This window comes from Raphanus sativus, chromosome 4 (genome assembly GCF_000801105.2).
Source record: "Raphanus sativus cultivar WK10039 chromosome 4, ASM80110v3, whole genome shotgun sequence".
In the NCBI taxonomy this organism is placed as follows: Eukaryota; Viridiplantae; Streptophyta; class Magnoliopsida; order Brassicales; family Brassicaceae; genus Raphanus; species Raphanus sativus.
In genome coordinates, this window is record NC_079514.1 from 32683083 (window position 1) to 32822305 (window position 139223).

General features: G+C 33.4%; 23 protein-coding genes, 2 long non-coding RNA genes and 4 other non-coding genes across 31 annotated transcripts; 10 read left to right on the forward strand and 19 right to left on the reverse strand.

Moving 5' to 3' along the window:
• Positions 1-2054: 2054 nt before the first annotated feature.
• On the reverse strand, positions 2055-3266 carry LOC108852707 (protein RADIALIS-like 2). The gene is made up of 2 exons (XM_018626203.2): positions 2912-3266; positions 2055-2298 (listed from the first exon to the last, which is right to left on the reverse strand). The coding sequence occupies exons 1-2, from the start codon at positions 3187-3189 to the stop codon at positions 2274-2276; spliced, it is 303 nt and encodes a 100-aa protein (XP_018481705.1). The 5' UTR covers positions 3190-3266; the 3' UTR covers positions 2055-2273.
• Positions 3267-16999: 13733 nt separating this feature from the next.
• On the reverse strand, positions 17000-18023 carry LOC108848990 (glycine-rich RNA-binding protein GRP2A). The gene is made up of 2 exons (XM_018622472.2): positions 17853-18023; positions 17000-17575 (listed from the first exon to the last, which is right to left on the reverse strand). Exons 1-2 carry the CDS (start codon positions 17964-17966, stop codon positions 17177-17179), a joined length of 513 nt encoding a protein of 170 aa, XP_018477974.2. The 5' UTR covers positions 17967-18023; the 3' UTR covers positions 17000-17176.
• Positions 18024-18456: 433 nt separating this feature from the next.
• On the reverse strand, positions 18457-18537 carry TRNAL-AAG (transfer RNA leucine (anticodon AAG)). The gene has a single exon. It is a non-coding gene; the product is annotated as a tRNA-Leu (tRNA).
• A 545-nt stretch (positions 18538-19082) lies between these two features.
• LOC108850756 (putative F-box/kelch-repeat protein At2g29810) lies at positions 19083-20594 on the forward strand. Its single transcript, XM_057007347.1, has 2 exons — positions 19083-20271; positions 20357-20594. Exon 1 carries the CDS (start codon positions 19112-19114, stop codon positions 20261-20263), a length of 1152 nt encoding a protein of 383 aa, XP_056863327.1. The 5' UTR covers positions 19083-19111; the 3' UTR covers positions 20264-20271; positions 20357-20594.
• Positions 20595-20928: 334 nt separating this feature from the next.
• TRNAQ-CUG (transfer RNA glutamine (anticodon CUG)) lies at positions 20929-21000 on the reverse strand. Its single transcript has one exon. It is a non-coding gene; the product is annotated as a tRNA-Gln (tRNA).
• Positions 21001-32379: 11379 nt separating this feature from the next.
• On the reverse strand, positions 32380-32451 carry TRNAQ-CUG (transfer RNA glutamine (anticodon CUG)). Its single transcript has one exon. It is a non-coding gene; the product is annotated as a tRNA-Gln (tRNA).
• A 548-nt stretch (positions 32452-32999) lies between these two features.
• Positions 33000-36258, reverse strand: LOC108851525 (phenylalanine--tRNA ligase alpha subunit, cytoplasmic-like). The gene is made up of 18 exons (XM_018624964.2): positions 36107-36258; positions 35877-36002; positions 35721-35810; positions 35583-35639; positions 35440-35498; positions 35268-35363; positions 35093-35177; positions 34889-34926; positions 34766-34804; positions 34514-34590; positions 34322-34406; positions 34154-34250; positions 33949-34045; positions 33793-33864; positions 33636-33702; positions 33425-33547; positions 33279-33333; positions 33000-33205 (listed from the first exon to the last, which is right to left on the reverse strand). Exons 1-18 carry the CDS (start codon positions 36254-36256, stop codon positions 33146-33148), a joined length of 1473 nt encoding a protein of 490 aa, XP_018480466.1. The 5' UTR covers positions 36257-36258; the 3' UTR covers positions 33000-33145.
• A 278-nt stretch (positions 36259-36536) lies between these two features.
• Positions 36537-40027, forward strand: LOC108850759 (uncharacterized). Its single transcript, XM_057010110.1, has 10 exons — positions 36537-36629; positions 36812-37049; positions 37142-37243; positions 37345-37514; positions 37883-38016; positions 38117-38294; positions 38394-38961; positions 39119-39231; positions 39315-39561; positions 39647-40027. Exons 1-10 carry the CDS (start codon positions 36571-36573, stop codon positions 39863-39865), a joined length of 2028 nt encoding a protein of 675 aa, XP_056866090.1. The 5' UTR covers positions 36537-36570; the 3' UTR covers positions 39866-40027.
• Positions 40028-41281: 1254 nt separating this feature from the next.
• LOC108850753 (putative defensin-like protein 79) lies at positions 41282-41640 on the forward strand. Its single transcript, XM_018624230.1, has 2 exons — positions 41282-41357; positions 41447-41640. The coding sequence occupies exons 1-2, from the start codon at positions 41282-41284 to the stop codon at positions 41638-41640; spliced, it is 270 nt and encodes an 89-aa protein (XP_018479732.1).
• Positions 41641-52905: 11265 nt separating this feature from the next.
• LOC130511303 (uncharacterized) lies at positions 52906-53901 on the reverse strand. Its single transcript, XM_057008223.1, has one exon. The coding sequence runs from the start codon at positions 53899-53901 to the stop codon at positions 52906-52908; it is 996 nt and encodes a 331-aa protein (XP_056864203.1).
• A 1856-nt stretch (positions 53902-55757) lies between these two features.
• On the reverse strand, positions 55758-57309 carry LOC108852646 (BAHD acyltransferase At3g29680-like). Its single transcript, XM_018626143.2, has one exon. It carries the CDS (start codon positions 57292-57294, stop codon positions 55948-55950), a length of 1347 nt encoding a protein of 448 aa, XP_018481645.1. The 5' UTR covers positions 57295-57309; the 3' UTR covers positions 55758-55947.
• A 1592-nt stretch (positions 57310-58901) lies between these two features.
• LOC108853477 (egg cell-secreted protein 1.2-like) lies at positions 58902-59309 on the reverse strand. Its single transcript, XM_018626890.2, has one exon. The coding sequence runs from the start codon at positions 59293-59295 to the stop codon at positions 58912-58914; it is 384 nt and encodes a 127-aa protein (XP_018482392.2). The 5' UTR covers positions 59296-59309; the 3' UTR covers positions 58902-58911.
• A 327-nt stretch (positions 59310-59636) lies between these two features.
• On the forward strand, positions 59637-59708 carry TRNAH-GUG (transfer RNA histidin (anticodon GUG)). The gene has a single exon. It is a non-coding gene; the product is annotated as a tRNA-His (tRNA).
• A 2699-nt stretch (positions 59709-62407) lies between these two features.
• On the forward strand, positions 62408-63043 carry LOC108852410 (uncharacterized). Its single transcript, XM_018625913.2, has one exon. It carries the CDS (start codon positions 62537-62539, stop codon positions 62843-62845), a length of 309 nt encoding a protein of 102 aa, XP_018481415.2. The 5' UTR covers positions 62408-62536; the 3' UTR covers positions 62846-63043.
• An 8352-nt stretch (positions 63044-71395) lies between these two features.
• LOC108852032 (dihydroceramide fatty acyl 2-hydroxylase FAH1) lies at positions 71396-73841 on the forward strand. Its single transcript, XM_018625519.2, has 7 exons — positions 71396-71538; positions 72385-72455; positions 72604-72696; positions 72820-73016; positions 73093-73198; positions 73277-73423; positions 73522-73841. The coding sequence occupies exons 2-7, from the start codon at positions 72405-72407 to the stop codon at positions 73648-73650; spliced, it is 723 nt and encodes a 240-aa protein (XP_018481021.2). The 5' UTR covers positions 71396-71538; positions 72385-72404; the 3' UTR covers positions 73651-73841.
• Positions 73842-76331: 2490 nt separating this feature from the next.
• LOC108848423 (crossover junction endonuclease EME1A) lies at positions 76332-79883 on the forward strand. 2 transcript variants are annotated; one of them, XM_018621786.2, is made up of 11 exons: positions 76332-76735; positions 76925-77044; positions 77172-77236; positions 77323-77490; positions 77584-77719; positions 77807-77919; positions 78452-78606; positions 78680-78743; positions 78840-78958; positions 79306-79395; positions 79473-79883. In XM_018621786.2, exons 1-11 carry the CDS (start codon positions 76504-76506, stop codon positions 79771-79773), a joined length of 1563 nt encoding a protein of 520 aa, XP_018477288.2. In that variant the 5' UTR covers positions 76332-76503; the 3' UTR covers positions 79774-79883. The 2 variants fall into 2 exon arrangements, with proteins under 2 accessions (XP_018477288.2, XP_018477287.2); XM_018621785.2 differs by having other exon boundaries at positions 76334-76735; positions 78449-78606.
• Positions 79694-81586, reverse strand: LOC108848422 (uncharacterized). The gene is made up of 2 exons (XM_018621784.2): positions 81258-81586; positions 79694-81183 (listed from the first exon to the last, which is right to left on the reverse strand). The coding sequence occupies exons 1-2, from the start codon at positions 81567-81569 to the stop codon at positions 79906-79908; spliced, it is 1590 nt and encodes a 529-aa protein (XP_018477286.2). The 5' UTR covers positions 81570-81586; the 3' UTR covers positions 79694-79905.
• Positions 81587-81853: 267 nt separating this feature from the next.
• LOC108849148 (probable ATP synthase 24 kDa subunit, mitochondrial) lies at positions 81854-83766 on the reverse strand. The gene is made up of 7 exons (XM_018622661.2): positions 83604-83766; positions 83244-83337; positions 82865-83009; positions 82658-82768; positions 82429-82575; positions 82208-82330; positions 81854-82118 (listed from the first exon to the last, which is right to left on the reverse strand). Exons 1-7 carry the CDS (start codon positions 83640-83642, stop codon positions 82055-82057), a joined length of 723 nt encoding a protein of 240 aa, XP_018478163.2. The 5' UTR covers positions 83643-83766; the 3' UTR covers positions 81854-82054.
• A 1911-nt stretch (positions 83767-85677) lies between these two features.
• Positions 85678-87446, reverse strand: LOC108852132 (ras-related protein RABG2). The gene is made up of 7 exons (XM_018625630.2): positions 87134-87446; positions 86966-86992; positions 86737-86836; positions 86484-86630; positions 86298-86378; positions 86074-86222; positions 85678-85972 (listed from the first exon to the last, which is right to left on the reverse strand). The coding sequence occupies exons 1-7, from the start codon at positions 87187-87189 to the stop codon at positions 85900-85902; spliced, it is 633 nt and encodes a 210-aa protein (XP_018481132.2). The 5' UTR covers positions 87190-87446; the 3' UTR covers positions 85678-85899.
• A 6626-nt stretch (positions 87447-94072) lies between these two features.
• Positions 94073-95655, reverse strand: LOC130511304 (uncharacterized). The gene is made up of 3 exons (XM_057008224.1): positions 95179-95655; positions 94963-95085; positions 94073-94743 (listed from the first exon to the last, which is right to left on the reverse strand). The coding sequence occupies exons 1-3, from the start codon at positions 95653-95655 to the stop codon at positions 94363-94365; spliced, it is 981 nt and encodes a 326-aa protein (XP_056864204.1). The 3' UTR covers positions 94073-94362.
• A 3674-nt stretch (positions 95656-99329) lies between these two features.
• On the reverse strand, positions 99330-101974 carry LOC108853271 (probable WRKY transcription factor 59). Its single transcript, XM_018626704.2, has 3 exons — positions 101739-101974; positions 101500-101655; positions 99330-99667 (listed from the first exon to the last, which is right to left on the reverse strand). The coding sequence occupies exons 1-3, from the start codon at positions 101954-101956 to the stop codon at positions 99451-99453; spliced, it is 591 nt and encodes a 196-aa protein (XP_018482206.2). The 5' UTR covers positions 101957-101974; the 3' UTR covers positions 99330-99450.
• Positions 101975-105424: 3450 nt separating this feature from the next.
• On the forward strand, positions 105425-106306 carry LOC130510777 (uncharacterized). The gene is made up of 3 exons (XR_008944528.1): positions 105425-105840; positions 105930-106036; positions 106125-106306. It is a non-coding gene; the product is annotated as an uncharacterized LOC130510777 (long non-coding RNA).
• A 477-nt stretch (positions 106307-106783) lies between these two features.
• LOC130510445 (uncharacterized) lies at positions 106784-107931 on the reverse strand. Of its 2 annotated transcripts, XR_008944086.1 has the most exons (3): positions 107671-107908; positions 107332-107580; positions 106784-107250 (listed from the first exon to the last, which is right to left on the reverse strand). It is a non-coding gene; the product is annotated as an uncharacterized LOC130510445 (long non-coding RNA). The 2 variants fall into 2 exon arrangements; XR_008944085.1 differs by having other exon boundaries at positions 106784-107580; positions 107671-107931.
• An 11417-nt stretch (positions 107932-119348) lies between these two features.
• Positions 119349-120560, reverse strand: LOC108853602 (F-box protein At2g21930). Its single transcript, XM_018627012.1, has one exon. It carries the CDS (start codon positions 120558-120560, stop codon positions 119349-119351), a length of 1212 nt encoding a protein of 403 aa, XP_018482514.1.
• A 1494-nt stretch (positions 120561-122054) lies between these two features.
• LOC108852741 (putative F-box protein At5g44220) lies at positions 122055-122743 on the reverse strand. Its single transcript, XM_018626231.2, has one exon. It carries the CDS (start codon positions 122675-122677, stop codon positions 122087-122089), a length of 591 nt encoding a protein of 196 aa, XP_018481733.2. The 5' UTR covers positions 122678-122743; the 3' UTR covers positions 122055-122086.
• Positions 122744-127420: 4677 nt separating this feature from the next.
• On the forward strand, positions 127421-130072 carry LOC108837670 (shikimate kinase 1, chloroplastic). The gene is made up of 11 exons (XM_057007728.1): positions 127421-127575; positions 128073-128319; positions 128402-128442; positions 128533-128587; positions 128679-128751; positions 128873-128960; positions 129050-129132; positions 129215-129344; positions 129437-129515; positions 129595-129659; positions 129739-130072. The coding sequence occupies exons 2-11, from the start codon at positions 128100-128102 to the stop codon at positions 129805-129807; spliced, it is 903 nt and encodes a 300-aa protein (XP_056863708.1). The 5' UTR covers positions 127421-127575; positions 128073-128099; the 3' UTR covers positions 129808-130072.
• A 23-nt stretch (positions 130073-130095) lies between these two features.
• On the reverse strand, positions 130096-131557 carry LOC108855224 (F-box/kelch-repeat protein SKIP6). Its single transcript, XM_018628988.2, has one exon. It carries the CDS (start codon positions 131484-131486, stop codon positions 130368-130370), a length of 1119 nt encoding a protein of 372 aa, XP_018484490.1. The 5' UTR covers positions 131487-131557; the 3' UTR covers positions 130096-130367.
• A 520-nt stretch (positions 131558-132077) lies between these two features.
• Positions 132078-134200, forward strand: LOC108855225 (uncharacterized). The gene is made up of 10 exons (XM_018628989.2): positions 132078-132511; positions 132591-132686; positions 132771-132845; positions 132915-132983; positions 133090-133166; positions 133241-133329; positions 133407-133536; positions 133596-133686; positions 133773-133838; positions 133926-134200. The coding sequence occupies exons 1-10, from the start codon at positions 132308-132310 to the stop codon at positions 134043-134045; spliced, it is 1017 nt and encodes a 338-aa protein (XP_018484491.1). The 5' UTR covers positions 132078-132307; the 3' UTR covers positions 134046-134200.
• Positions 134201-137440: 3240 nt separating this feature from the next.
• LOC108853503 (protein MIZU-KUSSEI 1) lies at positions 137441-138497 on the reverse strand. Its single transcript, XM_018626919.2, has one exon. The coding sequence runs from the start codon at positions 138375-138377 to the stop codon at positions 137613-137615; it is 765 nt and encodes a 254-aa protein (XP_018482421.1). The 5' UTR covers positions 138378-138497; the 3' UTR covers positions 137441-137612.
• Between the last annotated feature and the right edge of the window lie 726 nt (positions 138498-139223).

Here is a 139223-nt window from a genome sequence, read left to right on the forward strand (position 1 = left end):
TTGTTAGGAATTTATCGATCGTTTGATTGCTTAACTAAATAACGACACAATATTTTTAACCCAGTTCTCTTGCGGTACCTCTGGGGTGGGAACCGTCTCCCACAACTTCCACTATCAATCAAAGGGTTTACACAAACGCTCTAAGCGCTCAATAAGAAAGACACAACAAAGAATATGAGAGATCAAAGAAACTCTATCCCGGAGCGACATGACTCGAACAATGTCTCCTAAGTTTCTTTTACCCGATCTCTCTCCCAACTCCCGCTTTGTTCTTGTGTCCTCGGATCCTCTCGTCTCTCGGATGATTAAAAAGCCTTGACCACCTCTCCTATTTATAACTCTTAGATTTTCCTATTATTTTTGTGTTAACAATTTCATTAACCGACATATGAAGAAAACAGGAAACCATCTAACGTTTTCCTTTTTGGTGCAGGAATTGCTTATTGGGCTGGAGGTGAGTTGGGCCCATAAACTCACACAAACATTCACAGCTCTACGCCACCATATCGGGACGAAGGGCCACCGGATCTCAAAATTACACCATCACGCTTCACCCATCTCTTCATAACAGAGAGGAGAAAACAACATACACGGCAGCTAAAACGCAGAAAAATTGACACAAGATGAAGCTCTAATGCACATACAACACATCAAACAACACCAAGAAACCAAGAGAACGAAACTGGATCTACGATATCAAGAGGATAGCTGCTCTGCTGATCAAACAGATTCGGACCGTCCATCATCTAGCAGAGAAGATCATGGTTAAAGCAAGAACATTTGACCTCAAAAGCTCCAAAATCCTACTTCATAACAGCCTTCATCAAAGAGGAATAGCAGAGAGATAGAAAAGCAACACCGTGCCGGTGAGATATACTGCCGCAAAAGCTGTAATACACCGAATATAAAATTTAATATTTTATTTCGAAATCTAAATATCCGAATCCAACCCGAAATAACATAATCCGAATTAAAAGTACCTGAATCCGATCTGAAATACATAATACCCGAACGGATTCTATATCTCTGTACTAAAATATTCGAAAATCAGATCTGAATCCACCCCCCGAACTGGTATCCGAATGCCCAGTAGGCCAGTACTAATGGCAACCGAAAGTACTCACTTTATCCAAATAATGTGAGAAAAATAGGTCGAACTAGCTTGGATGTTTAGTAGAATATATCACTTAAATTTTCTACTAGAGTTTATATTTTCTAAAGATTTGTAAACCCTTCCCACAATTTTAATTTAATGCACCAAATGTTAAGCAAAAAATAATTGATTCGATGACGACGCATATATATGGGCCAACGGCGAGGATACTTTTGTGATTAGCTTCGAAATCTGTGATTTGGGATTATATATATATATATATATATATTAACTGTGTTCTACAAAAAGCATAGAGTAATAGCGTCGAGTTACGACGATACGCACAAATCCGGTATATTGTATTCGTACGTGGGCAAACATTTGTATACGCATGGTACGGTCAGTGGTGGATCTAGAAGTTATCTTGATCTGGGGCATACATATAATTTATTTATATATCAATAGGGGCATTTGTTTAAAAATTGAAAAAATACACTGAAATTTTGAAAACCATGGTGGGCAACTGCCACCTCCCTCCGCCACTGGGTACGGTATGTCTGCGTGACTGCGTCATGTATAAGTAAGTATGCACGTGAGATACTTTTACAAGCATCCTATCAGATTCCCATTTCCGTGCTCAATTGTTTTTTTTTTTTTTTTTTTTGTAATCGACGTGAATTCTTCTTCATTTCGCATAATTGGATTCTTTATCATCGTTGATTATCAATATTTAAATCGGCAACGGCAATGGATCTTTCCGTTACGAAGAAAGAACCACTAACACATACTGGTTTCGAGGGTTCTTCTTCTTGATAAGCTTTCCATTTTTGGTTTCTCCGTATAAATAGTATCTTTACAAAGAAAGTACCATTTGACTCAGATTGGTTTGTTGATTCTTTCTCGTCGTGGGTTCTTCTTAGTCCCTTGAATTATCCCTTACTGTATGACCAACATATTTTAATTGATTCAGACAACTGGATTTTTTTTCATTACATATTTGGTTAATTAACTCTAGGGCTTTTTTGTTTTGTTTTACAACGCGACATACTAATAGTAGATTGTAAGCTTGTGGGAAATAGCAATACAGACATTGCTTAAAGTTGACTAACACATCTTTCTGCGTGTTTCTCTTTTATTCTTGACCATCATACCATAGTTATAGGTTCTGTTACTTCTTCTTTCACTGCAGCTTCATGCTTCTCATCCTGCCAAACAAACAAAATTGTTTAGCTTCTGAATTCGTTGATTTTGTTAGTTTTCATGTCAAAGAATCATCCTCTTATTTTTTTCTTTTTTGGGAGGGTGGGGGGGGGGACAAAGTCACAGAATCATCCTTAAAGAGAAATATTGTAATTTATAGTAGAAAGCCCCGGTTCTAATATCTTAAGAAGCTCTGTTTCTGAATACAAAACATTTAGTATTAGACATTATTTTTGGATGTTTCTTGGGAAATATGGGGGAGTCAGTTCATATTAGATACTAAAGCCACAAGGAATGATTCTAGGCATATTTAGTGTGTGGGAGCTTTTAGTTTGGTTGTAACAACGCCTGAGAAGAAAACACCTGGCAAATTTAGAGACTCATATTGCTTAGTATCAGAAGTCAGAGAATCTTTGTAAAGTAAAAAGCTTTATGCTGAAACAGACATGCCCTTTTCCTTTGTGTTTGATTTGGTCTAATAAATTGTCATGGCATAGGAATATAACTTGCCTATTTATCTTTAAATGGAAGATAAGTGGCCTATTATGGATATAAACAAAGTTGATTACCTGTAATTATGACAAATTGTGTCTAATTAGATTGAAATAGAAATTGTACCTTTTTTCCTCATCACGCAGCCTACCCTTAGTGCTGCCTCCATTAGTCTTGTAGTTAGGGAATGCCACGTGCCCATTCTCAATGCTTTCTATGTCACGTACGAGAAGCTCGTATTGTCTCTTAGCTTCTTCAGGTGTTGTCCCACCAACAGCTCTAGCGACATTGTACCAACGGTCAGGAGAGTCCTGGTCATAGGTTGCTAGAGCACTCTCAAAGGCTTCGCTCTGCTTAACAGTCCATGAACCAGATCCATAAGCGGACATTGAGTTTGATGCCATTGTGAAAAAGCGGTATATAAAGTTGATATTTTCTTTTGTAGTAGTAATAATATTATGAGGAAATGATGTGTTGAACAGATGTCTAAGAGTTCTTGCTCTTTATAAAGAGGTGTTTGGAGGAGGGATCGAAGTGGGGTATAGTGCCAGTTGGATAAGAGAACTTTAGGCCTTTGTCTCCATAGGAAACGCATATCTAATCTTGAAAAGAATATTGAGCAAAAATTGTGGAGATCACAGATCAGCATCAAAGATCCAAACTAATCACCCCAAAGAATATGTTTAAAACTATTTTTTCCATCCACATTTGGCATATGATGCTCGGTGGAGATATCTTTTCTATAAATGTTGTAATTAATATTTTATCTTTCTTTCCCAATCAGTGTTATATTGTTATATATAAAAAGTGTAATAATGTTATTCTCTAGATTAAGATTGAAGTCAAAAGAAACAGTTTAGGTGATGAATAGCTTGGAAAGGTCTCTTACCGGAACAGTTTGGTCTCTAGTCACAGGGCAATACTGTGTCCGTTAGACAAGGAAATTTATAAGTTTAGGATTAAAGTTAGGGAGAAACCTCTTTTGACAGATGATTTTCATTGACTATCAAGATTTCTTCTTGTCCGAATCTTTATCATTTGTAGCAATACAGGAGAAAAAAAAAAATGAGAAAGTAGGGGCAGAGCTTTACCTCGGGATTCTGAGTTTTGAAACACCATATCAATTCATTAGCTGTATATATCTTCCGTGCTATCAATAGTCATACTTGTGTGTTCTCTTGTTGATGTTTTGTTTAAATAAAAGGTCAGCATTGTTTACCTACCTTTTTTCCCTTGGCCAGTTGAGTCCATCTCTTTGAAGTTAGGTAACTATCTTTTTCTTGATCAAATATTTTATAACTAACGTGGATTTTTGGTCGTTAAATAATCACTTTTTGGTGGTTATTTTGGTTTTTTGTTCTTTGGTGTCTGCATTATTGATGATGGGTAAGGGGAGTAACCCAAGATTTACACTGTTAATCTTGCTCTGATTTAATAGTTTTCTTTAAGCTGTAAATCTTTTTGTTGTTGGTGGTGGTGGGATTACATCCACAGATCCACTATTATACAATGGCTTGATACTTTGTTGTACGATCATCCTTTTCTAACACTGAGTAAATCACTAATTACATCATCATATAATCTTTAATCTATTAGATATAATTATCAGTTACCTGCAAAAAAAAATTTTTGATGAACTTTACAAATATTAATTCCCATGATGAACTTTTTCATTGAATACTTGGATCGACGAACAAATTTTATGTACATCTTCGATGGATATTCGTTTCTCCGCAACAGACGTCTAGCAGTGCTGCCACGCACTTTTGTTTAAAATGATCAGTTGACTACTTTGTTTGGCAAGCATCCAGGCCTTGGATGGTCAAGAGATTAATGTCCTTAAACTAACTTAGGATGCTAACGTAGACCTAACTCTTTCATTGCACAGTAGGAGTACACATACTTTGCTAAAAAAATAACACATTTATAAATGGTCAACTTGTTGTTTGATTTTAAATCAGGAAGTGAGAATTTTGATTTCATAGTTATGTCGTTCTTTATAGATCTGAGGATTTTCGTTTTTTGGCAACACATGTGGTTGATGTATGATCCACTTGTTGTTTGATTTCAACTCAAAAAATAGTTGATCCATTGGTTCATAGTGTCAAGAGTTTTCTCTCGGAAACAGCCAACAGGTGGTATGGGACATGGACAAACATACTCATATCTTAACACTACTAAATCAAGTTAGTTATCAGAAGACCCCAAGTTTGTTTACACATTTTTTTACTAGAGCTACTAAGAACCGTACTTCTTGGATCTTTCTTGCTTACAGTGTATTCCCGCTGATTCGTTTTGTTTAGTCCAAGATCACACTTAAGTGGTATTAACTTTGAACTGTAAGAGAACATGTCTATTATACTTTTTTTTTTTGAAACAAAAGAAACCATGTCTATTATACTTTACTTTGCTCTCTTTTGAATATATTCCAATAGAAGCCCTTCTAAGATATTTTATTGTTTTTTTTCTTTTGAATGAATGTTAAATTTATTCATCTCAAAAGCTTTTTTTACAAAAATTGCATCTATTGTTTGAAACCAAAAACTAATTAGGAAACAGCAGTCCCCAAACTTTTAAAGAGAGAGAGTTATCTACTAGCAAACCACACTTGCATTGTCCTTCCTAGCTTCTTGCTTCCTCCTTTTAGTATAGATATACGATTTCTCATCTGTTTATCCAAATACTGGAGCAACTGCACCGAAGAAAGCTCCCTATCACCTACTCGACGAGCTTTCCTCTGCCTCCAAACAGAGTACACTGCCAACTGGAAAGCATAGCTAGAAACATTGTTGTTTCATTACGAGTACATTGTTATTTTATTGTTGTGATCCAAATTATCCCACGTTTATATATTATGATATGGATGTTTAGTTACTAAGATGACATAGTTTGGTTTCAGAGTAGAGGCGAAACTTCTTCTTGAGACGGAAAACATTAAACTCGAGAAAGAATCTTACTAATAGCGAGGCCTTTTGTCACATAATATATTCCAGAGACAATAGTTTGCAAATTGCCAATAAATTTTGCAAGTAGGCATAGCACTACTGATATTCTCATCGTCACTATTCTTCAAAACTGACCCTGGTTGGTTGTTTTGAGCAAGATGCTAGCATATTCTGCTTCTTACTTTCTCACTCTGAATAGTTAATATCAATAAAGATTTGATCAGGGTTTTATTCCAATATCTTGATTTTAACAACTTTTTATGTAGATATTCAAGCCCCAATGATCATTGCTAAGAATTTACCAGGGGTAGCTTACAAGGAATCTGTATCAAATGGAAGGAAGAAGAAGCATTCTTTTTGGTTACAAAGCTCATGTTGAAATTTGGAGTACTTATCCACAATCTAGCCAGAAGACAAGAAGTATTCTTATTCTTCTCCAAGTGGTTGGGCCTTTTGCAACTTGGAGTTGGAGAACCCGAACATGAAGTAATCACTTGGTTCCTCTATAATGGAAGTTTTTGTAGCTCAGGTTTAAGATGTGTGTTCAAGTATCATTTCACAAACTTGAGGAATTTATTTTTCAGCCTAGTGGTGAGATATTATTATCACCAAAGGAATGATCCCTTTGCAAATTGGGATTCGGACAAACTTTGCTCAAAAGAAGTTTTATCACCAAGAATCTATATAGAGCAGTCCCATTGAGCCCTAAACAGGCCACAGTTGCCTATAACAGTGGAGATATTTGCTTTACATGTTTTTGTCGTTTCTAGGGAATCTTTGAATAAAAGAACTTAGAATCTCCATGCTCAGTGGCTTTCAATTGGTTAACGAGAGAATATATAAACCCGGAAAAATGTGCTAATCTTTGCTTTTGAACAATTGATACTAATCTTTTTCCATATGAGACAGAGTAATTGAAAGGATGCATTATTAGAGCATCTCCAATGTAAAACTCTATATTTTACTCCAAAATAAAGTAAAAGTGAATATGGAGTAAAAATGCTTCAACCCTATTTTATTTTTCACTCCATAATGGAGTAATGAACAAAAAAAAATAGATTACTCCATTTATGAAGTAAATTTCATTATAGAGTGGGAAATAGAGTTGGTTTGGAGTATTTCTTACTTGATATTTACCTTTACACTATTTTTGAGAAAAAAAAAGAGTTGGGTTGGAAATACCCTTAGCAATAGAGAATTGTGTTCTTATGTGCTGGTTTTGATGATTTTTTTATCAGTAAACTGATATTGTTGCATAAAAATTAGAAGCAATCCAGTGTGCATAATCTGTTAATCCTTTGATTATGTTGCTGAGCTATAATAATACCTTTGTTCTCTGTTTTTTTTGTATTTGCACAAAACACTTGGTTTCTACTAAGCCAAAGACCACAAAGAAAAAAGATATTTCTTATTAGTTTGGTTCACATAGTTCATCTTTGATGTCTATGTATTATTTAGGATTTTAAACCAGTACCGGCCGAAATGGATCAATTTCCGTTATAAACCGTTTATTCAATGGGTAACGGAAATTTCGGAGAATTATGGGGATCAGTTCGGTTATGGTTATCCAATTAAATCGAACTAGATTTTAACATGTTCGACCAAGCGGGTGTCATATTTTATTTTTTATATCTTTGTTTGTACTAAAATTTTGAAAAATAACAATGTATTTAATTACATCAAATAATTTTTTGCGTTCTATAGTAAACTATATGACCGATATTTATTAGACATCATATAAACAAATCCAAAATTTGTATAATTTAGAAAATAAAATTTCTGAACTAAAAGTAAAAAAAAGATAAATATGAGTTAGTATAGTATTAAAAATTAATACATTAGTCATAAAATTTGTAAAAGAAATATTGTAGTCAATTTATTCCATAGAATATTAGATTTGTATAGTTGTATATATAGTTTTCAAAATAGAGAAGGCGTACAAAATGACTGCATTGACCGACTGTATATGTCAACTTAATTGATTTAGAGTATAATGTTTAATTTTAATTGCTTCTTGGTTAACTTTCAAAATACAATTGTTATATTAAAGATTATGAAGATATTAAATAAATGGATTTAAACATGGTTATCAAGATTTTCAAAAAAGTATATATTTTCTTTGAAATTTTTAATTAGCCAATATAGTTAGGAATGTGATCTAAATTTGTAATAGGTATTTATTTGTGTAAGTGAAAATATAATTTTTTAAAAAAATTTACCCGATTAAATATTGTTTAATATGACATTTCTAAATACAAGAATTTATAGTTTATATTGAGAATTTTATTTTGTCATGTTAAACCACCAATAGCATCATCTATACTTTTTTTAGAAAATGACCTATATATACTTACAAATGTATTTTTTTTATGGATCGAAATTTTATGATAATGTATAATAAAATAGTTGTATATATCATTTAAAATTTATGGTGCTGTATATTTTATACTTTTAACATTTATCATACTGAACTTACATTAGGGTATTATTTATATGAAAATATATGTAACATAATATATTTATATAATACATCAATGATTCTTTTTATGTGACTTTTATTTTTAGTTATTACTAATAAATAATAAAAATATAATTACATAAATTTTAAAACAATATTGTTCATTAACATGAGCATGGATGTGAATTATGTGGAGAAAGGGATGAAACAAGAGAGCACTTATTCTTTGCATGTCCCTACTCGTACACAGTATGGGAAGCTTTGGCAAAAGGACTCTTGGGTCGAGACATCAATCCGGATTGGGAGTGGACAGTTCAGCATCTGAGTGGTATGAACCATGGTATGGACTCTATACTATCCAAATTACTTTTTCAGACCACCATCTATCATATATGGAGAGAGAGGAATGGAAGGAGACATCAAAACCCAAGAACAACTATAGAGCAAATGAAGAGAAAAGTTGAAAAGGCTGTGAGGACAAGAATTGTGTCTCTGAAGTATACCCATGATCATAAGTATGCAGGGCTGCTACAAAGGTGGTTTCATCACACAAGCTAGAGTATAGAAGAATTTTAAGTTTATTTTCCTTTTTGAGGTGTAGGATGTAAATAACAATCATTCTTTTTGATCATTCAATAAATTTGAAATTTCATCAAAAAATATTGTTCATTAACTATTTAATGTTAGGTTTATTAATTATTTCCAAACACACACAGAAATAATAAAATAGGAAAAAAACAATGAATATTATATGTTAGGTTTATTAATTATTGTTTCCATATTTTTAGAATTTGGTTTTGGAAATACATTAATTAAACATAAAAGACAAATAATCATAAAAGGTAAATTAGTTAATAACTTCAGTGGCATAATATTGTAAATAATTGTGAAAACTAAATGGTACTTTATATTTGTATTCCCCCTTTTAATAGATTAGATGCACATTCTACACCATTAAATCAGAAATGCTAAGGGAAAATTGTCAAAATGGAAAAAAAATTCAACATGGTTGTCCCTATAATATAAAATCATTATTTAGTTGTCTCTTTAGTATAATTTTTTTTCATAATCCCAAAACTAACTCTTGATTAATCTAGTTAAACAAATTAAACTAATAGAATTTTAAAAATAATAATTAAAAACGTTTTAAAAGGGGAAATAGAAATAAAACTTTTATAAAGTTTCGAATAAAAATAAAATTTGTAAAATTTATAAATATAAAAATAATTTACAAATTTGTTTTGATAAAAAACGTTAAATAAACTTTACAAAAAGACATTTTACAAATTTTTATTTTTATAAAAAGTTTAAGACGTTTTTAATAAAACTTTAGTAAAACAAACTTTGTAAATTTTATAAAAATAAAAATAAAACTTTACAAAAACTTTTTAATAAAAACTTTAAACAAATTTTATAAAAACAGTTTACAAAGTTTTATTTTTATCATGCTTTTTAATAAAATAAAAATTTTAAAATGTTTTAACAAAAATTTAATACAAAAAACTTTGTAAACTTTATATAAATGAATATAAAAAATTAAAAAATAATTTTAGTAAAAACGTTTACAAAGTTTTATAAAAAATTAAAAAAAAAAAATTTTAGTAAACTTTATAAAAAACGTTTACAAAGTTTTATTTTTATAAAAAGTTTAAAACGTGTGTAAACTTTTTAGTTTTATTAAACTTTAAAAGAAAAATAGAACAAGAGTTTGTGAAAATCACAAGACAAACTATGGAAATATCATAGATTGATGAAGTAGAAAATGGAAAATCATTTTTTATATTTTGACAAAAAATCGCTTAAAACATGTTTTAGGAAGTTAGAATATTTTTAGGCTATTTTTAGAATATTTACTTAACCGACATTTCCTTAATTTTTGCAATAAACAAATTTTCTTATCCGTAGAAAACACTTTCTACTTTTTTAGAACAATGACAAAAATTGTGAATGCAATTTCTACCTCAGGTAGACGTATGAGTAGATTCCAGATTTTGCATTCCCGAAACTTTAGAATACTTCATAAAAGTAGAGCATATATTCCACATGAAAATGACTATCTTTATGAATAGTAGAATTCACATTCCTCTTATTTAGAATTTTAATAAAAAGTAGATTGTTCGTTCTAAAAAATAGATGAACATGTTTAATCTCGAATTCGTTTTCTACTAAATCATTTTCCATTGAAGATGTAATCTACTTTTAGTAGAATGTAATTTAAATTTTTTATTGATTAAAGTTTTCAACAAAAAAAAATATTCGTTTGTGTATATGAGGTGTTTTATTAATTGTTTATATTTTATAATTATTTTGATTCACAAAACTATTTATTGGATTAATTTTTAGAAATAGAAAGGATAAAAGGGAGACAAAATGGACAATATGGACAAAATAGTTTTATATCAAAGGGACAACCAAGCTGTTTTTTGTTCCGTTTTGGCAATTTTCACAAATACTAATATGATTATGTTTTTGCTCTTCTTTTCTAATTGCATTTTTGGAACGTCTGATTAATTATGCTATTAGAACGATGAATATATTACATAGATGATTTTACAGCGACAATTATGTCACCTGTATGAGAATTTGCCCCTGACTGCACCGCTCGGAACCGTTATATGCTCCGTGTGTAGAAGCATTAGTTAACCTTTAGTCAAACCAATAGAACAAGGAGGCTTCCACTTCTAATTGTTTTTTACTTGTAATTAGGGGTGTCTAATCCGGCAAAACCGAATTTATCGTACTAACTAAAACCAAACCGAAATAGAAAAATAGTTTAGATTTGGTAATACTGAACATAATAGATTTTATTTATAAGAAATCGTTGTATATAGATATAGTTTGGTATATAAATCAATCAAACAAAATAAACTGAATAAACCGATCAATTAAAATATAATACTATAATTATATGTATATTATATAATATGTATATGTATAATATACAATATAATTAATAGTATATACATAATTTATTTTGTTGATAGATCTTCATATTTAAAATGTCATTTTAGTAATTTAATATTTTATTTTAAGTTAAAAGTTTTTTTTTCTTATCAAACTAAGCAAAACATAATTTTATTGTTGTCAAATATGTGTGCTAATATTTACTTATTTAATAGTATTATGGATTACTAATTTTTTTATTTTATTCTATAAAAACTATAACTAATATTAACTTAATATGTTTATAAATTATTTAAATAGTAAAAGAAAAAAGAAAAAATAATCTATTTGAAAACCAATATTTTCGTGTTATATTAAAGCCGACATAAAATTCACAAAATTTTATTCAAAAACTAAATATATTTATGATTTTTAGTATAAACTGACTAAACAAAAAATCGATGGTACATAAACCATACCAAGCCTAAGTGGATATGGTTTTAATATGGTAGTTTTTTTTATAAACCGAAAAATAAAAAAAAAAACCAAAAAAAAAAGAAAACTGAACCGACCAAACCGATATCCAGATTGGACACCCTCAATGTAATATATAATATTATGATTTAACTATAATTTATAGAAAAATTAAAAATATTTATAAATGTCTCAGTTGTTTATATTGCAGTTAGATGTTAAACTAATGAAAATGATGACTAAATATACAGTGAAACCTCTATAAATTAATAATGTTGGGATTACACCAAAACTATAAATTTTTATTAATTTATAGAAATCATTAGAGATTTAAAACTATAAATTATATTATTTTATAATGTTGGGACTACACTCAATTTAAAACTATAAATTAATAATGCTGGGAGTACACTATAAATTAATAATGTTGGGACTACACTCAATTTAAAATTAAAATTTTATTGTTTTATAGAGATTTTAGTATATATTAATTTATAGAGTATAATTTAAAGAGGTTATACTGTATTTGGTGATTTTTACTACATGGACCATTGAGCATCCCCACATCAAGACGAGAAGTAAGGGTTGATAATCCTTGAGCATTTTTTATATATGGTTCGTAACGTTCAGACGCATCAATCAAGAGAATTCAACATTCTCAGATAAAAGATTGATGTGGTTCTTACAGTTTTTGTAGGAGCTATTATAAGAGAAGCATCAGTGGGAAAATAAACAAAAAACGGAAGACTTATGTGCATTGTCAATGAGGAATAATGTATAAGAGCTTTGGTATTTCCATTTATTACTTTAAACCATGTAGAAATATTTTGGAATTTTCATTTCTTAATTTAGGAGGCAGGTGTAAGTAATTTGTGAAATAAAAACAAAGTTATTACCATAACCGATTATTCAGTGGGATATGGCAGGTCAAACACGTCTTAGAATCATCACCAGAAAAGCTAATTGAATCATTGTATATGTCCCTCGTGAGGCAGGAGAAGAAAATGATGGTTACTTGATCTTCTTTGTTCATGATGAAAACACAGGGGTAGTCATTATTTATCAAATTTTTTTTATTTTGTCTTTCTGGTACAATAATATGTTTGATTGAAAATTGGTAGGAAATCATGTTTGAATGTGATAGACGCAAAAACAATGTCGGCTGAGCCAGTGGCGGTGGTGGATCTGCCGCATAGTCCCATACACCAAAACTATAAATTTTTATTAATTTATAGAGATTATTAATTTATCGAGATCCTAATTGAATCAAAAACTCAATTTAGGACTATAAAATTATATTAATTGATAGAGATATTAATCTATCGATTATTAATTTAAAGAGTTTATACTGTATATATTTTTTACAAGCGATGCAGCTCTAACCACCAGGGGGTCTGGTCTTTGCAGGAACAACTCCAGGAACAAACTCTTACATAAAACAAGTTGTGAGCATATAGTATATATATATCATATACTAGGAGATGTGGGAAACTGAATGATTCGGACACTAGTATTACACATACTATGGCATCATATGGCACATACTCGAAAGAAAATTACATTTTCATCATTCCAATAGCATGGTTTTATTTTGCATTTTTAAAAAGGAGAGAATTGGGAATCATCTACTAATCTCTCCTTTTATGAAGGAAAAATCCTGATAGAATTCCCAGCCAAAAACTCTATGTGATATCATCATAACTACGCCAAAGAAGATTGAGATCATCAAGGAACAACTCGAACAAGCCCATGTGGATGATAATATTACGAGTGCAGAGCTTCTGAACCTAAAGTGGAACCTCTGTACTGCTTTCCGAGAAGAGGAACTATATTGGAGACAAAAGAGCCGTGCGCTATGGTTAAAAGATGGAGATAGGAACACCAAGTTCTTTCATGCCATAACAAAAAAAAGACGCGCTCGTAATCGTATTACTAAGTTAAAGATCCCCACTGGAGGATGGGCGGAAACCGAAGAGAGTATAGAGAAGACAGCAACAGAATACTTTCAAACCTTGTTTACATCCTCGCAGTCATCAGATTTTGAAGAAGCCCTCCGGTACATTACCGTGAAAGTAACACCAGCCATGAATGAGGCTTTAACGTGTTCCCCTTCCGATGCTGAGATTAAGAAAGCCATCGAGAATATAAACCCGGATAAGGCACCAGGTCCGGACGGTATGACAGGACTCTTTTATCAAAGATTTTGGGAGGTCACGGCTAAAGCAATAATATCTATGGTAAAAGAGTTCTTCGCCACGAGATCCTTTGATCCTCATCTTAATCAAACCAATATTTGTTTGATCCCCAAGACAGAGAGACCGATGGATATGGCTGAGTTTCGTCCGATCAGCCTTTGTAATGTGAGTTATAAGATCATCTCGAAGATTCTATGTTTCCGCCTTAAGAAGATCCTCCCGAAACTGATTTCGGAGACACAATCTGCTTTTGTAGCAAAACGCCTTATATCAAATAACATACTCCTGGCACAAGAGGCCTTCCATGCCTTACGTACCAACCCTATGTGTAAGGCGAAATTTGTGGCGATAAAAACAGATATGAGCAAAGCCTATGACCGCGTGGAATGGAACTTCCTAGAAGCACTGTTACTAAAGATGGGATTCGCGGAGACATGGGTTTCCTGGATACATTGGTGTGTCTCGTCGGTATCGTATCAAATCCTGCTGAATGGTGAACCAAAAGGGAATATACAACCCTCCCGGGGCTTACGCCAAGGCGACCCCCTATCCCCTTTTCTGTTCATCTTGTTAACAGAAGCTCTGATATCTCAGCTGAAGGGAGCAGAGGATGAGGGACGGATAACAGGTTTAAAGGTTGCTAGAGCAAGCCCGGCAGTGTCACATCTTCTATTTGCAGACGATAGCCTATTCTTTTGTAAAGCAGATATCCAGCAATGTGCTGAGCTGATGCGTATTATAAAACTATACGGGAGGGCTTCCGGACAACAGCTGAATCCTGGCAAATCTTCTATATTGTGTGGAAGTAAAGTGAGTCACGAGATTAAGGGAACACTTAAACAAGCTCTGGGGATTCAAAAGGAAGGAGGTATGGGCATGTATCTAGGACTTCCAGAAAAGATATGTGGCTCTAAACGACAGGTCTTTGCTTATATCAGGGATCGTCTTAATGACCGTATCAATTCCTGGTCGGCAAGACTCTTATCCAAAGGAGGCAAGGAAGTACTGCTCAAATCAGTAGCACAAGCCCTCCCCACATATGTTATGTCATGTTTCCTTCTTCCCAAAGAGATCATAAACAAGCTGCAAGGAGCAATAGCTAAATTTTGGTGGAGTACGAAAGCTAATAACCGTGGCTTACACTGGATAGCATGGGAAAAAATCTGCAAGCCCTTGGATAAAGGAGGATTGGGATTCCGAGATCTTTATGATTTTAACATAGCCTTACTTGCCAAGCAACTATGGAGGTTACTAAGTCACCCCAATTCACTCCTTGCCCGAGTCTTAAAGGGAAGATACTACAGACACACAAGCCCTATGGAGGTACGATCATCAAACTCCCCATCTTATGGGTGGCGCAGCATTCTCGCAGCTCAAAATCTCCTACGGGAAGGCTTAAGGAAGACGATAGGAACGGGCAGCAGCACACGAGTCTGGCTAGACCCATGGATCCCTGTAATCCCGGCAAGAGCGCCTCTAGACGTCGGCATCTATCGCGATCAGGATCTCCTTGTGAGTGAGCTCATCGATGAGAACTCTAAACAATGGAGGCTTGACACACTCGAGGCTCTGTTTGACTCAGGAGACATTCCCTTGATACAGAGCATTCGGCCAAGCTATCGTGATAAAGAAGACGGGTTCTGTTGGATTTATACAAAATCTGGACTGTATTCAGTAAAGTCCGGTTATGAGCTGGCCTCACAATTGAAAGAAGAGAGGAAAGAGCAGTATGTCCTGGAGCCAAGTACCAACAGATTAAAAGAGTTGATATGGAAACTGAAGACTACTCGCAAGATCAAACACTTCCTATGGCAAGCTCTTTCAGAATGCATAGCGACTTGTAGCAGGCTGGTCGATAGACATTGCGGAAGCGATCGGACCTGCCCCCGTTGTGGGCATGAAGAGGAGACGATCAACCATTGTCTGTTCCTCTGCCCACCGGCGCTTCAGACATGGGCACTGTCCGATATTCCGACTTCTCCGGGGACTTTCCCGAGTACCTCTCTAGCGGCAAATTTTGATTATTTACTTCTTCGGGCAAAGAATGCAGGAACATCTACTTCTATCCTAGCCCCTTTCCCATGGCTTATGTGGTTTATTTGGAAAGCACGAAACGAAAAGGTTTTCAATGGAGAAACTATCCTACCCCCGGATACGGTTAGCCACGCGATCAGAGAAGAAGAAGAATGGCGTCTCGCACAAGCAATAACGTCGCACAATACCATACCGGAGCTTCCAAGACAAGAAAACGCAGAGGTCTTGAACATGTCACCACTCCCTCGATGCCAAGTGGACGCATCTTGGGTGACAGGTTCGAGCTTCTTTGGAGGAGGCTTCGTCTTTGATTTCGAACCTGGGTCTCACACCTATGGTTCTGTCGGGATGCATCAGGTATCATCCCCTTTACATGCTGAGTTTAATACTCTGCTGTGTGCAATGAAAAGCTCCTTGCAGCTTGGTATCACTTCTATGTCCTTTGAATCGGACTGCCTTCAGCTCGTCAATTTGATTAATGAAGATGAAGAATGGCCTAGCTTGGCCTCTGAATGGAACGAGTTCTCATATTTGGTTTCTGATTTTAATGTTTTTTCTATTTCTTTTATAGCACGTACTCGTAATGTACGAGCCGACCTCCTTGCTAAAGGCGCTCGTCTTCGTAACTCTCTATTTTCCCATGTAAACTCTTTGATTCCGACGTGGTTAGCTCAACAGGCTAACCTTCTCGTCCTGAATTAATAAAGCATGGTGTTTGGTGTCAAAAAAAAAAAACTACGCCAAACCAAACAATCAATTCATCAACCAAATAAAAACCAAACAATAAATTCATCAACCAAATACTTAGCTTGTGCCCAGTCGTATTAGGTTAACGCAGATTAGCATTTTTTTTTATAAACAGTGATTAATATTGGTTGATCACTTTTAAATTTTCTTTTAGTCAAGAATTCAAGATTAGTGTAGATCTCTCTATCTATGTGTGTCATAGATCAGAAGAGAAGCTTAACTTGTAAATTATACGAGTTTGAAACATTATTTTGTTCAGAAAACATTTGTTATTTAAATTGGCCACTTGGGTTCCTTCTTACGATCGAGTGGTTGATTCCTTTAGATATTTCTACCAGGAACTTCTCATTCCTGGGACAAAAATTGGAGCGTATCAGTTGGTTCAACCTAGAACCAACGAGCCTCTAATTGCGTTGCAACAAGACAAGAGTAAGAAATACTGATTGAGGAGAGGATATTCAGTTACTGTAAGCAAAACTTGAGAGAAAGATAATTGATTTAACATTGCGTTTCCAGATATCAGATACCTAATCACGAACTGTTACAATCCAAAACAGCACAAACCAGAACCAGACAGCAGAACCAGACAGCAGAACACATAAGAGAACAATAAAACCCGAACCAGAAACGTAACGGTCTCACACACCTAATCTAATTACCAACCACCACCACCGCCGCCTCCTCCGTAACCTCCACCTTCACCACCTCCGTAACCCCCACCCTCACGTCTTCCACCTCCACCGTATCCTCCGCCACCACCTCCTCTTGAGGAGTAGCCACCTCCACCACCACTGTATCCACCCTCGCGTCTTCCACCTCCGTAACCACCGCCACCTCCGTATCCACCACCACCACCACCGCGGTATCCACCGCCACCACCACGTCCACCACCTCCGCCGCCGCTTCCTCGGGACTGAGCCTCGTTCACAGTGATGCTGCGACCGTCAAGCTCCTGTCCGTTCATCCCTTCGATGGCGTCCTTCATGGCCTGCTCATCCTTGAAAGTGACGAACCCAAATCCCCTTGATCTTCCCGTCTCACGATCGTTAATGATCTGTTCACAATTAAAAAAAAAAACAAAATCAGCAATCAAACACAACTTAATAAAGAACAAACGCATTAATGAAAATTTTATAAAACCGATCGATCTCCAAGCTTATAGTAGCAGGAAGATGAACGTACCGATTAAAGAGGAAAAGCAACAGTAACAGTAGTAGTAACAAAGAACATAGTAACAGTAATTTTCGAATCAAGTAACAGAGAAACACAGATCGGAACAGATCCGTCGAGGATCAGATCACCGGGGAGTCTGATCTCTGCGTGTAACGGACCTTGGAATCAACAAGCTCGCCGAACTGAGAGAAGGCGGTCTCGAGAGATCTCTCATCGGTGGCCCATGCTAGACCTCCGACGAAGCACCGGTACTCAACATCAGCGGACGCCATTGTTTTAAAAGAGATCTAGGTTTTGTAGTGAAGAGAGAATGTGTGATGAACTGAAGGAGACGAAGAATGTATTTATAGTGTGGGCTGTGATGATATTATTAACCCGAGGTTAAAGATATTTTATAGGTTGGGTCGGGTTTAGAGAGACATTGGTTAACTATGGTTAAGGAGTGTGGTTTAAAATGGGAGTTGTTGGGGACACATCACGTGACACTTTTTTGTTTTGATGCGCAGATGGACAGAGAGAGAAAGATATTTTTCTTTCACTTGTCTCGAGAAAATATCCACTGGGGAGAAAAATATCTGTTATTCGGAATGACATCTTTGCCCCCTTAACGTTCAAATTATTACTACTGTAGTATTCGATTGTTTCCGGCTAAACAACTGGGCTGGACTTTATTGTTTCTTTCTTAAATAAGAAAATATAATTGGGCCGAACCATATCTCAGGCCCTAGAACTGATATTAGGCCGAGAAAATGCAAAAATAAATGTTGACAGTGGGATTTGAACCCACGCCCTTTCGGACCAGAACCTTAATCTGGCGCCTTAGACCAACTCGGCCATATCAACTTTGTTGAAACCATTTCTAAATTGTTTTTATATTATTAGATCTATGATAGTGAGAGTGATTCTATTATTGACGATGAATTCTGATGTAGACTTCCATGAACTTGCAGGTAAATGATCTGAGATCCAAGTTGGAAGCAGAGTTGCTAAGAAGCCATAACTAATAAAATCTTTCAGAAGTAACCATGTGTTTGGGGTTTTTATTTGTGTATCTGCAATAACATTCTCTTTCCCTATATGATCAAAATGAAAATCTTGGTTTAGTGATAAATCAACCCAAACCAGTGGGTTTTGATTTTATCCATACATGCCGGACACACGAAATGTGCACAAACTTGCTTTCCTAATGAAATTTTAGCTGATGAATCAAATCTGGCATATATAGTACTCTGAGAAGAAGAAGAAAAAAAAAATGATTTCAATACAAATTATATGATCAAAATGAACCCATGGTTTAGCGATGAAACGAACCAAACCGGTGGTTTGATGGTTTCCTTATAAAAGACAAGTTCAAAAACCGATTTTACGCTCTCTTTCTTAAATGATCATTCCGCTTCTGACGGACTTCACAAAGACGATGTCTCAAGTCCCCGACGCCTCCAACGGCAACGATCGTAACAAGAAACCGCAAGAAGAAGAAGAATTAAAGATAAGCTTCGCCGACATCCCATCCGACATCACCGAGCACTGCCTCGCACTCACCAGAAGATGCCACTACCCGAACCTCTCCCTCGCCTCCAAAGACCTCCACCGCATCCTCCGCACACCAGAGCTCTACGAGACGCGCACCACCCTCGGCGTCACCGAACCCATCCTCTACGCCTCCATCGGGTTCCCTCCTTTCGAGAGCCCGAGCTGGTACACTCTCCATGCCGATGACCACGTTTCTTCACGCCACCTACGCAAGATCGCGTCGCTCCCTTCCCGGCTCCTTAGCGCCGTCGCCGCCGTCGGAACGGAGATGTACGTGATCGGAGGAAGCGTCGGCGGGAAAGCCACGTCGGACGTGGATCTCATCGACTTCAGGTTCCACACGAGCCGCTCGCTCCCGAGCATGAAGAGGACCCGCAGCCGCGCGGTGGCCGGAGCTATAGACGGGAAGGTTTACGTCATCGGAGGTTGCAGGAAGAAGTCTGACGATTGGGTCGAAGCTTTCGACGTCAAGACTCAGACGTGGCGTGAGATGCCAGGTGTCTTGCCACGTGCTCACTGGGAAGGACAGTTCGTGACGAGCGCTGTTATGGACGACAAGATCTTCGTTTTGGACCCGAGTACTTGTTTGGTTTTCGATCCCAAAGTTGGGGTTTTGGTTGAGTGGGAAGATGGAGGTGAGCTTATGAGTCTGTGGCAAGCGTCGTCGTGCGTGGTTGATGATATGTTGTATAGCGTTGATCCTGGGCGGTCTCTTAAGTATCCGATAGTTGTGTATGATCCGAAGGGGGAGGTGAAGAGGTGGAGACCGGTTTACGGTGTGCATTGGGGGAGAGATTGGCCGTCTTTTAGCTCTTATTACGACTCTAAAATGGCGAATCTTGGTGGGAAGTTGATGATTCTGGTCTGTAATAAACCCTGGTCTTGCTTTCAGTACGGGAGAAAAGAGGTTTGGTGCGTGGAGATCGGTTTGGAAAGACACGGAGATGAGATGTTTGGGCGTGTGGAATCGACTAAGCTGGTGCTTGTGTCCGAGATGTGGCCTTCCATTGAGCTTTCTCGAACTGTTACTCTTTGATGATGCAGGTACGTGTCTCTGTGATGGGTAATGATGTAGATGCGCACTGTCTTCTAAGTCTCAAGGCTTAGTTTTGTTTTCATGAACTTGCAGGTGAAGGATCTCCTTTTTTTTTATTGCATCTACAGTTTAAGCAGCTTGTTGATGTGATGAGAGCAAAATATATATGAAGCAAAGTGTCTGTCATCTGAAACCCCAAGTGTGCCATTCTTTTTAGCTGCCTTTGTAAATGGATAATTCTTGTTGAAATGCTTATTTGGTCATCTGTGTGTTTTACATATACAATAACTCCTCTGCGAGTAATTACAATCAGACAATTTACAAAGGCTATACTATTCTTATGGAAGATTTCTTCAGCTGCATATATATAGTAGGCCATTCGTTTATTGCGTCACTGTAGTATTTGTTGAAATGCATCGGGTTTTAAGCTTATATTCCCTCTCCAAGCAACCAGTAAACGCTATTAAATATAACAACAAAAAGCAGTCTGCTTCTACTATACGAGCAAAATGATATCTTGTTTTGGTGAATAGAGAAAAAAGAAAACAAAACCAGTTTCGAAAACCAGTGGTTATGAGCTTATGCTATCCATCTTTATGTTGGGCACTTGGACCCAATAAGATAACTTAGGATTTGAAACAAGACCCAACAGAAAAGAAAAAAAAAGGTCCCACCGAGAATTGAACTCGGGTTACTAGATTCAGAGTCTAATGTCCTAACCGCTAGACCATGGGACCATCTGTGTTTTATGGTTTTATAAACCAAAATTAGTCTACAACACCTCCCTGCTGCTCTGTTTCTCTCCACAATCACTCCTTCCTCTAAGCTTCTCTTGAGCTTAGATTCTCTTGTGCCATTTTTATGGTTAGTTTTTCCCGGGACATGGGTCTTCCTACTGAGGCAATTGGAAACATGTTAGTCAACTTTCCTTCTTTACTAACCAATAGCCTCTACAGGAAAATCCAACCCGTGGTTAGTATAAAACTTGATCAGATTCTTTAGGTACCCACTGGAACGTCGGATAATCCCAAGGTTGGAGACTGACGCATGCTTTTTAAAAGACCTGAAGTAGCAACATCTGATGATGAAGCCATTTGAAATAAGATTTTAAGAAGACTTATCAGGTTTCAGTGTAATAGATGAAAGTGAGACTTTCGAATCAATTTATAGAAAACGGCACGGGAGAGAGTGAAATATATTGTTTCCCTTGAATCCCCTACGTTGTATTCACATCAATATATAAAGTACATATGGTTTCTACAAATCAGGGATCTTCCCGCATATCTCTCTAACTATGTAACAACTGAGAAATATATTCCAAGAATATTTTCGGTATCTAACAGAGTAACAGAGAGGTTAGGGTTTTCGATTCTTTTTAAGAAAAATAAATATTCAAAATGCTAGATATCTATTCTACTAATTTAGTAGTATGACCAATTGATAATAGTTGAGTTCAATTTAAAAAAATACATAGAACCTATAAATATAACTGCAACAACCTATATATAACTGTTTATATGCCGATATATAACTGCAACAACAACAAAGAAGTTCCGTAATGATCAATTCCTATTTTTTTAGGAATATCATATTTTTTTATATCAAACTCCTTATCATGAAATTTAAACTCCTATTTTAAAGGCCTATTTATATCGAACTCTTTAACATACTAATCTCAATTTCAATTTTTGTATATTTCTGCAGCTATATTTATAGGTTAAGAGATGTGAGAGATAAATTAAATATATCCCAGAGAAAAATAAGATATTCAGAGATATAATTGGTTACAGTCTCGATTTTATAAAAATTATATATCTTAAAAAATATAAAACAAAAATATATCCGTCCTTTTAAGGACGGATCATATATTGGGTTCAACTATTTGAAAAAATCAATTTGCGGATGCGGGTTATGAGTATTTTATTTGGAGTGGGTGCAGATTGGTAGATTTTGGATTGCGGGTACCCGCCGACCTGAAAATTATTTAAAAATAAAAAGAAAAAGAAAAGTAAACACTTTTTTAAAAATATGGTAATTTAAAAACCACTAAAAATTTAAAATATATTTTTTATTCTAAATATAATTTTTATATTTCTATAATAATCAAATTAAATAATTATTTTTTAAAAAAATTATAACCCGCGGATAACCGTAAAATTAAATGGGGCGGGTGCCAGGTCATTTTTTGACCAAAACAAAATTGAAACCCCCGGATTGGCGGATTCGACCGGCAATATACCAGATAAATTTTTAAATTGCTATTATTTAATAAAATATATTTGGATTAAAATTTATACACAAATATAATTACAAAGAAAAATACAAATATAATCACAAAAAACACAAATATGAGAATTATATTAAAACAAAAATATACCCGCCCTTAAAAGGTATATTAATTCTTTTTAAGAAAAATAAAATTTTGTTCAATTAAAGATAATGAGGCAACTTAAGAGCATGTTAAACAGGTGGTCCGATATCTACATTGAATCAGGTATACTTATTAAATCCCTAGAACCATTAAACAGACCCAACTAAACCTGATTAACAAGAATTATAATTCAAAACCTAAAACTGAATCCAAAATATTAAAACCCTAGAACCGTGTTCATGCTTATTGCATGTAATACAATGATCCGATTTCCTCTAAGCCTGATTGATTGTTTTGTGTGTTTTTCCATGTTGATTATGTGATTGAAAACATGGAAAACCTAAACTAGTTAGAAATCGGAAATCTCAGAATCGGTCCAAAGTTGTTTGCTTGTTTATTTTAAACTGATCTCATGAAACTGTCTAAGTAAAATCGAACTAGAATCATGAACGAAAGAAACTTGAGATCATTGTTTAAAATCGGAAATAATGTATTAAAACTGATTAGTCTTTTCTTTTGCTTTTCGAAAATTTATTTTCTTTCAGGAAATTTAATTATCAAACAATCAGAAAAGACTAATCAGTTTTAATACATTATTTCCGATTTTAAACAATGATCTCAAGTTTCTTTCGTTCATGATTCTAGTTCGATTTTACTTAGACAGTTTCATGAGATCAGTTTAAAATAAACAAGCAAACAACTTTGGACCGATTCTGAGATTTCCGATTTCTAACTAGTTTAGGTTTTCCATGTTTTCAATCACATAATCAACCTGGAAAAACACACAAAACAATCAATCAGGCTTAGAGGAAATCGGATCATTGTATTACATGCAATGAGCATGAACACGGTTCTAGGGTTTTAATATTTTGGATTCAGTGTTAGGTTTTGAATTATAATTCTTGTTAATCAGGTTTAGTTGGGTCTGTTTAATGGTTCTAGGGATTTAATAAGTATACCTGATTCAATGTAGATATCGGACCACCTTTTAGAGAGAGAAAATCGGGTAGATTGTAGTTTCCTGTCCGGTTGACTTGCAACGACGATTGCGAACTCGTCCGAACTCGGATTGCGTCAAGGTCTTCGGCGTTGGATTCTTCTCTCCAAGATCTTCAAATCGGTAGGTAGCTCGTCTTCTGGTTTCTCATGGTTAGAGAGTTCGAGCTGTTTGAAGTCGGCGGGTAAACTAGGGTTTTCTAGGGTTTTAAGTGAGCTCGGGTTTTAGGTTAGCTCGTGCTGATAACATGTTGTAAATGGAAGTGATTTTCGTGTTATTAATCTTAAGGACTAAAGGTCCTTTATATACAAGTTACAAATGAGATAAATATAAATCCCATAACATAAGGGAATATAAATCCTAATCTATCTATGATATGATAATCACTAATTACATATGGATAAACATGAATCTTCTTGATGTTTATCTTCTTGGACTTGTCTCTATCTTCTTCTTGGGCGCCAGCATCTGGTCTTCTTGGGCTGGGCTTGAGTAGGGCCTGGTCATGTCTGGTAAGACATAGACTGGTCTGGTCCGGTCCGGTTCGGGTCGTCCGGTTCGTCCAGAAATGGTTTGGTCCGGTCTGTCCGGTAAGGACAGAAATGAGTCGATCACATAATATATTCACAACATGTTGTAAATGGAAGTGATTTCGTGTTATTAATCTTAAGGACTAAAGGTCCTTTATATACAAGTTACAAATGAGATAAATATAAATCCCATAACATAAGGGAATATAAATCCTAATCTATCTATGATATGATAATCACTAATTACATATGGATAAACATGAATCTTCTTGATGTTTATCTTCTTGGACTTGTCTCTATCTTCTTCTTGGGCGCCAGCTTCTGGTCTTCTTGGGCTGGGCTTGAGTCGGGCCTGGTCATGTCTGGTAAGACATAGACTGGTCTGGTCCGGTCCGGTTCGGTTCGTCCGGTTCGTCCAGAAATGGTTTGGTCCGGTCTGTCCGGTAAGGACAGAAATGAGTCGATCACATAATATATTCACAACACTCCCCCTTGATTGACACATAAGTTTCAGGGTCAGTAACATGCTCTTAAGTTGCCTCGTTAAAACCTTTCAAGGAAAACCCAGTGGGATAAAACCATAGATAAGGAAAAAGAGTACAACGCATGAACTTATGAATAGATGTCATAGACATGCGGAACTTGTGGATACATTTTACCAAACTTAGAGTTTTGGTGTTGCCTCATTAAAACCTTACCGGTAAAACCCAATTGGGACAAAAACCAGGTGAAGGAAAAAGAGTACAACCTGTACCACTCCCCCTGAATTGTACCTCCGTGCAATGTCTTTCAATTGATGTATAATTCATCTGAACTTGTTTCAGTGATCATGAGGTATATTTACTTATTAGTACTTCGTCCATTTCTTTAAAAATGATCAGATATGTTCTATGGTTCTTGACCAGAACATATGGACTTTCTATGGGAGTATTCATCCATCTTGAAATGGATCTTGACTTTAAATATTTTCTGTTCATCCTTGGTCATTTGAATTTATAAAATTCGTCCATGAGTATCATTAGTGTACCCACGATTTGTTTGGATCATACTATTGTCCATTCCGTATTTAGAGGTTGACCAAAGTTCTCTATGAAATTTCTATATGCCAATAATCTTTCATGGCCGGCTGGAAGCCTTCCTTTGGGTCAACATGCCGTTCCATTTTATTTGGTACTTCAAGGTCGGATCATGACCTATGGAACGGTTCGGAATTGCCTAGGACCAAGGTGGTTTAAGGTCAGACTTGGATATGGATCCTTATGGTCGTGAATCTGATGGATTCATCACTCTATTACTTTGACCATATCATATCCAGTTCTTGGTATGTAAGATAATGGATCTCAATATATGTATGCGGCTGTGATCTTTATTCTAGATCATTATATTCATTACATCCTGTCCAAGAATCAGTTGGACTTAATCATCCTTTCTTAGGTTATAAACACAAGGATTTTATTTCATAATTTATGGACTAATCTGAAATGTTCTTATAGAACTTTCTTACTAAGCATTTCTTAGTTTTATTATATGTGTATACACGCAGGCAGCTGCATCTGTGATAGTCCATGAACAACGCAGGAACGATGTTGTTCTATGAGATTCACATTTCTCATTTTTTAGATCTCTTGATCTCTTAAATCTCAGGTCATATGTACCTTTATATATCCAGGGATTTATATATTGCTTACTGTGATTTTCTTATGTGTTTCCAGACATTATATTATGCAGTAGCTATCACCACATAGGAATTTATTTCCTTCTAATCTGTTCCTTAGTCTCTATGGATAACCTTGTGTAGTAAAGCCATTCCTTGAATGCTGTATGCTTGGATATGGACGACCTCAATATGGTCATGTCCTTTCTCACGGTTTCCATTCCTCACAAGACTCTTATTTCCCTTGGTTAGATGGTCTCCGCATCTCTTATTCTTTACTTAGAACCCCACGTTCATTTCTATATTTATTTTTACGAGTACTCTTATGTGTGGGTTCGAGATCCTCTTTTATTTCTTATTCTCAAGTGCTTTCTCATATGCATTTCTATCACTTATGTATGTGTATGTGTCGACACCTATATACTGTTCCATCGCGTTCTATCGCGTTCCAGACATGTTTAAATCGATTTAGAGATTTTATTATCCAGGACCTTTGCTATTGTATCTCGGCTAATCCAATCTACATGGCTTGGTACCTTAGATGTTCAGCTGGCCAGCATTTTTCTCTATGTCTGGTCTGGTTTCTTTTAATGAACTCGGATATGTCATTTCTATGCACCTTTACTCTCATTTCCGAGCTTCCTTATTTTATGGAACATACAGGTCTATTTTTATAGACTCACTTATAGCAACTTGAATATTTATTTCGTGGTGCTAAGCTGGTTATGACATAGTCATCGGGTCTATTCTGTCTGGCTATCATCTTGTATGATTTTTTTCTTTGTATGGACGTCCAAGATTATATTCTATGGTCCGAGGATCTTGCCAAGACAATGGTGGTTCATACCAATCCATTTCTCTTATTCTTTCCAGCTTATTGCTTTTCTCATTTTAATGAATATTGGATAGACAGATTTATCTTGTATAAATCAATGTACTTTGGCCACAATCTAATCACTCATGTTTGGCTCATGGTTTATTTAAAATCTTCTGAGAAAACATTTTATTTATCCAACATATATTCCCGATCTTATCTCATCTTCTATGAGGTTCCATCCTAGACGGCACAAATGTTTGTGGTGATCTATTTATTTTTATCTTAGGATGGTGTCTGGATCATGACCCGTAATCATTTTGAGATGGGAATATCTATGCTTTACTTTAATGGCCTGATGCTTAATACTTCAACTTGTATGAATAATTTCTTTGTATGTCCCATGTCTTGGACTATATAATTTCGAATTCTTACTCTGTCCCTTGGACTATAATTTCGAATTTCTATTATGTTCCCAAGTCTCGGATCTATGGACTATAAATTTCGAATTTATCTTCTGTTCCCAAGTCTCGGATCTATGGCCAATGGCTCATTTAGATTCATAAAAGAATTCTGTCCCAGTAGATTTATAGTATAGACATGTGTGGATTTGTCCTCACTTCCATTTCATGGACATACTATAATCTGTTAAAAAAAATCTTGGGAATTAATCCATGTCCTTAACCAGATATCTTTGTGACCTCTGTATGGAGAGTCAGTGAACTTATAAGTTCATACTTGGTCGAGTGTTGTATCCGACCAGAAATATTACTGCAGACTGATCCTCGACCACGACCATGGTAGGAACCACGACCACTGTTATTGTGGTTTCCATTTCCATGGTTGTCGAGTTTTTATTGTGGTTTAAAAGGACAATGTGTCTGAGCTCTTATATCAAAAAGATTATGGTGTGTTCATGTATAATAGGGTTATCCTCTCTTCCCCTCATAAACATACTGGAATCTGTGGATGCTCAAGACTTTTCATAAATTTTATAGTCTAAACCGTATAGGTTATAATTCGAAAATTTATTCAGCCAGATTATCACGTTTTCTTTGGCTATCATGTTCATGTATGGTTTTACCATAAAATCCTTTGTGTAAGGACACAAAATTTTATGTCATTTTCGTGATACATTTTTGGACAATGAAGCCTCATGAGTTTCCCTTGTGTTCATACGACACACGTGAGATTTATGGGAGACTCTTTTGTGCCTTTAAATCTTTGCATCAGATTTTAAAATTTAAATCCGGATGGCTAATCCGGTCGTACCATCCGCTAGTCTATATTTGAGAAGTGATTTGCTACATGTCTTCTCTATAATCGTTTTCACAAAAAAAATTGTGACGTGGCTATTAAAATTGATGACATGTCATATAGTTAAATATGACATGGACAGTTACATTTAATGCTGATATATATTTTTGAAATTTTTTGTAAAATATGGCAATAACTCATATATTACATTTAATATTGATTTATATTTTTGTAAACTTTGTAGAATATAGTAATAACTCATAAATCATCACTAAAATAAATATATTCAAATATGACATTTAGAATTTCGAAATATTATATAAGTTTACTTTTATAATTATAAAATTTTTATTATCTAAAAGTTTCTAAATTTTCTAAATTAAAAAAAAATCGTAATATCATTAGTTTCTTTTAGATATCTGCAAATTATGTAAATATTATTTAGTTTTAATTTTTGATAACTATACAATTTTATATGATTTTTAGTAATTTAGTACAAGTTGATTTAATACATTTAACCAAATGAAATAAATAATTTTTTTTATCTAAGATTTTAACTTTATAAATATACATATATATTCTTAAATATAATTTAAAATAAAAAACATTTTCTCTTAATTTTATGCTTAACTAATGGTATTTATATTAATTATTGGTAAAAGTAATAAAATATATAATATTAATAAATTACATTTTAAAATATAAAATTTAACTTTCAAAAAATTCATCACTACACATGGTGCATGAAAACACCTAATTAATAATTGTGACATGGCTACTAAAATTGATGACATGTTTTAAAGATTAATATGACATGAAAAATTATATTTAATGTTAATTTATATTTTTGGTAAAAATTTTAAAATATGGTAATAACTCATATATTACATTTATTGTCGATTTATATTTTTGGACTTTTTAAAAACATGATGATAACTCATAAATCATCATTAAAATAAATATATTCAATTATGGCATTTCAAATTTCGGATTATCATTTAAATTAAAAATATTTCAAAAATATATACATATTTTTAGAAAATTATAAAAAAAATAAATCATAAAATCAAATTAAATCGTAAAATCATTAGTTTCTTATATATATCTACAGATTTTATAAATATTTTTTAATTTTAATTTTTGACAATAAAGCAATTTTACATATTGATTTAATATATTTAATTAAAATAAATAGATAGGAAAATCTACCTAAGATTATAATTTTAAATATATACATGCACATTCTTAAATATAATTCAAAATAAAAAAAAATTATTTTTATCTTAATTTTAATGTTCAGTTAAATCAAATTTGTATTAAAAATATTTATAAGAAAAAGAAAATTTATAATATTAATAAAATAATTTAGACATTTTTCTATAAGATAATAATATTTCTAGAATATAAAAGATTGATTATACATAAACATATATAAATTATCTATCAAATTTTAAAATATAGACTTATATATTTTATCAAAAACATATATAAATTATACATAATATATTTATGAACCTAAGGTAAACTAAAAATAATGTAATTAGCAAAATTGTTTTATTTTAGTCTAATTATAACCAAAACATTATGATTGAAAATGATATAGCCCAATATACCAAATGCAAGTAATGATATCAATCAAAATATGAACAACTAAATCAACCAATTATTATGACGTATTTATTTTGCATATATTCATATACGTGAATAAATTATCAATATTTTACAAGTTATGTTTATTAATGAATATCTGATTTACTTTTTTTATTTTTCTAAAATAAGATATATCAAATTATACAAAATTTTATGAAATATATTTACAAATATAAGAGGATAAACTGAATTATCTACTAATACGATAATTTTAACCTAATAAAAAAAATCATCATTAATTTAACCGTCTATATACAACTCAAAATAAATAAAAAATAAAAAGTTGAAATAATACAAAATATCATACTTAAAACATAAAGATATTTAATACAATTTTTTATACATACAAATAAAATATTACTTAAAACATATAAACAAACAAAGTAAAGTACTTATTTGTAAATATTTATTTCCGTGCATGAGCACGGGAGAATCACCTAGTTAAGTATAATTTCGTGGCTAACCTTACTGGTTACCAAATGCCATTGTTCCTTATTATATTGATCATTTGGCATAGTCTAGATCAACATGGAGAATTTATTCTCGATCATTTATACCTTTGGCAATTTTATTTTACATATAATCAGAAAGAACATTTCTGTTCTTAGCCCATTCGAAACCATTCAAAATAAATCAATGGGGCTTTCATTTTGAGTGAATAAAATCGTCCCCCTTTAGAGTAATGCCATAGGAGTTGTCTCTTTTAGACACACTGGTTTTCGAAATTTTACTTGTCATTTTTCAATCAAAGATTGTAATCAAATCAATTAAGATAAAAACTTTTATTAATGCTTTTATATATGCCAAGATGAAATGAAATGAAAACCAAATCATAAATAAAAATTCAGAATGTCAAAATAAAAAATAAAACAAAACCGGTCATTCCTTTTTAGCACTTTGGACATGGCTTACATTGATTCTTATTCAATGAATAGATCAAGCTCATTATCTACATGAGTCCACTCGGTTTGTTCTTCTTCACCAGCTTCAGGAATACTCAGATCAAACTCTTGTCTCAGTTTATGTATGTATAAGATATCATCAAATTGCTTGATGTTCTCTGCCTTTGTTTTCTTCTTCTTCTCAATTGCCAACAGTTTGTCGAGTAGATCAAAGTAAGTAGTACACTTACTGGCGTGATATAATGATATCGCATCACTCGGATGGATAGTCTCACGAGTCTTGGTGAGCTTATCCCTGTTGGTTGTCGACTCTCCACATAGGTTGAGAGTGTAGGCGATTCTCATAAGGTCAGAGTCGTACTCGTCCACTGATTCATAATCCTGGAACTTTATTTCTCGCCATTCCTTTTCTGCTTTATGCAAAAATAGTTCTGAGTATTTGTTGTTCAATGTATACCAGAGATAATGTGGATCATTGATGTAGCTGTACATCATTTTTAGATCATCACAGAGTTTATTCTTCATGATCCTGAGGGCATAAGACCTCTCACTCGCAGTGGTATCATTGTTGAACTTGGTGCACTTCTAAAGTCCTCTTAACTTTAATCTTCCTAAAGTGTTCATGATCCACTCAATGTAATTGTCTCCGGAGAGATTTAGGACACTGTAATCTGAGTTTATCGACATCTGAATTCATCACAAAACAATGATCAGTTAGTTTCTCATGTCATCTGGCTATATAAGGAAACAATGTCATGCGCCCATTTAGGCTGCAAAGACCATTCGGTCATCAAATAAAAACAAGACCATTCGGTCATATTTTGATCAAGGCACTCGGCCATATTTAGAAATGAAATAACAATTATACAAATAAATCATTTCAATACAATAACTAAATCGACCAGGATGCGAACAAGAAACACACAGGAATCTAAAATAAATAACCTAAGGGTTTTAGGGTTTTATAAGTCGCATAGGTCGATGGTTAAACCAGGGTCGGATAGGTTCGATTGGGATCAGTCCTAAACCGGTTTACCATAAAGTTAAGATGGTTTATAATTCTTTATAAATTTCCTTTTTGGTTTCTGATTTCAAATTATAAAATTTCCTTTTCAAGGTTGGATTAAAAATCGAGAACCAAAACCAATTTGGATTAGGAAAATATTTTAGGTTTTCCAAAATTCTTTTGCTTTTCGAAAATTTATTTTCTTTCAGAAATAATGTAATTAGATATTTAATTAGATATTTTAATTCGAAAATCGAGAACCAAAACCAATTTATTTTGCTTTTCGAAAATTTAATTCTTTTTAAGAAAAAGGTATATTCGAAATGCTAGATATTTTAATCTTTAAACTTTTAGTAATCTGTGTTTGTTTTTGGAATTAGTTAAAGTATAGCAGCCATATTTATGTCATACACGACGAGTTTCCAAATTGTGTTCGAACTGAAAAAAAAAATAGGAGTTTCAAGGCAAGATATTTATGTTGATAGTTAGAGCACCTCCAATGGGGGTTCTACCCATTGGAGATCTAAAAACTTATGTGTATATGTATATATTGTATGCATGTATATAGTTATGGGTTTCACTTTTTTGGAAAGAATCCCCTCCAAAAGTTCTAAAAACAAAAATTTGAAGGTTAGGCATTATTGCTCGTTAGTCGTTCCTTCTTAACCTTTGTTTATTGTGTGTAAGGTTAGGCATTATTACTCGCCTTGAATTCGGTATTTGACTCGTAAGTCGTAACCAGTAAACACTAGTATTAGATATAAGAACAAAAAGCAGTCTGCTTCTACTATACGAGCAAAATGAAATCTTGTCTTGGAGAATAAAGAAAACGAAACCCGTTTAGACAACCAGTGGTTATGACCTTATCCATCTTTAAAATGGACCCAATAAGATATTAGGCTTAGAAACAAGGCCCCGCCAGAAAGCAAAACAATAGGTCCCACCGAGAATTGAACTCGGGTTACTAGATTCAGAGTCTAATGTCCTAACCGCTAGACCATGGGACCCTTTGTGATGCATACTACTTAAAACATAAGTTACTTCTATATTTCCCTGCTGCTCTGTTTTGTCTCTACCATCACTCCTTCCTCCAAGCTTCTCGTGTCTTCTTTTTATGGTTATTTTTTCCCGGGACATGGGTATTCCTACTGAGGCAATTGGAAGCATGTTAGTCAACTTCCCTTCTCTACTAACCAATAGCCTCTACAAGAATATCCGACCAGTGGTTAGTATAAAACTTGAACAGATTATTTAGCTACCCACAAGGTTGCGACTGAGGCATTGTTGTTTAAAAGACCTGAAGTAGCAACAGACCATTATGGTTGAGAACAGAGTTAACTGCAAGCTCATGTACATGTTGGCTTGTACTGATGAAGAATTTGAGAGGAGAGTGAGAGACAAAGTGGAGAGAAGATAAACTCAAAAATGGTCTTCGACTCTGAGGATTCTCAGCTGTTGGGTGAGACCATCTTCGATGAGGAGGTTGCTTTCTCTGCCTCTCCTCTGAGCATAATAGATAGTTCGTCACATGAAACCATGTACTTTAAGCACATAATTATAAACTAAGGAATGTATGAATTAGTCTTAAAATATTAAAACGAAAATCTTCATTCTTTAATTGTCTTATAATAATATACGAGATAAAAAAAAAGTAAAATTGCAGGATCATAGATTGTGTACAGAACTTTGAATGTATCCAAATCAAGCTGCCTCGATTCCTATCCGACATATGCGACTCTGTTTAATTGTAGCAAGATTCACCTGCGTATACCAATAACAATGAGAATTACTATTACTTTTATTCAGATATGTTGTAGTAAGTAAGATCTTGTACCTTGTGTCCAAACAGCTCGCGGATGTTTTCAGTTTCGTATAAGATCATTGTTGGTCTGTTTATGAAGCCAAACAAGAAAGAATCAGTAAACTTTCTGTTAGATAAAAAAAAACATGGCACTGAAAGTCTTTCTCTCTCTAATGTACCTTTCAAGAGAGAGACCCCATGCAATGACTCGAACATCCTCTGGAAGACCCATTGGTTGTAGCATTTCGGGTCTGAACATGCCAGAGTTTCCAATCTCTAGCCACCCTATTTTGTCATGGTAGCTGATAAAAAGCAGCAGACACAATATCTTCAATGTCTGCTTTTTTTTTATTGGGGCCTTTTTAGAGACGATGGTTTGTTTGAATGTACCTGAAAATCTCCATGCTTGGTTCAGTGTATGGGTTGTATGCAGGCTTGAAACGTAGCTTGGACATCCCTGTAAAAGCACAATCACATAAGCGTTTGTTTTCTCGGAAGCATCAAAAATAAAGTGCAAATGGTAGAAGTAATTCAAAAAAAAAATTACCTAACCGAGAGAAGAATTCTTGTAATACACCAATGAGATCACCCAATGTAAGACCACGATCACAAATCAAACCTGAGGCGAAAGTGAGGAAACTTTTAAATAGGAAATTAAGGTGCGCATTTTAATGGTTCTGACAACGAAAGTCTCAATTCATACCTTCAATCTGATGGAACTCTGCCAGATGGGTTCGGTCAACAGCCTCGTTTCTGAAGACACGGTCTATAGAAAAGTACTTCTTCGGGGTGAAAGGTCCCTATAAAAATAAAGCGATCAAATGAGTACAATGTTCCACAAGCTTGTAAATGCCTATATGCTTCAAGTTCATTGAAAATTTGAAATGAGGTAAAAATCTTAGCCAGACCTTTGCGAGTGCATAAAGCATCCTAGACGACACCGCTGTTGTGTGGGTACGGAGAAGGTTTTTGTTTGCCTCCTCTCTTTTCCACTCATAATTATACCTGTACAGAGTGGAAATGGGAGATTAAAAATTTAGTTGACTACTTAACAAGCATCAAAAACAAGTTGTTACCCTCGCGATCCATATCCACCAGACTCATGAACTTGTTTCACCCTTGCCACATAATCTTCTGGTAACTCCCTTGTCGTCAAAGGAGCTACAATCAAATATCCACATGTTAGCATTAAGAGTTAGAATACCGTTGGAGCTGTTACAAACAAGCCGACAGACAAACTAAGTGACTTAAGGATTCAAGCATTGAACCTTTCAGAAAGAAGGTGTCATGAGAGTCACGAGCAGGGTGCTGCTGAGGCTGGAACAGTGCATCGAAATTCCAGAAGCTACAAGGGATAGGAAAAAAAAGGGCTGAACAGAAATAGAGAATTCCCTCTTTCTCACAAAAAGCTAAAGATATCCAAAAATCACTTCTGAAGAACTAGATCGATTGTGAAGAAGGCAGATAGTTGCCTGAGGTGCTTTGATAGAGAGAGAGTATCAAAAGAGAGATTTAGATACCTGCTCTCAACAAAGTTATTTGTTGGCATCTCTTCAAACCTGTGGCCACATAATGCTGAAAATCATTATTCTGGTTAGCAGAGAAAATTTGCAGAAATACTAGTAACGTGGTAAAAGTCTCACCCCATCTGACAAAATATGTCTTTAAACTGCTTCCGCACCTGAAACACACAAAAATAAGAAAATTAATAGGCAGCCAAGCTATGGAAAGCAATGGTTACTCCAAACTCATCAAGTAAAATTTATTTCTTTGTGAGTTAAATCTAAAACACACACTGAGCTTGAAGTAAAGACATCCAACAGCTCATTTTTTTACGTTTGAGTTACCTTTAGAAGGGGGTGGAGATGCCCAGCATCAACAGGCTGTCCCTTAGCATTGAAGTTATACTCCTTGAACTCTAACTCTTCCCAGCTGCGTTGTGAGTACCGATTGACTTTCTTATTTGCACTATGCCAACAATATCATTAACAAGTCGAAAACACAAGGAGTGGTACCACATACTTTTGCAGATTTTCTCGAGTCAAATCGGTGGCGAAACTCCTCCTCTTGGGAGCATAGTTGGGACCTTTCTTTACTTCAGAATACCCCGTCCATTTCCTAAGAAGGAGGGGAACGTTAAATAATGTTTCCCTAAAGAAAACAACTAAAAAAAATGAAAAGCCTTGTTAGTTACTCTGTCAATATGATGAGTCGCCTGGTTTTGAGAGATTTGAGACTTTCTTCGTCAAGTTCCTGAAGGTGAGAAAGACCAACTTAGCTTCCATAAATTATAAAAAAATCTGGTTTAGAGTTCTAAATAATAGTTCTGAAACAAACCAGTCCTTGCTGTATTTGTAAAAGCATCTCCTTCACTTTATCTTCAACATGTTCAACCTGCAGAAAGATTGATGGTTGAGTCAACATAATCACTGCCTAAACATATAAAGAAAATAACAAGTCAAATCACTGCAATACCGTTCTAGAGACTTGCTGTCCCATTGCAACCCACTTTTTCTTTGGAGCTTGTTTACTTCCCACATTGAATACCCAAGGATCTAGCATTCTCTACAAACACAACAAACAACAAAGTTTACACACTGAAGCTAAAAGAAAATTAGAATCGCAATCAACCTTTAGATCATCCATGGATATGGTGCCTTCCTCGGGAACAGCCGAGAAAAAGTGAAACTCCGGCGAGCCTTCCGCCGCATATTTCTTCCCTTCATCAGTCAAATCGTAGAACTCCCGTTTAATCAACTGCATGCACATGATCACCAATTGCAAAACAATGATGGTTAAATCACAAAAATTCTCACCAATCTAAAACCCTGTAGCGATCGAAAATGTTCGGTGGTACGTACCTTAGCTTCGATGTAGCGAAAAGCCTGTAAGCTCTTGATGACGTTTTTGACTTCTTCGTGGTCGAGCTCGTGTTCGACGGCGAACTGACCCGAGTGTGGGATTTCATCGTTGTTTTGCAGAAACCCTAGAATCGCCTCCTCCTCCGCCATTTCTCTTCTTGCGCACTCAAGATAGTTCTCGATCAGTTTCAAACGAAACTATTTATTTCTGGGCTATTGGATCATTATCCGCCCATTAGAATATTTGGAGGCCCATCTTCTATTTTTCTGCACCTTCACTCGAAACGACGTCGGTTCTTCAACGATTCTTATTTTACGCCTATTTGCATGGGAATGCCACGTGGCACATGCAGATGTTGCCAGTGATCAAAGTTTTTTTTTGTTCTTTCTCTTTACATCATCATCAATGTCACCAAAACCGAATGCGAAAAGAAAAACAGATCACTAGCTATTGGAAGAACACGATGAGGAAGATGAAGCACTTGTCCTCCATTGCTAACGACGTCGTTCTTACATGCTCACAGTATATATATATATATATATATTTCTTCTCTTCTTCAATATATGTATTGATCTCTGTTTGGATTTATAGAAAGAGAAGGATTTATTTCGTTGCCTTGGTGGTTAAGCGAAAAGAATAGAGACGGTTTCACATGGGTTTAATTTGAGATAGTGATTGTGGTTTTGTGATGATTGATGTTACAGGGAACTAGGGTTAACCATTGATGAAATGGTGGAAGAGTTTGAGCATCAATGGAAGCCTGGAACAGAAGGTACTTACTCCAAGAAGTTTGTAGAATTTTGCAACTCAAAGGTGGCGAGTCGTGTTTGTGATCAAAACATACCTGAGAAAATAAAAGATGGTTCTTTTACACGTCTCACCTTCGATATGATGCTGGCCTGGCAACAACCTGATGCTAATGACAATGAGTCGTCTCATCAGGTACCTAATCTTCAGACATTGAGACTTTGAATCACTTGGTATTGGATTTGGAGTTTGTTAATGAATGTTTACTTTATTACCATGTGTTCAAGGAAGCTGTAGGTAAGGAAAGTGAAGACAAGAGGGTTCAAGCAACCTTATCACCGGAGCAAGACGACATCTCTCTTTTCTATTCAGACATCATGCCGCTTCTTGTAAGCAAATTCTTGTCTGTTTAAAAATTTGATAGTGATCAACTTTTATATAAGTAATAAGCGTATATGTACGTCAACCTTTTTTCATGTGCGTTGATTAGGCTGATCATGAACCAAGTGTGGGTGAAGATGCATTTGTGTATTTGGCCTCAATCGTTCCTCTCCATGTGGATGTCATAAATGGAAGATACACATTTGAGACTCTAACCGCTCCTACCGGCCACCAACTTCATTTCCCAGCTTACGATATGTTTGTCAAAGAAATACTCAAGTAACTATTCTTATATACTCCCTCTATTTTTTAAAGATTCATGTTCTAGGAAAAAAAATTGTTTTAAAAAGATACATTTTTTTACTTTTTCAATGTATTATTTAATGAAAATATGTTAACTTCAAGAAAATTAATTGTGTTTATTGGATTTTTATTGGTTAAAGATTATGAAAAATTGTTATTCACAAAAATCAATGCATTTTTAATGTGATTTCTTAATATATGTAAAAAATCTAAAATATGTATCTTTAAAAAACAGAGGGAGTATAGAACATATACTGTAGTTCGTTTCTAGGCTCAATATAGATTTTCTTTCTAATTTCTTTGAAATTGATTTATTTTCTTCATACAATTTTTTATATATCAAGGTGTATGAAGCATTTGCAAAAGCAAGCAACGCCTAAAGGGGTCGACTTGGCGGATGATGAAATTATACTGCATGTTGAAGGAACAATGGCTTCACAGAGAGTGGTTCGCCACATTAAAGAAACGAGCTGGCCTGGTTTGTTTTGTTTTCTACTATTAGTTCCTTATGTTATGGATGTCAACTTTGGAGTCATATGGCTGCTAAGTTTCTTATCAAAATATCGTGACTTTTGTAGGTAGGCTCACTTTGACAAACTATGGACTATACTTTGAAGCCGCGGGAATTATAAACTATGAAGATGCAATTAAGATAGATCTTACTAAAGACGGTGCCAGTTCCGCAAAGCCTACTTCCACTGGTCCATGGGGTGCCCCTCTTTTCGACAAGGCCATTGTCTACGAGTCTCCCGATTTGTAAGTATTTATGCATAAGGATGGTTTGACATAGTGTTAAGTTACATATATGTATATCAGTATATGTATTGATACATTTTTAATGTGATGGATTTTTAGTGAGGATGGAATTGTCTTAGAGTTTCCTGAGATGACAAGCTCAACAAGAAGAGATCATTGGCTTATGCTTGTAAAGGAGATAACATTAATGCACCAGTTCTTGAAGAAATACAATGTTCAAGCTGCCTCACAGGCTTGGGAAGTCCATTCGAGAACAATATTGGGAATCATACGGTTGCATGCAGCCCGTGAAATGCTGAGAATTTCTCCCCCGGATCCAAAAAAGTTTTTAATATTCAGTTTATTTGAGGAAGTTCCCAAGGGAGACTTTGTACTAGAAGAGCTCGCTGAGATTAGTCAAAAGGTGGGTGCTACCAAAAACCCGTGTAGTGCTAGCTCCATATTGAGGAATATGAACAGGGATCAGCTTGGTAACATATTAAAAGAAGAGGGAGAAGCTAAGTGCAAGGAGATAGTTAAAGAAACTGATCATAAAGAAGAAATGCTTGCTTCTCTTGAAAGTGCAGTAAATCAAACGAGAGAAGAGGGAAGGGAGATTGAGAAGGCTAAAGCTACAACAACGGAACTCGAAGAAGAAGGGATTACTGAAAGTGTGGCAGTTCTCATGGTAAGAAAGATTTTTGTGATCGCTTAGCATAGTGTTCAAAAGCAATTAAAATGATTTGACAAATCAAATATTATATCCTATGGTGGCGAAAAAAATAAAAATATGAATAATTGGTTTATGGTGTATTGAACCAACAATAATGATGTATATATTGCAGGAGTTGATGAGGCCATTACAAGACGCATTGCCATGGTTCCAGGAAGTGCTTTACTGGGAAAGGCCTTCTCGTACGCTTTTTGTTCTAGCCACAACTATTTTAATCGTCTACAAGTGGGTTTAAATTAACATACCATCTACAATAGTAACTGTTTGTAATATATGGTATTAATCCTGAAACGAAATTGATGTTACAGTGAGTGGGTTGGCAAGGGGATAGCAGCTTGCTTAATATGGTTGGTGGTTAGAATGGCTCAGAATAGACAAAAGATGGTACAGACAAAAAAGGAGGATGCGGTAACAGTGAGCACCGAATCTGACCAAACAGTGACTGAAAGCATTGTGTCGGCTCAATATGGCTTGATAAGACTTCACCAGTTGATGCAGAATGTCAACATCACAATCATGAAGCTGCGATCCATATATACATCCAAGGCTACCAAGGTAACTACTACATAATATTTGTAATTCGATATACAGTTTTTGTTATTTAGAAATTGTGTTCTCTCTTACTCTTCTTGGATCATAGCATGCAAACATGGTGATGGCGTCGATGTTAGCTTTGGCAAGCTTCTTTGCGGTGGTGCCATTCAAGCTGGTCATCATATTTGGTATCATATACTGCTTTGTAATGACATCAGGTATTGGTAAACGCATGAGCAACGATCAGAGTAACCGTAGAATGAAAGAGTGGTGGGATTCCATACCCATTGTTCCCGTTCGCGTACTTGACTCTTCTTCCAAGTAATCCACATAATGTGAGATTACTAAGGCGAATGTTTTTCGTTCTTTTCTATAATAAACTAAATAGAGAAATAATGTTTAGCACAAAGTTATGTTCTGTAAAATATTCACAACCATGTGTCACCATGACGATTATAATAAATAAATTATAGTGTATTTGTTTTTCTTTTCATGTAAACTTTTGATTAAGTTGAAACTAAGAAAAGTTTCATATTTTGATTTGTCTGCTTTGCAATTTTATTTTGATAATACTATGTTGTTAATTAGTTCAAACTTTAAAAAGATTCTGCAACATGTGTCTTGAAGTACCCATAGATAGAGTATGTGATGTTAAGACTCTGTCGTGTATTACTGATTTTGATAGGGGTGGATATAATTATTCGTTTTGTACTCGTTATTCAGTATATATTTGACTCATAAAACCAGGTAACAGTTGGTGTTAGTGCTGATGTACCTTTTGTGAATATTGATTTCATCCTGCAACAACAAGAGAATGTTGCCTCAACTACGTCAACACTCCAACAAAAGGACGTCTTAGCTCAAGCAACTATTCCCACTGCTACTTTACCTTGTGAAGCTTTAAAGACTCAAAACCCTCGCCAAAGATTTGGGTGATCTTCATATTAATTCTGAAACAGAAGTGATCAATACCTCAAAAGCAGTTTCACCCCCCCATACTAATCCTGAAACTGATCCACAACTTTCTTTTGTCACTTCTGATGGTTCTATGGCTCGGCAAGACACACATGTCGCTGGGTGTACACAAGTATCTCTTCTTGCTCACAGATTCAATCATCTATAAGTAGGATATATCAACCTTTAATAAAATAAGAAATCAATTATACTAAAAATATTATATAAGTAAAATAAAATTAAAAAAAATATTATATAAGTAAAATAGATAAATAATTAGCAAGTAATTTACAAATAACTTGTAACTATTTTATAAAATAAGAAGTAATAAAACAGACAAATAGTTTATAATCCGTTTTAATAAATACTAAAATTTATAAATGTTCTCCTTTTAACAAACTAATTACAAATTCAAAATTTCACTACCCACATAAAATAAGTCAAATACCATATATCTCGAAAATAACAAGTATCTATCTTGTGTCCACCTTTGGATTGATCGGTCTGTAAAGAGATTGTTTCGTGATTTCTATAAATCAGTTGCCTACTTCAATCTGTTGTTGAATAAAGGGATGATTGGTTTCCATATAATAAAAATTAAATAAGACCAAAATCGAATTATATGGAAACAAATTTGTGTCTTAACTTTTGTTTCATTAATTGTTGTAATATTTGTTTGACCAAACTTTATATATATTGACTAACTAAGGAATGCAAGACTTTTAAAAAATCATCTACAACCAAACTCAAAATATATATTATAAAAAGAAATTACATATATACGGAAATGAAAAGCAAGAAATCTTCACATGCTGGAGCCTCTTTCCTTCTGATATCAACCATTTTCTTGTTTTTCTTGTCACGTAAGTCATTTGTTTTATAAGCTTTAAATAAACTGAATTATTGTGATGATCTTTGAATGCATAGGTACATTTTTAAAAATCAATTACAGGACAAGCAAGTTCGTACCAAATGCTCATATGTTCGGGTTTGAGCACATCATGTTCTGAATGCAAAGCAGAGTGCGAGTCAACTTATGGAGCATTATGTATAAAAGAAAATTCCAAATCCGATCGTCTATTTTGTTGTTGCAAAAAAAGTCCGCCTCCATCGTATTATGGTCCCATAGAAGCTCCTTCTTTGTAATCATAATATAAGACTGAATGTGTTCAATCTTGGCTATATTGTATTATGTTTAATAAAATTGTCAAATTTATACATTTGACAAGAACGGAATTGCTTTAAAACAAGCATAGAATAAAAAATAATAAATTCATTTGATCATATTTCTTTGATCTAATAATGTCACATTCTTAAATCTTATCTTCAAATATCTTTTATATAAGGTTTTATGTTTCATAATCTAACATGATCACTATTCAGTTTTGATTTATTACATGTACTGTGTACACAAAGTTTCCAATTAAATACGACCACATATGAGTCTCGATCCCACTGACAACCTGTTTACTTAACTCGACCCCTAGATACTTTTCCGATACATCATTCTCAATAGAAGATACCCTAAGCCAACTCCAACGCTAGTTTTAGCAAAAAAAGAAAAACTCCAACGCTAGTCTCTTAGCAAGTGCATTAAAAATAGAAATTAGAGAATATTGAAAAAAATAAAAGGAAAGAGGAGGCGGTATAGGTGTAGAGTTGCGTAGAGATTAGGGCTGGGCAAATAAACCGAACCCGAAAATCCGAACCGAATCCGATCCGATAAAAATGAGTCCGAACCGATCCGAATCCGACATAAATACCGAATGGATCTTGTTTTTTGGTATTTCGGGTTATGGGTATTACCCGAACCGAACCCGAATCTAAATGGATATCCGATAGAACCCGAAACATCCAAAACCCCCAAAAATATATATACCAAACATAATCTCAATTCATAATATGTATTCAAAATACATTCAAATATATTGAACATCTAAAATATTTATCTATTATATAAAGGTTGATGGTTCTAATACATGAAGACTGATGATTAAAAGTGGCTGTTGAATTTTGAATATTTAGATTTAAATTTAGATTTTGTTTTCAGTAAAAAATGTTTCTCATTTCAAGAGGTCGTAGTTTTCGTTTTATGATTTCCCTTTCGTCTGATTTTGAATGATCATGGTTGATGTTCTTTTCTTATTTTAAATCGATTTTATTTATGTTTTGGTTACAAAAAGGTACAAATTAGGTATTCAAAACCAAAACAAACCAATTTTACTTATGTTTTGGTTACAAAGTAGGTATAAATCAGATATTTTTAAACCGAAGAACCGATTGAGACCGAAATCCGAAAGTACATTGGGTTGTACCGGTTCTTTGAAGATTTACTAACCCCGACCCGAACCCGATAGAATCCGAACCGGTCCCGAACCGAACTTTTAAATAATCCGAATGTGGCTGATTTTAATAAACCCGAAAAACCAAGACCCGATTGGATAAAACCGAAATCCGATTGGGGCCCCGAATGCCCACGCCTAGTAGAGATACTTTCATCTTCACATTAAACTTCATTCCACTGCATGCCCTTTTTTATTGGTTAATTATTTTTTTTAATTTTTTTTTTTACTTTGGTATATACAAAACAGTTTTTTTTTTTTTTGCGTTGTGGTTGCTTTAACTAGTATGTTTGAAAACCTTCAGATCATCGGTGTTGATCAGTGTTTTACCACAATTTTTATCAGCTATTAGTTGGAGATTTTTTTTTCAGAAATGCAAAAAAAAATGTAAAAGTTCTGCAAATGAGAAAGATATTGAACTGGATCTCTCTCAACATCTAAAAATTAATTATTAGTATTATTGGTGAATAACTTTGAGGAAAACCTCACATATTCAAATGATTTTAGGAGAAAAACTTTATGTTACCTTTTTAGGAGACCTTTGAAATCACGACACTTGTAAAGTTGTACATGATAACATCGGACAATTACTATTTCAGAACCCACACAGAAGGGTACACATCATCTCTCAAAAGTTGTACATCTATTTCAAACATTTATTAATAATTTGTACTTTTATAGTAATAATATATAATTTGTAATTTTTTATAGTAATAATATTTTATGAAGATTTAGTATTATTTAAGAAAAAATTATTAATAAGTATATTAAGTAATTGTTACCTAATAGTTATTTTTCAAATGTGAATTCAGAACTAAAATGTTTTAGTACAATTATGATTGAGTGTAGTCAAATTTTTATGATCAACATTACCATAAAATAAACTTCATGGAGTTATCTTCACCAATCACTAAAAGAGTTGAATTAGTTTATAAGGCTTTTTACATGACTTATATTATAAATTTATACTCTCTGTTTCTGAAAGATACATTTTTGTTTTCATATATTATTTTTGTTACATATTTCTAATAATACTAAACCAATATATAGATGTTCAGTAAATCTAATTATTTTTTAAGTTTGAAATTTACCACTGTTAACTAACTAAAATACCTAAAATATATAAAATTTATCATTTTAAAACAGATTTACCACTTAAAATATTTTTAGATATAAAGGAAAATACGATTTAGAAAACAAAAAATACAAAAGCATGTTGTTCAAATTTTGTTTAGGACATATAAAAATGTTAGACTGGCACTAAACTCAATCTTAATCCACTCACTTTTAACTATATTTGGTAACGGATCTATGTAAAAGTCCAGATAAATCTTTAAAGGAAAGGTGCATCCTACCAATGATCTTTTCTAAATATTCAAATGGACTCTAAGCGATAGTTCGCATCCGCATTATAGCATGATCGCATGATATAATATAGTGTAGTGCATCAGAATCCATATTGCTTAACAACTCAAAATTCGTCCACAACTACACTATCACATAATTAATCAGTAATCCAACTATTCTCGACATTCTTAACTTAGGTAAAATACATTCGCCCCAAAAATAACTTGAAATTTTATTTCAAACAATTTTATCCGAATATCTAAATGATAATAGGTGTAAACTTACATAAGAATATAGGTGTAGACATCAAATTTGTTAAAAAAATACTAAATTTCAAATTATTAAGGGGGCATGTGCACCCTTTATCCTCCACCTAGGTTCGCCAATGCTTAGACAATCAAGCAGCCAGAAACCTCTTAATTTTGGTTTCTAAGCTAAATAATATATTTGACTACTAGTAAGTCAACATAATTAAATTTTAGACTTTTAGCAGAAATAGACATCCACATAAGAAACGTTGGGGTTTTAGTTATCCAAATTTACATGAAGGAACTTCTAAAATCTTGACAAAAAGTTTGAACAATGAATCACAGTACTCTCAATAAAAAAAAAGTCAATAAGAAGATCAAAAAAATAAATAGTTTGTAATTTTGGGGAGATACATTTTTTACCATGACTATTCAAGATAAAATTGTTTGGAAAGAACTTGGTCTCTTGGCTTTTGTAATTTAATTGATTGTTAAATATTTGTTTGACCCATCAAGACTATATAAAGGAGCATAGAAGAACTTCAAAAATATCTTTAAACAACCAAAAGCATAAAAGAATAGAAATCTAACGAAACTGATGAATATCAAGAAATTTTCAAGTGTTTATGGGACATCGTTCCTTATGATATCAACTATTCTCTTCCTTTTCATCTCACGTAAGTCATTTCATATACGTTAAAATACAAAACTGAGTTTTGGTAATTATAATATATGATATATGGTTACACTTTTGATTAGTGACAGGACAAGTAAGTTCGTCAAGCGATGACGAGACGGAGCTATGTAACTTTGTGAATGCATGTTCTAGTTGCAAGGCATTTTGCAAAGCCAAAAATAGTTATGTAAGAGAATGTGTAGATGGAGGTCCCGGTCTTCAGATTTGTTGTTGTACCAAAAAGCCTTCCCGCGTCGTCATGTTTTAATTTATCGGAACCTTCTTCATAATCATACATTATATATGATTGAATATATTATTCTTATGTAATACCATATCAGATTTGGTCAACAATGCCTTTATACATTTGACGAGAAAAATCAATGAAATAAATGTGATTTCATCAAATTTCATAGGTCTAATAATCCCAAATGCATAAAAATTAATTGCCATAGAAAATAAGCCAAACTTAGTGTTTTTATTTTAACTTCAAACATTGCTATAACGTTATAATTTATTTATAAATGTACATTATGAGTTATGTTGACAATCATTTAATGCGTCCAATTTTGGTATGATAAAACAATTTAGCTAAATAAACTAGAATATTTACACTCTCTACACAAACATTATAGTGTATTTAGCTATATACACATTTCAATTCATCCCCCACATATTTCTAATTTACAATTATTCTACTGCCCCTATTACCTATATTATGTACATAGCTAGATAAGAAAAAGTATATTGGTCGAGAGTGAAAAAATTCTATTATTCCTCTTCTTTGTTTATCATCTCTCTCTATTCTCGTCTCATAAACTTGTTTTTATTTTTATTTTTTATTTATTTTTATTTTTTGTAAACTAACTTGTTTTTATTTTTAGAATCTTCATTTTCTACAAATTTGAAATCTCCACTATCTCCACCATCCATTCATCATCATCTCACATTCCTCAGTGCCACCTCCAATCTCCGTTTCCCTTCCCATCTGATCCAACCCATTTTTTCTTTTACAAAATCTTCTTCGAGTTCAAACCCAAATCTCTATCGTCGGCACCGGAGGACATGCCTCTTCTCCCGCCTGACTTAAACTCGTGATCCGAAAACAAGATCCAATCTCTAAAACCACCAACTCTATCCACTCGTTGTTACATGATATAATCTTCTATATCCTTCCAACTGCGTAGTACCAACTGCAACAAATGTGCCACTGCTTATACATTTGTATATATATTTAAAACAATAAAAATTTTAACCAGATACTATTTTACTTATATTTTTATTATTATATTTTACATTCTTTGTTAGACTGCTAACATATTCAGTATCATAAAGATGCGTTATTAGATTGACAACAACTTAAATAGCGTTTTACCATAAAAAAAAACAATTTAAATAGCGTATAAGAAATTGTTCCTACATTTAACGTTTTCAAATTTTTTTGTTGGATTAATTGTTAGCATGTTAACATATCTAATAACATATAACAATTTTATTCATACCTTTACATGTATCTTTATGATACGTGGTTCATTGATTAAACAACACGACAGATTATTCGGCCATCTCATTTTACTAATCTCATTATATTATCTTCTTTTATGGATTAGAACCGATTATACTCAATGATTTTTCTTTTGTACTCCACTTTAGTGCTTGTATTGCATGCCTATTTTATGAATATTAATGTTTATGTTGTATGATAACAATTTAACTTGGTTACTCACTAGCACAATAAAACATAAATATACTTCAAGTGACACCTCTCTATAAAATATCATAAACAGCATTTGATCAAAGAGCAGATATAATCTGAAATAAATACCGACTAACAAATAAAGTATACGTGTAAATTGAAGTATAACCTTGCTATCTTGTATATTAACTCTTTATAAAATAACTTTACCATCATTTTTTCAAATAGCCTGGAAAAATGAAAGTTAATACCAGCTAACATATAAAGTGGTCGGATAAGTGGGAGCATAGTATGCTAACTTTCATATTAAATTGTTTTTGTCGAAAGAAACAAAAACAGATGAGCGTCTTTCGAAAACGAGCACTGTGGAAATTTATGTTCCTAGATAGTATGTTAGTTGATAAGATTTTAAACGTGTAATAATGGAGATGTCTCTATGATTCATAAAAAAAAAGAGATACTTTATGCATCTACGAATTAGTCAATTAGAATCCAAATGTGGATTCCAAATAGTAAACAACAAGAAATAAATTCTGAAATTACTTTCATGTAATAAGAAAACAGTTTTCTTCATAAGAAACTCCAGCACGGATCTTTGCTCGGTTTGCGCGCAAAAGAGTTTTGAGACGGAGTCGTATTGATCATCTTAAGGAATTACTCGAGGAATCTTCGTACAAAAGAGAAACGAAAAGGTTGAACCCCGCGAGATTGAACTCGTGATCTTATACAAAACTGTGGTAATGAATATGTGTGTGATCAAGTGTATACAGACCAGAGATTATGTAAACCATTATGGTGGAACATATCTTATTCAGTTTTTTTTTTTAGATTCATCAAAAAAAAACAGAGGAAAAAGATTGAGAAGAACAGTTACAACAACAAAAAAGATGGGGAAGAAGATAACGACAATGAGAGAGAAAATGACAGCTAATACCTATGAACTCGATCTATGAGCGATTTACCAAAGGGCTCCAAAAGTAATTTTACATACTATATATCTACTGTAGCTTTTGCACATTTACTGTTTAGGGTAGTTTACTAATTTCCAACTTTTTAATGGATTTCTAGCTAATTTACTCAATAAACTACTATGTATAGTTTCTTTATAAGATCATTGTTCAAACAAGTTGAAAAACAGAATTAAAACACTCGTATACTCTATTTCTTTGAATATATATAGAGAGAAGGAAAAGTTTGCTCATTTTGATTGGAGATATTATCGTTTTGATTGATGATAATCAGCGGTGTCCCTGAGCAAGTGAAACCTACGCCTAGGGCCCCTATTTTCAAAGGTTTCATTTTTTTTAACAAAATTATATAATTAAAGTTTATGAGTATTTATCTGTACACTGAAGTGAAAAAAAAAACACTAGTAAAAATTCACAATTATCACTGAATCCACATCAGTGTTTTGAAAACCAGATCGGACCGGCCGGTCGAACCGGTCCGACCGTGACTCGCTGAAGAAGCCGAGCCGGTTCGGTTTAAAACCCGGATTTGAGAAAAACCGGTAGAACCGGCTGAAAACCGGTAAAACCGGTGACCCGGATTAATTTTAAAACCTGTTTCTTAAAAATTAACATAGAATTAAGTGTTTTCTATTATTACTAGCTAAAATTTAATATTGATAATTAATGTTTAACTATTATTATTTAATTGATTTTTTATTTTCTTAAGAAACAATGTAAAAAATAGATTTTTGACTCTCATATACTATATATACTATATTTATTTTGCCATATTCATAAAATTTGAGATGTTAGTCACGGTTCGAACCGGTTTATATATGTAGATATATAATTATATATTTATTTTTTCATAAATAGAAAACCCGGTTCGACCGATTGAACCGATCCAACCAGTCAACCAGTAACTACACCGAGTGGGTGTCCGGTCCGGTTTTTAAAACATTGATCACGTTTAACTTTTTGTATGAACTTTTATTTTATTTTTTTCCTTACTATTTCCTACTTTTTAAATATGTTTATTTCTTCTGATTTATTGTAAATTAATAAAATAGAGAATATAAATAATAAAAAGGGAAAGAGAGGTGACGTGAGGGAGAGAGGAGAACAAAAGCCTTTTGATTCTTTGTTGTGATTATTGTTCTAAACAGCAAACGAGAAGTGCTATTTATAGCAAATACATGAGGAAAAAACAAAACACTGAAACTGACAGATGGGAGGATGATGATGCAATATCAAAGGGAGAATCTGATTAGTGTCTAGTACGTGGCATTTATTGACACTGCCATATTGACAAGTGTTCTGATGACTAATCAATATTTATAACACTCCCCCTTGATTATTCATCTTGTATCAGTATTACGTAATGCCTCATTAAAAACCTAATCATGGAAAAACCCAATGGGATAAAAACCATGACAAGGGAAAAAGAGTACACTGACGTAATCTCCCCCTGAAAGTAATGGACATAGCTTTTTCTTCATAAGTCACGCAAACGCCCATCCAGATACCGTCGACGTGTTTCCGGAATGTTGTAGTCGGAAGAGACTTGGTGAACAAGTCAGCCGGATTGTCGCATGACCGTACATATTCGATGTCCACTTCTTTATTTTTCTCGAGCTCCCGAATGTACGAGAAAAATCTTGGAGGGATGTTCTTCGTTCTATCGCTCTTAATATAGCCTTTTTTGAGTTGAGCGACGCAAGCCGAGTTATCTTCAAAAACTTTCGTCGGCTCTTTCTTGTTAATTATTCCGCTTGAATCTTGTATGTGGTGACTCATTGATCTCAACCACACACATTCTCGACATGCTTCGTGAAGCGCAATAGTCTCTGCATGGTTTGAAGAAGTTGCAACCAGAGTTTGTTTCTGGGACCGCCATGAGATCGTGGTTCCACCAATTGTAAAAACGTAGCCGGTTTGCGATCGAGCTTTATGAGGATCTGATAAATATCCTGCATCTGCAAAACCAACCATACCAAACTCGGGTTTTCTAAAATACATTAACCCTAAATCAACTGTACCTTGTAAATAACGGAATAAATGCTTTATTCTGTTCCAATGCATGTGAGTAGGAGCAGAGCTATATCTTGCTAAGAGATTAGTTGCAAAAGCAATATCAGGCCTGGTACAGTTTGCCAGGTATAATAGCCCACTGATAGCACTCATATAAGGTACTTCAGGACCTAATATCTTCTCGCTATCTTCGCAGGGTCTAAAAGGATCACTCTCAACATTGAGAGATCTACCAACCATTGGAGTACTCAAAGGAGTCGCTTGATCCATACGAAAGCGTTTCAATAACCTTTTCGTATAGTTTGATTGATGCACAAATATTCCTTCTCGGAGGTGCTCTATCTGGAGCCCAAGACAAAACTTTGTCTTGCCGAGATCTTTCATTTCGAACTCCTCTTTCATATGAGTTCGAGCATCATCAACCTCCTTTTGAGTTCCAATCATGTTCAGGTCATCTACATATACAACGATGATCACAAAGCCAGATGACGATTTCTTAACAAAAACGCAGGGACATATCGCATTGTTCACATATCCTTTACTCAAGAGATAGTCACTTAAGCGATTGTACCACATGCGTCCGGATTGCTTTAATCCGTATAGTGATCGCTGTAACTTGACCGAACATACCTCCCTGGATTTCTCTTTCAATGCCCCTGGCATTTTCAATCCTTCAGGGAGTCTCATATATATATCATTATCCAACGATCCATATAAATAAGCTGTCACAACGTCCATGAGATGCATTTCAAGATTTTTTGACGCCGTAAGGCTCATCAAAAATCTAAACGTAATTGCATCCATTACCGGAGAATACGTTTCCTCAAAATCAACTCCCGGTCTCTGAGAAAAACCTTGGGCTACTAATCGGGCTTTATATCGTGTTACTTCATTCTTTTCATTTCTTTCTCTCACGAATACCCACTTATACCCAACATGATTTATATTCTCAGGCGTTGTGACGATAGGTCCAAAGACATTCCTTTTATTCAGGGAGAGTAATTCAATTTGAATGGCCTTCTTCCACTCCTCCCAATCATGTCTTTTCTGACATTCTAAAATGGACCTTGGATCGGGGTCATCACTTTCGTGATCTATTTCTTTGGACACAGAAAAGGAGAACATTCCATCAACATCTTTTATTTTATTTCTGATCAATAACTTTTGATCAAGGGCGTAGTTGATGGAAATCTCATACTTTTCTGTTCTCTCCTCGTCATCTGGATCCTTATCTTTATTTGGTTTTTCTTGCACCTTTTCATCTATGCCTTCTTTCAGACATTTTTCAATATCAGGTTCTTCTGGAACCTTTTCACTTTGTTCAACCAATTTTTTTTTCTTTCGGGGATTTTTATCTTTTGAACCCGCTGGTCTCCCCCTCTTTAACTGAACTCCAGGTTCATTTATTTTATTTTCATCAGTTTGTTCCCCAGAAACAACAACTCTTGATGGAACATTTTCAGCGGGTATATATGATTTCGTCACCCTTCTCGTATCTGTGAACGCATCTGGTAACTGGTTTGCCAATTTATGCAAATGCACAGTTTTCTGAACTTCCAGCACTCTTTGATTCGTAGGGGGATCAAGGTGTAACAACGACTGTGTACACCAAGTAATCTCTTTAGGAATTTCTCTAATTCCTCCTCCTAATGCTGGAAATTCATCCTCATTAAAATGGCAATCGGCGAATCTTGCCGTAAACATATCACCAGTTACTGGTTCCAGATATCTTATTATACTTGGTGACGTATAACCCACATATATTCCCAATCTCCTTTGTGGGCCCATTTTTGTTCTTTGTGGCGGAGCTATCGGAACATAGACCGCACACCCAAAGACACGGAGATAGGATACATCTGGCTCTTGCCCAGATGCCAATTGTGATGGGGAGTACTTATGATATGCACTCAGTCTCAACCGAATCAGTGCAGCCACATGCAATATAGCATGACCCCATACAGAAATTGGGAGCTTTGTTCTCAAGACTAACGGTCTTGCAATCAATTGTAACCGTTTTATCAACGACTCGGCCATGCCATTTTATGTATGCACATGGGGAACTGGATGCTCTACATAAATCCCCATTGACATACAATAATCATCAAAGGCTTGTGATGTAAACTCACCAGCATTATCAAGCCTTACTTTCTTAATGGCATACTCTGAGAACTGCGTTCTCAGCTTTATTATTTGGGCAATGAACTTTGCGAAAGCCGTATTTCGTGTTGTCAAAAGACACACACTTGACCATCTAGTAGATGCGTCAATCAATACCATGAAATACTTAAATGGCCCGCAAGGTGGGTGAATCGGCCCACATATATCACCATGTATTCTTTCTAAAAACATTGGTGATTCATTGCCTACTTTTGCTGGTGATGGCCGAGTTATAAACTTTCCTTGAGAACATGCTTTACATGTAAACTCGCCCGTTTGCAAAACTTTTCCGTGTTTCAACGGATGGCCATTCGAGTTTTGCACTATCTTTCTCATCATGACTGAACCAGGATGTCCTAGCCTCTCATGCCAGATTTTAAATGTATCAGTAAACTTCATGTTTACCACGGCATAGGACTCAGTCATGTTTATTTTTGTACAATATAGTCCAGAGGATAACATTCTTAACTCTTCCAATATATGTTTCCTCTCGGACTTAATGCAAAGAAACTCAATGCCATCTTTTCTCATAGTCTCAATATGATATCCATTCTTTCGGATATCCTTAAAACTTAATAAGTTTCTATGAGACTCGGGGGAATACAATGCATCACTTATCTCAAATATTGTTCCCCCTGGCATTGAAAATTTCGCTCTAACAGAGCCCATAATAATCTTTGCATTACCAGATATTGTACTTACGCTTCCAGCGTAATCTTTCATTTTGAGACTGGAGAAATATTTTCTATCTTTAATTATTGTGTGCGTTGACGCACTATCCGCCAAGCACATATCTCCATCCAAAGTCTCAAAGTCTGGCATTCTTTCTGAATTTAAAATATTTATAAAACATATATTATTGAACATAAAATATGAAACATGAAACATGAAATATAACATCTATTTTACAAACAAAAGATAACGATACTATAATACAGTAAACTTATATCACATCGATCTTATATCACACATCGATGTTTTCTGGCTCAACCAGAAAATCTGATACGTCGAGATGAGTATCATCATTTAAATCATGAAAGGATGTCCCGGGTTCATCAGAGATGAAATTCGTTTCACCTCCACTTTTCTCTTTTCCCTTTTGGGATTCTTTATAAAGATCGGCTAAGTGTCTTGGCGTACGACAGGTACGTACCCAATGACCTTTCATGCCACATCTGTAGCAAACCTTTTCTGTTTGCTTTTTATCATCCCGGCCCCTTTCATTCTCTTGGGAGTCCTTTTTAGTTCTTTCATCATACGGACGGAATCTTCTTCCTCGTCCTCTCCCACGACCATGATTTCGACCTCGACCACGTCCACGTCCTCGTCCTCTCCAATTATCATAACTGGATGATGCAACATTCACTTCGGGAAATGGAGCAGATCCAGTGGGACGAGCCTGATGGTTTAATAACACGAGTTGATTATTTTGTTCCGCTACAAGGAGGATTTGCATCAACTCCGAATAACGCTTAAATCCATTCACCCGGTACTGTTGCTGCAGGACTACATTTTCAGGATGGAACGTGGAGAGAGTTTTCTCGATCATATCATAATCGCTTATTTTCTCTCCACATAACATCATCCTTGAAGTAATTCCGAACATAGCGGAATTAAACTCACTTACACTTTTATAGTCCTGGAACCGGAGATGGATCCACTCGTGTTTGGCTTTTGGTAAGATCACATACTTCTGGTGATCAAACCTCTCTTTAAGAGATTGCCAGAGGTCCCCAGGATCCTCTTTCGTAATATATTCATCTTTTAAACCATCATGTATGTGGTGTCGTAAAAATATCATGGCTTTAGCCTTTTTCTCATCCGACACCGTTTTAGTATTATCGATGGTTTCCAAAAGCCCGCTACCTCTTAGGTGCATTCTTGCACCTACTGCCCAGGTCATATAGTTATTTCCCGTAATATCCAGGGCATTAATTTCGAGCTTTGTCAAATTCGACATGATTACTGTATTCATAAAATAATATAAATGTAGACGAGAATAAATGCATAATTTAAATACAGAAATTAAAAGCATAAAATAGATGCAAAAATTAAATTGCGTAAACTTAAATTGCAGAAATTTAAATAACATAAATAAAATTGGGGGTCCAGCCCACCATATGATCCAGGAGTCTTAGACTTCCATATTTGATCATTTTCAAAGGTTCGAGGCGACATAGTCGGTCATATTAACCTTTTCGTTTAATCAAGGTCCGAGGAGGCTTAGCCTTCCATTTTTGACCTTTTATTCACAGAGGTAAAACCTACCACGTGTTTCTTTGATCGTGAAGGCCTAGCCTATCTTAACGATCATCTGGGGAAGGCAACGCCTATCATCCCGGAAAATAAATGGAGAAGGCCTAGCCTCTCACTCCGGAATAATAAATAAAATTTTAAATAAATTAAATATATTTAAAGACATAAATTTAAACATCACCTCGCTTGCTTGGTATAAGAACGGTCGGTATAAGAGAGCTCGTCATGCTGATAACGTATTGTAAATTAATAAAATAGAGAATATAAATAATAAAAAGGGAAAGAGAGGTGACGTGAGGGAGAGAGGAGAACAAAAGCCTTTTGATTCTTTGTTGTGATTATTGTTCTAAACAGCAAACGAGAAGTGCTATTTATAGCAAATACATGAGGAAAAAACAAAACACTGAAACTGACAGCTGGGAGGATGATGATGCAATATCAAAGGGAAAATCTGATTAGTGTCTAGTACGTGGCATTTATTGACACTGCCATATTGACAAGTGTTCTGATGACTAATCAATATTTATAACATGATTATCATTTTCACTTGTATTTTATATCTTTACAATATAAATGTGGATCTCATTTTAGTTTTGTTTCAGATCTCTTGTATTCGAAGACCCCTCCGCCGCCCCTAATGATAACATGTGACTATCTTTCCAGATATCCATAAAATACCTCTCGAGACTATTACTAGTTACCATTTCTTAGAGAAAATAAATACTCTAAAATATCACTGTAAAAATTCCAAAAATATCATAAAATTAAAAGTTTTCTTTTTAATTCGGGTTTAGTAGTATTATGGTTTACAGTTTGATATTTAGAGAATGAGGTTAGAGTAATGGTTTAGGCTTTGGAATAATTTAGTAATTCTAACTTTTAATTTACGTTATTTAGAAAAGACAAAAATAATGTGCTACTTTTGCCATTATATCTTTGTGATGTCTAAGGGATTTTCCCATTCTTGTAACCTCCAACTAAATTTATAATCTGTCATGTTAGTTTCAGTGATTACTGGGAATAAAAATACTCCCTCCCGTTTTGATTTAATTGTCGTCGTACGGAAAAAAATCGTTTTAAAATAGGTGTTGTTTTAGAGTTTTAATATAAAATTTATTAAAAAGATTTTTCATTTTATTTTTAATTGGTTGAAATATGGTTAGGTGTATAGATAATTGTGTTTTTATTTTAAAATATATAAATCATATATTTTATTAATCCGTGTGCATAAACTTAGAACGACAATTAAAATAAAACGGATAGAGTACTTTGATCAAATGTGTTGTCAACGGCGTTTTAATGAAGTGTTCTTATTGAGTGCTGACTTCGTCATCATAATATAAATACTTCTTTCGTATTATTTTAAATAGTTTTTTTTTTTTGTTTCAGTTTAAGTAATATTTTCAAGTTTCTATGTAAAAATTAAATATAATTTGATGTTTTTGATTTTTTGTGTTATGTGGTATGAATTTTTATCAGTTGAATTAGTTATAATTATTGATGTTTTTAGACAAACGAGAAAAATTGAATAAAAATTTATAATTTCTTAATAGATGAGTTGCTGTGATACAAAGTGAGTCTTGTTTTGGATAAAAAAATTCTTCTGAGTCTATCTAACAAGAACAACATGATATAATAGTTCAATTGGATTAAAAAAAAATATTCAGTAAGCTATGTATGTGTTGATATTGTTGTGTAAAAAATATCCATTCAGGAAGCTATTGTTGTGTTGATCAAAATCCATTTTTATTCAGTCGTCCAGTCCATTTGTGAATAAAGAAATAAAAACATCCATCTCACATTTCTTCAAAGAGACACCTATCTCGACGCCACCAGTTCCATCCCTCCTTGCCGACATAGAGATCTGACTGTTCCCGTAAATGGACATCATCTCTGTATTAACGGGTCTTCCCCACCCGAAATCTGACCCGTATATCCCAAACTGGTTAGACCCGGTAACGGATAACACCTGTGTACCCATCTTGAAGTTCTTTTTTCCTTCCTCGTACTGCTCCCATATTGACTCAACCCCTCGTGAACCGCAACCTTTGACCGAATCACTAAGAATCTTGACGCCATTAACGAATCCATCTTCTCCCAAAAACAACTTCGCCTTGTATTCATCTAAAACGATGGATACGACACAGTTCCCGAAGTAGGTCTCAGGAACCTGCGGGTCTAACCGGTTTCTGAAATCAGCAACGTACCTAAATCGAACCGGTCGGTCTGGTTCGCCTCCACGCGTCTTCACCATGCAGGTCCATACATATGCGAACGTGACTACGAACGTTGACAAGTGAAGATCAGAGTACGTCGTTGACTCGTTCTTGGCTTTCTCCTTGAGTTTATCGACGTTCTCTTGACTCATCTCTAGCGTGATCCGGACAACGTCGTCGATGATCTCCTTGAAGGGAGATATCTTTAGGGTTCTTGCGCTACCTTTGTCGAGATACGACATAAGGTCGAGGATCTTTGGTTCAAGTCCAGCTGGAACGTTGATGATGGAACGATCTAAAAGCGTAGGTAAATGAAAATCTTGCGGTATGGTTCCGTATTTACAGATATGAGCCCATGATTTGTGAAACTTTGCCCCCGTTTGTCCGTCCATGACGGCATGGTCGACGGTGGTTCCGATGGAAAAGCCTTGGTTCGGGAACAGAGTGATCTGGAGAGAAAGGAGAGATGCTGAGTCAGAGGAAACTGGTAACTCGGGCACCAAAGCGCGTAACTCAGCCTCGGGACGAAGCCCTTTGCAGGAGATACGAGAGAAATCAGCGCTAGTCTCGGCCAGTGTGAGAGACACAGTGTCTTGCGGTAAGACAACGATGTGAGGCTTAGGATCTTGAGGGTTCCACTTGAGGTGGCCGGAGAGTGGAAGGAAGTGCGTGAGGGTGAGGGAAAGGGATCGCTCGAGCTTGGGGAGGATAACGGAGTAGAAGGTGCCGTGAGATGACTCGGTGAGTCTGTAGAAAGTGACTCGCTCGGTGGGTTTGCGCTTTAGCCACATAAGGTCAAAGAAAGTGAGTGGGAGGATTAGAGGTTCGACCGAGTTGGTTGCAGGGCTGATTTGAGAGATCTTGATCACGTTTAACGCCATCGTTGACAAAGATGGTTTCACTTGGAGTCTTGGACTATATAATAGATTAATAGACACACTTTTGACGGCAACGTAGTTAGCCTCTGTTGTTCTGTAAACCATTTTGTTTGATAATGCCAAATTAATCAACCTTTAGTAGTTACTAATTAATTAATTAACTATAATAGAGAATGTAAAACGTGGTTGTTATAAATAGATTACGAATATGCTTTTGGTAGGTAAAGATGCTTTTGGTCGGTACAGCCACTCAACATTATTACTTAGATATGTAATGTAACCAATAAGAACATCTCATAAACTGCAAAAGGGTAATATCCAAGTAACATACATAAAAAAAAAAGAGTAACATGCATCATTCATCATTGTATGTGCCCAATACAGATAGTACACCGAGAGGATTATCATTTAACAATCATCACTATGGTTTATCTCTAAGAAGTCGATTCTTCAGAAATCAAACCTATTATTCAAGCATCAAATGCAATGCTCTAAGGAAATTTGAAGCAGCATCCTCAACAAGTCTTGTTCTGCGCTATATTCTGAATTTCTGATGATCAGAAAGTTTGTTGTTATGTACTAGCTAGTACTGAAGCTATAAGCTAATTACTTTCAGCACAGTTTCAGCAAATACTTGAAGCACTGTAATGACATTGCATGTCCAATATCCCACTGAGTCTTTTTACCCTCTCTAACCATTCACTAATCAGATGCTAGTGGACTGTTTATTCTCGCACTTATTTTCCATCTTTTGCCTAATACTCAGTTTCAGTTCCCATGTAACATCCCAGTAACGATGATTACATTTTGAATAAATACTAATGATAAATTTAGTTGTAAAAGATTGATTAATACTAATTTACACCAAGTGTTCTTTACTAGTATTCACATGCACTCAAACGGATCAGATACATTATGCTCGTTTGCACTGATGAAATTCCTTTTCGAATCGAATCCTTCGAAACCAACTGTTGTTTCCTTAAGCGTTTAAAGTTTCTTCTTAAACAGGAATCTCCTTGAAATTATGAGTAACATAACATCAACACTACGATGGACCGCTTAGCTTTATCTGATGTCAGGAGCTGGTTCATGATCCACCGCCGTGTCATAAGCTAAGTTTAGTGAAGAGAACATGTCGACCATGGAGTGTTGGTCATGTCTAGGATTGTGATTTTTGTGTTGCTTCTTTGATTTTTCAACTAATGGTGTAATATGAATAAAACAATCATTCTATATGGTTTTCTTGAGGATGGTTACAGAAGCATGAATGCTTCCTGTTCAATCAGTTACTTGTCTTTCTTTCTATGGTCTGCTACTTGGAACTTTTATTTTCTTGGGATAATTGTTTCAAATCCATGATATTACCTAGGATGCATAAACATGAATCAATTCCTTGCTTGACAAGTTTCTTGGGATTTTGATATGTTCTTACTCTGCTCAGTTTTTTTTGTTCTGATAACTTATACAGTATCTGAATTTTCCAATTCTGTGGAATAGACATGATTTTAGTTAAAAGACATATCCAAAAGGAGAATCCATTTTTCCATAAATTTTAAAAGGAGACTCCACTAATCACTTACATGATACTAAAAATTAACCATTATTAGATGTTTGCATACATCAAAATTTTAAAGGGGAAGGAGCAGGAGAAGAACCACCGGGATTTGGAGACTCACAGAAGCCACGAAGGACGTTGGTTTCCTCAGACGTAAAGCCAAGAGATGTTAACATCGACGGCCAACAATCTCTCGTGATGACGTCGACGGCGTGACAGCAACCGTCGCCCAATTTGGTCTCCCCGTTGAGGAAGAAGAGAACGATTTCGTTGGTGCATGATTTGAGCTCGTAGAGAGCATCCCAACACTCCATTAGTCCTCCTCCGTTAAGCCTCGCCGCTATGTTGGTGGGATCAGCCGTCGCCTCCGGGATTATCCTGCCGGAGATGTTGAGGGCGAGGAGGAGAGTGGTGGTGGCGAAGAGGAAAAAACATGTGTTAGAAGCCATCGTGTTTTTTTTTGGGGATTTGTGTTTGTGAATTGTGGTGGTGATGATTGGGTTATGAGAGTTCTGTTTTTATAGTGTGGTTTGGATAGATTTGAAGGTTAGTGGTGACTTAAGAGTACTTAAATGGTGCCTTTAGTATGAGGAATGTGAAAGGGTTAACGTTATACGATTTCACTTGATGTTAGTTATGAGCGTACTTAAAAGCAGAGTTACTGAAACGTATGTTACATTGGTTTGGTGACTGAGCAAATGGAGACGAAGGGTTAGCTTAGAGTTATTTCAAAAATGATTGATAGGTCTTATAAAGATATTCATTGAAATGATTAAAATATGTCAACAAAGTGGCTGTAGTTTAGTGGTAAGAATTCCACGTTGTGGCCGTGGAGACCTGGGCTCGAATCCCAGCAGCCACATTCTTTTTTTTTCCATTTTCTGGTTGGGTTTAGAACTCGTGAGGTTTCTGTTCCCTGGACCTTTAGCCGGCCTTTATTATAGCCCAGATATCCATTATCATATGTACACTCACATTTATGAATTTCGTTTTGGAATATGATGATAATAAAAGTAACGGATGGCGAAGTAAATTTTATTAACCAGAAATTTATTGGCTATCCCCTAGTCTATATTTGAGAAGTGATTTTGCCACATGTCTTCTTTACAATCATTTTCACAAAAAGATTGTGACGTGGCTATTAAGATTGATGACATGTCATTTGGTTAAATATGACATGGACAATTACATTTAATGATGATATATATTTTTGGAAATATTTTTAGAATATGGCAATAACTCATATATTACATTTAATATTGATTTATATTTTTGGTAAACTTTGTAGAATATGGTAATAACTCATAAATCTCACTATAATAAATATATTCAAACATGACATTTTGAATTTCGAAATATTATATAATTTTACTTTTATAATTATAAAATTTTTATTATCTAAAATTTTCTAAATTTTCTGAATTTTTTTTTTTTTAAAATTGTTATATCATTATTTTCTTTTAGATATCTACAAATTATATAAATATTATTTAGTTTTTATTTTTGATAACTATACAATTTTATATGATTTTTAGTAATTTTGTACAAGTTGATTTAATACATTTAATCAAATGAAATAAATATTTTTTATCTAAGATTTTAACTTTATATATATAAATATATATTCTTAAATATAATTTCAAATAAAAACTATTTTCTCTTAATTTTATGCTTAATTAATGATATTAATATTAATTATTGGTCAAAATAATAAAATATATAATATTAATAAATTACATTTTAAAATATAAAATTTAACTTTTAAGAAATTCATCACTACACATAGTGCAGAAAAACACCTAGATTAATAATTGTGACATGGCTACTAAAATTGATGACATTTCTTATACATTAATATGACATGGACAATTATATTTAATGTTAATTTATATTTTTGGTAAACTTTTTAAAATATGGTAATAACTCATATATTACATTTATTGTCAATTTATATTTTTGGACTTTTTTAAAATATAGTAATAACTCATAAATCATCATTAAAATAAAAATATTCAATTATGGCATTTCAAATTTCGAAATATCATTTAAATTAAAAATATTTGAAAAATATATACATATTATTAAAAAATTAGAAAAATTAATTCATAAAACTAAATTAAATCATAAAATCATTAGTTTCTTATATATATCTACAGATTTTATAAATATTGTTTAATTTTAATTTTTGACAGTTATGCAATTTTTACATATTTATTTAATATATTTAACTAAAATAAATAGATATAAAAATATACCTAAGATTATAATTTTAAATATATACATGCACATTTTTAAATATAATTCAAAATAAACAAAATTGTTTTTATCTTAATTTTAATGTTCAGTTAAATCAAATTTATATTAAAATATTGATAAGAAAAAAGAAAATTTATAATATTAATAAAAATTAAATATAGTTTATATTTATTAAAAATATTTTAAATTTTGTTTACTGCACATGGTGCAGGAAAACACCTAGTAATATAGATCTAAAAGACCAAAACACATAATTCCAAACTTAAACCTATCGACAAAATCAGAACCCAGTCAATTTTACTTTAGAGAAATGAATAAAATAGAGGTAATATCTGATCCAAACAAAACTCAAATCAATATTTTAAAAATCAAAATTAACTAAATGTATTAAGATATTTCTCTAATTTTGGGTAATTTTTATATCTTCTAATATATTGGAAAGTAAATATTTTAATATTTATGATATAAAAATATTTATGGATAGTTTCAAATAATCGATGGTGTTTTGTAAAATAAAATTAGGTATTTTACGCTTCTAAATTTTTTTTTGATATTTTAACCTTTTATCAATATGATATTTGATACTGAATAAATCTAAACATAATCAAACTTAGAAAAATGCTAAATCAAAATTGATCTAAAATTAAAATATCTGAAAAATACATAAAATGAATTATAAGATGTTGAAACTTGATCAAAAACGGAAATATTATTTTAAGATGAAGTTTAAAATATATTTTTTCAATTTTATTTTGTTTTATATTTTGTGATAAAATAAAAAATGGGTTTATTATATAAATAAGTAATATATATATATATATATATATATATATATATATTATATTTTAAATAAAATTGATCAAAAGTAAAAATCAACTCCATTTGTTCATTATTTGTTTTGTGAAAAATGAGATAATTCGATTGTAAGAAATTACTCTATTTTGCAAATTCCACAAAGTTATGTTTCAACATATGAGATTGCAACACGTGGAGGTTAAACTAGGGACCCACTTAGGTGAATTCCCTATGTGGAATCGGAATGGCTACGTGGAATCCACCAAAATGGTGTAATAGAGGTCAAACGTATCTATTGCTCTAAGCTAAAAGTAAACCTCATTGAGAAGTAACATAGCAAGCTGGCACAGCCGTTGGATCAACGAGACAAAACGTGGTGTGGAGAATAAACTTCCGATCATATTCTTATAGATATGATACACACGGTTGCACGAGATCACCACACTCTTATACTAAAAAAATAAATAATTCAGAAGACACGTTCCTCTTCTTACCAAACCGACTTTGTAGTTTCTTCTTTTTTTCCATTGCACAAAACGAAAAAACGACAAGATATTTTTATAAAAATAATAAATAAATATTTGTCGCCTCGCTATGTATTTCTTGTTTATTTTGTCTCAGGTTAATTAATTTCCGAAAATGAGCGATCCAATGGGGGAAACGGGATTTTCTGGAGAATCGGCGGAGATGGTCTTCTCCGAGACGGAGATGGCGGCGGCAGAACTGCTTATGCAGCTGAGCGAGGAAGAAACGATGAGCTGTAGCAGCAGCACCGCCGGAGAAAGTGGAGGAGGTGGCAAGAGAAGACACGAAGATGTTTGCTCGAGAACCGGAAACGACAGCGTAAAAGGCAGCTGTAATCTTGCCCGGAAGATGAAGAAGATGAAGGAAAAGAAGTTTCGATCTCTCGAGAGTATTTACATGGCAACGAAGGAGATTAGCGCTTAATTAACGGAAGAAAGGGGGATGGGATAATTACATGTCAATCGTTTTTAGTAACCTGTGTCAACGGTTTTTGTGTCTATATGTAGTGCTTGATCTAACGTTGGAGCTTGAGGACGTGTGTTAATAGTTTTTGAAGCTTTTGAGATGAAATTTGTAAAATATATATATTCTCACATAAAATATCTATGAGTTTAGCCAATATTTTCTGTTTAATCGGCATCAAAATAAAATAAAAACAAGTTTTAATTGAAAAATACTAACCATTATGTTCTAAAATTAATACTTTTTTTTTTACATTTTGTTACGTGTTACAACAATATTCAAAATTCAAGCAAAAAACTACATTTTATTTTATTTGAATAAATTTCCTTTTTGATTATTTTTCTTAGATTTGTTCGCTACTAATTTCGATGAAGCTACGGTGATGAGTTGAACCGCAAAAAGCGAACTAGAACAATCCAAAACTATAAACGAAATACCAATTATAAAACCTAAACAAAATAATATAGAACCCTGAAAAGCTTGACATAAAACTAAAGACAAGAAAACCGATGAAGTTAGGAATCTGTCCAAGAGCTGAGATCAAGATGGTTTAAGAAAGTGACAGAGATATAAAACCACAAGAAGTTTTAGAGAAGTGGGTACATTCATGAGAACATTCATATACGATCGTTGACTGACTGCAAGACATGAATTATTCATGACATAAAATAAGTCATATTGGACGTTACAAACCAGTTCGTCTAGTCAAAGCTACACGCTTACATGGTTAACGGCTGATGGTTTGTAATTTTGTATTGTCAAGGACAAGAAACGCTTACTTCGGTAATGGATTGAAGGTGTGCTAAAAACCTCGAGGTCAAGATTTTACAAACATGGAAGATTTGATATAGGAAACGAGATATCAGAGTGGTTAAGGAGATTTTTTGGTATTCAGGAAATGAGTTTTAAAAAGAGTTGTAAAGCAGATTTTTAGATTATCTAGAAAATTTGGTAAAGTTCTGTAACTTCTTTGTATTCTATCTTAACCTCTGTTTTTCAGGAGAATTGAGCTTATATTTGTCTAAAAAGCTGTTCTATTCTTCTATCATAGATTATTTACAAAATATGAAAAATGAGTTACAGTTTTCTTGTAGGACAAAATGCTCCACACCTTCCCCTAAACTCAATGGTTGCTGAGGAGCACCAAAAGCAAACTGCTGCTCAAGGACTGATTCTGAGAATAAATTCGAAGACATTCTACTGGAATATGGAAGATCTTGTTTGGGAATTTCATGAAGAGAGGTTTGAACATTTGTAATTTCTTGGGGGGGGTTTCTTAAAAACTCTAGTAATTTTTTTTTCAAAATTTAGAGTTGATACCTATATAAAAAAACCTCTAAAAATTTTGGAGGCCAAAGCCAATAGTTTACTTGTCTATTCTCAGATCCGACGGACGGTACTAGTCTTTCGTTAAATGATTTTGTTATTGTAATATTTTATTATTTTAATATATTTTATTTCTTAATAAAATAGATTAAATCACAAAGTAATTGCAAAATTTATATTTAATATAATATTTTTAAGTGTTTTGTGTTTCATATATATATATATATATATATATCTTTCCTTTACAATGTATATATTTACATATTAACAAAATTTAAATTTTGCAAACCAATTTGATCGGATTGGACTATATATTAAATTGTAACGCCAAATGTTTATGAGAAATTGCCAAAAATACCATTTTCATAGTATCACTTTTTATGTTTACACTAACCACTTTTACCATAACTTTTAATGAATAGTTTAGGTTTTAAAGTTTAGGATTTAGAGTTTAGATTTGATGTTTTAGGATTTAGGGTATATAGTTTAGGGTTTAGAGTTGAGGATTTAGGATTATAGTTGAGGTTTTAGGGTCTAGGGTTTAGGATATTGAATTTAGGGTATATAGTTTAGGGTTTAGGATTTAGGATTTAGAGCTGATGATTTAGGGTTTAGGGTTTAGATTTAGGGATTTATGATTTAGAATTTGAGGTTAAAATTTTGAAAATCATATAAAACAAGGATTTAAGAGTTTTTAACTTTTTACTAAATAAGATATTTTTGAAAATGTGTATTTAGCAATGATAAAGATGAATAATGGTATCTTAAAAGTTGTATTTTTGAAAATTCTCCGATATTTATTTGGTTGGGCCTATAAACATACTTTCAATTCCCTAGCTGTAAAGATATATAAGCAAAGCCTATACTGATCTCACTATGTGTGATCAGCACTTTGCACAAAATGAAGATTGTGTATCCAAATTATTTTTACGTACTATTATTTATTTATGTATTATATTATAATTTTTATTTATTAAAACCAATGATAACAAAGTTTTAAGAAACCGACCGGTTTTTGCACAAAATGATAACAAAGTTATTATAGAAAACAAAGTTTTCTTAATCTGCACTTTGCACAAAATCAAGATCGTGTATCCAAATTATTTTTAATGAAGATCGAAATACAAATTATCATAGAAAACAAAGTTTTCTTAATCTGCACTTTGCACAAAATGAAGATTGTGTATCCAAATTATTTTTATGTATTATTATTTGTGTATTATATTATAATTTGTATTTCTTAAAACCAATGTAACAAAGTTTTTAATGTGAGATTTTTAATCGTCTTAATAATTTATTCTTTTAAAAAATTAATTAAAATATCAAAATTAAAAATATTAAGTTTTCAATATTTGTTCAATGCAAACTTTGAAATTAAAATATCATTTATTATTATATGGTATATAGTTTAATTTAAACGATATTAAATGAGAATCTTACTTATATGATTTTATGATCATTTGTATCTTATTATAACAAAAAAACAAACTACTGATCACAACATTTGTAGTGTGATACTTTTAACAGTTTTAATAATTTATAATTGTTTAAAAAAATTCAAAATATAACATATATGAAAAATTCTAAAATTTATTTTAAAAAAGTTATATAACAACATAAATTAAACAAAAATGATAAGAGAATACAAAATTTGTTATAAAAATTTTATTATTCAAAAATTATTTTTTCATGTATATTTTGATCATATTAATTATGTTGCTTCTATTTAAGTAAAAAAAACTCTCTCTATTTCATTATAAGTGTTGTGTAAGGTTCTTGCACACGAATTAAGAAAATGATTAAATTTTCTGTTTTACCTTTATTTAATACTCCCTCTGTTTTTTAAAGATCCATGTTCTAGGAAAAAAATTTGTTTTAAAAAAGATACATTTTTTACTTTTTCAATGTATTATTTAATGAAAATCTGTTAACTTCAAGAAAATTAGATGTGTTTATTGGATTTTTATTGGTTAAAGATTATGGAAAATTGTTATTCACAAAAATCAATGCATTTTAATGTGATTTCTTAATATATGTGAAAAGTCTAGAATATATATCTTTAAAAAACAGAGGGAGTATATTATTTGTTTGATTTTGTATTAATGAGATAACAATAAGAGTAAAAAACTAGAAAAATCATTTAATGTTTGTCTTAAAAAAGTAAAACGATACTTATAATAAAACATAATTATAAGTCTTTACAGACGGCTCAGACAGATAGTTGGTGGTACTGGTCACTATGGATCAGTTCGCAGACATCTCTGGACTTCACATCAACGCAGCTAAATCTTCAATATTCACCTCAGGACATGATGTATCCCCCTTGTTATCAGAAGCCGTAAGCATAGGGATTAAGGTTTGGAGTTTGCCAGTACGTTATCTTGGTATGCTTCTTACTACTAAAGCTTTATCGAAACAAGACTATGAACCGTTAATAGATAAAGTGCGGGGAAGAATGTTATCATTGAGAAACAAGTGTTTGTCCTATGCTGGTAGGTTACAACTGGTTAAATCAGTCATCTCAAGCATTGTCAACTTTTGGAGTCAAGCTTTCATTCTCCCTAAAGCCAGTCTAAATGAGATTGAGAGCATGTGCAGTGCTTTGGTATGGTCTGGATTTCCTAATCAGACCCATAAGGCCAAGGTGGCTTTGGAAGATCTATGTTGTCCTAAAGAATAAGGAGGACTTGGCATACGCAGGCTACATGATTCATCTAGAGTATTTGAAATGTGCTTAATATGGAGGATTTTTTGGCATACAAGCTCTTTGTGGGTATCTTGGATTCAACAATATTTGTTGAGACAAAATTCCTTATGGAGCGTAAAGAACGATGGGAAAGGTTCCTGGATATGGCGAAAACTCTTGAAGCTGAGACCGCAAGTTTACCAGTTTTTGCTTTTTGAGGTAAATGATGGTAGAACTGCCTTTTCTGATTTGATGATTGGCTGCTTATGGGAAGGCTTATTGATATCACGAGAAATGTTGGTACTTGTTATCTTGGTGTTCGTCGTAATGCTCGGGTATGCGATGCAGTTAGACAATCTCAGTGGAGGGTTAGGGGCCATAGAAGTCATCACTATCACAAACTTCACGCTCGTATTCAGGCTGAGCCGGTGCCTGAAGCAGATCGAGGTAGATATATTATGTTATGGAAGCATTCTGATGACACTTTTAAACCTTGTTTTTTCGTCAGCTAAAACTTGGAACCAAATCACAGAAAGGAGGCATGTAGTTTTTTGGAGTAAGAGTGTATGGTTCACGCAAGAAGTTCTAAAGGTTCTCTTTTATTGTTTGGTTGCAGTGAGAAATAGATTGGCTACATGATATAGGATGAGAGCTTGAGGCATTCAACAGGGATGTGTTCTGTATGGTGAGAGAGATGAAACTCGAGATCACATCTTCTTCGCTTGTCCCTATTCATTTTCGGTTTGGGAAACGCTTGCTAATAGACTATCTGGGAACAGAACTGATCCAGATTAGATGATCACCTTTCAGTTTGTGAGCAGAAACAATCTTCAGATCTTGGATAGGATTCTGCTAAAAATGGCTCGAATCATCAGGTGGTTCAAATCATTGATAAGACAATTCGTAACAGAATCACATATTACGTTATAAGGCTGATCACAAGTTCGCTGGATTGATGCAGCGTTGGTTTGAAGTCACATCATAATTCTTAGAGGAGAAATCTTTTTGTCATGTAAATTTTTACCTTGGATTTTTTAGTGTCTTGTAAATATCTATTTTCTTACTCAGATCAGTAAATTTCACATTTTATCAAAAAAAAATATATTAAAACGATATATACTTATTATGAAATAGAAGAAATAGTATTTTCATGCATTCATAATTAATTTTATGATTAGTTTAATGAAAAATATAGTTATTTAGATGAATCAACGTATTTCTCAAAAAAAAATCTGAAAATTATTAAGATAATGTCACATGACTTAATTCAAATGTTGTAATGTTTCTCAAATAATACATCAGCTATACGCATACAGATTAAACTCTATATCAGTGGACATATCCAGTTGAAGTAGTCAATAGGCACTTCTGACTTCTGACCATAAAAGCATGTGTTCGTGCGCATAATGCGTGGGTGAGCAGCTTCTAGCTCTTAACGTAAATGAAAATTAAAACTAATGTTTTTACAACTGTAGTCGTAAATACATGAGCCAGAAGATAAACAACCTTACTCAGCTCTTGGTTTTGATTTTTAAATTAATTTGGGGTTTCGAAGTCTTCTGCAAGTTCTAAGTCGTCTCTAAAAAGTTAAAACCAAAGGTCCATATCCAACCCAGATTCTCCATTAAATGTGAAGTCAACCATATCAAATTCATAATATTCAGAGTTTATCTTTCAGTTTACGTACATTTATTGAAACTGTTTAGGGATTTGTTTTAAAAATTTATAAATAAATGCTTAAGATAGACGTGAGTAAGATAGATATAGATCCTCTAGAGAATGATTAAGCAATCCAAATGGTCTCAAATGAGTATGTGTCTTTAGTGACTGTAAATGAAGATTAAAAATCGAATCGGTCGTGTGTTCAAAAAAAAAATTTGAATTGGTCTTTAAAAGTTCACCTTTTCAGCTTGATCAGTTGATGAATTAGGATGAATCAAGATTGAAATTTTGTAATTGATTGTGTAACTCTCTTTCCAATGGTTTAGGAATGGAATGGAATGGAAACGAGGAAACAAATTGAATATAGGGAACCAACACGGGTTGGCCTAGAGGCGAGTTGAGGTAACAACCAATACGTTCCCCGCAGATTCGATTCGTGTTGGCCACCGAGGTTTTCACATGGTCCTTTCGGGCCTCCGGAAAGCCGCCGCTGCCGTAAAAATCCTCCGGACCCTTAGTGGTTCAGATTGTTGGGGCGGTGGTCGGCGCTAGTCGGGTTCATACGGGATTCCGGACACTCGGCTTAACAAAAAAAAAATTGAATATAGGGTGCCACAAGGCTTATTGATGAAACTTGAAAGACAAGAACACAGAAGATGAAATCACTCACGATCTCCTTGAATTAGGAAGCAAGTGTTAATAAAACAACATAATCTATATTATTAGTATAAAAAGGTGATGAATTACAAAGATGCGAAAAGACTTAATATAGTTGTCATATGAACTTAGGTTGAATTAAAATATTAAGAATAGAACGAAATTAAAGAAGAAACTACAATAAAACAAATTAGAGATTTTGTGCCGTTTAACTGGAATTCGAATGACAAAGATTTACAAGAAATAATCTAGATAAACACATTCAATTGCTTTTAGTTGTGGTTGCTCTTCTACATTTGGTACATAATTCTTGCTGTGATCTCTGGATCCCAAGAGTATGAAGAGTAATAACCAAAAGGTGTGCTTTGTCTCTTTGATCACAAGGTAATAATCAAAACGGTGAGCTTTAATTCTTTGGTGTGATGGTAAATAAGATAAGTTATTTTTTCTTCTTTAGAAATGGCAAATGATTTGGATAAAACCTGGACCGTCTTATATAACATATGCTTCGTCTTGGTTGGTCTTGAAGCTTTGTTTTATCTCCTTGTCTTTAAGTTTAACTTCTTTTAAGATTTCTATTTGACTAGTTCTGAGTTGGTGTGCCTTTGTAGAGAACTATTCTTTTCTTTTTGATTGATTAAATGCTCCACATTTGATTGAATTCTTCTCTTGATATCGATTTCTAGTTGTGTGTGTGTGTGTCTTTGGGCGTTGACATTGGTGGTTCTATGTCCTCATCACAAGCAGTGCATTTATACACAGATTAAGACCTAACTTTTTAGAACATTTTCATTGAGAACACGAAGTTTCTTACTACTCAAAAACTGAAAGCAATAAAAACTAGATTATGACTTACATATCAAAATGTCATTTTTGGATAATATATAACTGTAGATTAAAAACTTAAAATATGTTAAATATTTTATCCTTTTTGTATAAATGTATTATAAAGTCAAATTATTCTAATTCATTATGACGACATATAGACATATGATAGTTTATTATTTTCTGTTTAAATGAATGTTCTTATGTATGAAATCAAAACTGGTTTAGTTATCATTTGAATATAATTTATCATATTTAGATACATAAAATATTTTGTTTTAATAGAATATATTATGATTATAAAATTTATAAAAAATGTTTCTTAATAAAAATACACTAATGTAATAATATTATATTACTAATTATGAAAAATGAGTTATTTTGTAGCAAAAAATAATTGAAAATTTTAAAAGATTTTGTTATAATTCTTTTGAACAAATCTTGTTATAAAATGGAATATAATTATGTTCGAAAGAAAATACATTAAATATTATGAACAGATTAATCTGAAGTTGATTTGCTATTATTATCTTTAATGGATATCTGAAAATTTAATATTTTAAATGGAACAAATAATAAGTAACTAAACATAATCCTTCGCTTGGCTCCGGCGAACGTGCTAGTAGAATCTCTTTCGAAGGTAGCCGGATATCAGAGTCATAAAAAATAATGTATTTGTTTCAATATAAGTGTTGTTTAAGGTTTTTATATACATATTAAAAAAATATTAAATTTATTTTTTACCTCTATTAAATGTAATTTTTGTTTAGTTTTTATTTATTAATGAATTAAACATAAGGACAAAAATTGGAAAATTTGTGTAAAATATGCATTGAAATATAAAACGACCCTTATAATAAAACAAAAATTAAAAGATAAGACGATATTTAATATGAAACAGAGGAAATAATAAGTAACTAGTTACCAAAATTTATTTTAATAAAAGGTTTTTGTGGATAAAAGATTAGAGAGTGAGGAAAGTGAATGATATGTATTTCTCAAATAAATAAACAAAAACTAATTTTTTTTTTTTTTGAAACACTGATAAATGTATAATCGGTTTATACACTGACTCCGACAACACTCTCCATGGCACACTGTTTTCAGAATTGTTATCTTCGTCATTCTTGTGTCACACTTGTAGCCATCATTAATTCTGTATGCATGTTAGGTTTGCTCATTTAATTCTCTGCTATGACTTTTCGTTTCAAGCTTTTCAAGGATGGAATTTTAACGTGGGCGTTCTTAAACCTATAAGATAAATCTATAAATATTATTGGGATTGATGAAATTTAAGTAATTACCGTATTTATACGTTTATCGAAATTCCTATAAATTTATTAAATACTAAAAACAATCACCCACCTTGCCCCTATTTAATAACCACTAGCACAAGTTAAACAACAAAGAGAAGTGCGCCTATACTCTTCGTCGGTACTCTACTCTTTCCGACGGCTGTCAGTTTGTCAGTCACTGAGATCCGAATTCTCGCATTTAGGTTTGTTGCTTCCATTTGATTTCCACTCTCTCTTGGTCGTAGCTTTGGTGTTTTTGAGTTTGTATTTTGTTTCCTCCTGGATTTAGTTATAAAATTCATTTTCATGGAGAAGTTGTTTTTTTTTTATATGAAACGTCAATGGTTCGATGAGAAGAACATCGACGAAGTTATAGAGTTCCCTAATATTTCTTGTGTGAATATTTTAGATATCATTTTGTTTCTCAAAATCAATTATGACCTGATGTTTGGAACCTGGGAGCTAGTGATATACTGATTTGAACTTGATGCTAACTTGTGAATTGCCTTCTTTGGATAGTATATCTGCTTATGTATATGGTGGTGGGGTCCTTGGAGGAGAATAAGTGACGGGCTGTATAATTTTTTATTTTGGGTATTTTTAACTAATACTTGCTTTTGTACTTGCAAGGTTTTCATATTCTTTTTTTTTTTTTTGGTTTTGTTCGTGTGCCCGGTCAGTTAGGCCAGTAGTATAGTTTCAGACGTGATTTTCATATCATATCCAAGAACAGTAAAGTTTAACTACTATCTTAACAAACAATAGAGCATGTGTTTTGTTTTAAGAAGTGATGTATAAGATTTAGCCTCTAACCTGGCTAATGAAAAACAAATTCTCAGCTGAAAAAGCACTTAAAACTATTTATATATCAGGCGTGTTAGAGCACCCTTATTTCAAATATCTAAAAGGAATTCTCAAGAATAATAAAACAAGAAAATAATAAGTGAGTTTCTCTCTTCCCAAATAGATATTTGAGATGAAGATGCTCTTACCTATGAGCATTGCAAAGTGACTTTTCTTGATCGTCTATTACCATTTTTTTGTTTCAGTTGTGTAAAAGATCAGCAGAATGGTTGCTCAAGGGTTCACTGTAGATCTTGACAAGCCCCTTGCTTTCCAGGTAAGAATATAACTAGTAAATCTGGAAATTCGCTGGAGACCATAATCACACAAGATTGTCTTGTCTTTTCTTCTTTCTTAGAGCTATTAAAGTTGTACTTGTATTCCCTTGCTAACCTCCTCTTGCTACTGCTTTGGATGTTTGACAGGTTGGTCATCTCGGAGAAGCTTACGACGAATGGGTTCACCAACCTATTGTAACCAAGGAAGGCCCTAGGTTTTTCCAGAGCGACTTTTGGGAGGTATATATCAGTTTCTTTTTTTCTTCTTCTTCTTTTTAATTTTCCGTATGACCTTTTTCAATAATAAGCAATGTTATATAAACCTTTGATTCTCCATGGTCTGACATATTTGCAATGAAACAGTTCTTGACACTTACAGTTTGGTGGGCAGTTCCTGTCATTTGGTTGCCAGTTGTTGCCTGGTGTATCTCCATGTCAGTAAGCATGGGCTGTTCACTCCCAGAAGTTGTCTCAATGGCAGCCTTGGGAATATTTATATGGACTTTTATAGAATACTGTCTTCACCGTTTCCTTTTCCACATGAAGACCAAGAGTTACTGGTTCGTCACATACACACATGTACTTGCTATGAATCCTCTTCAACTAGATGCTAATGTTATTGTGGAACCATTTCAGGGGAAACACGGCACACTATCTTATTCACGGATACCATCACAAGCACCCAATGGACCACCTTCGTCTCGTCTTTCCTCCTGCCTTAACAGCTATTATGTGTTTTCCTGTAAGCATTTGGTCATGTATGCTGTCCTGTTTTCACAAATTAACCTTTTAATCCGTTTTCTTTTTGCTTGTGTCCCAGCTCTGGAATCTTGCGCAACTTATTGCAACTCCTTCAACTGCACCTGCATTGTTTGGAGGCGGCCTGTTCGGCTATGTGATGTACGATATCACTCACTACTACCTTCACCATGCCAACCCAAGTACACCAGTGACCAAAAACCTCAAGGTTAAACAAGGCCAAGTCTTCTTCTCTTTTGTATTCAGACAAGACCTTATACATCATTATAAAATGGGTTTTGTTCTTTTTTTTTGTGATATCTGCAGAAATCCCATTTGAACCATCACTTCAGGATTCAGGACAAGGGATATGGTGTAACTTCGTCGCTATGGGACATAGTGTTTGGTACACTTCCCACCAAAAAAGCTCTCAAAAGAGAGCAACAGAAGTACTAATTAAGATGGATGCAAAAGGAAAAGGATCGATATTTGCAATACACAGTTTATCTTAAAGTATCATCAGTCTATGTTAATTGATCACGTTTCATTTGGACCAATGTCTTTGTATATCAATATACTTCACATCCTATATATGTAATAGTTTTTATGTGTTTCACAACTGAAAAGAAACTTTGTTTACAACACAAGTGCACATATATGTTTGTTATGGAGCTTTTTCTGAAGAGATACAAAAAAACTAGATGGTTTCGATGTGTGGGTCTCTTGTCTTTTCATGTACGTGAGCTAACCACATGGACATCCCCTCGTGTCATAAGAGTGATGGGAGTCGAGCTTTACCTTGTTCCGTACGTTTCTATCAACAAATTTAAAATTTGATGATCACCACCAATGCAAGGAAAGGGCCTTTTATCTTGAACTTATTCAAATAATAAACCCGTTAAAGCATGTTAGTATCTCATTAAAAAAATATTCAACTAATACGTTGCAGTTAGGCCCGCGGAAATGATCCCAACCAATAATTTCATCGTTGGTACAAATTCTGTTAGCAGTTTGGTAGATTTATTTTTAACTTTTTTTCTGTTCAGTTTTATAGTCGATTTTTCAAGTTTTTTAAAAAAACTATAACCAAATTATAACTACTTATACCAGATTATCCAAATGATAACTATTTATACCAGATTATCCAAATTATAACACAAAACTAGATTTTGACCCGCACGCCCGTGCGGATGTATATATTTATAAAATATGTTGTTTTTAATATTAATATTAGAATTGGACAAAAAATCCAAATCCAAAAAATCGAACCGATCCCGATCCAAAAAGAAGTACCAAACCCAATATAAATTGATTAAATATCAAAATTTTGGTATTTAGAGAACTGAAACCAAATCTGATCTGAACCGAAGTATTTCAGATACGTGAATGTATTTGAAATAGATTTATATACTTATATATATTATTATTTTTAGATCTAATGTAAATAAAAACATTCATAATATATATGGTACTTATAAGTTGGTTTAAATAATTGAAAATATATATAAACAGTCAGATGTAAATATCTAAAAAGTTAAAGTATACTCAAGTCACCAAAAATACCTAAATAATTATTTATTATCTATCAAAATATTTAAATCAAACCAATTTATATGTTAAGTTCAGGTATTCTTATATATGTTATTCAAATTCATACGTAATATATATATTTTTATATATTTTGAGAAATTTAAAGATATAATGAATTTTAAAAATAATTTAAACGGGTTATCCAAAACCTGAACAAACCCGCAAAGATCTGAATCGAATTCGAACCAAAATTTATAATTCGAATGAGACTGAAATCTTTCACCCCGAAAATCTGAAACCCAAACAGACCCAAACCAAACCCGAATAGGTACCCGAACGCCCACTCCTAATTCACAATCAATTTTTCTTTTAAAAACATAGCACACATATAATTAATAGTATTTTTATGTACTATCATATAAATAATCACATATATTATATTTTTAAGGTTAATTGAAATATAAAATTAATAATTTAAGTTGGTATATGAAATTTGACTTTGTATTGTATTTTTCTTATACATATTGAAAATATTTTTTAATAATGGTTATTGGAAAATATTTTAGTAAAAATAAAATTTTGAATATATGTATATTTTGAATCAATTTTTGATATAAATAAACTTTAAATTATTATTTTGATTTGAAATATATATATAAAGTTTAATTTTTTATGATTATTTTAGACAAATAATTTTTTTAGGTAATTAGATTAACTCATTTTGTATTTTAAAGTTGATCCAAATAGATAATTTCTCATAATATAATAGATTTCTAATTTTTTAATAACATAGTTCATTCTTTTCTTAATATACTGTTATCTATGTTTTCAAATAACTTTATATCATTTTTAATAATGATATTTATGTTTCCAATCAAATTTTTTATTTTAAATTGATATTCATGTTTTCAAACAAATGTACTTTTTAAACTGTTATCCAAATTTTCAAACAAACATTTTTTCAAATTGTTATCTATGTTTTCAAAGTAAACCTAATTTGTATTTTAGTTCTAATAATATAGATATCAAAATATAAATGCTGTAATTAATATACAAAAGGAATATAACAATATATGCATATGGACCGAGAGATCTTGTATCCCATATCAAAATACAAAGAAATCTAATATGAAATTGATTTTACGATCATTTTTAAAACAATAATCATATGTCCACAAAACTATTTTTGGTCATCAAATTCTTAATGGACTTGAGAGATCCACTAATGAATAAAAGTTTTGCAGAGAATTTTTATTATTAAGTGGAGTGGCATTTGATTGTAAATATTAAAGAAAAATTAGGATAATTTCCCATTTGTACTTCATTTTTAATAGGATAGATATATCCAAATTTATCTGAAGTATCTGATTTTTAATTACATTAAACCAGATTTTGACCTACGATAAAAAAAAATTGGTTTAATTCGGTAAAGAAAAATCAAATTGACCCTATATTCAACGGAGGCAAACCAATTCTGGTTTGGTTTAGTTCAGAAAGATTTTATGGAAACCGAAAAAAACCAAAAATCAATCTATCAAACACAAGGAAACTGTCTGGAAGTTAAATAAACGGGTTTTAGAAGTAGAAGCAGAAGCAATCTCAGTGAGGGGGAGGAGAGAATAAACTGCGTAGCCAAACAATCCAAAACTCCAAGAATCAATCAATGGGTTCTCTCTCTCAGTAAAAAAAGTTAATCGACAGTCCCGCCCTTCACTCCCACTCGAATTGAATCGTACTCGCTACTCTTCTTCGCCAAGAGTTCAATTTTATTTCTCCGTCATGAGTTATCCGATTATGATCTCCGACGATGATGCTACTCCTCCTCATAAGAGGCCTCGAAACAATCCTCCCACCCCTACCCCTACCCCTACTGTTTTCAACATTGAAACCGAAGCTTCTTCTTCTCCTCCTTTGCTCGTCGATGACGACGACGATGTCGTCACTGTAGTCAAGTGTCCCTTTGCTTCCGTAGCTGGCTCCTCTTCGCGAGGCCATGAAGAAAATTTCACCGGTAAAATTTCTCTCAATCACTAGTTACTGTTTGTCCGTCTCCAATGGATTCGATTAATCATTGTGTATTTGCCTCTCCAATTTTTGGTAATGGTTCTTTGTTAGGGTTTTGGGTAATGATTAGTTGCCTGGATTGGATGTTACATTCTAGTCAATCATATTACATTGCTCTATGTTTTTCTCATTTTAGGTAAAGGAGTAATATCTCTTCTTGACTCGGATTCTGAAGAAGACACTCCCAGATCTCAACCCCCCATTAATGCTCACCAACATTGTCGACTGGACTCTGTTACCAGTGATACAGATTCTGGTGAGAAGACCTCTTCTTACCCTTACTTCTTTTACAAGAATTCTATGCTTAGGAGGAGAAGTAGTTTTTGCAAAGGGTAGTCTTTTCTCCACTTGTAGTAATTTACTTGTTGGCTGCTTTCTTTCAGATCATAGTACTGATTGGTTGCGGGGTCCCAGTTCTCAATCTTCACTTCCCAAAGTTTCTATCCAGGTACACTTATCTGTTTCTGCTCATCTCTATTAAAGAAGAAAATGTTTGCTTGTGTCTTCTGATTTATTGATTTAAAAAAAAATCAGGTGGATTCGGACCAAGAGAATGAAGACATTAGTGCTGAGAAAACGGGTAGCCAAAAGCAGACATCAGGTTCTAAAAGTCCATCTCTTTCTGGTAACGCTGTGCCAAGAAAGCGTTTGTCAAAGGATGAAAGAATCCGTGCGGCAGAGGAAAACAAGTTAAGAAAAGAAGTGAGTGTTTAGTTATTTTACATGTCTTTTCTATTTTTTTGTGTGTTTTTTTAGACCAACTGCTAATTAATTGGCTTTCCATCATCCATCCAGCAAGAGAAACGACAGAGAGCTGCCTCGAAAGCAGAAGAAGCTGAGAAAAGAAAGTTGGACAAGGAAATGCAGAAACGGCCGCTTAAATCTATCATCGTCGAGATTGATCTTCAATTGGTTGAAGGAGCCCTTGGAGGTAAAACACTTTCTCTCCTTTTTCGATTTTGCTTTCCTCAAAGCTGGCCTTAGAGATTGAGTACTTTTTGATGTTCTGTTAATATAGCACCTCTGATCTCACTGTTCGCTGAGAAAGGCATTACATACCGTGTCACCTCTAATCCAATCAAGAGTTCTATTGTGTGGACAATGACGACACTTCCAGACGATGTTTCTCAGGTAGAATCGTGGTCAATTTGTTGGATGTACCAATGATATTTAATATGTTCTGCATCTTGAGTCTCACCACTAAAATATTTTGGAGGACAAGTGATCTTAGAACCTAGAACTTGCAACTTTTATCAATACCGCAATCTATTCTCTATCCTTGTGTCTTTTGAGGATAAGCATGTCAGTTGAACATTTACATTTTCTTTCACTTATGCATCAAACTGTTTGGTGTTGTTAGCTTCAATTCATGATAGCGTTAGTGAAATGACCGTTTATTGTTCAACGTGCTCTATTCTCTGTTTCAGTTCCAGACAAATGAGCATTGTTTATCAAATTTATTTTGCTATGTGTTTCTGTTATAATTTTTTGAAACCTCCATCTGTAAAATGATATATTGCTTATTGCAGAGTCACTGACTATAAAATATTTAAAAGAGAAAAGAAATGAGTCCCTTGTGTGAAGGGTTGAAGGGACTTCGTTATATGAATTCAGTATTTTCTTTTGCTTTCTGATTTGCGTCTTCTTTTCTCTGTTGCAGAAGATTCCATATGTTTTACTTGTGTACGAGGCTGAAGAGTTTTGCAATCTTGTTGGTAATGAAAGACTTCTAGAAAGCATCTCGAGAGTTCGGGACCAATACCCATCTTATACAGTTTGCTACCTCACAAATAACTTAATGTCCTACGTGAAAAAAAGGTTTGAGTTCGATAAGGTGAATTTGTTTTGCATGAATATTTCCATCATGGAGCTGAATAATCTGATTTTCTAGGGAAAAGGAAGGTTATAACAACGTGGGAAAATCCAATGGTTGGAGTCGACCTCCTATTGATGAGGTACTACGGTAATTAACGACCATGTTTAGGGTCTATTCCTCTTTTCTTAGTGTTCTTAAACTTACTTACCTTTGTGATATTTGATGTGTAAGACAGATGCTTGCAAAGCTAACAACGCACTATGATGGAGTGCATTCCAGGCATTGTATAGATGGGCCTGAGGTGGCTGCACATGTTGTTGGTTTAACCAGCAGTCTGGCCTCTTGCCAGTTCAGGTACTAATCATCTATTCAATCTCGATTTTTATTCAATATATTATCTTGAATGATGCTTTATAGTTGTTTATATTTATTCCCCCCAATCAAATCAGTTAATCTCTAGATAGAAACTGATCCAAAGATGATCATGAAAAGTGGGTAGTAAGGTTTTGCATCTTCTTTTAGACTTAAATCTTACGTCTGTGAAGTAAGTTAAATGGCACCGACCCTGAGAGCTCAGCATTACGTGGAAGTAAAACTTGATATATATACGTGTGGCTGTATGGTTCTGGCGATTGTGTTTCTATGTATTTTCCTGCTTGGTTTTAGGTAAACTAATCTTGGTTCTGTAAACTGATACACAGGAAAAAGTCATCTCGGTTATCAGTAAAGGCTGAACGTGTGGTAGCCTCCATGAATTCAGTTGACAAGCACTTAATTAAAAAGAGTCCATGGTAAAGTACAAATAAAACCACTAAAAATGTTGTATTGTTGTTTAGTCGTGTTCTAAATCACCGTGTTTGTTTTATAGGTTAAAAGCATTAGTAGCAATACCAAATGTGCAGCCAAGATATGCAGTAGCAGTGTGGAAGAAATATCCAACAATGAAGTCTCTTCTTAAGGTGTATATGGATCCTAACAAATCAGAAAAAGAGAAGGAGCTGCTTCTAAAGGGCTTGAAGTTAGAAGGGTTAACAGGAGAAGACAGAAACTTAGGAATAGTTGGTTCTAAGAGGATATATAGAGTTCTCATGTCTAAATCTGGAGAACTTAAGATTGATGAAGTGGAGAACAGTCCTTCACAGAATTATTCTCCACATGACTTGGACTAGAACATTGTCAGACAAAAACCGTAGAGTGATTGTGTTTGAGATTTAATTTTTGTACATGTATGCAAGTTACTAACGTGAGAAAAAGTTTATAATCTCATAACTTTCTTCTCGTCTTGTATCTTTCTATAGATGTTACATCTCTATGCCCTGAACCAAGTCTGGTTCCTTGGTGATGCTGATTTTCGAATGCAGTCTAGAACCTTCAGGTATCCCCAAAGGCGGATTCTCACAAGAACAGTTATCAACAGCAAAGAGCTCCCACTCTTTAATCCCACATTTCTCCAATGCAGACTGCAACCTTTCCCTCTCCTTCTCTGCAGGGTACGAACCATCAGGTGTCACGAGCACAGCCCCAGTGTAAGACTGTCCTGCAACACGAGCCGCTCCATTGTAATGGAACAATCCCCAACTCAGATCATCAGACACATCCACAATAGTCCAAAACTCATTTGAAACCACACCGTTGTCTAAAACACTGAGACGGAAGGTTGCAGGAGTCTTTCCTCTCTTGACCGAGTATCTTCTCCTCCTCCACACCAGCTTCCCTTCAAGCGTCCTCACCTGAAACACAGGTTCATACCAAAACGATGACTTCCCTTTCCCTCTGTAGAAAAGCTGGTACTGACACGGGAACTGATCATAAGCCGGGTTCTGTCCAGCCACCACACGCCAGCTCCAATCCAAGTCCCCTAACCATCCAACAAACAGGTCTTCCGCTGTCTCATAACATAACTCCTTCCCTCGAAAACTCGTCATGGGAGGCACATAAGGCTTCTCAGGGATCTTTGCATCAAGTTCAAGACAGTTGTGTTTCTGTAGTACACAAAGAGAGAAGGCTTCGAAGTACGGACTCTCGTAAGAAGCAATGCATCTGTAGCTACAAACTTGGTCCACAGGACTACATTTGTTCAAACACTGAAGAGCTTTCCGACAGTTGGGATCCAAGAGACAGTTCAAAATCTGAGGTCCACAGTTTTGAACCATACAACCAAGCGTCGAGAACCCTTTGGATCTCAGGTTCTGCAACACGGGAACCGGTCTAACGTAAGCGTTGATGATGACAAGCAGACAGAACCTTATATCATCAGAGTTGCGACGTTCCCATGCATCTCCCACTGTCTTCACGATCTCCGTTCCTTCTTTGTCTTTATCACCGCTTCTAAAGTCGGCCCCTCCAAGCCTGTTCATCAAATCTGGAGAAGACTCGAAACAAACCACGTTCTTGGTATTCTTGCTGTTCGTCTGAATCCATTTCACAGACTCTGAGTTATTAACAGCAACCACAACCAAAATATCAGTCTGGTTCAGTTCTTGCTTGAGATTCACAGCTCTCTGATCACTGGAACGCAAGATTTCATCATCAAAGACGAGCATTTCGTAGCCTTCATCAACCCATTTCAGTCTTGTTGCCTGTTAATGAAGATGTAAAAATGAGATTATAGGAAGTTAAAGAGTAATCAGAGATAGAAAGAGAAGTCACATACAGTGTGGAGCATGACTTCGTGCCAGGAGGTGGATTTGAGTGGGCTTACTTCTCCTTTCCCGACCAGAGCAACCAATCTCACTGGAGGAGACTCAGGCTTCTCCGTCTTTGTACTCTTCTCTGTCTCCAAGACCGATTGAATAACGGTTCTCGCGCGAGAACCCACTTTCCTTCTGGAAATCATTGTCTTATCTATGGAAGGACGAAGCTTCGGGTGAATGTTGACCGGACAGAAAGCCGCTAGACCAGTAACGAACCGATGGGAGCAGTGAGTAGACACTCTCGTTCCAGGAAGAGAGATCGCCATCGCCATTGCGAAGATACAGTAACGGTAGGATCATCCTTTTTTAATTGTTCGCAATTAAGCCACGTGTTCTGTTATGATTGGTCTAACTGCATTACTTCTACTGGTCTTCAAATAACAAATAGAGACGCCCAGAATCATATGGAAAATTCCAAATCATTTTAAAACCGATAATTTGGTTTGTTTAGAATAAAAACCAGAAATCTTTTCTGTTCGGTTTAACAAACAGTTTTTATTTAAATGTAAACTCGAGTTTCATTTATATCACCATTATCAGAAACATGAAACCCACGTTTGTGTCTAAAAATCACAAAGCGTATTTAATAACCAGAGAGAAAGTTATAAGACCATTTGGTATTTCAAGTCCATGGTGAGAGACCGACCTTATTAACCAAAAACCAACAAAAGGGAACAATAAAAAGAAAGAGCGATCTTTCTTCTGGCTTTCTTACAAGAAATCTCAAAATGCTTCTTCTTAGGATCATCATCAAACCTTACATAAAGTTACGGATGTCCAACGATTTCACGTCTGGCATCTCCTCATCCTTGAATTCCTCCCTGAAGAAACACAAGTTCCATACTCGTGTTATAGTTAAGCAAAGATTGAAGATGAGAACAACAAAAAACAGAAGGTAAAGAAGACTTACTTCTTTTTCTGAGATTCCATTGCTTCAAGAGCATCACTCTTCAGCTCATCCAACTGTGCTTTGGCAATGCTGAGCTCCAAGTTCTCCTCGTACTTGGGAAGATCTTCTTTCCTAATCCCAAGCCTGTTGATATGCAAACATGTAAGCTGTGATATCAAAACCGATATAGTTGTTCTTTGTTTAGTTTGGGTGGTTGAAGAGTGTGGATAATAATAACACACTTTTTGTTGCCTTTTTCGAATTCTGCAACCAAAAGATCCATTCCTTTCTTGTCGCTTCTCAAGAGAGGCTTCTTAATATCCTTTTCAACTTTCTCCAAAGCCTCGAACATCATAGCCTCAGCACCTAGCTCATCAGTAAGCCCTCTCCTGCAAGATACAAGAATTAACTCAAGAATATACAAAAAAGGGGGGGGGGGGAATAAAACTAATCCAAGGTCTTAACATTTACCTGGTGCGGATATCCTTCAACTTCAAGAGGTAAGCACGAGCATCTGGGATCTCCTTAGTCTCGTTCTCAATATCATATTTGATGCGTTGAGATTCGGAGAACATGTCTGCCCTGCATACAAGGAGAAACGCATAACAAGCAAAAACAAAATTAGCAAACATAACAGACATCCAGAGAAGCAGGTAAAAAAAAAAGAGGGCCCCCTACTTTTGTCTTATGGTCTTCATGACATTAGCATACTGTTTGACGGCAGCAGGGTCCTCAGGATCAAGGGTGATCTTTTCCTTACGGAGAATATCAACTGCAGCCTGAAATTTGTTCTTGATCTCCGTAAAAACACCCTTCAACATCTCTGTCATCAAAAAAAAAAGTGTAAGAATTTAGTTAATAATAGTAAAACAGTAACGTTCTCACTTCATTCTACACACTACATATTTAAATAACACAACGAAATAAAGAGATAATTCAACATCTAACATGCAGCATTGACCAGAAAAAGTGTAATGTAACATTTTTTTTCCCATAAATAAAATGCAAAGCATAATGTTTCATACGATAAATACAAATCAAAGATGATGACACTAACCATCTCCTTTAAAAGTAGGACGAGCAGCTTCCTTGGCAAAAGCGCGGACGGGAATAGCATGGTGCTGCTGCAAAATGACCAGACTCCCTTGTAGCTGCATAGTAAGATAAGTTTCAACCAAATAAGATATGGCTTCGATCATAAACAACATATAAACATCATCTTATCCGATTGAAAGCACTTCATTTCGAACTATCATCAAAGAGTTTCAACGGAGGATAAAAAAAACAGGATCAATTATCTAATAATATGAAATCTATGTGATTCGGTCATGAATATATCAAGCAGAGCGAAGAAGATTACTGAAATGAATCGGAAGAATCGAGCAGCGAGAGAGAGAGAGGGCGAGAGTATGTATACCTGCTTAGATCTGGAGAGGAAACGAGAAGCGTACGCCATTTTTTTGAAATCGAATCTCCTCTTTCTCGAAATTAGGGTTTGTGCTGCTGCGTTGAGATCTCTTATCTGAGCACTTTGGGGGGTTGTCCCTTGATAGACAGACTACTCTACTTTGTTATTCTTTTACGGAGTCAAACTTCATCGTTGTACAGCGTTAGATTAGTGATCAACGGCTCAGATTTCTCCCAATGTTAAGTTTCTTTATTTTTTTTTGTCAAATCAAATTCTCATTTCTGAAAGCCCAGTGGGCAAGTTACACAGACAGAGACAGCCCACTTCGTACCATTTACTTCTAAGTTTTTGATTGGTCACATAAATTACAATCGATTAGACCAATCATGAATTACTTTTAATTTTTTTTGAGTTCATGATTTTAATTGGGAATTTGATTGCTATATTCTACGATTTAGTTTTAGTTAGACATATAACTCAAAAATGTTTTTTTTTTTTTGATAATCTACGAGTTCCCCGCTTCGCGGGTCATTCCATGGGTCCGGCAAGGCAGCGGTCCGCTTCACCCGAGAAGGTTTTTACCTAGATTGGATCGAATCCAGTACCATTTTAGTGTCCAGAAGAGGCAGGGTAGTTTCCGCATGGGGAAAAACGAACCTGGATGGTGGTTGCCACCACAGACGCGTCCTGCCATTTGGACTACCTCGTCGGAACATAACTCAAAAATATTACCAATCATAAATCAGTTTTGAATTTTGGTGTTTTGTTTGAGTTATAAATTTGAGTTATGATCTTTGTAAAATGGATATTTCAAATGATAAATTAACATCAACAAAAATATTATGCGTATTAAGACTTGAATTAAAGAATTATTTGGGTTTTCTATTAACATACCATGTCCACTTTTGAATTTTAACAAGCTAACAATTTACAATATATATCCTTTAGCTGTGTACGTTAGTTTTATTAATTAATAAAATATATTTGATAATTCAATATATCTATTTACTTGTTAGCTAAATATTTTTATCAAAATAAAGTTTTCACTTTAATTAGTTAGTAAAATTCATCCTATATTTTAATTGTTAATTTTGTTTGGTAACTAAAAAATTCTTTAAATAAATTATTTGTATATTTTTCACTTTAATTAGTTAATCAAAGTTGTTCCTCTAATTATAATTTTAATGTTATTTGATAATTATTTTTTTGCAAATAAATTATATGTATATATGCGAGATATATATATATATATATATATATATATATATATATATATATATTTGAATATTCTAAGTTAGTTTTAAATTTAATATATTTTATTTTCTCTAAATTGTTTTATTAAATTTGTATTAAATATTATTTATATTATTCTTTCTTCAGTACTATTTTAGTTAAAAAAGTTTTTAAAGTCGTTTCGGAAGATGTGCTCATAATAATTAGGTACTGGCTATTATTAAATGTTTGTAAAAATATTTTAACATATATACTAGGTTAGCATTTGAATCCAAGACTGCTTCAAGAGATGGGTGGTGACAAGCCACATTCTATTAGTCAACTCTGTACTCATCATTTATTTCAAATATAAAATGATGCTTATCTGTGATTGGTATTTAAGGATGGAAAAGGTAAAAGGTGGAATATGGAGGAAAAAAAAACAAAATTCGGAGTAAAAGTTTTATTTTCGCTAGTGTAAGCTGTAAGGTAATAAATTACCCTACTTTTACTTTCTTTTGGCTTAAATAGGAGAAAAACAAGTTTTACCTGATTGGACAAAAAGGGAGTAACTGACCTGAAATACTTTTTACTCTATATGTTTATCCCCAATTGCGCTTTCTAATCACACTCTTAATAATGAAAGAAACCAAAAAGAGAACACGTAATTGTTTTTTTTCTAATGTTAATCGTGTAATCAAATTATTCATAGTCAACTATCAGGGATTGTGAAGAGCGCACATTACAAATGAGATCAGACTGAGATACTGAATAGATGAGGAGAGATTGAAATAAACCAACAAAAACAAAGAAAAACCCAACAACTCCACAACTTTAAGAGAACAAATAAATAACAATGGAAAACCAATAGATCCAATGTTCCAAATGATTTTTATTGTTTGAATGTATCAACAATAACATGAACAATATTAGAATGCTACACATGAACCAAAACACTCAGGTCGTTGCCAGTTTTTTTTGTTACTAAACCGCAATAATTGATATAAACCAACATATAATTAAATAAAAAGACAAAGATTGAAAACAGAAGAGCTTGGAATCGATATTATTGATCAGACATGTTAATTAAGAATCAGCAAGAACAGCCTGGTCTTGACGGCTCCTCAAGAATGTCTGCAACAGATGCAGATATGTCTCTGGAATATCTGCAAATTCAAAGACAAAAGAATCAAACATGAAACCTTAGAGAAAAGTTGGAAGAGTTAGATGTGTCCATCAATTGAAGTTGATATGTATGGAAACTCACATGTAGTCTTGTTTATGTTCATTGGAGAGAGCTTCGTGTGCAACACCCAAAAAAGCTTCATCCACATTGATATTTTCCTTTGCAGAGGTTTCATAGTACGGCATGTTTCCCTTCGTACCACACCATTCGACGGCTCTCTTCTCCGAAACCTGCATAAGCAAAATTGCTGAGGTTAAGCGTTTTGGTGGGTCTAAAAAGGAGATTCGTAGAGAATATAGTCTTACAACTCGGGTGTTTCCACCATCTACATCGGTTTTGTTACCAATCAAAACAAATGGAAATTTCTCAGGTTCCACTGGATTTGCCTGGAAGGTATCAGCAAAAGGAATCGAATCAATCAGAATTTCGAAAATCAACGCACGGTAACACTGTAACTTCTCTCGCAAGAAAATGAATGATTAGAGCAAAACCTGTTTGAGGAATTCCATGTGCGAAGAACTGAGTGTTTCAAAAGATTTGAGATTGTTAACGTCGTAGACAAGAACGCAACAGTCAGCACCTCTATAGAAGGCAGCTCCTAGACTGTGAAATCTCTCTTGTCCAGCTGTATCCCATATCTGCAAAACAGAGTTTTATAAGTTTTTTTTGACAAAAAGTTTCATAGTATTTTCTGAATAAAAAAAAGTTTTACTTGTGAAACAAGGGATGATTTATAAATTTTACTTGTAAAGTGACAGCTTTGTCTTCGATATGGAGCTCCTTCGTTACAAAATCTGCTCCTATCGTGGCCTTGTATTGTCGGTTAAACTTCTTGTACACGTATCTTAAGTAACAAGTTAGGGTTTCTCACAAAGACCGCATAAAATTTAGAGATTTAGCATAAAATAAACCGAAATTTTAACAGAAATCAGACCAAATTATAAGTTTGAATGGTAAGATTTAAAGAGGATACTGATTCATCAATGAAGTTTTGCCAACCCTGCATAAATAAAGATTTAGAAAACACAAATAAGATAAATTTATTTTATTATTTCTTATAAAAGAACATGAACAATATTCTATCATTATCAAGAGAGAAGTCTCAAAAAATCTTGACAAAAAGTCTTGAGGAAATGATTACCCGCTATCTCCGAGGACGATGACCTTCAGCAATGTTCTGTTCTTTAAAGACTCCATCGTCGTGAAGCTCACGAATCTATGAGATTCTTCTTTTGTTTCTTCTGCTTGAAAAGTTTCTTTCCGGTTTTTGACAGAAGACAAGAAAAGAAAAGTCTACGAGATCGGTCTGGATGATTTTTTCTTCTTCTGTCTTCTTGAAAGAAAAAGATGATATGAAAAAAACAGAAAAAGGGTTCTTTATCAGTTATCACGTGTTATGATATTTGGTTGATGTGAAGAGAAGCCATGTGAATCCTTCGCCAACTAAAAGCAAATAGCTAGGCCAAGCCAGCGAATACTAATCTGAAAAAATATTACAGGTAATATACTACAAAAGTAAATCATTTAATTTACAGGAGAACTGAGTTGTCTTTTCTTTTCCGAACAGATTTCAATGAATTGTCTATATTTGGTCGCCAATTCCTTAACAATGATCGACGAAAAAATTAATTTGAGGATATGAATGTTATTCTGCCGTGAATTAAAAGTCAATGGATACGTGTCTAAAGTTGTGCAGCTTTCCCCTATTTATCTATATACAGTAGAACTTCTGTGAATTAATATAAAATAAATTAATAATCTCTATAAATTAATAAATTTCGATGATCTCAATTTGAATCAGTATAAAATATAATACAATTGATAAAATAATAAGATAATAATATTTTAAAATTCCCATGTAAATATATAGTCCAATTAAAATCATAAATTAATAATCTATCAACATATATTTTTATATAAGTATAAACTAAATATTATATTGTTGGTTTTATATTTACAATGAAAAATACGTCTATTTATTAATATTTCAACATATTTTGAAACAAACTAAGTCGTCCAAACGACTTTCCGATGAAATCTGTTTTTTGTTGTATACTTATAAAAAAATTGTAAATTTCACAAAACTATAAATTAAACAAACAACCTACAACATCTCAATCAAAACCTATCTAAACCACAACCTAGCAACAAAATCTACGATCTAATTCATGAAATTCTTCATACTAACAAAAACCTATCATTCAAAACCTAAAACCCAAAAATCTAGTACCATAAAACTAACATAACTCAATTAAGAAAAGATAAAAATGACTTACATGATCAATGGGATAATTTGAAAGTTTAGGGTGTTCGGTCATCGGGTTAGAGAAGGAAAATTGGAGAGAACTGTTCAGATTTTAGTGAGAGAGAGGAGAAATGAGGAAGAAGAAGAGGCGTTTTTAAGTTAAAATTTTCTGACGGAATTGGTTCGTCGGATTTCTTTAGAAATATTTTAGGTTTTCGCGGTTCACAAACATTTTTGACGGTTCACAAAAATTTTGGCAGTTCACTTTTCCGGGGATGTAAATTCCGACGAAATTTTGACGACCAAATACGTTTCGTTAGAATTTCAACGGAATAATCGTTAAATGGACATTTTGTCAGAATCTGACAAATTTCTAACGGACATAACATATTCTCTATACATTTCAATTGGTTGCGATTTATATTCATCGGAAATTCTGACAAAATCATATTTACGATTTCGAAACATGCGAAATTTGACCCATAATAATGTTTTAATATATTTTTGATGATTATATGGAGTTATCTACATATATTAGTTTATATGAGATGATATTACACAAAATTGATTTGATAAGTTAGATTACCGATATAAGTTAGTTTAAGTAAATAATTCTTTATATGAGATATTATGTTTCGTTGATATATTCATAGATGATTTTATAAATTGAAAAAAAAATTGAATGATTGTCAATTCACATCCTACTAGACACATGATATATGTTTGTTTGACCATGTCGATATCCAATTTTACATTTATATTGATTATTTCATATTGAAAGCAATTATTCATTGAAATTCTGTCAGAAAAATCCGACGATATTCCAACAAAAATACCAATTTCATCGAAATTCCGCCAGAAAATTCTGACAAAATTCCGAGTAAGTAAAATTCCAAACCGGAATTCCAATATAAAAGTGTTTTCGTCAGAATTTTGTCGGAATTCCATTTAGAATATTCTGACGATATTCCAAAGAAGTAAAATCTCAAAATGAAATCTCAATATAAATGTGTTTTCGTCAGAATTTTGTCAAAAAATTTCAACGAATTCTGATGATTAAATAAAATTTGATTCAATTAAAAGGGCCAATTAACGAATACAAGTATTTCTCGGGAATTTTCTTAGAATATTCAGAAATATCATATTTCGTCGATATTTTCTCAGAATTTTTTTTTACGAAATATCGACGACTTTCTAATATTCGGTTTCCTCGGTATTTCTTCAGAAATGTTTCAGAAATTTTTGACAACATTTTATCTGTCAGAACGTGCCATGATTTCTTGTAGTGGTAGTTTTTTTTATTTGTTACCGACAATAGCATATTTTTATTAGGTCATTTCTGAAAAAAATTGTATTTAAATTTCATCACTAACAAAGACATTCTCACGCAGTGGGATACTTGCTTGTATCAGTTTCTGAGAGATAGACTTTTATGGAGAAAAAATGAATAAATAATAATAATGTCAGATTTATTAGGATCTCAGATAAAAAACGAAATAAAAGATTGACAGGCAAAAGTGTGAAAAAAGGAAGAGGATAATAGATAACTGAGAATGGGAGATGTTCTTTTAAGTTCGTTCACATGATCGATTGCTGGTAAGTTGTCGACCAGATCGTGCTTGCCTTCACTCCTCATCTCTTCTTTAGTCGTTGACATGACAAAACATGTAGCTGTCAATCATCATATTTGTTTTTATCTGATATGTTTATCTAACTTTTGACATAAGAGAAATTATGTATTATTAAATTCAAAAACTGAATAACAACTAGGCAAAAAAAAAAACTTAAATAGAACAGGCTTTAGTCGAAAAAAAAAATAGAACAGGCTTTAGTCCAACAAAAAAATGGAACAGGTTAAACCTAGTTTCCAAAAGAAAGTAACATTAGAAATGTATCATTAGCATAAAAACTTAACAATTAGTAAAAAGTAAATCACACTATAATACTCTGGTGGTAGACTAAATTTCTTATTTAAAAGTTAAGAGACGTTCTTTATATTCCATGCATCCACCATCGGTATCACATCAATCTGGCTATGCTCAGATGCTCAAGCGTTCATCACGGCGATTCAATCGAACCGGAGACCGACAGAATTCTACGGCATCTTGTCGAACATCGCTTCGCTATCTTCCTCTTTTGTTTTCTGCAATTTTTCTTTTGTCTCTAGATCTTCAAATGGGCCTGCGGACTCTATAGCAAAAGCTCACCTTGTTGTCACAAACTAAGCCCGCTGGGCTATCTTTTCTTTAATGAAAATTCCTTAGTTGCTCAAAAAAAGAATCTTCCATTAATCATGCTCTTACTCTAGATTAAAAAAAAAGTAAAAAAGAACATCATCTCTTTACTTCCGTGTCATATTGTGTAACACATGTATCATCGATACATGATTCATGTGTTTTCATGCACTGTGTGCTGAAATAAAATTTTAAACTAATTTAGATTTAAAAATAAAATTATATTAATATTTTAGATTTTATATTTGCTTAAAAATCTTTTAATAAATACCTAATTTTATTTTATTTTATTAAAAATAGATATGCATATAATTAAAATTATAATCTTGGATATTTTTGGTTAAAATAAATTAAATAAAATTGTATAAATTAAGAAGATTTTTTTTTAGAAATAATCTTTTAATTATCAAAAAGTAAAACTAAATTAAATTTCAAAAAATTGTAAATATAAAAGGAATTGTTGGTACTATGATTAGAATTTTATAATTACAAAACTACATAAAAGTTTGGAAAACAATTTTGCAATAAGAAATTGCATCAAAATAGAATTAAGTAATATCTTCAAATTTGTAAAAAATATTTTTTTTATTTATATTTTATTAATTAAGGCGCAAGAAATCAACTTTGTTCAGAGTTCCTTCACTCTCATTCTAAAAAGCTTATCAAAAGTATAAATCAACTTTAAATGCAAATGTATAGTCACAAATAGTGTCAACATTAGCAATATCTAATCTTTTTATTTAAATTTTATGTCTATGAATGGGTATGTATATATTTGGAATTATTATTTGGATAGATTTTTTAATCTAAATTTATGTTAACATATATTAAATAAAATTGTATAAAATTAGAAGAAATGTTGTCACAAATAATTTTTAGTTATCAGAAAGTAAAACTAGATAGTATTCCAAAAACTTGCAAATATAAAAGGAAACTGATGGTAATATGATTATAATATAAAATTTTTTAAAACTACATATAAACTCAGAAAAAAATTCTAGTGATCAGAAATTTTATGATTATAAAAAGGAATTTTCAATGTTATATTTTTATATTTTAGTTTAGTAATGATATATGAATTATTAATATATTCAAAAAACTACCAAAATTATATATCAGCTTTAAAAGCAAATATCTAGTCAAAACTAACTTCAAGCCTTGTCATCATTTTTACAAAGACATATCATTATTTTCTAATGAAAATGAATGTGGTAAATGACACATAAACAAGCTTCAGAAACTTAAATTTCAAATAATATCAAGGGGATGAAAATGAATGCGATGCTGATATATAAACGGTTTTTTTTTTGTTTGTTAAGAATATGCATTTCATTACTAGAATGATCTGGATGTGTGTTACATAGTTTGCACTCTTCACGGGTGGATTGACTCATGATGAAACTAATGGTTTGCTAGAATTGGTTTCAACTTACGTTCTCTTCCTATCCACTACTTGGGGTTGCCACTTATGCATAGGAAGCTCAAGATTTCAGACTACATGCCACTTCTTGATAAACTCAGAGCTCAGTTCACATCTTGGACGTCTAGAGCTATTTCTTATACGGGCAGGTTGCAAATTATCAGATCAGTAATTTATGGCCTTCTGAACTTTTTGTTTTCGGTTTTCATCCTGCCCAAAGGCTGTCTCACCAAAATCCAGAACCTCTGCCCGTGTTTCCTATGGTCTGGGGACATAACCGAACACTTTGTACCAAGATTTCTTGGCAAGCAAATTGTCTACCTAAGGAAAAAGGTGGGCTTGGTCTGCGAAACCTTTCAATTTTGAACCACTCTCTCTCTGTTTGCGCCTAATCTGGATCCTATACTGTGGCTCCAACTCGTTATGGGCAGCTTGGGTCAAAGAAAACAGGATTCAAAACATAATCTTATTGGCCATTAACTCTTCCAGCCACACATCATGGAACTAGCGAGCTGTTCAGTCTCTCCGTCACTCGGTTTCAGATCTGTTAAAGAGCAAAGTGGGCAATGAATATATAATCAGCTTCTGGTATGATTCATGAACTTTGTTCGGGCTGCTGATTATTTTTTTTTTGGTCCATTAAGCTAGGAGTCCCACCTGATGCTATGGTCTCTTCTACAGTGAACATTGATGGCTGGAACCTGAGACCTACTCACTCTGAGAAGATGCTGGAATTTCAAATCCATTTATCAACTATCTGTCTTCCTACTCCCTCTGATCCTGATGATGGTTTTTTTTGGTGTGTGAATGATTGTGAGCTTGATTATTTCTCTACTAAAAACACATGGGAAGCTCTTCACCCAAGAGCTCATGTCCAATCTTGGACATCTAATTTGTTGTTTAAAGGAGTTATTCATCACCATGCTTTCCATTTTTTGGTCACTCATCTTGATAGGTCGCCTACGAGATCTCGCTTAGCAATGTGGGGAGTTATAAATCGCCCCTCTTGTTGCCTTTGTGACAAGGCGATAGGACACTGACCATCTCTTTCTTAGATGTGAAATCAGTCAATGCCTTTAGTTGTTAGTTGTCAGGCGCCTTGGATACAACAGCTTCACCTTCCACACATAGACTGCTCTATCATCCTGGTTGTCGAGACACACTAACATTTTGTCAGCCCTTCGCCTGTTAGTTTCCCAAGCTACAATTTAGATTATTTGGTCAGGACAACAGGCTCCACAACAGCTCTTCATAAACCCCGGCTGCTATGTTCAAGATGTTCGACAGACTTATCAAAGACTCTATCTTAGCAAGAGGAACCGTAAAGTCTTTGATGGTCTTCTCAACCGTTGGCTTGTACATGCTTAGTGTTTTCTTTTAAGATTCTAAGTCATTATTTTTGTTTCCTTATTTTGGGTTAGTTCCACATAAATTTATTTTTTTAAATAATATCTAGGGGATGAAAATGAATGTAACGATGATTACTGAAGCAAAGTTCTACAATTTAATACTTACGATTAATGTTTATTTATATGTTTCTTAGCCGTTTTATTAGACCGCATATTTTATATTTTCATTCTCATGTTGATGATTTTGTTTATGTCTTCATTTTTTTTTTGTAAAAAGGCTTTCTATTAAAATGCAAGTAGTACAACTATGACCAAGGCCATACAGTTTTAGAGTAGTAGAGATAAGGAAAAAGTTTAACCTACTGCTTGGAAGCATAAAAGTTTGAAATCAGTACCAGTGCTTAACAAAGCCAGATACTAAATAGAGAATTAGCAAAGAGTTTTGAAACTCAACCACTTGGAGAGTACAAGACGTAGCAGAGTTAGCCATGAGGCCCACGACCACCTCTATTACGACCATGATTGCCACGACTGCGGTTACCATGTCCACGAGCTACGGACTGCAGTTGCATCTCTTTAGCCTTTGTAGACGGTTTAACCGGCCTTTCCCGAAGAAACACTTTGCCTGAAGGAGACAAATATTCTTTTGGATCCAACTCATCAATGTCTTCATCATCCGAAGATTCTAAAGCACTAAATCGATTGGTGCGTAAATTAGAGCTTGATAAGCTCATGCGGATTGAATAATCAGCTGGAGCAGAATTGGTTGAGACAAGAATTGGAAGAAGATGGAGTCTCTTTTGAAGAAACCAAAGATGTGTGAGAGTTTTTTGTAGTATTACCTTGCTTTGTGTCCAACCTTGAGTTGTCCTCAGCGTTGGTGATCTGATCGTTAGGCATGTTGGTAGCTAGAGCCAAGATTGAATCGGAAATATCAGCCACATTTGGAGTTGGAGTGTGTGGGACAGTCACGCTCTTAACTGAATGGTTAGGACTAGGAACTCTTTCCTCTTTATCCCTGACCATATTATTTGCCTCATTTGCCATACAACTTGATTCAACATCTCCTGATATTACAGATGATGTCTTGGTGCTCTTAGTTGGATCAAGCAGCTGTCCCAATCAACGAGACGCTTTATGGCCCAGCTGACCACAGCTTGCACACTTCGAAGGCAGCCAAGAGTACACCACATCAACCATTGAGACAGATCCACTCTCATCCTCAATAGCTACTCTCTGAGCGAAAGGCTTATCTAACTTGACCTCAACCAGAATTTTTGCTTCTCCCATTAGTGTAGGATCAAGCCAGGGTTTGTATGTAAGCATTGGCTCTCCAATACCTGAAGCGATCCACTTGATTCCTTCAAAAGAGTAGAGGTGATTTGGTATGTTCTTGAGCGACAACCAAAGTGTAATAGTTTTGATTTCTGGCAAAGTAATTGTCTCAGCCGGAGACCAAGCAGAAACAAACATCAAGCAATCATCAATATGCCATATTCCTCTCTGGATAACGAACTTGCGAGTTGCATCATCCGGAATATGAAACAAGTATGAAGATTCTCCTAATTTTTTGGTGAAGATAGAACATTTTTTGCCCCATATTCTAGTTACCACAACATGAATCAAACCACCAGCAGGTGCAGAGCAACGATAAAACTGACCTACCACATATTCTTTTTGATTTTGAATACCTTGAAGAAGTACATGACTTGGGACAGTTACCTTAAGGGTTCCATCCTCCAAGTAGTCAGGAACAGTGACCCTGTTGAGATTGCACACTGATTTCATCTTTGCTGCCCATGGATATTCTTGTGAAGCAGCCTTGATAATGGGACTAGGTTCATTCTGTCACGCAGGAACAGAGGTACCACATGATGTTGGATGCTTCTTATTCCCCTGATTAGACAAACAAGCCCATTGAGATTCGTCTGAGAGGACTGGATGAGATGGACCCTTGCCCCTCTTGTCAGTTTCCATGGAGTCGAAAGCAGACATCTTGAGCGGAGTCGTCCAAGCCCCTAGAGATGGAGAAGGCGAGGATGTAGCTGGAGCATCAGCCATACCCTCACGAGCATCCTTAGGGTTTTGAACTGTCACTGGCGAGTGGTTCAGTGGCAAGGAAACCATGTCTTCGGAGGAAGTGATGATTTCCTCTCCTGATTCAGGAGCACAAGAGGATATCATTAACGGCTGCTGTACTTCCGCTTCCGGTTCAGGATTTGATTTCAGAGGAGAAAGAACAGACTGGGGAGATTGAGGAGATGAAGAGACGCTCACAGACCACTTATTTAGATATGGCCAGCGGGGATCTGTCCTTGGAGATGGAGGTGTTTTTTCAGAGGAGCCAGCACTGGATTCATAGAGATTAACATTTGCACACTGAGCAGTAGTGTAAGACGGATCCTTTAAATCCATGGAAAGAGAAAATGGGTGAAAGGTTAAGAGGGCTTAGGTCTCTTTGTCTGATTTCACTAGAACAGACGGCGGCGAAACCGCGACGGAGGCGGCAGCTTCGTCGAAAAAGGAACGGGGATGGAGATTAGGGTTTTGTCGCCTTGAGGGAGAGAGGAGAGGAGCGCGTGCAGCGCATGTTTTAACCCCTTGTTTATGTCTTCATACTGACAATATTTTCTTATTTTTGATAACATCTTTTGTATTTATCCTCTTGGAAGGAAACAATTTCACCCCATCTTTTTGATAAACATTAGTTGATATTCTGCACGCATGCGCGGAATGAGTTTTATACTAAATTTGTTCATTAAAAGGTTTTAATATTTTGCAACATTACAATCTTTATTGATTGTAAAATGACGAATACAAATGTTGGTCTCTTAAATGTATCATCGTTGTAGAATAGTTAACGTATTACAACTTATTTTTATTATTTTTAAGACTTCATATGCACAAAATGAATTAAGTTTGGCGACTGACACAAATCACCAAAACCATATAGCAACATTGATTGTAAAATGACAAAAGGAGATAAGATTGTTTTTTCTTGATTTTTAGTATTAATTCTCTGTATGTGATTTCATTTTATACCTATATAAAATTGGGTTTTTGTTCTCGTTTCTATTTCACTGATATGAGTTTTGTTTCTTTTTCTTAACTTATTATGTGAATTTCGATGAATTAAATAAGTGTTAGTTTAAAATGATGGACATCTGTAAAACTTAGTTCCACTCTAAATACATATGTAAGAATCAAAATTTTTAATAAAATCACCGGAAAACCGTATTCACAGAATAGTATTCAAAGATAATATAATCTGTTATAGAATATAAGTGCAAATTCGAAATATATGTATAGTATATATTAACCAGTTTGGTATAAAATCATCTAGAACATCAAAACAAATTGATTATTTTATTAACCTACGATTTGAGGATTATTATTTAAGAGTATACCAATAAATATATATATAATACTTTACCATTCTAGTATATGTAAACTATTGTATAGACTAAGAATTGTATTTTATTAAATGATAAACCAGAAAACTTATACTCCTTCCGTTTCGAATTATTTGTCGTTGTAGAGTAGAATTTTCGTTTCAAAATAAATGTCGTTTTCGGTTTTCAATGCAAAATTTATTCACAATGTTCTCTACTCTATTTTTCTATTGGTTGATATATGGTTAGGTGTATTGGTAATAGTGTTTTTATTTGAAAATATGTAAAATTAAATGTTTTCTTAATATGTGTGCATAAACCTAGAACGACAAGTAATATGAAACGGATGGAGTAAATAATTCAAATTTCTCATTCTTACACTGATAATAGCTAGATAGGATATTAAGGAAAAAATATATTAGATAAATGATCAGATCTCTTATTCTTTGAACAAACTCAAAAGTACGTAATTGAAATGTTGTTATGATATTTCATTGAAAAGTTTATTAGGAATAAAAATCAAGACTAAATTATTTAATCTGAACGAATATTTATATATATATATATATATAATATAGTCTTTCAATATTAAATATCACTTAGATTTGCAGAAATGTATTTATGAGTGTTAGGATCAAATAACATATTAGAAACCACATATTTAAAGAATAATTTGTATATATAACATATATATATATATATATAGTGCTTCCAATATTAAAATCACTTGGATTGAAGAAATGTATTTATGAATTTGTCAGGATCAAATAACATATTAGAAACCACACATTTAAAGAATAATTTGTATACATGAAAGTATATACATTTTAGTAAACACATAAATCAAAACCAATACATTTTGTTTATTTACAATCATGTTTTGATAAATAAATCAAAGTAACCATTTTATTTACTTTATATGGTATATAATTAAACTTTAGTGATATTGACATAGATATATGTAGTATATTTTTATATAAATATTTACTATTGACACTTCCTACTAATATGATTTTATTAACATTTGTATATTTATTGTAACAAAAATTTAAACCGTTAATCACAAAAAATTAATGTGAGATTTTTTCAATACAAATTTTGAAATTAACCTATATATATAATATGAATATCTATTAATGAAACTTCATATTCATACCATTTAAGATCATTTGTATCTTATTTGAACAAAAAAATAAATAAACCACCGATCACAAATTTTTTAATGTGAGACTTTTATTATCTTTAGTTGTTTTAAAAAATTCAAAATATCACATACAAGAAAAAATTCTAATTTTTATATATTTTATATGGTTATTTAATTTAATTTAATAATATTAAATGAATCAGGAAAATGATAAAAAAAATGTTGTCAAATATATGATCTATAATTATTAATTAATATATATATATATATATATATGTTAATCATATTAGGTAATTCTGTAACTTTTGTGTAAGGAAATATTTGAGAATATTCTTTTGTACACTAGTTATTTAAGGAAATAATTAATAATACAGTAGTTTATGTTAATCATATAATAAAAAAATAATATATATTTATATGGACTAACTTATTTTTCTACTGATTCAACGAATTATTATAGTGATGATAAGTAGTTAGGAAAACATATATCTTGAAATGTTCTATAATTAATATACAGAGGATGTTGACAGGCCCAACTTGTTATTATCTGTGGGCCTTATGCAATGGTTTTAGGTTTGCAAATAATAACTAGAACTTCCAAAAGAAAAAAACTCAATTTTAAAAAGCACTAAAAATATATAATATGAAGCTTATGAAGATGGTTTTTGAGACCTCGTACAAATGCACCCTTATGCCATAACTAGACCTGCATGTAGGGAATATATGTATCCAAAAAATATATAATATTAAGCTTATCATGGTTACATCTTCAAACAGATCTTTTTTCTTACGGCAGTTGCATTAATAAAAAGATGATTAGCTTGCAACGAAGACATCCGAACTACCTTAAATGGAAAGAATACACAGAATACCGTGGATCTTGTGGAATTAATTTTTGGACTTAAAAAGTCTTTGGGATACCCACGATTATCAAAAAAAAAATGAAGGCACAAAGAGCATGTTCTTCAATCAGTTCCTAAATTGATATTTTTGCTAAGCCATATTTTACTGTACAAACTACTTTCATACTTGCAATTATGTTTCCTCGAAGTAGACATTTGGTGGTGTAGACATTAGTATGAAAGTTACATATAGAAATCAATTTTCTAACACACTTATCTAACTACCATACTCTGCAAGTTTTGCTTAAAGTGATCTACATAAGAAGTATATGTGGTAAATTTGAAAATAACGGTTCGAATCCTTCATCTTAATATGTATGTTGGTACCCACACCTATTTTTTGTTAGTTTATATTCATTTTGCTAACTTATAGAATAAAGATGCCAAGACATTTGAAATCAGCGGTTTGAATCCTTCATCTTAATCTTAATTCAACTAGGATGAATCCATGTCCTCTCTTTTTTTCATTTTCAATACCATCACTGCAGCCATTCAACTGTTGAAGCCATTCAACTACTCGAGTGTACCCCGTCTAAGAGAGTCTCATGTGCAAATCAGTTAATATATTCATATACAACATTTACTATCATAATGTCATAATGTATGCACATACAAGATGATTTCCGGTTAACCCCCACCCCCCCCCCCCCCCCCCCCAATACCAGTACATTACAAAACCGACCCAACAAGTCACAAGCGGATACATATGGTGCATGATTACGATGATATATACACTATATACACATCTGGACGCACAAACTTTTAAGTACGGTCATGGAGCTGAATGTGAATAATTATAAGTACGAGTCTGAAAAGACAAAGTGTTGAGAGAGGTAAGATCAGAGTCGTCTGAATCACAATAAACCACAGAAGGGCTGGGGTGATTATGTCTCCCTTCGTAAGTTGTCAACACATATTCAGGATTGCTCGTATCTCTCTCGATCTTCTTCTTCACGATGCAATTGGGGTTCGAACACTTGTGATAATGCCTGTTTCAAATAATTAACACAAATCACTTAGTAAACTCTGTCAGATTCTATATGGTTTGTAGTATAATGGTTTGATTATAATCAGTTATATATAATAGATAGTGTGGTCCAATAATAATAGAACCAGTGTTAGCTTACAATATCGTCGTTTATATGTCCACTTGAAATCAATGGTAACATACAACAAAGAACTTAAGTATGATATTCCCATGTGTTAATTGTTATAAGCTTAAATAACAACTTGTGAGGAGTGGACATAAAACTGGAGCATATGAACAATTGTTTAGTAAACAGAATAATAAGTCCTTGAAAAGTTAATTAATTTGTACATTCAGTAGGTGTTAATTAATGTATTATATTATGAAACCCTTATATTATATGCCCTACACTTGTTGAATATTTAGAACACATGGTCCACATGAATATATAAAACCAACACACACCGAGATACATTATATATATGCTGATTGTGTATATTATCTACATGTTGGCTTTTATACACATAAACATACATATAGAAACATGCATTTTGGACACGAAACATCTCCTCCGAAGAAGGAACACTAACAATATTATAGTTTATACATTACCTAAACATGTAAAGTATTAGAGAAACCTTATTAGTCGAAACTCATAAAGGGGTTGTATTCTTAATTATTAATATAATGATTACTAGATTATGATCCGCGCTTCCATTTTACGATGAAATTTTTTTACTAATAACTTAACAAATATTTTGGTAACTTTTAAAGAGTGTATTTAAAATATTTTTGCATTTAAATCAGTGTTTCTAAATTCAACCCGATTGTGATTATACCGGTTAATCCGGAGATCTAACAATTCAATTTAGGTTTTTAAAATATTCATATTAACAAAAATCACTAAAATTCGAGACTAACCGATTGAACTAATGGATGACCAATATGTAATCTAATTTGATTTAAATTGTAATAGCTTCATAATTTGTAATCTTATAATCCAAATTTTAAAGTTCATTATTTTGCAATTTATGAAATTATGATGTTTCTACAAAATTTTAAAGAGAAAATGATAGATATAAAATATTAAGATTAATTATTGTATTGTTTGGAAACATTGATAGTAGTATAAAATATATTGTTTGGAAATATTGATAGTAGTAAGAAATAAGTATATTGTTTGGAAACATGGATAGTAATATAAAGAAAGGAACATTAATGATTTAATGTAGGTTTAACTATAAAGTATAAAGGTGTATTTAATTTAAAAACTTACAAAATAAATGTTAGGTCCAACAGAATGCTTCTGTTTTAATAAGATAGATTGAAAAACTATCATATTTATATAATCGAATTTTGTAGGTAAACAAGCTCACACAAACTGTTGTGTGATTTCTGCAATGAGTAAATGTGTAACACAGAAAACTGAAACTACTAGAGTTTGGTTTTATTTTACTTTTTACTAGACCGATGAACAAGGTTTTGTCTGATTTTTGACATACTGTGGTGGCTTAGTGCAAAAAGAGCAGTAATTTAACTTGTAAAACTCATGCCTCCACCATGTAAACAAGTTGCCTATTTGACACTTAACTAATACACACTTTAAGAGATGCATACTTCCTTAATTATCAAGTGGACATATTTCATTGCGATACTCAAACCAACACAAACTATAGTTTTTAGCAAAACAAAAAACACAAGCTATATAGCATAAGGAATATGCAACTCCTATTATTAAAAAAAGCGCCTATTATTCAAGTTGTCATAAACTTTAAATGTAAGCATCTACGAGTCGATAAATCGCAACTATAAAAATAATTATGCATCCTAACGAAGTTAGAATCAATGATTTACCTCGGAAATGGACTGCCCCTTATAGGTTTCTTGCCGTATTTCCTCCATTTATATCCGTCATCCAAAGCAACTTCTTCAATGGATTTCGTTTTAAACACGTGAATAATCTGATTATCTTTGTGTCTCTTCCTCTTCTTGATCTCAGTTTTGTCCTCTCTAAATAAAGTTATTACAGTTTTAAAATTTTCACTGTTATCATATATGGTAATTAAGCTGTATGATAGAAAATTTTGACTTACATTTGAAGGCTCATAGGTGAGGTGACTAGGTTTGTTTGAAGAGGGCTTGTGATCTCTGTAGCCAGTAATTTCTCACATGAATTCCAACTCAAGGTGGGTGAGTGATCCTCGAGGCTGATTTGTTCCATGATCATCTGAAAAGCATCATCATAATCATCCGATGCGAAAGTTTCAGGGAAATCTATGAAACTAGGGTTAGGGTTTGAAGGGTAGTTCATTTTCTTTTTCGAGAATGTTGTTTAGTGTTTTTGGCGTTGTTGAACTAGGAGGAGGGATGTTGTTAAGCAGATATATACTGTTTATATATACATAAAAATCAAAAGGAAAGAAATCAAATACTCCTTGATTCAACTAGGAAATAATATAACATCACCAAGTGTCTTTGCATTTAAATAAGTGATAAAATAATATTTATGGCTACTATCATGCCTAGATTCAACGAAGCTTCTTGAATGGAATTGCTAAAACGACAAGTGACTTTATTTATTAGTATTATTATATATTACTATTTCACATCTTAAAGGTTTTTCAGATTTTCTCTGAAGTTTGTCCAATCAAACCTCGAGTATACGGTCACGGGTCCCTTGACAATAATGTTACACTAATTAAGCACTTTTGATAAAAGCTAGATCCTGAGTGGATTTAGCTAGCAAGCGAACCAGTAGAAGATGGTTTCAAAATCTTTTGAAATCGAAATCTTTTGTGTAGCTTTAATCCAAGCCTTTTGATTAGGGATTAAACCTGATATATTATTAAGGAGTCTTTTTCTATATATTTTTTGGGGGATTCTTAGATAGAATTTGCTTGTATATATGCAGCTTTAGATTCAGGATATTCTTGTATCTCCTTGCTATTTCATCTGAAATAAATTCACATTCTTGAAAAAATGGTTTCAAAATCTTACAAAAACCTAGCTCTGGTTAACAATATTAATGATTTTAAGCTTTTACCTGTTTTTCTACAATACCACGTACTTATATGGGAAAATTGCCTATAGAGAACAAAAAAACAAGGGTGTTGTCCCTTTGGTATAAATCTTTTTTTGTCCAATTTTTCTCTTTTTTATCCTTTGTATTTCTGAAAACTAATGAAATAAATACTTTTGTGAATCAAAAAAAAAAAATATAAAGAATTAATAAAACACCTATATACACATGCTGGTATTTTTATTTTTTTCAAAAAGTTGATAAATAAAAATTTGAAAATACGTTCTACTAAAGGTAGAATGTGCCTTCTACGGAAAATGGTATAGTAGAAAGCGATTTCTAAAATAAACACGTTCATCTACTATTTTTAGAACGTACATTCTACTATTTACTAGTTTTCTAAGAAAGTGGAATGCGCATTCTACTAATCCTAAAGCTATATACTTTTCGTCCGGAAGCATTTTCTACTTTTATTAAGTCTTCTAAATTTCGCAGAATGTGTTTTCTAAAATGTACTCTTCCGTCTACTAAAAGTAGAAAGCGTGTTCTAGATTTTTGTCAATGTTCTAAACTTTTAGAAGGTGCCTTCTACGGATAAGATACATGATTTTTGCGAAAATTAATGAAAAATTCAGTTAAGGAAATATTCTAAAAATCTCCTAAAAATATTCTAACTTCCTAAAACGTGTTATTTTCGATTTTACTTGTCAAAAACTTTTAAAAAATGATTATACCTTGTCTTCTTCATTAATCTATGAGTTTTCCATAGTTTTTCTTTTGATTTTTTTTCACAAACTCTTATTCTCTATGATACATATCTATACAACATGTGGTGTTTTGAAATTAGGTGCAATTTTTTGTAAAGTTTAATTTTTATTTTATAAAGTTTACAAATTTTATTTTTATTAAAGTTTTATTAAAAAAAATTTTAAAATTTTTATTTTTATTAAAAAGTTCGATAAAATTCAAAAGGTTACAAACATTTTAAATTTTTATAAAAATAAAACTTTGTAAAAATTTTTCTTTATAAAGTTAGTTTAAAGCTTTTATTAAAAAAATTAGTAAAGTTCTATTTTTATTTTTATAAAGTTTAAAATTTTTATTTAATTAAAGTTTTATTAAAAACATTTTAAACTTTTTATAAAAATAAAACTTTGTAAAATGTTTTTTAATAAGTTTATTTAATGTTTTATTAGAAAATTGTAAATTATTTTTATTTTTACAAGGTTTATTTTTATTAAAAAAATTAAAAGTTTTATTTTATTTTCCCTTTTTAAGACGTTTTTAATTAAATCTTTTAAAAATTCTTTTAGTTTCTTGTGTTTAATAAAAACTTTAAACAAAATTTATAAAATTTGTAAACTTTATAAAAATAAAAATAAAACTTTACAAAAAGTTTTTAATAAAAGTTTAAACAAACTTTAGAAAAATACATTTTAATTTTTTTTAATTAAAAATTTTGATAAAATTAAAAAGTTTACAAACATTTTAAACTTCTTATAAAAATAAAACTTTGTAAACTGTTTTTTATTAAAAATTGTAAATTATTTTTATTATTATTTTATTAAGTTTTAAAAAGTTTATTTTATTAAAAAAATAATTTTTTTTTTAATTTTCCCTTTTTAGACGTTTTTAATTATTATTATTTTAAGTTATATTAGTTTAATGTGTTTAATTAGATTAATCAAGGGTTAGTTTTGGGATTATGAAAAAAATTATACTAAAAGGACAACTAAATGATGGTTTTATACTATAAGAACAACCATGCTGAATTTTTGTTCCGTTTTGGCAATTTTCCCTACTTATATCGTAATATAATGTTGTCGATCGGTACACAGAAAAAGCGTAATATTGATTAATCATGAAAGTGGTCAAATGTTTAAATACAGTTTCAATGGCACTATGTCTATGAGTATTCATGCTACATGAATCGAATGGCAGGAAGTACAGTTTTGGTAGTTGACAATTTGTTTATAATCATGGATCTGTATGCTGCAAATGATTATTCCGAAAGAATAGATCAGATCACGAATATCTTCAAAATATTTGGATATCCAGTCTGTGTCCATTTACTTATGAGTCTTTTGAACATTGGCTTAATCAAACGAGTGACAACCGTTTTAGTATTATAAGATGAAATATGTAACATTTGAAAGAGATATTTTACGGATCTTATGCTTCTAGGACAAGTAGTTCCATTGTTATTTTATTTCTAAAAGTAATACTCATTGCCTTATAGGGCACTGCAAGTAGTCTTTAAAAGAAAAGAACTATGGTCAAACACCCACCTTTGCATGCGTCGCCAAATTAATATATAAACAAGCACCTATCACATTTTATGAAATTTAATAAAATTGTTACCAACTTACCATCACTGATAGTTTTCTTCTTTTCGAGCCAGTGGTTAATTAAATTAACTCTTTAACAAAATTCTAAACTATTCTTAAAAGCCTGTAAACATGTAAAGTGCGACTTTTCTGTATAGCTATGTAGGACGCGCACCTTATGTTACCAATATTTTGAATTTATAATACAAAACTTTAGAATTATAAAGTTTCGAATATTCTAGCAACCAATGTCGAGATGTAATAGTTGCTATAATATCTTATTGCATGGTGATATTTTAAGTTTATATAACTTGCTGGTTACTTCTTAGCCTCTAACTTTAATAAGGTCGGAGGCAATGACGTCAGGGAGATGACGTCGACCAGCTTACGTCATTTTCCGTTTGCTGATTGCCGTGGAGCCGAACTAATTAATTTTAGAGTGATTTACATTGCAGGTCACATTTGGAGTTATTATAACATAATCAGTCACTTTATGCTTCTAAAGTACTTTTGTGTGAGAAAAAGACAACCAAACCCTCAGCTTATTATAATACATAACAAATCAAACCAATTTTGATTTATTGCCGTGTCTATTTTTATTGCCAGGATTTCAAAATTCACAAGTCAAAGTTTAACTCTTTCTTTTAATTACAACCACACAAATATAAAATTGCTTTTTACTTTCTTTATCTTCTTGTATCTTTTTACTTCCTCCATTTTTTTTGACCATAAGCCATGGCTCCGAGCCTCGGACGAATTGATGTCATACGCCATGGCTCCGACTAATTCTACCATGAACGACAAAAAGAAGTGTGGCGTCTCTCCCATAACAAGCAGCCAAACCTTAAAGTGAGTTCCAATTCAGATTTTCTTTAAATCTGCTGATCTTTGTTTGCATAACAATAAACCTCCTCCTTTCGTTGCCGTTGTCCAATTAGTGCAGTGGCCTACTGATAGCAACGAGACGGTGGATTTGAGCCAAGGTTAATAAAGGTTACTCAAGGGTTTTCCAGCATCTTGCATTCTTGCTCGTTTTATGTTTTATGTGAGTAACAGTTTGGAACTTGGGTACTTTTGTCTCTCTTTTTTTGTAGATTAATTGTTTCTGATTATTGAAAATTTTCTCTTGGCAGGAAGGGGTAAGGATGTTGGTGAAGATTTAGTGTAGTTCCATATTATTTTCATGAAGCTATGTTGTACACATGTACACCAAATGACTACTGAATTTTTATGTTAACCTCTATGAGGTGCTATCCACGTGTACACTAACATTTTGAGACAGACAAAATTCTTATATCTACATGTTTTGGATGGAGTTTTATTCGGATAAAATGTGATGGTTTAGAGTTTTTTCTTTTTTGTCCAGTAAACAAGTTTTATTAATTCATAAGAAAAAGTTTCAAAAACTTCACACACAATATCATTGATGAATCATCTGCTTTTATACACAAATTCTTAAATGCATTATTCGTCATCTAGGTATATTATAAAGAGTGTACATGTGGATATTGCATATTCCTGTACATGTGATACAAATTTTCCTTTTTCTAGGATGATACTTTTCTCCAAGAATGAGAAAAATGACAGTTAAAACCTAGTTAAAGTGGATATTTGTCACAAATTTAGATGTGGACAGCGGATATGTACGTGTACATGTGGACAACGGATATGTACGTGTACATGTGGACAGCGGATATCTACGGAGTACAGACACATGTGGATACAAAGAATGCGTACATGTGGATACTTGTGATGTACATAAATTGAAAACTGAAAATGGGAGAAAGTCATGTAATACAGAAATATAAAACTGTTGATACACAATATTCTTAACCAAAGTTACTCTGAATGATAGCCTGAAACGGCCAAAAGTTATAATGCATAAATAATTTGAGAAATCCAAAACAAGTTGAATTTGACATTTTCTCTATTGTAACTGTATTTTCTCTGCTGTAACTGTGAAAACAAGTTGAGTAACAACAAACAAAGCATAGGAAAGAAAAAATACAAGGTGAGTCAAACAAAGAAAAAAGATCACACCTTTAAATCCTCGATGAAACCTGTCAAAATGCAGGCTCACACCACAAAAGAAGCTCAATTACTAACTCATTGCTCTTGGAAGGGATTTTAGTGTCTTCCAATATGTGGGAACCGAGTTTAGAATAAGCCGTTCCTAAGCCGAACTTAGATTTCTTGCCTTCTTCTTTGACTTTAAGAAGATTCCAATTCCATGAAACTTCTAAGCTAGTCTCATAACACCTGCCACAAAACAAGCAATCTCATGATATAATCGAGATAGACAAGCACAAAACCAATCAACCATTAAATTGAATTGTTTACTGATATAAGAGATTTTCTTGCACCACCGGAGTGCTGTGTTAAATATCAGTCAATGAAACTGAACCGGAGCCGTGCACCACCACCAACGACACCGTCCACACCGAAGCCGTTAGCCGCAAACACCGGAAGTGAAGCATCTGTTCTTGAGTTCGAGAATTACTACCGTTAGCCGAACCAATTTTTTTTAGCAACAGCCAAACCAGTGATTATCTTTTATATTTATCCTAGATTCTTCATCGGCATATCTACCTGTTTTTACACACAATAGAAATAAATTAAGAATTGAAAGGTAGATAGAAAAATTCAGAAAAAAAAATTGACAGATATCTTGGTACGTACTTGCAGCCGAGCTCATGTCCACTGAGTATTATTATTTCAAAAGCAAATCAGCTTCACGTTCTGAACTTTGAATCTTCTCCGGACCGCTTGAACTTCTTGTTTCCGACTTCTCAAAAAAAACAGTCTTTTCAAATTTTCTTGCTTAAACAAAAATCAATTACAAAGTTTTCTTCAATTATATGGAGAAAATCCAAACCGAAGAAAAAAGTAAATCTGGAAATAAATGATGAAGACGAAGCTTAAGTCAAATTATACTTTCTAGATATATGATAGAAAGAAGAAGGGTAATAAGGAAATTTTATATGTGGACAGCTGTGTAAAGAACAAGAAAAGGTGTGAGAAAGTGTCTGAGTAGTTTAATGTGACTTAGAATGTTATTTATTTTGAGAAAGTGACCTTGAATGTAATAATTTCTTAATTTTAAGCAAAATCAATATTATAATTATATTATGTCGTTGGTAGGCGGAGTGGAGAAGGCACATGACTGATCAAAGATGCTCGTGATTGCCACGCGGGTAACTTTTCATTTTTGAAGGACCTACTTTAGAGCATATTCCATGTTTCTTGATCTTGCGAGAAATTTACAAGCGTGAAAGATTTGGCTGCTTTTATTTTAATGTTTTTTTTTTGATAAAAACTTCTATTTTAAAGTTATAAGTACTTAAACCTTTTGATCAAGTCTTATCACCTCATCCATCAAATATGGTTGAATACGTTATCTCTATGTTACTTAAGCTGTTTATTTCTCTTTTTGAGTTGTGTTAATTGTTTTTCAAATTTTAACAAAAGTTGTCGAGGAAACAAGCAGTAGAAAGAAATAGAACGACTATAATGAACAAAAATGGAAAACGAGACAATCAGTAGTCAAAACACCGATAGTAATTAAAATGAGAGTAAGAACCTGGGAATAAAGATGAAAGAGAAATGTTTGGACAACGTTTCTGTAAATCTTTATTTCTGATAATCAATGGTGCATGTATTCTTCAAAAAAAAAATGATGCATGTAAAAAGAATGTAAAAGAATGTAAAAAGACCAAAAGTTATTTATTTGGTTATTTATATCACTAAGTATATTTATCTTTTTGGTTGCTTATTTAGAACATGTTATATGATTGAACATGTTTGAGATAGAGTTGTAGAATGATGGATGTTTGATCAGGACTACTTCAAAATACAAAATTTTATTTAATTACTTTTTAATTTCTAAATTAATAAATATTTTTTTCTATAGTTAAAAATTTTCAAATTAGTAATATATGGATGTTCATATCTTTATATTAATAAAATACTAAATCTTTAAGTTGGAACCATCAAAATAAATATTTCAATGTCCAAGATTCTACTATATTCACAAAAGAATTATGTTTTTCTCTGTGAAAACACACTCCTATTATTTTTGGTATAGAAAGTCATTCATCTTTAAACACATGAAAGATCAAATAATATCATAATGTAAACTGTATAATGTAAGAATACTTCAAGTAACTTAGTTAAATAAACATTTTATCGAGGAAATATTTATAATATAAAATAGAGCCCGTTAAAACTTTAGTATTTGTAATGTTTGTTACGCCGCCTAAATCAATACTTCATTTTGGAATGCAGTGCATGCAATTTCTATTTAGTGTTGCCTTCACAAAAGAAAACAAAATATGTATTTACAAGATTTTTTTCTAAAACATTAGGTAGTTTTACTTGAATTTATTTTTATCCGTAACTTTTAAACTTAAAGTTATATTTTAAATAATGTAATTTTAAACTGATTTTAAAAAATAATTTTTAATTTTATTTGTTTATAAATTGTATAAGTGATAATAAAACAAAATAAACAAAAAAAAATTACAATTGAAATAACCATACAAACAATAAAAACTAACTACACCAGATTAAAATCAAATTAGAATTTTAAGAAAAAATATCATAAAAAATTAATATTATGCAAAATCAAGTATATACAGTTCAATAACTCACAAAACAAAATTTAATATTATGCAAAATCAAGTATATACAGTTCAATAACTCACAAGTAACATGCTTGACTAAAATAATATAGTATGAAACTAAATTAAAAAATATTAATAATTATTACAACTTAGGTTTTACGAAAATGTTATACCAGTATATATGCGGGTGAATCACCTAGTGGAGAAATGAAGAGAAGGTTAACAATTTCACATTAGCGCACGGGGGGTGTAGTTTCATTCTGCACCTTAAAAACTATGGTTATTATATAAGTCTGATCTTGATAAAAACCAACTAACTATACATAAAAGAACATTTATTTTTGTTTGTTAACAAAGCTGTATATCAGGTTTGATACTGGAGGACCACAAAAGAAAAAAAAGGAGGAAGGTTAACAATTCTTTGTGTGTTTGAAAGTTGAGAATTCACTATCTGGGCGTTGCTACTCGCTACAATACGAATATTTCACAGTGCTTTCATTCACTGTTACAATAAAATATCTACTTTTACATGATTGAAAGATCAGTATAGCATCCGTTACGAGAGTTTTGTAAAGAAAAATGTGATGCCATATTGAATATCTCCATAAATAAACGATTGTTGCCTTGTTGGTCTCGCATGTTGGACATAGTCACGTTGACTCATTCGCTATAAATTTCAAATCTCCGAGAAGAGCTGTGCCTAGTAGACAGCATGTCATCTGAAGAAACTTCTCGGTTAATATGGTGGACAAAACCAAAATCAATTTTTTTCTTTTACTTAATTGTATTAATTTAGGCTTGCTTATATTTGAGGTAAAAATCTAATATTCTACGTACTAGAAACCAAAGTCATATACATTGTAACTGAATTAGTTATGAATTTCATTTGGTTCATATATCATGTTATATTAAACTCACATACATGTGACTATTCAATAAATTCAAATTTGTTGTATTGAGAAAATGTTGTGATTTTTTATGAGAAATTATATGTAACTTCCTGACCATCATCAGATTCTCACACCTCTCTCGGGCTATGGAGCCATCATAATTAACGGCTGTTGTGTTAATTTTATAGATCTCAAAAAAATTATTTACTGGTTTTGTAATCATATTTTTAGTGTTTTTTCTCACTCAAACGATATCGAAAAATAATTTTCAATATCGAAAAATAATAAGGATAAATAATTCTTAGCTTTAAAATTTTACTTGGACAAGTTATCAAAAAGATAAATATATTTTAGTGATATAGTTATAAGTAAAATCAATTTTTAAGACTTTCCACAAACTCCACCATATTACAAATATCAGAATGTTACATTTTATTATTGTTGTTCCTCATTGAGCTCAACCCGTACGTTGATATCAAATTCCTCATATCAGTCGATGAATCTAGTCCGTCCAGAGATGCCATGGGATATCCACGTCCAGTTCAGTTTGTCCAAGTGGATATTTTATCATATGGACTTTGATGGTTCAAACTCAAATAAAACTACGACCAATTATGACCAAACACAAATATAACCATGATCAAGTGGTTAGAAAAAGAAAAAAAAGAAACATGATCAAGTGGTTTGTCCCCGGGTCCAATAATATATTAGAGGTGTCAAATGAGGTGTCTATATCTAAATAGATCGTCGATGTCCAAACGGTCACATGATGACTTTCCTCCGGATCAATTTTGACTTCAGATTTTAAGTTATTTGTGATGCCCACTGCTTCAATGGCGTAATTTTCTTTTCATCCCAAACAAAATCGGACTTGCCAAAAAAAAATCGGACTTGCCCATTTAGCGCGCTTCGTATATAGATTTGTCTATAATCAGTACACTGTGTTTTGAACCTGGATCCACAACCGATCTATTCCACATCTCTAGCACTGTCAATTCAACAAGTGTTTGCTTGAATGTGCTTTCTAGCTAATCTTCTATAGCTAGTTATCAAACTTGTAAAAAAATAGTTAAAACCAACGTTGAATTGACCTAATGGTAAAAAAGTTACAGCTGTAATTTCCGATATCCGAGTTCAAGTCACGTTAGGAGGAACTATTTACAATGCTTGAGTTCCCGGCAAAGAGGTGAAATCATTTTTTTGTTTACCAAAAAAAAATCAATATGGCTAAATTTCTATAGCAGTAAATATTTAGTTTGATGGGAAAATAGTTTCAGAAAAACTTGATTGACTGAATTTTGGAAATTGTGATTTGCTGGTTGTGCAGAATTGTTTGTGTCCGTATAGTACGAATATCAATTTAAATATATATTATTTTTTGTTGCTCAAAAATATGCAATATTTGCAAGAACTGTCATTAAAAATTGATAAGCTAACGTCATCCATGATTCACAATATCGAATTGTTAAAGTGAGTAGGTGTCTAATGTACAATCTAAAATATTACGAGTCAATTAGAAATGGCATCGCACATTCTTGACCACAAAGTTTTTTTTTTGGGCTAAAAAAAAGGGTTAAACCCGGACCACTAATGGAACCAAGCCTAACTTCCGGGTGGGAGATGCAACCCACGGATAGATCCTCTCCCGGATATTCAAATGAGTCCTAAGTAATGGACTCATATCCGTGTGGCTACTTAAAAGTGTTTGCAGCTGCGGGGATTCGAACCTGGGAGTATTGGAAATCTTACCCTTAACCCGAAATCTGTCCTACCACTAGCCCACCTATAAGTGGTTTTGACCACAAAGTTTGAGGGGCCATCTCGATAGATAAGGACAAGAACCAACCAGTTGTCGTCGGTCGTCCATATTCTTATAAAATTTTAGATGAAAGAGCAAAGACAATATATAACAGGTAGATGTTAGACTGCTAGTGAGTTTCCGAATATTTGCGGCAATTTAAGTTATATGAATTTTGTAGTGAATGAGTTTGGTCATATGGCTGATGGTACAAACTTTATACTATTTTTTGTTCTAAACTTCTTTTGATAAACCTTACTATTTTACGTAAAAAAAAAACTTACTATTTTAAAGAGGAAAAAAAAACCTTACTATTTGCCAGTCAATCCATAATCCTCTATGGTTAACTGAAAGGGTCGTTTGTAGTGAAACAATGTAGTTTGAAGATTAAAACTGAGGAAATTGTTAGGTAATTCATTCACCAATCAATCACAGTGTTGTCATAACAATTATATCTCGCACTCAATCTCAAATCTTTAGAGCCGTTTTTAACTTTTTTAGAAAATATATATATGTATATATATATATATATATGAATGTTGATTTTAAATTTTGATAAAAATTTTCAAATAAGGTAATAACTTATACATCATCACTATATTGAATTTATAAAATATAAAATTAAAATAATAAAAATATAAATATAGCAACATTTTTTAAGAAATTCGAAAATAGTACTTAATTCTTTTTTATAATTATTTTCTTAGAAATATTTGTAAAAGGTTTCATATAAAGATACTTTCACATATTATTTTTTATAAATGGTATTCTATTTAAAGCTACGGACGTTATTTCAGAGAATAGGTTGTTACAAAATTCAGAACTATCTTATGGACGTTATGAAGTCTAAAAATCTTCATTGTCATACTATCTGTGATATCAGCTTGTGACTGACAGTTTGTAAAATGGTCTCAGTTACAAGCTCATCATATAAATCTAATCATATGTTTTATGATTTATTAGAGAGTTAATTTTTTGTTTGCCGATACAAAACAACATCATAAACTAATCAGAATAGCCAGTAATTATAAATTAAATACCAGCTAAAATATAAAGTATCCTGATAAATCAGAATATAACAATACTAAATTAAAAATGATATATAAGCTATTTGTATAACTGGTAACTTTAGATCTAAATATCAGCTAACATATAAAATAGGGCTTTTTGCAAAATTGACTCAAAACTCAAAGTCAAATATAAAACTAACCTATGCTTTTTTTGAATTTTTCTTTTGTCCTCTTCACCCTACAGGTTCACATTATTCACGAAACTGCCATTAATTTTTTTTTTTTTTTTTTCGAAAGTGACATTTTTACTCTCTCAACCTCATCATCTTCAAGTATTTACAAGATTACCATTGCCATCAATACCCTAACCACCATGAACAACCAATTTGAAGCTCTCAAATGCATCTCAAATCGATTTACACTCTCTTTTTCCCAATTGTTATAAACTAAAAACAACATTTCTTTCACTTTGTCTCCATATTCATCCAAAAAAACTCTAAGTTTTTTATTATAATTTTTTTTATGGTTGATAGATTCATTCAAGCTTATGATTCTTGGTGGGTTACTTTCGTTTGAGGTTCTATGTGGTTGGAAAAGACTTATGTGTGTTAAAGAAGTCATCTCACTAATTTAAGGTATGAAATTGAATTTTTTCCCAGATCTTCTGGCTGTAGAAGACTTACAAGTAAGTCTTCTGGCTGTAGAAGACTTACCCGTAAGTCTTCTGGCTGTGGAAGACTTAAGGGTAAGTCTTCTGGTCAAACTGGATGACTTACTTGTAAGTCGTCTAGTTTTGTTTGTTAAAAAAAAAACTCTAAACTCTAGTCGTCTGGGATAAACGGGTTAGTTTTGTATTTGACCGAATTGTGTCAGATATTTAACTCATACATGTTCTATCTTTGTTAATGTGTTTTATTTTGAATTTTTGCAGATAACACGTTAGATACATGCATTATATGGAGAATAAAAGCATTCAGATGTTGTGTATAAAACAATACAAGTCTGAAGATTTAACAATTACAGAAGACTTACCAGTAAGTCGTCTGATAAGTCTTATACACAAAAGATTTACCAGACGACTTACTCGTAAGTCTTCTACAAAAAAAACATTTTCAACACAAACTTGTAAAAAATGTGTTATGCTTTGACTAGTTACTATTATTTTTTTCCATCTCTTAAGTATTTTTGTTATAGAAACCAATGATGATTATTGTTATGAGTTGGAACAATGGTTAAAATGCTTCTTAAAATGTTGTATCAGTATGAGGCTACCAACATTCTTATTTATTACATATATTACATCTTGGGAAACATTATTAATGATTTTACAAAAATGTCACAACTAAGGAAGTACACATGTAAATCACAAAACATACCACAAACAAACTATTATATATCATTTCTCTACAAAGACAAGCTTAGACTCCACTTAATATGGAAGAAAACTTCTTCAGAAGTCTTCTAGGAGGTCCAGACGACTTCCAGGACGTCCAGAAGACTTCCAGGACATCCAGACGACTTCCATGAGGTCTAGACGACTTCTAGGAAATCCAGACGACTTCCAGGAGGTCCAGACGACTTCCAGGAGGTCCAGACGACTTCCAGGAGGTCCAAGCGACTTAAAGGAGGTCCAGACGACTTTCAGGAGGTCCAGAGGACTTCCAGGAGATCCAGAGGACTTCCTGGAAGTCGTCTGGACTTCCTGTAAGTCGTCTGGACTTCCTGTAAGTCGCCTGGACTTCCTGGAAGTCGTCTGGACTTTCTGGAAGTCTTCTGGACCTCCTGAAAGTCGTCTGGACCTCCTTTAAGTCGCTTGGACCTCCTGGAAGTCGTCTGGACCTCCTGGAAGTCGTCTGGACCTCCTGGAAGTCGTCCCAGAAGTCTTCCAGATCTGAAAAACCTGCATATCCAGATCTGAAAAATCTGCACATCCAAAAACGTTCAAATGGCTTAAAAACATAGAAAATGAGTGGAAGATTAGATAAACATACTTATATAGAACACACAACGTACATATCCAAGTGGAAGTTGAGAACCATCTGATTAATAACCCGCAAAAAAAGATAGATTATTCAGAAAGACATGAGACAAAACTGAAAAATTCATATAAAGTTTGGTGTTTTCAAGTTTAAGAGATTAGAGTGGCTTTGGAGAGTATTAGTCTGAGGAAAAAGGTAAGAACTTTATGCAACAAGAAGTTACAAAATGAAGAAAAATGAGACATAAAAATACATTTCTAAAATTAATAGATCTACCTTTAAATGAGTGGAAGATGAGAATCATGTGATGAAAAACCTGCAAAAACAAGATAAATTAGTGAGAAAGACATGAGACAAAAACAATCAATTGATATAAGCTTGGTGTTTATAAGTTCAAAGAGATTAGAGAGAGGTTTGAGAGTTTTAGAATGATGAACATTACATTTTTGTTGCAGCCATTTGAGAGGAGGAGAGAGAATGTGTAAATTTTTCTTTATATAGGAAGACAAAAAATCCAATTAGGTTAAATATTTTAGATTCAAAAGACTTTCAAGTAAGTCTTCTGAATAGAAGACTTCCTAGACGACTTACTTGTAAGTCGTCCAGAAGACTTCAATATTTTTAGCGGGAAACTCAAATATTTTTAGCGGGAAACTAAATATTTTTAGCGGGAAACTAAATACTTTCACTCATCTATGTTGAAAACAATCACTTTTATTGTATCTTAATTTATATCACTTATAACATATGTTAATTACATGATTTCAATTTTTCATTTATCAAAATATTTTTTTATAAATTTTATAAATTATTTTTAAGATCAACTATACCAGAAGACTTACTTGTAAGTCGTCCAGTCGTATAGAAGACTTACTTGTAAGTCGTCTAGAAGACTTACTTGTTAGTCGTCTAGTCGTCTAGAAGACTTACTTGTAAGTCGTCTAGTCGTCTAGAAGACTTACTTGTAAGTCGTCCAGACCCTAAATTTAACCCCTAAACTAAATTGACTAAAATTAACAAACTAAATAAGTTATAAAATCAAATTAAACTTGCTTAGTGTTTACTATACACATAAATAAACACATTTGGGTAAATTTCATATTTTTCAAAAATATTTTTATGCTTTCCAAAATCTAACCCTAAGAACACATACAATACTACAACATATGTTGGCAAAACCTAAACCAAAGAATATCATGACTCACTACTTTCACTCATCTATGTTGAAAACAATTCACTTTGTTATATTTTAATTTATAACACTTTTAACATATCTTAATTACATGATTTCAATTTTTCACTTATCAAAATATTTTTTAAAAAAATTTATAAATTATTTTTAAGATTAACTATAATGGACGACTTATTGGGGCTAAAAACGTAAAAAAAAAACTGTTTTTTTTGTTTGGTCATAAGGGGTTGGTTGTAATTTCAATAGTCTTTTAAGTTACTTCTGCATTTGATTCAAGTTTGGGTATACTTTTGCATTTGAAATCAAGTTGTGAGTTATATTTGACAATTTTCCCTATAAAATATCCAGTTAAATCACAATAAAAACATGCTAATTTGTAAAGGATCCAAAAAATCACATTTTTCTTTTTTTGTAAACTAACATTTTCAACAATATAAGTTAAGCTTGCATTGTTAAGAAGCTTACATTGTTACAAAATAAAAAATAAAAAAGTTAAACTAACATTTTCCAAAATTAAATAAAAAAATAAATGAAAAATAAATAAGAAACAAATATTTTTTTAGCCGGCTAAATTATATATCTCTATTTTTTCTAGACAAGAATTAGGGGTGACATGGCTGGTCCGGTCCGACCCGGTCCAAACCCGCTAAGTCCGTAAATATTTGAGCTCGGCTCAGTCCGGAAATATTTTGGACCTAGAATTCAAAGCCCAGCCTCGGCCTTATAAGACTATAGGGCTTTTTGGCTTTTCTGAAAAATAATTTGTCATTGTCATTTTTACCGTTTTAATACATATGAATTTTATTTAAAAAATTAGTTTTAACTTTTAAAAAAATGTAGTGGTTTTCAACTTTTCTTCTTTATCAAAAATATTTTACTTTTTCGTATGCTTTAAAAACATATTATAAACTAACCAAATTTAATAAGATTTAAATAATCAAATATAAATTTAAACTAAACATATAAGAGAACAAAATTTATGATAAACATGATCAAACGTTTCATACTTTGTATATTGAAAAAACTATATTATAAAAAAAGAAGTTACATTTTCAAAATATAAATGTTACATTTGTAATGATCAAACAATAAGGTGCATTAACAATTTTTATATTTTTAATAGAGTTTGAAGTATTTTAAATATTAAAATAATATGTAATACTAATAAATGTTTTGATTACAAGAATGATAATATTTAAAGTAAAATACAAAATTTCGAATTTTTGGACCGACCCTAACCTAGACGGACTTAAACTCAATATATCCAAAGTCCAAATGGGCTTAACTTGAAATGCTCTGTTTTTGGGCTTATAAAACTAAGTTTAAGCCCGGCAGTTTTTAGAGCCATGCAGATTCGGGCTGCGGGCTTCGATCCTAATTGACATGTCTAACAAGAATTATGAGAATTATTCTCTTGTTTTGTTCTCTTGTTTACGGGCTTAGCGGGCAATTGAAGAAGAAACTTTACAATCGTCTCAGTCTTGTTTTGTTCTCTAAGAGAATCTTTACAAACTAGGCAATTGGAGAAGAAAATTTGTCTACACTATGAGAATTATTCTCTTGTTTTGTTTGAAGATATTAGAAATTCGTCTGCTACTGCTGCAACCGGAACACCTAAATTATCTTATTTCAAAACAAGACTAGTTTGTTATTCCTAATGTGTCGTTATTGACGTTGTTTTTGTTCGTTTCTGGTGCGTAAGTCCATTAGTTTCTCATTTCGTATTCTTCTTCAATGATGTAATAGATGCAAATCATCATTAATAAAATAAAGAGTTAAAAAAAATAAAAATTATGAGATGTAATCTACTGGACTACGAGACATAGATTTTCTAGCTCTTTTTACGAGCACACAAGCTCAATTCCTTCATATTTTTCGTGAGCTTGCATCAATCGAACCGAGAAGACCCAACCGCTTGATTCATCATGCTCGCACTGCAGCACTCGATCCAGCCCGAAATGGACGAATTGATCGCTTACTGAAGACTGTTTCACTCGATTCAATCCTCTCGCCTAAGCTTCACCTCGTGCGCCTACAATTGAACGATGGAAATGTGACGGCGGTGAGAAGACAAGAGGTAGACACGACAGCGAGAAAAGAAGACGCGAATACGGCAGCACTCCGGTGCGGCAGAGATGTGGTCACAACAGTAGGACGGGAGACATGCGAGAGAAGGACAGACTGGTCAAGAGAATACATGTGGTATTAAAAGAGCTGAAAATGATTACGACTGAAAAACTAAATAGATTGAGAGATATGGTAGATGATTGTGACGGAGAAACCAAAGAAATTGAGAGATATGAAATGGTTGAATTTAAAAATAAGTGTATTGATAAGAATGTAGAGGTTTTAAATAGTGTAGTTGTGTTATGTAAACTATAGGGATAAGATAGCCGTTATGAAAAACCATATCAGCGGCAGTTTTCCTTCCGTGCAAATTATGCACTTATAATTGTATATGTACTGCAATTTCTATTCATTTTATAGAGAAGCAGAAAATGTTTAAAACTTATAAATGAATCTATTGCTGGACTGTGTTTCAGAAGCAACTCAATATGAACCCCTAAGCTTTATGTGAAGCTAAGGGACAAATGAGAAATTCAGAAAACAAAATTACCGTAGCAAGCAGAGAACAAGAGTAGACAATAATTATAAATAAAGTGTCACAAGCTGTTATAAAAAATAAAATAAAGTGTCACAAATAAAGACTATGATTATTGAACCCTCCCAAGTAACCGCAATGAAAGAATAAAAGATGGAGTAGGTCGCTGAAGATGAAAACGAGTTAAGAGAAAACAGTCCGTGATCCTACTAAAGAAACAATCATTTCAATGTTGGTGATCATGAAACTCTTGTGAAGATTCTCTTAGAGAAACATAAGATTCTCAACCTGACCAGGGAAGATAGAGATTGTACGTCGATTCGAATCCACATCCCAAAACTGAATATCCCGTTCTATGATTCCTTCAATGTCAACTCTTCTCATGCTTTTTTTCTTGGCATCATAATAGAAAACATAGAACGGCGGTGCGCGTAAAGTCTCTGGTGCCAAAACAAACTCGTCAGCATCGTCATCAATGGCACAAAACACTTGAAACATGGTGTTCCGGTCAGCTAAGTGAGGCAAAACGAAATTCTGATTGGACCATTCATGTTTGGCAGCATCTTCTAAAACCCACATTTCGATTCGACCAGGGTAACTACGAAACCTATCAGAAAGCATGAGAGCAACTTTCCCATTGTATCTTATCATCCTTGTAAATTGTGTTGCTCTTCCTGGTGGTAATCTGATAAGTTCAAACTTTTCAGACCTAACATCAAAACTCATGACTGCATGATCTTTAGTAAGTTTACGTGAACCTAAGTCAAGATAAGCTCCATAGTATAAAACCCCATCTATACATATATGAGGAGACTCAGGAGAGTGAGGAGGTGGACAGTTTTCAATCATCCTCCACGAACTCCCATCTCCCAATGTCAAAACTTGTATCTTGTGGGCCAAGCCACGTCCCCTACGAGCATGCATGCCTCTACTCATACACAACATTTTGTAATCACCATCGATGGGATCATAACCCAAGTAGTGGTACATACGTATCCTGTGAGCATCGACATTAGGCAAAGCAATGGACCGTCTAGTGCTAGGGTTGTATACCATGAGCTTAGAAGGAGGTCCATAGCAAATCAAACCGTGGACAGATGGAGTAATGGCTGTGTACGGTTGAGAATGACATGTCATATGGTAAGTTGCTACAGAAGATAATGATGATTCATCTCCATCTTGGTGTTGACTTGATGAGAAGAAGAAATGTTTACCATGACGCCTGCTCTTGAATGTGAAAATGAGACTTTGAGGACGAGTTGACGACTTGATCAAGTACGATTTAACAAAATCTCGGTTGCGGATGATGGATGACCAGGGCTTGGATACGGAGATGAACCTTACTAGGGTTTTAACAGGAAAATCTTTGAGTATCTCTGGGATGAGATCAAGCGGAATGGAGTCAGATTTTCCTCTGCTTGTGCTTAAATCATCGAAGATTTTCCTCTTTGAAAGCTTTCCCTTCTGTATTTCCATGGCGTGGAGAGGAATGTTTTCTCTCTTTTTTTTTCTGTAAGAAGAGGACACGAAATGAAGAAAATATGGATGTTGTTTTGAGTGCTTCTCAATTCACATTAAAATAAACAAACGTGGTGACTACTACTCCCTCTGTATTATATTAAGAAGTATTTAAGGTTTTTGCACCAATATTAACAAAATACAAAATTTTATGTATTTTATTTTGATTACATAAAATAACATTAAATTAAATTAATTCAACTAATAAAAAAAGAAACAGTTTTTTTGTAATTGGTCACAAATTTCAAATTACATTAAGTTTTATCTAGATTTAAGATAACATCACTTATTTTAGAACAAAATTGAAAATCCTTAAACACCACTTATAGTGATACGGAGCTGGTAACGAAAGAAATCTTTAAACACCATTTTAAACACCATTTATAGTGATACGGAGCTGGTAAGAAAAGGAAAAAAAATTCAGTCTTTCTGGCAGTCCTGGCATATATCTTGGATAGGTACAAGATCACAACAAGATCGATCGATGATCGTATTTAAATATACACTAAGTAAATGTTGTTTCTTCAGTGATTGATTCTATGTTCTTTGTTTGTTAACTGAAACTGGAACCCATGTAGAGATTTACATTTGTATAGTTATTAAAATAGAAAACAAGAAAATCGAATTTAAAATTGAATAGAGCCTCCTAGTCCTGGATTGTGTTACAAAGTTAACTAACATGAATCACTTAGCCTTTATGTGAGGTAAAGCTCTTAGGCTTAACAAGCAAATGGGAAATTTAACCAATGACTCCAAATATAACATACACAAACTGTTGAAAATGGGAAAATGTAGCCAAATATAACATAAACATCATGGGACTTCCCAACTAACAAAGGACCGGCTAGGTCACATTTTAACATAGTTTGAAGGTTGCAACGATCATCATCTTATGATTCTTACAGAAACATGAGACTCTCAACCTGACTAGAGAAGAGATGACGCACACTACAAGAATCGTAACGATTAAATGGTCTGTTGCTGTCGGGACGTTTAGGAACTTTAATTCCTTCTACTGCGACTTTTCTGATACTATTTCTTTTTGGATCATAATATAGCTCATAATATAGAACATAGTGTCGAATAAACACTAAAGACGGTGACAAAACAAGCTCACCAGCATCATTGACGTCCACGAAACGGTGAAACATATGTGCTGCTCTGCTTGGGCCCTCAAATAAACTTGTCCACGAATTAGGCAAAACAAAAACCTTCTTCAACCATTTATGTTTCATAGCATCCTCAAGAACCCACAAAACCATGCCACCATCAGCTGAAATCTTCCTGGATATGATTGCTAGCTTCCCCTCGTACCTTACCATTGCTGCAAATTTGGCATCATCGCCAGGAAATTTAATAAGTTCAAAACTTTCAGACCTAACATCAAATCTCATGATGAATGCAGTTTCCTTCAGCTTCACGTAAGTGTCAGTAGTAGCACAAGCTAACGTCAATGGTCTTCCATGAACTCCCGTCTCCTAAGGTCAAAACCTGAAAAACAGGCTTTGGTCGGTCATACACAACACTTTGTACACACCACCAATACCATCATAACCTAAGAAGTGGCTTTCGACGGAAGTTTCAAGCTCGAGTTTAGGCAGTGTGGTCGATCTCTTGGTGCTGGAGTTGTACACTTTAAGCCCAGAGGCACAAGCAGTTGCATAACAAATCAAACCATGAAGAGAGGAACAATTTTTTGCCTCGGCATCAAATGCAGGATGAGTCATAGCTACGGAGGCTTCACCTGGATTTAGGGTTTGAAGGGATGCCGTGAAAAGGAAGCTATCTTTGTAACGCTTGAAGATGAAGAAGAGACGACCAGGTCGGTTGGAAGACTCGGTAAGGAACACTTTCATGAAATCTCGGCTGCGGATGATGGATGCAGAGAGCTTCGAGACACAAATAAGCCTCGCTAGGGTTTTGACCGGTAACCGTTTGAATATCTCCATGACGAGATCGGTCGGAAGCAGATCTGAAATCGTCTTGTTTTGTAACCCCAAGTGAAGGCGGCGTTGGTTCCATGATTGCCTAGCTGATTGCCACTTTGACAGTCTCAGAGATTCTTCTGCCGTCATTTGCTGTGGTAAAGAGTTAGAGAGAAGGTCTCCCACATTGACAGTAGGAAAAGATCATAAATAATCTCCGGCCCAAATATTATCGATTGATTTTAGGTTCTAAGTCTATCTAATTTAATATGGCATCAAATCCCGATCCACATAAGTCCAGCCCAAAATTGGCTCATCGATGAATCCATATCCGAACATTTCAAGATTTCAGCCCGTCTTTTAAAAGAAAACATTTACTTCTTAAAAAAACGTGGACATAGATTTTGGAGGTGATGATCGTGGTTTTGCAAGAGAAAGAAAGAAATGGGGTTAAAGGACGTGGACATGTACAAATTAGAGAACTAAGCATAGAAAAAAATCAAACGGCAAGGTCATCATCGTTGGACGGACATTAATTAGTTTTGCTAAGGTCAAAAGGAGTTTTAACCGTAACAAAGAAGGTCTGATAACCTTTATTTACACAATTATCTTTGTTTTTAAAGTATGATCGAGTTAATGTTATTCTCCCTTCGTCTTCTCAACATTAGCCTATTGATAATGAGATCATCATACTGAGGTGGCAACTCTATAGGAACTCATTGTCCCTCTACAGAAGCTAAAATCATGTTTAAGCTTTTAGGCGTAGTTTGGAAGGGTCCCTTTAATCTTTCTCATCTTTTTGGAGCTGGACACACAGATGACGGAAGTATCCCTACTCAACTGCAAAAGAGAATAACATGTATGGATAACCTTTTACAGTGCTTCTCTCGGTTTATATCTCTAATTATATCCGAAGAACAAAATACAAGTTTATGCTTTGTAATATGTTCTTCATACACTCTTTTCTATCTCTATGGATTTATGTATTATATATATAGTTAGACCACCATGTTCTAGACTCCCTTTGGGTGCTACTACAAATGCTCCTACACGGACGACTTCGTTAATGAATTTGTCCTTACCTCCTTGTTCAATAGACAAAATGCAGGTTGCTTTTGTCTTTATGAGTTCAATCAGGTTGCTTTTGTCTTTATGAGTTGAATCAAACGGCTAGTCTAGTCCTTCAATAGTGACTCATGATCTTATCCTCTATTACATAGTTCCTTCCTTTGTCTAAGTCTTATTTTTTTTCTTGATCTTCTTTACTAAAGCTCAATAGATTCATGTCATATAGATTTTCTTTTTTGATAATATGATGTACATTGTTTTTTTAATAAAGTTTTACCTACTGCCAGCTGGATTAATTTTCGCATGTAGTCCTAAGAAATAAAATAAAAATCAAATTTCATGGAACATATTTTGTAAACCTAATCTTTTCTGATTATTCAATATACACGTGAATATAAAGGTCAAACTCCAATCTAACATTGAAGACGGAAACATCGACCACCAACTTTTCAGTAGTGTAATAGACCTGTTGTTGGAATAGATAGCTACCAACCTCTTTCCCAATTCTTGTTTTATACTTTTTAGTTACTTTTGGATGTGCATATAAAATATTGAGAAGACAGAATTCGTAACTAATCCGTTTTAATACTAATTACATTTAAAAGCGCAGAATTATTTTCAGTGAAAAGATATTTATATAACAAATTTATAATTTTATTTATAATTTGTATATGTATATAAAATTTATAAAAGTATGTTATGTGTGTTAAATTTATATTGGGATATCTATCAAATAAAAAATGGAGTGAAACCAATTATATAAAAATGATAGGCCAAATTTAACACCAACGACTACCTAATTGACACATAAATAGAACAATAAATCTTTCTTACCAGTAGCAGAAAAAAGTATTACATATGATTAGAGCTACATATAATATAGACGCTACTGATAACATGTATAAAAACCTGCAAAAGTTTGAAAAAATTGAATGTCAAACTCAATCATTGATGTTACATAAATCGAACATTCATAGAAAGCAAATACAAAAAAACCTGAATGAAAGTACATTGAGAGTCTAAAGTCGACTATTTTCAAAAAGTAATTTTCATATTTTATAACAAATAGAGAATTTACTGAGTTGAGGTCTTGATGCTTAACACCGATAGAGTGAGAAGTTTCCTAAACCCCAAAATGGTTTTCGCTGGCTCATTGACTTTCTTATTAGTGTAGTGTCCAAATTAAATAATTATATCAAAAAGCTTGCTACATGAACACAAATCTATTAATATACAAAGAAAACGAATACAACTCCATCACAAAGTGCACTTCCATAATTATAAGAAATATGTAATCGATGAATTTACATTATAAAAAAAAATTGTTGGTAGAATAAATTAGGATATTCAGAAAACTATAGAGATCTAGAATTATGGTAACAATATTATTTATGGTTATGAATTAAATGCTGCAAACTTATTGTTTAAATGGTAAATATAGCTTTTGAATGAATTACGATTATCAAGTAGATATTTTTTATATTAATACATTTAATATATAGGATAACTGATTATATATATATATATATATATATTACTTATACAAATTTTTATTTATTTAAAGACTTCTTAATATTATATATATTAATATCTCCATCTATATTTTGAAAGGCAAGATGTTTTTTGTTGATAAAATTATTAATCCGTTTGTAATTGTTACATGTTTTAAATATTTGATGGAAAAATCTGTAAATAATAAATAATTTTAAAAATTTATACTCACTAATTGTAGATTTATTTTGGAAAGTCAACTTTATTTTCCATCAAAATATTTTAAATATTTTAAAATATTTAAAAATATTTAAAAATTTCTTCACGTACTTTTCCGAACCAAAATTAATTAAATATCCAAATTATTCAAAATTTTGGTATTTCGAAAACCGAAATCGAACCCGATCCGAACCAAAGTATTTCAGAAACGCGAATCTGAAATAGATTTATATACTATATATATTAATTATTTGTAAATTTTTTTTTGACAACATCAAAAACTAATTATTTTTAAATTTAATGTATATAAAGCCATCCATATTAATGGTACTTTTAAGTTGGTTTAAATACTTGAAAATATATAGAAAAAGTCAAAAGTAAATATCTAAAATAGTCAAAATATACTCAAAACATCAAAAATACTTAAAATAATTATTGATTCTCTATCCAAATATTTAAATAAAACAAATTTATATATTAAATTTAGGTATTCTGACATATGTTATTCAAAATTATGGGGAATTTTCAAAAATACCACTTTTAAGGTACCACTATTCATCTTTACCACCACTAAATACACATTTTCAAAAATACCTTATTTATTAAAAGGTTTAAGGTTCTTATATCTTTGTTTTTATATGCTTTTCAAAATTCTAATTATAAACTCTAAATCCTAAACCTCCAACTCTAAACCCTAAACCCTAAATCCTCAACAATAAATCCTAAACCCTAAACTATATACCCTAAATTCAATACTCTAAACCTTAAACCCTAAAACCTCAATTATAAACCTTAAATCATCAATTATAAACCTTAAATCTTCAACTCTAAGCCCTAAACTATATACCCTAAACCCTAAAACATCAAATCTAAACCCTAAATCTTAAACCTTCAAATCTAAACCCTTCATTGAAAGTGGTGGTAAAAGTGGTTAGTGTAAACATGAAAAGTGGTACTATGAAAATAGTATTTTTGGTAATTTCTCCAAAATTATATGTAATATATTATTTTGTTTATAGATTTCAGAAATTTAAAATATCTAATGAATTTAAAATTTTAAAAATAAATAAAATGGGTTATCCGAACCCGAACCGAATCTGCAAAGATATGAATCGAATCCGAACAAGAATTTAGAAATATCTGAATGAGACTAAAATCTTTGATCCCAGAAAATCGAAACCTAAACTTACCTGAATCGAACCCGAATGAGTATTCGAACACCCACCTCTAGTCACTATTATATATTATATATGTATCATCATATAATTAATCATATTTTATATGTACCACCGTATAAGTAATATATAGTTAATAGTATTTTATACGTACCATCATATAAATACTCACATATATTATATTTTAAAAAACTTAATGTCAAATATAAAAATCATTATTTAAGTGGTATATGAAATTCGACTTTGTATTGTGTTTACTGATATATATATATATATATATATATTGAAAACATTTTTTAATAATAGTTATTGAAAAATATTTTAGTAATTTTTTGAATATATGTATATTTTTGAATAAATTTTTGATATAAATCAACTTTAAATTATTATTTTGATTCGAAACATGATATTAAATTGATTTATTTTTATAGATTATTTTAGACAAAAGATGTTTTTAGGTAATTAGATTAGCTCATTTTCGTATATTTTAAAACGGACCCAAATATATAATTTCTCATAATATAATGTATTTTTAATTTTTTTAATAACATAAGTCCATTATTTTTTAAATATACTGGTATCTATTATAGTTTTTATATACTGCTATTCATGTTTTTAAATAAATATATTTTTAAATTATTATTTCAGTTTTAGTAATATAGATGATATTTTTAAAAAATTCAGAAATATTTGATATTTGGATACCTGAATACCGGATACAATACTTATATAATCTTATAAGGAAAAATATAAACTCATGAGTAACTAGTTAGTAGGTAGCATGTACATATGAATAATATCAAATGCATGTTTGTGCTAAGTTAATATTACGTGATGTGATTTTAGAGATGAGAAAATTACATGGTCTGGACTAAAGCCTTATATGATAATTAAGAAAAAAAAACATGTTTGTGGTCAAAACAACTCATGAGACGCTTAAAGGCCAGCACCATTTCTGGTTTCACCAACCCCCTCATCTTTATTCTGAATTTAATTATTCGTCCACCCAAATGGATTAGTCACTTGTATTTAATTAAACAAAAAAAAACTTAAATCTGAGAGAGGTTCGCCTCTGCTAGCGAGAGAGAATTTCAGGTGAGAAACCCTTTTGTTTCCTTTGATTCTTCTCGATTCTGAACGGTTGTAATTTTATGTTCTGTAATGGAGTTTCCTAAGGCTAACTAAAAAATTATGATCTTTTTATATGTTTTGTTTGAGAAAGTCTCATTATTTTTCCCTTTCGTTACTCAATTTGATTTGAATAATCATTTTTTGTTCCTAGAAAGTTCAAATTTTCTGGTTACACTCTGACTGTGTAACCATTCTCTTTTGTTTATCGACCATTGGTTTCGCCACAGCCTTATCGATTTCTTTTTGCTTTAAAAAAAGAAAGAATCTTCCTTTAATTGAAGACAATAATTTAGCTAGGGTTTTGGTGATATTGATGTCTGTAGAGCAATACTTGTCCTTAATTATAACTAAAGTCTCCTCCTTTCATATCGATTATTTGGAAGAAATGGTCACAGTGATACTCTCTAGGTTTTGGTAGTTGCAAAGAAAGCTGAAACCCAGTTGATATTGCTTTTTTGCAGGGATTTGGAGTACTTTGTGTATTACATATGGAAGCAGCTATTGCTCAGAGGGTTCAGTACCCTTCATGGGTTGATTGCAGAAAGTTTGAGGGGAAGCCGCTTGGTTCGTTGCGGTATTCTCAGCGAGTTAAGGAAGAGAAAAGGTTCAGAGGTCTTGTTGCTTTGGCTCATTTGCAACCTGACAGAAGAAATGATCAACGGAGATCTGTTTCTTCTGAGGTTTCGTGTTCTGACAACAACTCTTCAGGTTTTTCTGGAAACATCTGGATAGCTTTTGAGTGTCTCAAATAAAGGAAATCTCATTCTATCTTTTTTATTGTTTTTTGTAGCATTGTTGGAGGCGGGAAGTGTTCAAGATCTTATTCTCAAGGCAAGTAATTAATAAACCTTTGTATAACATCAAAGCATCGGCTACATAGCATCTTCTCTGTTAGATTTGTGTTAATTTCCTCTGTAACAGAGAAAAGCAGAAGAGGTTAGACCGTATTTAAATGGACGTTCTATGTACCTTGTTGGTCAGTTTCTTTGTCTGATTCTTTCTTTGGTTTGCATATGGTTAGTTCTTAATACTTACTTGTAATTTGATTGATTAATGGATGAGTACAGGGATGATGGGTTCTGGGAAAACAACCGTGGGGAAGTTAATGTCTAAAGTGCTCGGTTATTCCTTCTTTGACTGGTATGTATATGCTATGCTGCTTCTGAGTTGTGTTAATATGCGATGAAGGAGGGTTTTATGTGTGTTGCGTGTTGATGTTCTGAATTTGTAACACTCTTTAAGTTTTGTGGATGTGTGTCAGTGACACTCTTATTGAGCAGGCGATGAATGGAACTTCTGTGGCAGAGATATTCGAGCTTCATGGAGAGAGTTTCTTTAGAGGAAAGGAGGTTAGTTTTGTGACTAATTCTTTTAGTCTCTGGTTTATGTTTCAAGCTCTTCTCTTAAGCTTAAAAATCTTACTTTTCTTTCTGTCTAGACTGATGCACTAAAGAAGCTCTCTTCAATGTATCAAGTTGTTGTTTCCACTGGTGGAGGTGCAGTTATAAGACCCATTAACTGGTGAGTTATCTTCATAAGTCAAACATACGAAACTCAGGTCTCTTCCGAGTTCATTTGGTAATCTATCTGATGATATTATCAGGAAGTATATGAACAGAGGAGTCAGCATTTGGCTAGATGTGCCTCTAGAAGCCTTGGCACATAGAATCGCTGCTGTTGGAACTGATTCACGGCCACTGTTACACGATGACTCAGGCGATGCATACACTGTGGTACCGACCTGACTGTGTTGTACTTAAAACAAATCATTCATCATTTTTTTCGTTTCTTTTCAAGTTTGTGATGTTGAATGAATTACATGCAGGCTTTCAAGCGTCTTTCAACGATTTGGGATGAGCGCGGTGAAGCATACACAAACGCAAACGCCAGAGTTTCCTTAGAAAGTATGTCCCGAGAGACTTGTTATCTGGAAACTTGTGCTAGTAACTTGACTTTCCTATTCTTTGTACTTCAATTGTTCAGATATTGCAGTCAAGCTTGGCTATAAAGACGTCTCAGAGCTGACACCAACCGAAATCGCCGTTGAGGTAAGTCAAGCCCTCTCTCTATCACTTCATCATTAATCTGTTCAATCAAACTCAACAAAAACAAATCACTCATCATCAGGCCTTTGAGCAAGTTCAGAGCTTTCTAGAAAAAGAAGAAACGATGGAGATCCCTGACGGCGACCTCTGATCTCACACCCTCCGGTTCTGCCTCTTCATTAATCTGTAGAGTCCCGGTCAAAGAAACAATCACTCATAGCGAGGCCACTGAGAAAGTGGACAAAGAGGACCTGTTTAGTTACTTGTTTTTGGGTTATTGGAGCTTTACACGAGTCTGATTTTGAATGTGGAAAACCACAAATAATGCTTTTATTCAATGAAGATGCTGCAGTACATGTCTATAAAAATCTACATAACTCTCTGTTTTCAGTATATGCCTATAAACTTTTTATTAAGATGGAGCAAGGAGCAAGACAAGTTAACGAGCCAATCTAACCGTCTTATTAGAAACATACGAAATGAGACGAGTACATAAACTTTCATTACACTTGCCAGCTGTATTATACTTGGCTCAGGGTCTCAGGCCAAGCTACACTCATTGTCAATTCACCATTTCAGACAAAGCACTCAAAATCACAATGATAGCTACTCACAGACACACAGCAGAACCAATCAGAAACAGACATGTACGGTGATGCTCCAGAGAGAGAGAGAGAGAGAGAGAGTAAACATGTATGTATGTATCATCAATCAAACAGTAGCTGCTAAGCAATTCACAATGGCAGAATCATTAGGAACCGTAAACACAGTATCACACCACTCTACCTTCCCCCAAATCTCCCCTCCTCCTCCTCCTCCACCACGCCTCTCAACCTCAATCTCAGCACACCAAATCTCCATCCTCCTACAACCGCCACTCCCCGCCTTCCCTTCCCACAAAACCGCAAGCTTCCCGCCTCGATTCGCCATCGTAGCACCGCAAAGAAACTTCGGAAGCGACTCAACGCCTCTCACCTCTCTCCAAACCCTCCCCTTCGGATCATACCCTCTAATCTTCCCCAAGTAATCATAACAGTACAGAACATCCTCAATCACGCAAGCCCTCCCTCTCCACCCCAAATCAAGCCTCTTCTCAGGCACACCCCACTCCCCTCCCTCGGGCTCGTAAACGACGCCGTTTCTATCGGCCATCGCGTAGACTCTCCCTTCCAGAACCGCGCTCGCGTGCATCCACTTCTCACGCACCTCCAGTCCAGAACTCGCCACCGCGGCCCAAGTCTGACTCTTCACATCAAACACCTCGGCCCAGTTAATCGAACGGGCCCAATTATCAACCACACACCCTCCAATCACGTAGATCTTCCCGTCAATCACACCAGCCGCTGCAAACTCGCGACCTACCCTCATGTTACAGACTCGTCGCCACGTGTGAAACCTGCAATCGAGAACCCACACGCTCGAGGACGCCACGTCTTTAACGGATCCGCCGATGACGTAGATCTCGGATCCCACGACGGCGTAGGCGGATCCGACGAGGGAGGGGGAAGGACAAGAAGGGATGGGGACGAGGAGATGAGAGTTCTTCTTCGTGCGGAGGAGAGTGAACCAGCGGGGGCCTGTTTCGGGGGGTATGCGGATGGCGACGTAGAGGATGTTCTCGGTGGAGTTGGCGAGGGATCTGGCGGCGTAGAGGAGAGGGGATTTGGGGAGGGAGCGGAACGTCTTGGAGACGAGTGAGAGGTTTGGATGGTGGCATCTGGAGACGCGTGCTAGACAGTTTAGGGCGACGTCGTCTGGTAGCGATGGAATCAGTTGCGTCGGCGTTTTCGGTTCGGGTGGGTCGTCGCTGGAACTCGTTGTCGCAGCCATGGGAGGATATCTTGTTTGATCACTGACTCTCGATTTTTAAAGAGAGAGAGAACTTAGGCCTGAACGTTACCGGTATATGTTCGGTTCGGTTATTCTATGTAGGAAAGCTTTTGAGTCAAATTAGCCGTGAAAATATTGGTTCAGTTTCAGTTAAATATTTTTTGGTTCGGTTTGGATTAGATAATTAATTAAGAATTCTCATTATAGGTTCATTTTAGTTCCGATTCAGATCTTTTTTTAAAAATAATTTAGGTAAAGTATCAAGTAATTTAGTAAAATATCATATATTTTTGAATTTTCTGTAAATAAAAAAAATAAATTGTTTTAGACAAATATATTTAGATATAGATATTTTGCTTTTTTCTTCGCAAATATTTTAAGATATTTTAAAGAAAACTGTACTTTTTAATTTATACTATTAATTATTTATATTTAAATTAATTAATCTTATTATTTTATATATTTAGATTATTATTTGGTTTCAGTTTGACTCCAATATTTCAAATACCAAAATATAAAAATCATGTAGTATTTACGAATTTCGGTTTGATTTCAGTTTTCAATTTTCGATAGTCGGTTAGGGATTTTGGATCTCGGCTCCAGGTGAAATGCCACACTACAGTGCTTTGAAATATTTCCGGTTCGATTTGATTATTTTAATCAAACCGGTTGAAAAATGAAAACTAGAATTAAACCGGAGATACTGCCGTTATCTTAAAGCACTGACGTGGCGGAAAGCATGATCGGTGGTCTGAAAGACGCCACGCGCTCTCTTCCTCACCTTCCTGTCCGAGAAGAAGAAGAAGAAGAAGAAGTATTGTATGATTCTTGGTTCGTCAAACTCCGAGAAAACAATGGTTGCATTAGCTGTTTCTTCCTCGGGCATTACTTCGTTTCGCCGTCACTATAGCTTCCAGTTACGTCGTCCACAAAACCCTCCGACTCAGGCAGCAGTTTCGTCTTCTTCTTCTTCGGCGGCTTCCCCTGGGTTTGATTTGAGTACCCTCGAGTCCGCCATTAACAAGGTCTCTCCTTTTCCATTAATTCTATAACTAAGGTGAACTATCCTCGTAACTTGGTAGTGTGGTTTATAAAATGACGCAGAAAGATAGTAGTGGCGTGAAGGAAGCTCTGGACCAATTGAGTGAAGAAGGTTGGGCTAAGAAATGGAGTTCTCAGCCTTACATGTCGCGTCGTACGGTGTATATCCGATCTCTCTTACCCTTTATATTCAATGAAGTTGGAGTTGAAGAACTCATGCGTCTTTGTTTTTTTTGGTACCAGACGTCTCTTCGGGAGCTGACAAATCTCGGAATCAAGAATGCAGAGAATCTTGCCATCCCTAGTGTCAGGAACGATGTAAGTTCAATCTTTTTTCTCTTGTAAGGTGTTAATGGAGGTTCTTCTGATTGAGTTCGTGTAATGCAGGCTGCGTTTCTTGTAACTGTTGTCGGAACAACGAGCGTCTTAGCTGTAATTGCCGGCCAACTTCCCGGGGTAAAACTCTTTTTCTCAATACAAGACATGATATAGATAGAAGACGCTTTCGTTCTTGTGGCACCGACTTTTAGACCTAATGAAACAAGTGTTTAACATTGGACAGGACTGGGGATTCTTTGTGCCTTACTTAGTCGGGAGCATATCCTTGGTAGTTTTGGGCGTGGGAAGCGTTTCACCGGGGTAAAAGAAATTAGCTAAACCACTGCATTCTTGTTACAACATTATGTTCTCTAAGTTATTCTTTCTGCTCTTAGGCTTCTTCAAGCTGCTATTTCCGGGTTTTCGACATTCTTCCCTGATTATCAAGAACGTCTTGCCGCACATGAAGCAGCCCACTTCTTAGGTTCGTTTGTAATAGTTGTTTATATCTTTTGGTTGGTGCAATGTTTCTGATTGTGTTTAAACTTTTGCAACTTCCAGTGGCTTACTTAATTGGACTTCCAATCCTCGGCTACTCGTTAGATATTGGTAAAGAACACGTTAATCTCATCGACGAGAGGCTTGCTAAACTAATATACAGCGGTCAGCTTGACTCTAAGGAGCTTGACAGGTAAGAGTTTCTTTAAAAAGAGAAAGAAGAAGAAAAATCTCAACCCATTGGCTTATCAGGTTGGCTGCTGTTGCAATGGCTGGACTTGCCGCCGAGGGTCTGAAGTATGACAAAGTGATCGGCCAATCTGCGGATCTTTTCTCTCTTCAGGTCCTCTTAAGTTCTTCTTACCTCACCACTCACATATTCACAAACACTGAGTTTTATTAGTTTTATTTTGTTTTAATTTCTTGCAGAGGTTCATCAACAGGAGCCAACCTAAAATCAGCAATGAACAGCAGCAAAATCTAACTAGATGGGCTGTAAGTTCCTTTTAAATTAACAGGCTTTATCTTTCGTACGTGTTTTCTTTTTAGAGTAGTCGTGAATCTTCAGTTTTGGTTATGCAGGTTCTTTACTCTGCTTCTCTTCTAAAGAACAACAAGACCATCCATGAAGCTCTAATGGCTGCAATGTCCAACAATGCATCTGTTCTTGAATGTATCAAGACCATTGAAACAGCTTCCTAGACTTGGCGCAGCTCTGTATTCTTCACATATTCTTCACATACAGTGAACAATCTCTAATTGTTTCTTTTGATCAATCCAATTCCTCCGAGGACACTAAATTAATGTATATTGATGTAAAGAAAACAAATTATATATAAGATGCAAAAGTTTGTTTCCGCCTCTTACCTAATCTGACCAGTATGTTATCTACATTGCCACATTGGGCACCTATAACTTTGTTCGAACCTTTACGTCCATGTTCAGAGTAGGCAATTCCAGTTCGTTTAACCGCATAATGCTTAAAAGGTCAACATAAAATTTATTTTCAATGATTTTTCTTTATAATACTGGATTTCTATATCAAAATAAAGAGTTACGGAATGGTGAATGATGTACTCCACACACGGACAAATCTTACAAGGAACCAACTCTGTAAAATAGAATTGAAAAAAACAGAGTGAATAATAGAAAGTATCATTAGTAACTATATGAAAACTTCACAATAAAAAGCAAGAAAACAAAGGCTCCTAACCAAGAGTCAGCGGAGCGTAGAAACACAGCCCTGCCAAGCTATAGTTCGAGATTGCTTTCTTCCTGAGCTCAAACACCAGAATAGAATACTGTAAAGACTTTCATTTACGACCATAACCGAAGTTGAAATGATGAATTATCTCTATACCGAAAACAACACTAAGAACCATTCACTTCCATTTTAATAATAGTACGAAGCCATAGAAGTCATCTTACTACTTCCCACAATAAGTAAACATGAGCCATACTTTATCTGTTTTATTTTCAATGATGTATTAAGATTTTTATTTTTCAGTTGAAGTCATGTTTCCAAATTAATGTATAAACTAATGTATTCTGATGTTTGTGACCATTGTACTATGCAATATAACTTTTATTGGTTAAATTACTTATAATTATACATTGTTGTTTTAATTTAAGCAAAATAAATTGAATAGCAATTAGTAATTTCTTAATTGATGTATAAAACTTTAAATATCCATATTTAGAAACAGAAAAAGTACTAATTAGCAATTACAACATAATTACTGAAACATAAAAAATTATGTTGTTTTAAAATTTCCGCATGATCTTCTACTACAAGCACTAAGTTTGATATGTATCGGTTTAGGTATTTTATTCGGACTCGGAAATACAATTTGAAACCAATCCGAAAAAAAAAAATTATCTTATTGGATATTTTTTATTTGGGCCTATGAATTTCGGTTTAGATATGTATTTTTCTTGAAACTTGATGTAATACCCAAATAACTCAAAATTTTATACATAATTATTTTTCAAGATTTTAGATAATTTTTCAAAAATTAAGTTCAAGTATTCAGAGTAGTTTCGCTTTATTGGGTAAAATACTGAATTTATATATTGGTATTATAATACTAAATATTCAAACTAAACTATAACCAACAAAATTAGGTATTAAACGGTTTTGTAATTAAAATTCAAACCAATCTGAAAACGATATAATCGATTCAAGAAAGAACCAAAAATTTACATGTACTTCCATGAATCCGAATATACATACCTAACCATGTTGTTTTGACCCGAATATACATACCTAACTACACATACATTAGTTGTGTAATTTCAAAATAAAGTGACTATTGTAATATTTGATCCGACCTAAACTATCATAGCATAAAATGCATTTCCAAATCTTATAAATTAGAATGTACATGCACAAAATAGCTACAGATATATGTTAGCAACAGTATGCATTAGGCAAGTCTAAAAAAATCATCAGAATCATGTTTAATCAATCAAAACCAATCAAAATGAGTAATGTCTACTCTGTCTTGTGAGCTGCCCCTATTTGATTTATGACTACTAGTTAATTATATTACTAATAGTAGATTTAGATAGCTTGTTCTTAACAAAATTATAAACTCTAAAATAGCAATATACAATACATTGTAAATGTAAGAGGCATATAAAATGTTGAGTTGAAAAGCAGTAATATATTTGCTTACATATAGAGTAAAGTGAAAATTTACTGCAGAATAAGAACATCATTATATCAATGTTTTATCTCTTCTTGTACTGAGATAACAATGTTTTCTGCTTCTTGTAATGAATCTTACTTATATTGTTGATGTTGACAGAAGGAAATATGTGGTAGTAGGGTTTAAGGACAAAATGTGTGTCGTTTAAACTAGCTAGCAAGACATGTAGTCTAGAAAAAATATAATTGGTATTGGTTTACATGGTGTATTGTTAGTTTATAATGAAATAAGACTCAATATCAATTAGGCTTGCTAAAAATGGTATACAATTTACAATTCTTAAGATTTGATATAGTTTATTCTAGTTGAACATGGTATGTTGTTTCATGTGTCTTTTATAATTCAATGCAGAAAAAAACAGACTATTAAAACTTGTTTACCAAAGTGAATCACATTCGAAAGTAGAAAGAATCATATATATTTTGAAATTAAATTCTTGAAAGTTTATAAACTCAACAAATATGAAATATCAATATACACCGAGAAAAAGGTTCACTTTAGTAATACATCCCGAATCAAAACTGTAACCGTAAACCAGAGGTGTTTGCTACTGATGATGTTTAAAAATGAGTTTGATTGATATACATAAATTTCATGACAAATATCTAATGTTTGTTCTTTATGTAGATTTTAACATTAGTTTCATTTGTTTAAAACACTATTTTAAGCAATAAATGCACAAAATTTATATGTTATTTCCATTCTCATGCTTTAGTTTACAAAAAAATAGGAAAATATTTTAAATTAAGTGTGTGCTGAATATATGTATATAATCATAACAATAGTCACGTTATTTTGAAATTATACAACTAATGTATGTGTAGTTATATATAATACATTATTCAGTGATAGTATTGATGATTAGGATTTTCATTAAGCTTGTATATATGGTGTTTATTTCTTGTTAATTGTTTCATAGATCATATGAAAATTATTTTGATTTTTATGCATACATTGATATATTATCTTACTCATGAGTATACATGTGAAATTGTATTAATGTGTGTGATGATTACATTGTAGACAAAGGAGAATCAAGTTTGTTTGATTATAGCAAACTCATTTTATCAACTTTGCTTATATTATGTAAGCATATATATTTTCATTCTTTATTATCACTCTTTTTGTTGTTGTTCTTTTACGGTTTTGTGGTTTCTCAATGATATTGGTGGAAGCTTTTTTGTTTCAGTGGTTTGATCAAATGATTCATGCATTAATCCTTTTACACCAAGAGATATGTCATATTGTCTATGTAATGGTCCTAGTAATTTGTAATAATATAATTGATAAGAAAAATATAAAACACTCATCAATTTTATAAAAGCAAAGAAAATCTGAATAAATGTGCATGTAATTAACCTGAAATATTTTCTTATAAATCATCCTAAATAATACATCACATTCCTAAAGAATACGTCCCATATGCACACATATCATGCAACGATCATATATAATCACGTTTGAATCCACAAACCGAGATCTATCTCCGTCCCGGCCACCGTCCGTCCATATACAATCAAGAACGTTCCACAACAATGTCTCCGACCATTACATCAAATCAAACTCTTACGAAGAAGATACTAAGCTCTGGTCCATTGTTCCCTTCGGGACTCAACATATAAAATGTCTCTGAATCTTTAGACCCAACGACACGCTCAAAGTAAGCCCTCATGTAAGCCATCTCCGAGTCAGGTCCTTCAGCCTCCGAGTTCCCCGGCAAAACACCAGCACCCATCGAAACCGGTCTCAACAACTCCATCACGTTAAGATCTTCCTCCGTCGCGTCACGTTTCACACCGTACCCTGTTTTCTTACCGTTACAATACATTGTCCATAGCGGCTCGTCCATTATCTTAACCTTCTCTTTGTCAGCTCGTTTCTCCGTCTCTAAAGCGATCCTAACCATTCCTCCGCTCAGCTCCTTTTGTAGCACCATTGTCTGCATTGCTAGCTCGACGACGAGAGACGGTAAACATTTAGAGTTTTCTTGAATTGAGAGGCTTACGCGGCCTTTACGGTATCCAAACAAGGTCCCCGAGACTCTTGACCCGCTTGACCCGCTTCGGTGCTGGTCGGGTAAGCTACCGCCCGGGAGGACCGGGATTTTGCAAGCCGCCGGGGTGATGATCGGGAAAGAACGAAACACGGAGCGGAAGACACGGAAGACTTTCTTGCCTTTTTTCTTGTGTTGGTGAGATGGTTCGAGTAACGTGACGGGCTGACGTGGAGCTGGAGTTGGTGTGGGAGACGCTGAAGGGGTTGAATATGAGTCGGTGGAGGAAGAAGCACCGCTTACCCTTGGCTTTGGCTCCCCCATGGCCATTTACGACGGAGACGTCCACTAAGATACGACAGCGTTTTTGTTGAATAGTTTTGTCTTTCTATTCGAGAAAAAAAAAGATTTAACCAACTAATTCACATTTGTTTTCTTTGGCTTTTCCTTTCCACCACACCTTTGAGTTTTTTTTGACATACTATTTTTCTTAGAAATTGGAATGGTTAAATATTTGTGTTCACATTTGTAATAGTTTATATATAGTTGTTTTTTTATTTTTGAAGTGTGATCAGCCAGCTCTATGCTCTATTTTAAGAAGCTGTTAATTTCAATTGATGTGAAAACAAATCAACCGACAGTTACCAATAATAGTGAGAGATACATCAAGCCGTAGTTGTTTGTATAGGTCAATGTTCAACTGTTCAAGTGTAATCTGCTGTAAATCGTCTAAGTCCAACTTGGTGTATACTGGATCTTGCAAGTTTGTTACCACAGTTTAACCCAACCACGGTTAACTGAATTAAGAAACTGAAAATAAATAAAAACAATAACAAGAAGTCGATGAATGATTCAATATATTACAATAGCATATTGGTATAACAAATAAAAGTTATTTTTAGGCTGTAACAAAAGAAGACAATATAAAAGACTGAGAAAATAATAAATGCGAACATTTATTTGTGTTTTCGTAAGAATGGACTCTCTATTTAGCAAAAAAAAAAAAAAAAAAAAGAATGGACTCTCTATTGCATAAGGAACATTGGTCCAAAGAGGTAAAGAGGACGACCAAAAATAAAGATACACTAGATCGTGACCCGCTCGAGCGGGTGTTAATTTTTTTTATCTTTATTCGTACTAAATGTTATACATGATTGCTATGTGTATTAATTTTAA

Coding starts and splice junctions, on each gene's coding strand:
- LOC108855224 (XM_018628988.2), bottom strand. CDS start 131,486: ATGGCTGCGACAACGAGTTCCAGCGACGACCCACCCGAACCGAAAACG.
- LOC108837670 (XM_057007728.1), top strand. CDS start 128,100: ATGGAAGCAGCTATTGCTCAGAGGGTTCAGTACCCTTCATGGGTTGAT. Junction 128,961..129,049: donor GTTTCTTTAGAGGAAAGGAG/GTTAGTTTTGTG, acceptor CTTTCTGTCTAG/ACTGATGCACTAAAGAAGCT. Junction 129,345..129,436: donor CAGGCGATGCATACACTGTG/GTACCGACCTGA, acceptor AATTACATGCAG/GCTTTCAAGCGTCTTTCAAC.
- LOC108852410 (XM_018625913.2), top strand. CDS start 62,537: ATGAGCGATCCAATGGGGGAAACGGGATTTTCTGGAGAATCGGCGGAG.
- LOC108852741 (XM_018626231.2), bottom strand. CDS start 122,677: ATGACGGCAGAAGAATCTCTGAGACTGTCAAAGTGGCAATCAGCTAGG.
- LOC108852646 (XM_018626143.2), bottom strand. CDS start 57,294: ATGGCGTTAAACGTGATCAAGATCTCTCAAATCAGCCCTGCAACCAAC.
- LOC108855225 (XM_018628989.2), top strand. CDS start 132,308: ATGATTCTTGGTTCGTCAAACTCCGAGAAAACAATGGTTGCATTAGCT. Junction 132,512..132,590: donor TCGAGTCCGCCATTAACAAG/GTCTCTCCTTTT, acceptor AAAATGACGCAG/AAAGATAGTAGTGGCGTGAA. Junction 132,984..133,089: donor TTGCCGGCCAACTTCCCGGG/GTAAAACTCTTT, acceptor AACATTGGACAG/GACTGGGGATTCTTTGTGCC.
- LOC108848422 (XM_018621784.2), bottom strand. CDS start 81,569: ATGGCGATGGCGATCTCTCTTCCTGGAACGAGAGTGTCTACTCACTGC. Junction 81,184..81,257: donor ACGAAGTCATGCTCCACACT/GTATGTGACTTC, acceptor CTTCATTAACAG/GCAACAAGACTGAAATGGGT.
- LOC108850756 (XM_057007347.1), top strand. CDS start 19,112: ATGTCTCAAGTCCCCGACGCCTCCAACGGCAACGATCGTAACAAGAAA.
- LOC108853602 (XM_018627012.1), bottom strand. CDS start 120,560: ATGGAAATACAGAAGGGAAAGCTTTCAAAGAGGAAAATCTTCGATGAT.
- LOC108853271 (XM_018626704.2), bottom strand. CDS start 101,956: ATGAACTACCCTTCAAACCCTAACCCTAGTTTCATAGATTTCCCTGAA. Junction 101,656..101,738: donor TCACCTATGAGCCTTCAAAT/GTAAGTCAAAAT, acceptor AACTTTATTTAG/AGAGGACAAAACTGAGATCA. Junction 99,668..101,499: donor AGGGGCAGTCCATTTCCGAG/GTAAATCATTGA, acceptor TATTTGAAACAG/GCATTATCACAAGTGTTCGA.
- LOC108848423 (XM_018621785.2), top strand. CDS start 76,504: ATGAGTTATCCGATTATGATCTCCGACGATGATGCTACTCCTCCTCAT. Junction 77,491..77,583: donor AAAACAAGTTAAGAAAAGAA/GTGAGTGTTTAG, acceptor TCATCCATCCAG/CAAGAGAAACGACAGAGAGC. Junction 78,744..78,839: donor GTCGACCTCCTATTGATGAG/GTACTACGGTAA, acceptor TGTGTAAGACAG/ATGCTTGCAAAGCTAACAAC.
- LOC108852132 (XM_018625630.2), bottom strand. CDS start 87,189: ATGGAGTCTTTAAAGAACAGAACATTGCTGAAGGTCATCGTCCTCGGA. Junction 86,837..86,965: donor AAAACTTCATTGATGAATCA/GTATCCTCTTTA, acceptor TTGTTACTTAAG/ATACGTGTACAAGAAGTTTA. Junction 85,973..86,073: donor GAACATAAACAAGACTACAT/GTGAGTTTCCAT, acceptor TTGAATTTGCAG/ATATTCCAGAGACATATCTG.
- LOC108853503 (XM_018626919.2), bottom strand. CDS start 138,377: ATGGCCATGGGGGAGCCAAAGCCAAGGGTAAGCGGTGCTTCTTCCTCC.
- LOC108850759 (XM_057010110.1), top strand. CDS start 36,571: ATGAGGAAGATGAAGCACTTGTCCTCCATTGCTAACGACGTCGTTCTT. Junction 37,244..37,344: donor CAGACATCATGCCGCTTCTT/GTAAGCAAATTC, acceptor TGCGTTGATTAG/GCTGATCATGAACCAAGTGT. Junction 37,515..37,882: donor TTTGTCAAAGAAATACTCAA/GTAACTATTCTT, acceptor TTATATATCAAG/GTGTATGAAGCATTTGCAAA.
- LOC130511304 (XM_057008224.1), bottom strand. CDS start 95,655: ATGGATTTAAAGGATCCGTCTTACACTACTGCTCAGTGTGCAAATGTT. Junction 95,086..95,178: donor GCAAGGGTCCATCTCATCCA/GTCCTCTCAGAC, acceptor CCTGCGTGACAG/AATGAACCTAGTCCCATTAT. Junction 94,744..94,962: donor TGGAGGATGGAACCCTTAAG/GTAACTGTCCCA, acceptor TTCGTTATCCAG/AGAGGAATATGGCATATTGA.
- LOC108848990 (XM_018622472.2), bottom strand. CDS start 17,966: ATGGCGTCCGCTGATGTTGAGTACCGGTGCTTCGTCGGAGGTCTAGCA. Junction 17,576..17,852: donor GCGAGCTTGTTGATTCCAAG/GTCCGTTACACG, acceptor AATTGTGAACAG/ATCATTAACGATCGTGAGAC.
- LOC130511303 (XM_057008223.1), bottom strand. CDS start 53,901: ATGTCGAATTTGACAAAGCTCGAAATTAATGCCCTGGATATTACGGGA.
- LOC108849148 (XM_018622661.2), bottom strand. CDS start 83,642: ATGGCGTACGCTTCTCGTTTCCTCTCCAGATCTAAGCAG. Junction 82,331..82,428: donor TTCGAAAAAGGCAACAAAAA/GTGTGTTATTAT, acceptor GCATATCAACAG/GCTTGGGATTAGGAAAGAAG. Junction 82,119..82,207: donor ATGGAATCTCAGAAAAAGAA/GTAAGTCTTCTT, acceptor GTGTTTCTTCAG/GGAGGAATTCAAGGATGAGG.
- LOC108850753 (XM_018624230.1), top strand. CDS start 41,282: ATGAAAAGCAAGAAATCTTCACATGCTGGAGCCTCTTTCCTTCTGATA. Junction 41,358..41,446: donor TTTCTTGTTTTTCTTGTCAC/GTAAGTCATTTG, acceptor AATCAATTACAG/GACAAGCAAGTTCGTACCAA.
- LOC108852032 (XM_018625519.2), top strand. CDS start 72,405: ATGGTTGCTCAAGGGTTCACTGTAGATCTTGACAAGCCCCTTGCTTTC. Junction 72,456..72,603: donor ACAAGCCCCTTGCTTTCCAG/GTAAGAATATAA, acceptor GATGTTTGACAG/GTTGGTCATCTCGGAGAAGC. Junction 73,424..73,521: donor CAGTGACCAAAAACCTCAAG/GTTAAACAAGGC, acceptor TGATATCTGCAG/AAATCCCATTTGAACCATCA.
- LOC108852707 (XM_018626203.2), bottom strand. CDS start 3,189: ATGGCATCAAACTCAATGTCCGCTTATGGATCTGGTTCATGGACTGTT. Junction 2,299..2,911: donor CTGCGTGATGAGGAAAAAAG/GTACAATTTCTA, acceptor TTTGTTTGGCAG/GATGAGAAGCATGAAGCTGC.
- LOC108853477 (XM_018626890.2), bottom strand. CDS start 59,295: ATGGCTTCTAACACATGTTTTTTCCTCTTCGCCACCACCACTCTCCTC.
- LOC108851525 (XM_018624964.2), bottom strand. CDS start 36,256: ATGGCGGAGGAGGAGGCGATTCTAGGGTTTCTGCAAAACAACGATGAA. Junction 35,640..35,720: donor GACAGCAAGTCTCTAGAACG/GTATTGCAGTGA, acceptor ATCTTTCTGCAG/GTTGAACATGTTGAAGATAA. Junction 34,805..34,888: donor GACATATTTTGTCAGATGGG/GTGAGACTTTTA, acceptor ATGTGGCCACAG/GTTTGAAGAGATGCCAACAA.